Source organism: Astatotilapia calliptera, chromosome 1 (genome assembly GCF_900246225.1).
Source record: "Astatotilapia calliptera chromosome 1, fAstCal1.2, whole genome shotgun sequence".
In the NCBI taxonomy this organism is placed as follows: Eukaryota; Metazoa; Chordata; class Actinopteri; order Cichliformes; family Cichlidae; genus Astatotilapia; species Astatotilapia calliptera.
Genome location: NC_039302.1, coordinates 6,084,243 through 6,200,262, shown reverse-complemented (window position 1 = coordinate 6,200,262; position 116,020 = coordinate 6,084,243). Strand labels below are relative to the sequence as shown.

Genomic DNA, 116,020 nt, shown 5'->3' with positions numbered 1-116,020 from the left:
ATTTTTATAGCACACTTGTGGAGAGGTGAATAACCTCTGTGTCAAGAAAGAAAAGCACATCTTGTTGTGTATATAAAAAGATTCTGGAAGGTATATTAATGGGTGTTTCTCCCCTTTTCACTCGTGTTTATACTCTGCATTTAATCATTAATTATTCATCTCTGGCTCTCCTCCACGGCAGGTCTTTTGTCTTGTCTTCCTCCCCCCAGCAGATGGCTGCCTCTTTCCTAAGCCTGCTTCCCACTGACGATGTGCTTCCTCATAGGGAAATGGAATTAGATTGATTCTTGGGGTTTTCTACATTTTCTTTGTATAATTTGTAGGATTACAAGTGGTTTGAGGAGATTGTTGTTGTGATTTGGTGCTATATAAATAAAACAGAATTGAGTTGTATGTGAGGCCTGGCACTGAGGAGAAAATGACTTGCACTGTTTGAGAGAACGAGCTGGAAAGGATGTGCAGCAGATTAAGGATAGAGATCAAAATGTGCTTAGAGGTGAAGAGCATGTGTTCAGATATGAGAGTACTTTGATGAACTGAAAGAGAGGAGGACAGATGGAGCACAGCTCCTGAATCAGGAAGAGCAGAGGATTAGTAAGGAGGAAGGGAGGGAAACTATAGACTACAATGTCAGTAGAAGCACGACAGAATACATGTATGTGAATTAGAGAGAGAGATACAGGTTTTCCACCTGAATATGTAACATGAAAGGTGACTGTTGTAAAGATCCAGATTTTAGCACATCCCAGCACACCCACTCACTTCACCAGATGCACCTTGTTTACTTCTCTCCCCTTTGATTGGGTGTGGTGCTTGTCCTTAATTGCACTCACCTGTCACACATTATATAAGGACTGCATTCACTTTTGGCTCACTCTTTCTTCACTCCCACACGGGGCGGCAGCAGAGCATTGGCAGTCCATGTGTGTCTTTCCTTTATTGATTTGGGAATAAAAGGAGAACCCTGTGAACGATTAGATGACTGCTTATTCTCATTCTAATCGGATGAGCCCATGATGCTGATTACTTAAACCCTAAGCCTTCCTTCCTTCCTAACAGTGAGAGTGAAGACAGATGAGTTTAAATATCTAAGTTATAAGGAAGTCAAATTTAATTTATATTGCACTTTTCACAGAAAATGAATAAATCACAAAGTGCTTCACAATAAAACATTTGTTTGGTTGATATATGGATTGGAGACAGTGGCACTGAGCTGAGCATGCTCAGATGATGGACAGAATTAGAAATGAGTCCATCAGAGTGACAGCTCAGAGTCAGAGAGGCTGAGATGGTTTGGTGCAGAGGAAGGAGGGTGAACAAAGGATGATGAAGAGGGAGACCTCAGCAGAGGTTTATGGGTGTAGTGAGGGAGTGCATGCAGATGGTTGGTGTGACAGAAGATGCTGGAATAGTGTGAGATGGAGCAGATGATCCGTTGTGGCCATTTTGGTTGCGTCCACATATGTTAATCTATTTTATTTTAAACAAATGCAACACTCCACGGCTGCAGGATGTACTGTAGGTGGAATCCCTTCTCTACACTTGCTATAGTACATGGCACTTTAAACAGCACATGTCCAAGTCTCATTGAGGTGTAATGTGCTCCTTAGCGGATACTCAAACTGCATCTTCTGTTTGTAGTATAGTTCGACTGGATTCTTGTTTTGTCCATCCTAATTGTGTTTACCACTTTTCCTTTATGTAAATCATATATGCTTTCCCATTATGCCCAATAATTACACCTTTAACATTTCTTTGGCTGTTACTTGTTATAATTCTGTCCACAACTTTGTTTCAGTTTTTCATGGACAGTTTAATATTTCCTCACTGCTTTAGTGTGGTTGTCAGTTCAGTTCTTCTGAGGCTTGTAACTAGGGATGGGTACCGGTGACATAAACGGTAGTAACCAGACCGAAAAGCAGCGCACATTTCGGTGCTTTTTTTCCTGAGCTGTGATACACTTCTAGCCAATCATTTTACGTTTCCGAGGATAGTAGGCGGGTCCAGGTACGTACGTTCTTTTATGCAGAGCTACAGATTAAAAATGCCCAAGGTGAAGCGGTCAAAAGTCTGGCTGTACTTCACAGCAAAATATGCAAACTCAGCAGCAACAAGTGCTTTAAGCTGATACTGTGATACTGTCAAAGGAGGCAACACCTCGAATCTGATGAAACACCTGGCGACGCATAGCGTTTTGTTAAAAGCCCAGAAATGCCCCGTATTTGATAGCTTGCTGCGAGACCTCACACCGAGCACATCTACTGCGGGTGTGGTGCCTGTTATCGGACCCGGAGCAACATCCCCAAAAAACCTGAAGAGGAGCGTCCTGGCCCCTAGCCCTGCCAGTGTAGCAGAAATGATGAGGATGATGATGCAGCAGCAGCCGTTCTTCTCTGCGTGAGTAGCTAAATGTTGTTAGTGTGTAATTTACGTTGAGTAGGCTAACCACGTTATTACATTAATGCATGTAAGGTGAACTAGCAAACATCATCATAGCTACATGCGGCTGTCTTCTTGTTTGATGGCAGATGCTCCCTTCACCCTGGCCAAAAAGGCTAAAATGACCAAAGAAAAAGTGGAAAACAGCTAAACATGAGAGGTTTTTGGACCAATTTTGTGTTCTCCATTCTTTAAGCACCGGCACCGTTTCAAAAGTACCGATTTGGCACCGGTATCGGATAAAACCTAAACGATACCCATCCCTACTTGTAACTTTATCGCAAACACATCTGGGCTTTGTCTTGATGTATGTTCAGTTATTCAGGTAAGTAAATCCCAAAAAGTAGACCTGCTCAATTTATCTTCTGTCCAAGTATTTCGATGTGACCTGAACATCAACAGAATGTTAAACAAAGGCTTAACACAGACCCACAGCTGTCAAATACAATTAAATCTTTATTATCCAAATCTGAATACATTTGTTCTCCAGAGCTAGATTATATCACTCAAGATGTTTATCATGTTCAAGTCGTACTCAGGAAAGGAAAAAAAGACTATGAAGTTTTCCAAGTGTAGTCAACTGTCTGAATGCAAAACTCAAAAGCTCCTCCTTGTTTTTAGCGTGTAATGTGCCTTTATGGCATTATATAAAACAAAGCAGAGGTGCTCTCATGTTCGAGTGAGCTGTTGAAAGGATCTAAACCCTTCGAACACCTCAACATCTTCTCACTAACACAGCAGAATGCACCTGAATACATTTGTGATGGACTGACAACTGAAGTACAAAGCCATCTCAGTCCTGTGAGTGCCATTTATCCCACAATCACTGTGTTGTCATCTGGAAACTCGTAGTAAGGTACCTCCAGGTTGAGGGGGGCGGGGCCTTTCCTGATGCGGCCAGAGGCATCATAGTGCGAGCCGTGGCAGGGGCAATAATAGCCACCGTATTCGCCGGCATTGGCGATGGGTACACATCCCAGATGTGTGCACACTCCCAGCACGATGACCCAGCTGGGGTTGATGACTCTGTCCTTATCATGCTGAGGGTCTCGCAGCTCTGTGAGGCTGACAGCAGCCTCGGTAGCAATTTCCTTCTCTGTGCGGTGACGAACAAACAGTGGTTTGCCTCGCCACTTGAAAGTCATGTTCTTGCCTTCAGGGATGTCACTCAGTTTGATTTCTATCTTGGACATAGCCAAGACATCAGCTGAGGCACTCATGGAAGAAACAAACTGAGTGACCACCGTCTTGGCAGCGTAGACGCTCACCACCGCTGTCGCCCCAGTAACCAGGTAAGAGAAGGTTCTCCTGGATTCACTGCTGTCCTGAGATGACTTGCTGGGGTCAAGCACCTCTGGACGCCTGTAGTCAGAAAAGTCTGGTACTCTGATGTCTGTATGAGCAAATCTGACTCCTGCAGATCCTGCAAAAACAGTAGCTGGAAGTTAGACTACTGGGATTAAATAGAGTAAAGATTCATCACCAATGAATGGTGCCCAAACTATTAATTCAAAGCAAATTAAACGAAACTAGAGACTACTAAATGATTTTCTAAACAGATCTGCCTCTCCAGTGAGCTGCGAACGAGTTCAAGGACCACCACAACAGTGTCCTTACCAGCTTTTGCCCAGCAGTTAAAGAGGAAGACTGACTCCCTGACGGTGGCCAGGAAGCTTCAGCTTACACATCAGGGTGAGACATTCAGAAAGAAAGTAGCGTCTTTATTATCATGTTTTTCCTTGGCATACATGTGCTGCACCAAACACATCTGAAAACATTTGTTCTCCAGTGACTGGCTGGATATAATTGATGAAACAGATAATATGATAGCAGACCACCTCTACTGCAAACAAAGAGTTACACAGTTTTTTTCTTAGCCTCAACAGCTTGAAAAAAATGCAACTGGGCTTTAAAGTTTCCAGCTTTAAATTAGTGAATCCTTTGTCTAAATTAAGTAGTATACTGCATTTATTGGTTTGTTTGTTTCCTTTAAAATGCAACTTCTGCAAATATAAAAATGTTTATTTAAGAAACACATGTGAAACACAAACACGATTTTGATATTCTTACTAACAAGGATAAGGCAGTAACATTCAATATAATTCAGAAGTTACAAGGCTGCAAGGTTAAAAAAATCACTCAAAATACATCTGATCACCTACACTACAAAAGCACGTGACATTTATGAGTGCCAATGCAAGAGCACACTTATTATTCGTCAGATTTATTCTTATTCTCCATCTTCAGCCTCACATTTCATACTTGAAATGTGCAATTCACTTGTATTTTTATTCCTATTTATTCTATTTATCCCCTTTGTATATTTTATTTATATTTGTCTCTTCATTTATATATGTGTGTGTGTGTGTGTGTATATATATATAATATTCTGTAACTCTGTAACTTCTGTCGGTGCTGTGCTTTTTGGAAATCGAATTTCCCAGAGGAACCCACCCGAGGGATTAATAAAGTTCTATCTTATCTTATCTTTGCTGTGACACTCACCTCGCAGCTTTGACACAATCCCCACAACTTATATCATTTCGAGCAGCTCAATTGGGATGGTGTGCTATTACTTTTGGTGGTGACTCGTCGCCTGATTATTATTAGCATATTATTACTACTTAATTCTACTCATGTTACTTTAGATGGCTATAAAATGAGATGATTTTATAAGCCTCTGCGCTTCTTGTCAGTTTAGCTTTGACTTCAAATTGGGCAGATGGACCTTTGAGTCCTTGGGTCAAGTAAGCTCAGAGTGAAGAGCAAGTTTAGACAGTGCTACCTTCTTATCACTTCAACTGACTGTTACCAGAGGGGGAAAACCCAACCGCTCAACTTTTCTATGTGGAGAGCACAGTGAAGAGTAGGGAACAGACAGGTGAGCCTCATGTAAAAACATGCTGTACTATGTATTAGAACTACACTCTTCAAATTAGTAGTCCCAGGGCTGGTAGTCAGGTATGGAGCAAAAAAAATACGATTACTTGATTTAGTGCAACGATAAGTTCCTGTGTCTGGAGTTTTGTCTGCGACCTAAGAGGAGAAACGCACATACAGAGCAGGAGACGTATCGCATACTGGGTGGCACTGAACGGACCCCAACAACGCTCACGCCACGCACACTGCGGTACTTAACAGAGCCTCTAAAAAAGGTTTTGTATCAGATATTTAGAGCCCTGAGATGATGTCGTCAGTCCTGATTATCTAACACTAACGTAACGCTCACGTCAGCTGTAGCCTCCTTTTAGCCCCAAAGGCTAACTGCCTGTATAAGAAAGCTAACAGCAGCCGACTGTATAAACGTAAGAGGGAAAACCTCCTACTGACAAATATATCAGGATATAGACAGTCCGCGGGATCCGACGTTAAAGTTAAATGTGCTTTTTCTAAACAAAAGGCTAACATTACCAGTTCAGATAATGCTAAAATTCAATGACAACTTACCATTGATGCTAACTGTCACAGCAGGGCCTGTCTTTGGGCTTTGACCGTTTAGCGACTCGCGACACAAAAACTGTTTCTTCGGGTTCAACAGAATATTCTCTCCCTTTACAACAACCCCGGGTACAAGAGCTTTCAGAGGCCCCGCAACTGCGAAAGCGGTGGCCTGCATGTAAGGGGAAAACACCCCTGAGCGGGCAGCTATAGACATCATGTTTAACCGCTGCAGTAACGACCTTGTGTCGCTCGACTGGCGGAACTCAGTGCGTACTTACGTAACATGTAACAGTTACGTACGTATACGTAAACGTGACCAAAGCCCTTTCATTTAAGGTGAACAATGAACATTTACAGCACAGGTGACAATAGTACAGACATTCTGTATTTACAGATACTTGTGTTAAAAATTACTAAAAGCTGAAGTACTGATTCAGCTTCTTTTCTCAAGTAAAGGTTAAAAAATACAGGCTCTGAAATGTACTCAAAAGTAAAAAGTTGCTCCTTGAAGGACGAGTCTACCATCTATTTTTACACAGAGGAAAATTAATCGTGTGCTATTTTAATATTTTAATAGTAATACACGAGAATAAAAATGTTATTCCATTTGAAATTCTAACGAATCTGCTCAGCTTGTTATGTAGGACACATGTAGTGACAAAGACATGTAAAAATGAACTATTTTCTGTTGCCCACCTGGTAGAGGGTGACTTTGCCTCCACACCTAAACAGGAATATGTGAACAGTCAGGTCTTTAAGTCACCAGATGTTTCACAAGATATCTTGGCTGATTTCCATTTCCTACATTTTCAGTATAGTGGATATTTTCTTTATACTAGACCTATGCAGTTAGCATGAAGGTGGAATTCAATGAATGAATCTAAGCATCGTCAGCTTAACTACAAATTAATCTACGACACTTGATGTGACCCAACACTGACCATGAGCATCACAGCCACAGTCCAACACAGTGCCCTACTGTGAAATCACCACAGTACTACCAGCTAACCAATTTATCATCTACTAAACTACTGAATATTTTCATGCAACATTTTAATAACGCAACATTGTTTTGCAGGATGTTTCCCGATATGAAAATACATAATTTATCAAAACACATCATACACAGATCCAGTATGTGATTAAAAATGAACTACCTTTAAATCTAATTGCACCTCTACCTCTCCTGTCCCGTCTTTCTGAGATGCTGTCTTTCTCCTCCTCTGAGAAAAGCTATTCCACATTTTTTTCTCTCCCTAAATACAGTAGCTGGACATTTAGCTGGCAACACATTGTGTGATAAACTGCACACACAGTTGTATGTTAGCTGATGTCTGTTACCTAATAGAGATGTTGCATTTGAAATTACCTGACAGTTAAAAAACTTTACTCCCTTTATACTCACTCCTCAGAAGCGCTAGCGAAATGCCTAAATATCAAGGCTACACTGGATTGAATAGTATGTTGCTTTTAATAGAAAAACACCATACAGGACAGTGTGACTGCAATAAAGAAGAAGAAACAATAGAACGTGTTTTAATGCACTGTCAGAAATATGATGCTGAAAGAAGACAATTGATCAAAAAGCTGGGTGATATGAAAGTGAAACTGGACTTGGTTGATTTATTTCATAAGAACTTGAGAAGTGAAAGTTATCAGGCCATATTTTGCTTTTTAACCCTGTAAGACCCAACCCATCAAAAATAGCCAGAAATTCTTTTTTCTTTTTTAACTGAGATGTTTAATAATCCTAATAACAAAATCCACTTTTTCTTTGGTATATCATGTTGTGTATAATATGTTTTTATTATATATTTTTTGTTTTGCATTTGATACATTGGGCGTTTTGGCAACCTTTTGTTAGCAACAATGTTAATTTTAGACAAAAACAAAGAGTTTTGTCCATAACATTTTATGGACAAATTATGGCAAGTATTGATCATGTTGATGAGATGGAGGTCTCAGAAACTCGTGTATCAAATATGACACAGAGGGCATTATAGGGTTAAGGCGGACTAATTTGTTTGGAAGGATTTGAATGTTTGTTTGTTTTTTTATCCTTTTGTGGACGTTTCGGTCCACACTCCACACCAGTTGGTGGCGGTAGTGCACCATTTTGCTGTTTGTCAACCGCCAATAAATATTATAAAGAAGAAGAGGAGGAAGTCGAAGAAGAAGAAACAAATATGGCGGCTTCCTGTGGGTCAAAACGGCGACAAACTGAGGAAGTTTTTCATTCTGTGAACTTGACACTTTGAGCCGACGCTGCTTTCAGTATGTGGACGAGCGCCAAGACAATAAGAGCTTCTGTGGAATCGCTGAAGCGCTGTCAGCGTTGCTGTATGGGGACAGTATGGAGGGGCGACACTGACCGCGGGCAGCGACAGCTATGTAGAGTCCTGTCATCGGCATCAAAACCCAAATGGAGGCTCCTGTTTTTTGGCACTGATCACTTCGCTGTGGAATCTCTCAAACTTCTCACATCCTGCAGGTGCGTGTCCCACACAAGCCGCTTACAGGCGTGCACACAGGGTTTCACACTGCAACGTGTTACATATCATGTCACATATCATACACACAGAGGAGGATTTTTTTTTTTTTGCAATATTATTGCAATAGTTTGCAATAATATTGTAATGTATTTTTTTATTGAAATTAATCTTAATTAATTTGTTGAAATTGTTTCCTCTTCAGACACAGCAGTTTAACCTGCCAGAAATCGTCCTCTTGCCTAACGTGCTATTTAACTTAAAATGTAATACGAAATAAGCTCCAAATGTATTAGCACAGAGTGCCGTCAGTTTTATTAAATAATAAATGCAGTAGATTCTGAAGAAAATGGCCTGTGAAGATTTTTTTCAGCTTTTTTTTTTTTTTATATCCACATCTCTAAATTTACAGACAGGAACTGTGTTGTGCCACAAAGTGATCGTCAGCTTTTTGCAAAACAACGTTTATGTATCATTTATGTATGACTGTAAAACTCTTATTGACATTAAAAAATGACCAGATAGATTATAACGTAGAAAACAGGGTATGCAATACCTCAGGTAATTTATTTATTTTTAATGTAACCTCTTTGTAAATCCTATTGACTGCTGACTTTTTAAGAATATAAGCAAAGATATTAAACAGAAAACACACATCTGAAATCACCTTTGGCACAACCAAGGAAACGGCTCTTTTACATTTACTGAGATCAGTAGCAGACTTGGCGTTTCAGAGTGAACATAAGTCATCTCTAGCATGTTTTACACCGTAATGGACTACAGTTTCTGTGCTATGCAGTGCAAACACAACCAGAGTTCATACATAAGGCACACGGGATTATAAGGGGCTCTGTCGACTTTCAGAAAAATCAAAGGATTGATTTAAGTGCGCCGTATTTTCCAAACAACACGGTAATAACGACGGCCCGCTAGCATGCTCTACCAAAAATAGTGCTTTGTTGTGTGTCTGACGGAGGAAAGCTAAACCAGTTCCACACCACTGAAGTTGCAGCATTTTTACAAACCAGTTCAGGTTCATCTGTTTACAAAAAAATTGTAAATGTAAAATAATAAAATCAATATTCTTCTGTAGCAATAACAACGTATAACATAAATTATTCTGTAGCAATTACACAAGAATATCCAGTAATGTCCCTGCCTACAATTAAACACATTCACTTATCGAAAATCATCTGCTGTGGCAAATGGGTGCAAGCCTTTGACCACAAACGTAGTCACTGCTCGGTGACATTCGTCTGGCCTGAAAGGAGACGCTACCGGTAGACTGCAGCGAGGACTGCCAGCATCTGAGCCAGACTCTGTCTGTGTCTCTGATTGTGGTTATCTAAATGCACAGTAATAGCAGGTTTGTAATAAGGCAGATTGCACTAACATAATATGCACTGTTAGTTGATTATTTATTTACCTGCCGTATGAACGGGAGAGGACGTGTTTCCTGTTTCAGACAGTTGTCTTCAAATCTCAGTAGCTGATCAGTTTTTTAAAAAAAATCCTCAGATTTGCTCCTGTGGCACCAACAATCAAAGTCACTTTCTTTCCCAATGCATTGCCCTTTGCTCACTTTTAATTTCAGCACGTTGTCTTGAACTACAAGTGTACATTCACTGAATTGTAGCAATGTCAGTGGTTGAGTGGTGAAGTTCAGTATTTGTATCATACTCATTGATCAGTGAGTGTACATAAACACACAGGTTACATACAAATGGAGCTTTTCTGTGAACTTCTGTGAGAAACAGTCCTTGCATAAAATACTAAAATACTATTATCACTTTCAAACAAGTCAAAGTTCTTGTGAGAAAAGCGCCACCTCTTGGTAATACTCTGTAACTGAATGATAGTGGCTTCGTAATAGTTGACACATCCCACAGGGAGGACCAGGCAGCAGTTCTTGCTGGCTTTATCTGTATGTGCAATTCCAGTGTCCTATGTACATTTAAACATTTAGAGAGGGCAGGGCTGCAACTATTCATTGAGTATTTACAATAATTCAATTATAAAAACTCTGGACACATTCTTCGCTTAATGCACGGCTCTGTACTGCGCCATTGTCACCATGAAAACAAGACATTGCACACTTTTGTGACTAAAAACAGACCTGCAATAGAAACTTATTTAGGAGAAGTGTGTGAATAAAATCTACATGGGCGAGTAAAACTCTTACAAAACCCTGAAAGACAGAGTGAAGGTAATTTTTTATGCCTTAATTTAGATTGCATACATATTTTATGTTATTTGACTTTGATCTTAGACTGTACTTTAGTGTATTTATATAATTTTGCATTTAAGAAATGTTTGTCTTTACATACAATCAGTGGGCTTGGTTATTTTTTGACAAATGGAACAAAAAACATTCCACTTTCTAAAACGGAAACTAATGAGCACTTGAAAGATCTTTATTTTTTCTCTTTTGAATATTTATCAATGCTCATTAATAAGACACAAGTACTAATTGATGGAATAGATTACTAAAAGAATCGTTAGCTTGCAGGAAATAGATGAGGGCTTCATTGACACAGAACTGTGTTGTAGTTTAATTCCAGACTCCATGATCAGAAATCTCACTGCATACATTGTTCACAAACACAAAGTCAATAAAAGTGAGGAAATGAATACAATCAGTTTAATGCTCTATTTTCCACTTTGATTTCCTGGTAAAATAGAGCCTTTAGTATCTGGTATTGACTTTAAAACATATTTTTGTCCTAGAGAGTTGAATACACTGCTGGCGTGCTACAGTTATTAGTTTGTTTTTTTTATACTTAACCCTTCCTTTTGTGTTGTAGGGGCACCAGTGAAGGGATAGTGGAGACCCTTGAAGTTGTTACCTTGGCTGGTGATGTTCCAGTGAAGAGGTTTGCTCAAGAGAACCACCTTCCGCTACACAGTTGGCCCCCTGATGATGTGAATGGACGGTTTGATGTTGGTGTGGTCGTGTCTTTTGGCTGCCTACTTCCTGAGAGACTAATCAGCAAGTTTCCATAGTGAGCATTTATCGTTGATCAACTAATCGTTAAAACCTGGGGACTGGTGCCGTGCTGTGGTTTGACTATGATCTCACGGTCTCTGAAATGTTGTGACAATGTCCTCAGTACCCAGGGCTGCCTCTTATAGCTCTCACCCTGGGTCTTTCAAGGGTGGGTTAATTGTTGTAATCAGATTTTTCTTTTCTGTTTTAAGAATCCGTTTAACATCTCAGTAAACTCATGCAAATGCACTGGGAAGAGAAAATAAAACAAAATAGGTGATACTGTGGAGAGACACATAAATACAGTGTACATATGATGGGTGACAAATTAAAAGAAAAGGCTGAACCCTTGGCCCTGTCACTGAGAGGTCCAATTAGCACTTTCTGCTGACATCCACAAAGAGAAAATGAATGAATATCTAGATTAGTGATACCCCCCAAAATCAAGGAAATATATGACTTTCTCTTGTATTTTGATTAGAGTGAAGATTTAAGATTGGATAGGTCCCCTGGGTTGTTTTTTTTTTTTTTTTGGGGGGGGATGGCTGATCTAGATGAATGGTGTCATTAGAGTTTAAGAGAGTTTGAGTTTTAAGTCTCTCTAAGGCAGTCCTTCCCAGAGTGTGGGACCCGCCCCCTGGGGGGGGCACAGAGCCATTGCAGGGGGGGCGCGGTATGAAAAGGGGGGGGGAACAATAACGCTTGGACACTGATAGCACGGGGCGCCCACACAAACGCAAAGCAGGAGATGAAGCATCGCTGAATATGTTTCCAAACCAACTTCATTCTAAGACAAAGACTAGAAAATCTGGTGAAGCAAATCTGCCCTTTGGCTTCACCTGCACAGGTGCAGAGGTAGGTCTCCCTGCAGGGTTGGTTTCCCCTGCATCGGGAGCAGCGCTGGGCTGTTTAAATCAGGGACTAACAGGATCCCACATTCTTGATTTTTAGTTCAAACACTTCTCATAATGACTAACTGCTCCTGACATGTTGGAGATGTGAGCTCTTTATACAGTAAAGTTACAGCAGGATACAAATAACATCAGGCTGATCCTGCCACGATTTGTTCCCTCGGTTCAAATCACAGACAAACAGGATCCCACAGCTGTTTATGTTTTTGAACACATTTTGCACAGAGAGGCATTTTTTGAAAAATGTATTGATGCAATGTTGAACATTATTACACAGGGAAAACAACAACACATAAAATAATGACACCGTGACGCCTCTGCCTTTGTAAACAGAGGGACAGTAACTGTGTGTAAAACCTGCAGACAGTCAGATTAACAGTATTTCGTCTCTATCATTCTGCAATTCATCTCATGTAAACAATAACGTGGCCACAGCGTGACGTGAAAAAGGCGCATACCTTTGATGCTGCGTGACCAACTCTGTATTCCTCGTCCACACGGAAACGCAAAAAAGGAGTTTTAAAAAAATCTCCGTTTTCGGAGATTCGAAACGCCGTTTACGTGGACGAAACAGCTGCGTGTTCAAAATCACCCGTGTAGGTGCGGACGCAGCGTAAACGAGTTAGTAGTTTATTTTATTACTACCTGTAATTTATTGCTGTTTACTTGTATTTGCTTAACTGTTTACTAAATGTTTGAGGTGTGAAATAAACCAAAATATGGGCGCGTGTGGTTGGAGGATGTGTGTGTGCGTGCCGGGAAGAGGGGGGGGGGGCGCAAATATTTTTCTTGTAAAACAAAGGGGGGCCCAGCAAAATAAGTTTGGGAACCACTGCTCTAAGGCACAGTCAAGCCCATAATTATTCACACCCCTGGCACATTTTGACTTGAAGTTACTTTTATTTAACAAGCGAGGTTTTTTGTTGTTGTTGTTTTCGTTTGTATTTGGACTGGAAATGACACAGGCGTCTCCCAAAAGATAATAACACGATGTACAAGAGGTATCATTGTGGGGGAAAAAAATATTTCTCCACTTTTATTTAGATTTGATCAAAAAGTGTCATGTCCAAAATGATTCATACCCTTCACAAACTGTCAGTCTCTGGGAAAATCCAAAAATTTATATCACCATTTCAAATAGTCCAAGCTGTTCTAAAGCATCCTAATGACCCTGATTAATTGGGAACATCTTTTTTAACCAAATCAACAGGCGAAATTCAATTCAATTTTATTTATACAGCGCCAAATCACAACAACAGTCTCCTCAAGGTGCTTTATATTGTAAGGTAGACCCTACAATAATACATACAGAGGAAAAGAAATCTCAACAATCATATGACCCCCTATGAGAAAGCACTTTGGCGACAGTGGGAAGTAAAAACTCCCTTTTAACAGGAAGAAACCAGGCTCAGGGAGGGGCGGCTATCTGCTGCGACCGGTTGGGGTGAAAGCTTACAGCACCTGGTACTCCCAGGCGGTCTCCCATCCAAGTACTAACCAAGCTCAACCCTGTCTAGCTTCCGAGAGCAGACGAGATCGGGTGTGCAGCAGCTCTCTGCAGTTGCTTATGGACAGTCATGGCTAAGACAAAGAAGCTCAGTGAGGACCTCCGGCTGTGCATTGTGGCTGCTCACAAGGAAAGGGATACAAGGCCCTATCTAAATATTTTCAAGTTCTAGTGGCTACAGTATAAAGTGTTATTAAAAAAATACAAGATGGCCACACCTGTGCTGGCCAGATAAGATAGTGAAAGAGGTGAAAAAGAATCCAAGGTCCACCACTAAGGCCATCCTGGGGAATCTGGGCTCTGTTGGTGGCAGACAGTCCAACGCATACTGCACACTGTTGGGTTTCACGGATGCAGACTGAGGAGGACGCCAATTCTCCAGAATTGCAAATGCTCATCTGGATAAGGAAGAAGATTTCTGGTCTTCTGTGTTATGGTCAAATGAATCAAAAATTGAATTATTTGATCACAATGATGTTTCCTTCATTAGGTGTTTAAAAAAAAAAAAAAAAAAAAGGGAGAAGCCTCCAACCTTGAGAACACCATCCCCTCCTGTCAAACATGGTGGTGGGAACCTAATGCTTTGGGGATGTTTTTCAGCCAATGGACCAGGGAGTGTAATCACAGTGAACGGCACCATGAAAAAAAGAGCAACACATGAGGATTCTTCACAACAACATCAGGCAGTCTGCAGAGAAACTTGGCCCTGGGCACCGGCGAACATTTCAGCACGACAACGACCCAAAACACAGCAAAAGTGGTGAAGAAATGGCTGGCAGACAAAAACATTAACATTTCGCAGCGGCCCAGCCAGAGTCCTGACTTGAATTAAGAATCTGTGCAGGGAGCTAAAGGGTCTTAGACCCTCCAACCTGAAAGAGTTGGAGCTCATTGCTAAAGATGGGTGAAAATACCCGTGGAGACGTGCAAAAAAAGCTGGTCTGCAATTATAGGAAGCTTTTGATTGATGTAATAGCCAATAAAGGCTTTTCTATTGATTATTGAGAATGGTATGAATAATTCTGAACGTAACACTTTTTGCTCAAATCTAAATCAAAGCTGAGATTTTTTTCCCCACAACGATACCTCTTGTGCAACATTGACGCCCATGTCATTTCCGGTCAAAAAAAGCGAACTCGTTGGTTAAATAAAAGTAACTTTAAGTCAAAATGTGCAGGAGTACGAATAATTATGGGCTTGACTGTGCTCTAAGGAGCACTGAAGCTGTTCTACACAAGGCATGAGATCAGAACCTGTATATAAATCCACAGAAACAGACACTGCATTCTCTTTCAGTGGGATTTTGAATGTTCACCCTAGCCTGCTGCCAAGATGGCGCGGTCCAGCTCCTATCTTCCACACCATCTTGCATGGTGACAGTGTGACAGGAGTCTCCATCATCCAGATCCGACCTCACAGGTAAACAGCAGATAAATGTCTGAGTATTTTCTTTTTCCTGATAACAACCATAACAGAGCTCAATATCACCCTGCAGGTTTGATGTGGGGCCTATTCTCAACCAGCAATTCTATCAGGTCCCTGAGAATTGTACTGCTGATGAGCTGGGAGGTACTCTAGCCACAATGGGAGCACATCTCGTGAGTTAGAACATGCAACGTACAACTCCAGTTCCATAAAAGTTGGGATGTTATGTAAAATGTAAATAAAAGTAGTGATCCGAAAGTCTCATAAACCCAGTCTATTTACAATAGAACGTGAAAATCTATTAAATGTTTACATTGAGAAAATTTTCCATTTTAAGGACAATATGAGCTCATTTTGAATTTTATGGCAGCAACATCTCAATACCAGATGTTCTCAGCTGGTGAAAGGTCTGCAGGCAGGCCAGTTCAGCAACAGGAGTCTTCTATTTCAAAACCCTATATACGCCTTTCAGCATTGTTAGAGCATTTCCAGATGTGCAAGCTGCCAGCTCCATAGGCACTAATGCACCCCCATAACATCAGAGATGCAGGGTTTTGAACTGATAACAAGCAAACCTTGGTAAAGATTATTGAACCTCTGCCCCAGCTTTACTTCAGAGAAACACTACCTCCTTAAGATACTCCTTTAGATACTGATTAGATCAGGGGTCTCGAACTCCAGTCCTCGAGGTCCTGAAACTTTTCCATGTGTCGCTGTTTTGAGATTTGCAAATGAATTTTTTTTACCAACTTTCGCACAATGTCAGCATTTTCAGAACTGTTGCAGATCATGGTTATTTTTTTTTACCTTTTACCAGCAGGACTGTAACATGATTGCTTGTGTGTGCTTTTGCAGCTGATTAACACGTTGATGTCACTGTCTGAGAGAATGGAAAATCAAAGGGAACAAGGACAAACTGGTGCAACATTTGGTGCGTAACGCTGAGCTGGATACATATAGTTGTCTGAATGAAAAACTGGTCTTCTAACTTTCAACATGATTTCCTCCAACAGCCCCAAAAATCAAGATGTCCATGAGCTGGATTGTGTGGGAGGAACAGACTTGTGACCAAATTGACCGTCTATATCGTGCAGTCGGGTCCCGGGTAAGGCTCATTGCATAACTAAGTCATGCCAAACTCTCTTGGAGATCTCAACAATGACCCTCTCTTACATCAGATACCTTTGAGGACTATGTGGATGGGCAGAACAATAAAACTTCTGGATTTTGCTGGAAAATGTCATGTGTCATTATCAGGTAAAGTGATTAACCAAACCGGTAACACAATAAACAGACCGTATGAGTGTTTGTGACGTTGGTGGAGTTTTAAATGAATGTCTTGGCCAGATTCTATGCATAAAGTGCCCAAATATTTCTCCTTGAGTTGGGATCTTTTGGTGTGAACAAGAAGCTAGCCAACAGAGGCACAGGTCATGTGACTCAAAGTTAAGGGTAGCTCAACAGCTTCTAAAAGATGCAAACCAGTGAAAATATGAGGATAGGACTCTCATTAAATCACAGCGGCCTTGACAGCCTCTATTTTTAGAAAAGCCTTGAGCTGATCCTGTAATAAGAGCACTAACCTGGACTTGAGAGGATATTTTTCCCATATCAGCTTCTTTTCCTTGGCTAAAATTCAGAATCACATTCAAAATCCTCCTCACAGTCAAGGTCTTAAGTAACAAGGCCTGATCTTTTTTTGAAGACCTCATAGTGCCATATCACCACAATAGTTCCTCTGATACTGCTGGTTTACCTGTGGCTCCTGGAGTATTTAAAAACAGTATGGGAGGCAGAGCCTTCAGCTTTTAGGCCCCTCTCCTGTGGAACCAGCTCCCAGGTTGGATTCGGGAAACAGTCACCTTGCTGCTTTTAAGATTAGGCTTAGAATTTTCCCTTTTGATACTGCATATAGTTAGGGCTGCATCAGGTTACCATGAATCCTCCCTTAGTTAGGAAGCACTAGGTTTAGGTTCCTGGGAACTTCCCATGATGCACTGAGTTACTTAAGTGATTAGTTGTGAGGTCTGTCATCAGCTAGAAGGAACGTGAGACTACTGCAAGCAAGAAATAGTAAATGGGAAAACTCGGATGATTTCAAGGCATTAATTGCAGCCAGTGTGATGACTAGTTTCTGGTCTCTGCGTCGGGGATATTGGGCTTTCGGTATCAAGGACACTTTACATGCAGACCAGAAGTATCTAGGCTCAAACCACAAGCTTTCCAATTAGTGAACAATCCAGACATACTAAAAGAAAACTCCAATTTTTTGTGGAATTTGTGGAGAAAGATGACAGTTTTTCAAAAAAAAGATCATCTCAGCCACAAAAATGAACATACATGATCATGTAAATTGTCTAGATAATGTCACTGCACCTGTGTTGTAGACCTTTGTTAATAAGTAAACCTTTAAATAGAAATATTTGTAGAATCAGAGGTGGGAACCTCTAAATGAGAGCTATGGAAGTTGTAATTTGACATAAATGTGCCCTACTGTATGGTATTCCAATATTGTATAACAATAACACTGTGCTGCCATTATCATTCACATGCTGTTTGCAGATCAAAGAAGGAACCCCATCCCCGGTTCAGTGAGCTTTCAGAAGGAGTCAAATACTCTAGCAGTCTGCTGCAAGGTTGGTCCAACTGTTCCCTCGAGCACCCCTGACCTTCTTCACTACATGCTTACCATAGCGTCTGCACTTTTCCTTAGCTTTAGTAGTGAGGTGACAGGTGACTTTCACACAGTTGCCACCATTGCTAAGCAACATATCAAAGACATTGTATTTGTGCAAATTAATTGAATGGTGTGGTTAAATGTTCGTCTGTGTTGGAGATGTTTCTCCACGTTGTTGTGATCAGTATTGGATTCATTACTAAAAAATAATGTGTTACACAAAAAACACTTTTCTTTAAAGTAATGCTGTTCATTGATTAATTACTCCTAGAAGAAAGTCATTTGTTCTTAGTGTCAGCATGCAGTCTGTGCAGGTGCTTGCAAAGAGCTGAAGTTGTGTTAGCAGCAGAAGGTGGTTGTTTCTGTGGGGTGGGGGTGCTTCTGCTTCATCCTGACATCTGCAATGACCACCTTGGTTTTCTTCGTGATGAGGAACAAGTTGTTCTTTGCACTCCACTCTGGCAGATGCTGCACCTCGTCCCTGACGGCCATCTTGTCCCATTCAGTTATAAGGCCCACCAAGGTGGCTTCATCTGCACCAGTAACATCAGCTAGCTGTTGGCACATTTTGGGGATGGGTGCGGATGTTATTAGAAGGACCTTTACTCTTATTCACTGTCACATCTGATGAGAAAACTCTTAGTAGCATGGTCTCCAGAGGTGGAGAGGACTTTAGAGTAGAGATGGACCGATCCGATATTACGTATCGGTATCGGTCCGATACTGACCTAAATTACTGGATCGGATATCGGAGAAAAATAAAAAATGTAATCCGATCCATTAAATATCACGAAAGCACCTCACAAAACTTGCAACACGCCGTAACTCGCCTCAGAACATTAGCACGTCGGAGCAGTATGCATCACGTGATAGAGCGGCTGTGGCATGCGGGACCTGTCGGTGGTCTGGATAGCATTTGGAGCTTCGCTAGCAACTCGGCATTTCATCTCCGACAAAGTTATCCCGAGAGAAGTAAAGCAAGTGTGTAAGTCCATCTCTGAATGTAAAGCATTCCTGCGTTAAGCTTAACAAGCGACTGCCTCTTCTTGCTGCTACTTCAATCATGAAACTGCTTAACGATCAGCTGATCGGCTTTTCTGTCGTGAGTCCGTGTCTGTTGTTTGCTTTTGGCCCACTTTGCACCAGAAAGAGGAAACCAGCGGCTGAACAACAGCAGCACGTTTAAGCTTGATCAGCTGTTGTTAGAATGTATTTAATATTACTTTCTACTCGAGGATCTTTTTCTACGTAGCTGACGCTGGTAACTGTGCAGGGGCGGAGCTAGCAAAGTTTAGCCAGGGGGGCCGATAGGGCATGAACAGGGAAAAGGGGCACAAAGACATACTTTTCTTTCTTATTCTCATTTAAAATGTCTAGCTTTTAATAATTAATTATCCGACACCCAAAGTTTTAATTTGATGCAAAATGAATAGAAGTCAATTACTGTATATAGTAACTGTTAAGTCTAATATATATACCCTAGTAAGCTATAGTACTTTTTCCTTTGGGAAGGTACCATCTGTGCAGTCTGCAGCTCTGTTGAAGAAAGATGTTGAATCTATTTAATATTTCTTGAAAAAGAATTGATTTCTGTGCATTTTTTTTCACACTGCATCAAATTAAGGTTGATTACGTCGATTAAGCATCATGAGGTGGAGCGTGAGGGGTGGTTCCCTATTTTTTATTTATTTATTTTTGTTGTTGCTGGGAGTTGGAACCCTATTAGTTAGGTTGCTTAATATTTACGCTAAGTACTCTTTAAAATACCAGAATAGGGAGGATGGTGTAGGTCTAAGTTTATTACATTGATCAGTATTGCTGAACTATGAAATTTTTTTTTTTTTTGCATACAGGTATAACAGAATAGCTTTAGTGTAGTTGTTGTTTTAAACTTGAGTATGAACTTATACAAAATGCAGCAAGATATTTAAAAAACAGTTTTGTTGATTAAAAAACACTATATCGGATTCATATCGGTATCGGCAGATATCCAAATTTATGATATCGGTATCGGACATAAAAAAGTGGTATCAGTCCATCTCTACTTTAGAGCAGACTCTTTGTTGAGGAGAAACATACTCTGTCAACATAAACTCACACATACTGTAGTGAGAGCAGTTTGATACCAGCATTCAGACTTTGGCAGTGTTGCATTTTTTCTTGTCACCTGACCAAAAGGAAGACTTTTTGTAAAATATCAGTCATAAAAGCACCGCACATTTAAATAGCTTTAGGATTATAGCACCACAGTTTCATCCACAAAGAAGCTGTCAGTACATACAATCTCTACACCATGATGTTGTTTGAGCTATAAACAGCACCAGATAATTACAGGAGCTAAAGAATGTAACAATAAAATTGCAGCAAAACCACATATGAGCGGGCAGAGTCAGGTATGGGGTCTTCACACCCCCTTCTTTCCCTGTTTGTCATTTGGAGCTGGGAGGAGGAGTTGGCGGATTGCCACTCTGGGGAGGATGGCACCTGGACCTTGGGGTATAGAGTATGTATTTATATATGTGTATGAGGGTGGGAATGCATGTTTGTGACTGTGTGCCTGTTTGTCTATGTTTATGTGTCTGGTTGGGTCTTAGACTCTTCCTCTCTGGGAACATCTCGGGCCCCCACCTATCTCCCCCCACCACACTCCCTGCCGGTGGCTGATGACCTCACCTCTTGGTGCATTGTAGTTCTTGGTGTCTGGGGCTGGGTGCTCGGGTGTGTACTGTCTCACTCCTAGTGGCTGCTTGGCGGGTCCTGGTGCGGGTGGCTCGGTCGTGAGGGTGATGCTCTCCTCAGCTCTTTTCTAGGAGGGTGGCGCATCCGCCCTTTCGGTGGACCTCCTTGGACTCTTATGTTCTGGGGGGCCTTTAGATGTCTGGGCCTGGATATCCTTCACGCCTGCTTCATTTCCTGGAGGGGCAGGGCTATGGCTCCCCACAACTACTATCAGATATGGATAGTAGCATTCATGGAGAAACCTTTTGAATGCAGGCACGCTCACGCACACGGGTGTTCACAGACACACGCTATCTTCCTTGGCTGCTCCCTTTAAGCATATTGTGCTCGGTATCATTCAAAATGTATGATTTACAGTTACTTCTGCTTATCTAGGATGTTGCTGTGGTCTCCCTACTGTGTTGTTCTCTTTTTGCTTGTTTTCTTCCTTTCCCATCAGGTAATGTAGCAGACTTATTGTGTCTTTTCTCTTGGTCCAGTATGGCACAGCTGTACTGGTCCACTTGGGAAAACAAATCTGTTGGGCATTTTTCTTGGCCCTCAGACAACAATTCTGATTGGTACAGTGCCGAGAAACAGACCAAAAAAATAATCAAAGAATGGTGAAAAAAGACCTTTATTGAAAAGTCTTTCAGATAAGCAAATGGTTAAACTTTTTCCAAGATGGCGCCAGCAGTATGCACGGCGACACGTCCGTCAACTCTGCTAGCTTTGCTTTGGCTTGGCTAGCCTTATCCTTCTCTATTTTATCCCAAAATGCCCTCGCTCTGCGTGGCTTTACTAAATGTAAGATCATTAGCAAACAAGACGTTTGTATTAAACGACTTCCTAAAGTCACAACAGCTGGACTTTCTGTTTCTGACAGAAACATGGCTTCAACCCGGTGAGTCTGTAGCTTTTTCGGAACTGGTCCCTCCTAATTTCTCATTCTTCAGCCTCCCTCAGTCCTCTGGTAGTGGGGGAGGCTTAGCCACCGTGTTCAACGCTCGATTTCATTGCCATCAAACATTACAGCACGACTCATTTTCTAGTTTTGAACACCAGCTGTTTGAGTTACACCTGAATTTTGCTGCGCCTTTGCTGTGTGCCCTCATATATCGCCCTCCCAAGTTTAACAAGGATTTTATCAAAGAGTTTTCAGGTTTTATGGCTGGAATCGTTCTTAAATTTGACAGTTTTTTAATCCTTGGTGATTTTAACATCCATGTCTGCTGTGACTCTAAACTTTTGGTCAAGGACTTTTAAAATATTATTGACTCTTTTAACTTGACCCAGTGGGTTACTGGTCCCACGCATGAAAAAGGTCACACACTGGACTTGGTGCTCTCCCACGGGTTGGATGTGTGCATCACGGAAATATCCGAGTTGCGCATCTCCGATCATCTTCCTGTGTTGTTCATTCTAACACTGCGCTGCTCGATGGATAAGCCGTACGTCCCAGCGCGCAAAAAGCGAGCGCTTAATGTATTAACAGCGCCTGCTTTTTCTGCTGCCTTTATGGACTCTGGAATAATGAACTCCAACTGTAAAAGTGTTGAGGACCTTTCGGACATTCTTCCTTCTACCTGCACTGATATCTTGGACTCTATTGCTCCGCTCAGGACTGTGCATTTATCAGAGCCGTGGTTGAATGAACATACGCGCTCCCTCAGATGTGACTACAGACGCGCTGAAAGGAGATGGAAAAAGGACAGATTGTATGTTTCCCTACAGATTTTAAGGACTCGTCTTTCTGCTCACCAAGAAGCTGTAAAAACTGCAAAGACACAGTTTGTCTCAAACTTAGTGTCAGTAAACAGTCACAGGCCTCAGGTACTTTTTAACGTTCTTAATCGCTTTCTTAGTTTATGTGATAATTCTGGAGTCACGTCTTCACCAAGTATGTGCGATGATGTTTTAGCATTTTTTTAATGACAAGATCCTATCGATTAGGGCCCTTGTCTCGTTGTCTGCTGCCTCAGATCAGAGTCCTTCTCCTGTGTGCTCAGCTGTCTTAGAGCAGTTTGATCCCGTCTCCCTTAAGGACTTGACCGCGGTAGTTAGTAACCTAAGATCATCACACTGCCCCTCTGATTGTCTCCCCCCGAGCTTGCTTAAAAGCACTTTTAATACTGTTGGGCCTTTCATCCTGAGATTAATTAATACGTCCCTTGCTACAGGCTACGTCCCATCATGCTTTAAACAAGCAATAGTTCAGCCTCTTCTTAAAAAACAAAACCTGGACCCAGCTGTTCTGTCCAACTACAGGCCTATCTCAAAGCTTCCTTTTCTATCTAAAGTCTTGGAGAAAGTGGTCTACCTACAGTTGCAGGACCACCTTGATTTTAATATGATCTCTGAAAAATTTCAATCTGGTTTTAAATCACTACATAGCACTGAGACGGCACTTTTAAGGTTTTTTAACAATATTCTTTTAACTCTGCCCTGCTGCCCTTTTATTTTTGGACTTGTCAGCAGCTTTTGACACGGTCGACCGTGACATCCTGTTATCACGGCTAGAATTTCATGCTGGCCTAAAAGGATCTGCCCTACAGTGGTTTCGTTCCTATTTGTCAGAAAGGGTTTTTTTTTATGTCAATATGGGCCCCCACAACTCCAAAATAGCCCCTCTTAAATACGGTGTACCTCAAGGCTCTATTTTGGGTCCTGCCCTGTTCGCACTCTATTTGTTGCCATTGGGCTCAATCTTCTCGCAGTACAGCATTTCATTTCATTGTTTTGCTGATGATTTGCAGATTTATCTACCTTTAAAAGCAGGGTCAGACCATCCGCAGCTCTCATTACGCTGCCTTGATGATGTCAAACAGTGGTTGTCATTAAAATTTTTAAAGCTAAATGAAAAACAAAACTGAAGTTGTCATTTTTGGCAACGTTAATCATATCGACAGCACTCTGGGCGCCTTTTCCTCGTATTGTAAAACACATGTAAAAAAACCTCGGTGTCTACATTGATGGTTCTTTTAAATTGAATAAGCAGGTGAGTGCAGTAGTTCAGTCCTGCTTCTTTCAGTTAAGACAGCTAGCCAAGTTAAAGCCATACCTTCCAGCTAACGTCTTTGAGCGTGTTATTCGCCTTTTTCTTACTTGCAGATTGGACTACTGCAATTCATTGTGTTATGGTCTAGATCAGGCCTCCATCCATCGTCTTCAGATGGTTCAAAATGCTGCTGCTCGCCTGCTAACTGGTACCAAGCGGAGAGAGCATATAACCCCAGTTTTAGCTTCTCTACACTGGCTTCCTGTCTCCTACAGGATCCAATTTAAACTTCTACTTTTTGTTTTTAAGTCACTTAATGCCCGAGCCCCTCCTTACCTGTCTGAGCCCCTCTCTGCCTATGCTCCACGAAAAACCACGAGGTCTAGCTCAAAACTAATGCTGTCCATCCCACGGACTAACCTCAAATCTCGTGGTGATAGATCCTTCTCTGTGGCAGGTCCCAGACTTTGGAATAGTCTCCCCTTAAATATTAGATCTGCACAAACACTTGAGCATTTTAAATCATTACTAAAGACACATTTCTATGCCCTGGCTTTTAACACACTATGACCCAAGCATTTTGGTCTTATTTGAATTAGTTTAGTTATTGTTTTAATAATTTTACTGTCCTTTTATTGTTTTTTTATTGTTATTATTGTATTACATTGTTGCTTTTTAATACCATTTTATATTGTTAAGCACTTTGTGCAGCATCGGCTGTTTGAAATGTGCTATATAAATAAATTTGACCTTGACCTTGACCCCTGAGCTTAAACTTCCTGAAATGTTGCAGCAGTAGTACTGCTTTCTTTGTTTCACTTTGTCCTGTTGATTGTTGCCCTAAGTTTTATATTAATGTGTGTTCCAGGATGGCTGGGTGGGATTCAGATCAGTGCTCCTGAACAAAAGACTCACTGCAGCTGATTTCTATAATGGCTACCTGCATCAGACACGGCAGAAGAACACGCCGTGTGAGACGGCTGAAGGACAGTTTTTCAGTAAAAAAGGAGGAATTGAAGTGCATCAAATGAGAAAAAACTCAAAGTTGTGACGCAACAATAATATTCTCACTTAAAGTAAACACAACACCATCTAATGAAATGTACTGTTTTTAATGTGTTATACTTTTAAGGCATTTGCATTCATGCCACAGTTATTTTTTGCTGTATTTATTCTATTGCAATAAATGATTGCAATGTTGATCAGCAGTTTCCAGGAACAATAATGAACTGATTTTTTTTCCCTTTGAATATTTACCTTAAGGACTTTTCCCCGTCTCTACCAGTGTTAATGGTTGGGCTGTAGATGTGATGGTGTTTGGTTGGTCTTTCAGTCTGGAATTGCCCTCCTCTTTGCTCCATACTGGAATCTCTCAGCAGCAGTTGTAGTGTATGATAAATTAAGACACCAAACACTGTGACGTTAACATGTACACCATACATAAACATGTCCAAATACAGCAGATTGACCAGTATTTATAGCTACATCGGTTGTTTTCTGCTTTTCTTCAGAGAGCTTATATGACCTTGTTCTAGAAAAGTTGGGGTGCTGTTTAAATAAAAGAAAAATGCAATCCTTTGCAAATGTTGAAAATTGTGAAAATGTTTACAATGTTCTGTTTTATTCGCATAGAAAACCTATCAGATGTTGAGAAAATGTCCCATTTTGTGAAAATATTAGTTCAGACTCAAACTACATAAATTTCTTAAATACAATTTTTAGCTATTAGAGAAAAAAGGTATTCATGGTACAGCAACATCAATAACTGTTGACATTTTTTTTCCTATCGATCCTTTAAAGTTGTTGCATAACTAAGAGAGGATTCAGGGTCACCTGATCTAATCCTAATTATATGCTTTATCAAAAAGGCAAGTTTTAAGCCTAATCTTAGAAGTATAGAGTCAAACTAGGAGCTGGTTCACAGAAAAGGAGCCTAAAAGCTGAAAGCTCTTCTTCCCCTACTACTTTTAAATACTCTAGGAACCACAAGCAAGCCCACAGTCTGAGAGTTAAGTTCTCTGTTGGGGTAACACAGTACTATGAGGTCTTTAGGATAATATGGAGTTTGATTATTCATGTATGTGATGAGCTGCTAACGAGTATTTTATTTAGTAATGACCCCAACACTGCTGTCGTCTCCGGAGACAAAAGTTTACCTTTTTGGAAGGTGTATGTCCTGTTACATCTGGCATAAAACTAACACCGCGCTTCATGAAATCATACTAAAATTCAAACGTCTTGGTGGTGGTAGTATGATGGATTTTCCAGATTTGATGGAGTTTATAAATTCTGTTTGACTATCTGAAAATCCGGAAGGAGAATGTCTGTCCATCAGATGTGTCCTGAAGCTGAAGAGCTCTTGGGTTATGGAACAAGAAAATGATCTGATGATCTGGTCCCTTAAAAGTCTGAAGTTAAATCAAGATGCTTTGACATGACCTGAAACAGACTGATCATGGTCGAAAGTCATTCAATGTGGCTGAAGCAATTCTGCAAAGAAAACTAGGCCAAAATTGCTCCACAGTGATGTGAAAGATTCATAGCTATTGATCCCAAACGCTATGAGATAACTGACCAATCATTTTTAGTCATTCAATGCTTTAATAATTAATAATCCAAGGAAGAAGTGTTTTACTGGTGAATGCTCAAGGTGGATAAACGAACATGTCCCTCCCTGAGCCTGGTTCTGCAGGTTTTTTCCGTCCCATTGTTGCCAAGTGCTGACTCAAAGGGGTTGTTTAATTGTTGGGGTTTTCTCCATATTTTTGTACAGTTGTTACCTTACAATATAAAGCACCTTGAGGCAACTATTGTTGTGATTTGGTACTATATACTAGAGATGGCACGATACCACTTTTTTATGTCCGATACCGATACCGATATCATAAATTTGGATATCTGCCGATACCGATATGAATCCGATATAGTGTTTTTTAATCAACAAAACTGTTTTTTAAAATATCTTGCTGCATTTTGCAAGTCTGCAAGTTCATACTCAAGTTTAAAACAACAACTACACTAAAGCTATTCTGTTATACCTGTATACAAAAAAAATATTTCATAGTTCAGCAATACTGATCAATCTAATAAACTTAGACCTATACCATCCTCCCTATTCTGGTATTTTAAAGAGTACTTAGCGTAAATATTAAGCAACCTAACTAATAGGGTTCCAACTCCCAGCAACAACAAAAATAAATAAATAAAAAATAGGGAACCACCCCTCACGCGCCACCTCATGATGCTTAATCGACGTAATCAACCTTAATTTGATGCAGTGTGAAAAAAAATGCACAGAAATTAATTATTTTTCAAGAAATATTAAATAGATTCAACATCTTTCTTCAACAAAATTGCAGACTGCACAGATGGTACCTTCCCAAAGGAAAAAGTACTATAGCTTACTAGGGTATATATATTAGACTTAATAGTTACTATATACAGTAATTGACTTCTATTCATTTTACATCAAATTAAAACTTTGTGTGTCAGATAATTATTTATTAAAAGCTCGACATTTTAAATGAGAATAAGAAAGAAAAGTATGTCTTTGTGCCCCCTTTTCCCAGTTAATGCCCTATCGGCCCCCCTGGCTAAACTTTGCTAGATCCGCCCCTGCACAGTTACCAGCGTCAGCTACCTAGAAAAAGATCCTCGAGTAGAAAGTAATATTAAATACATTCTAACAACAGCTTATCAAGCTTAAACGTGCTGCTGTTGTTCAGCCGCTGGTTTCCTCTTTCTGGTGCAAAGTGGGCCAAAAACAAAGACGGACTCGCGACAGAAAAGCCGATCAGCTGATCATTTAAGCAGTTTCACGATTGAAGTAGCAGCCGGAGAGCGAGAGGCAGTCGCTCGTTAAGCTTAACGCAGGAATGCTTTACAAACATTCAGAGATGGACTTACACACTTGCTTTACTTCTCTCGGGGATAACTTTGTCGGAGATGAAATGCCGGGTTGCTAGCGAAGCTCCACATGCTATCCAGACCACAGGTCCCGCATGCCACAGCCGCTCTATCACGTGATGCATACTGCTCCGACTGCTAACGTTCTGAGGCGAGTTAGGGCGTGTTGCAAGTTTTGTGAGGTGCTTTCGTGATATTTAATGGATCGGATTACATTTTTTATTTTTCTCCGATATCCGATCCAGTCATTTAGGTCAGTATCGGACCGATACCGATACGTAATATCGGATCGGTCCATCTCTACATATACACCGCATTCCAAATTATTATGCAAATGATATTTCTCTTGGATTTTCCTAAACAGTCGATGCAAGTAACAGAACAATTTTCGAGTCATCAGCTATTAGTTTTATTAGTATAATTTGAACGTTACTGAACAACCCTCCCAATGAAAACATACTGTTTTTTAAAAATAAAAAAACTTAAAATGCACTGTTTCGAATTATTAGGCACAACAGAGTTCCAAAATATTTCATAGGTTGTAAAGAACTGAAAATGGTTATTTGTTGAATTTGCAGCATTAGGAGATCATATTTACTGAAATCAAAAGCTATTTCAATCAAAAAGATCTTAACAGGTCATGTTACGTATTAACATAGGACCTCTTATTTAAAGCAGTTTCACAATTCTTGCATCCATGTAACTTTTTGGAGAGTTATTGTTTGAATGTCTGCAGGATGTCAGAATAGCCTCCCAGAGCTGGTTTTTGGATGTTTTGAACTACCGCCACCCTCCTTGGTCTTTTGCTTGAGAATGCTCAAAGGTTCTCAATCCGGTCTTTTAGTGATGACATGATGAATCCTGCTTCTGGGCCCAAACTACCCTGCGTATAAGGCTTTTGTGGGGTTTTTTTTAACATGTTTTAATGCTTTGTATCTGGTTCTATTTATTCCAACCCGTTCTCACTCCCAAAGCGTAACATTTTACGCTAGGTGACAAATCGTCACCATATTACGTTTTCGGCTACCCACCACGTTCCTAAATGACGACCTCGGAAAAAAGAGGAAATATGAGAACCGTCTGGACTGAATCTACACATGTTCGCTCTTTTTCTTCAAATCGCTTAGAAACACGCTATTTAACATCATTAAAGTCCTGGTTAAGGTCCGGAATAAGGTTATGGTCAGGGCTAGGGATAAGGTTAGGTTTAGGGCTTTAATACAGGGCTGGAACGTCTACTACCGCAGGAGCGTCATTGCACTGGATTCCATCCATAACCCGCCGCGTACCATAAGAACGCCGAAGGTCTCCTTTCGCGTTCCTCAGGAATGCCGCGGGACGTGACAAAACGTCGACATGTTACGCCTCGGTAGTGAGAACGCTCTGTTTATTCTCAAAAAGCCCCTAAAAACAGTCAGTGATCACTGTCACCCTCTCGGTTTTTATTACCGCTATTCATTTTAAAGCTCAGTTTTTAAAACCTTACGATGGAACTACAGTCCAGCCCATTCAGCAGTATATTGATGACTAACCTCGAATTGTGGATGAATTATCTCAGTTGTTCTCCTGACTGAAGTTTGGTCCATTTACAGCATCCTGCCATGCGATTGCATTTGTCCCTGACCATCCAGAATACTCACGGCAACTTTTATCGAGTGGAAAGACGTTAGCGTTCATCCTCCACCCTTCACTGTTAATATTATGCTAACGTAGCTGTGTTGCTAGCGATCACATAGCACATCGTTATATCAGCTAGCCAAACTAAAGTAACCCTACAAACGTCACTGCTGTTTACTTTCCTGTCTTCATTTATGTTGGAAGTGATAGCAGAGCTGTATGTCTTAATTTGTTTCAGAAATCTCTCAGTCAGGACAGGCTATATTATATTTAGATGGAAACTAGCGAGCTAACTCTTTGCTAACTTCTACTACGTTAAGTTTAATAAATTCCGTTTTCATGGATGCCTGGATGTTTAACTTAATTTTTACACCTGGTAAAGCAGCCACACTGATCATTTTATTACAGATGAAAGAATTTAGATAGTTTTTAACTCTCAGTAATGCCGCAGTGATCGTTTGGCTTATGGACCTGCAGCGGAGTTTGGGCCCAGACACGGTTAATGACGTCAGACTTAAAGACCGGATAGAGGTCAGGGGAGGTCGGGGGCCACACCATGAGTTTCTCTAATTTTATGCCGATAGCAGCCAATGATGCAGAGGTATTCCTTGCAGTATGAGATGGTGCATTGTCAGGCATGAAGATGATTTTGTTGTGGAAAGCATGGTTCTTTTATTTTGTACCATGGAAGAAAGTGGTCAGTCAGGATGTCCACATACTTTGCAGTAGAGCTGGGCGATAGAACGATAACGATATGTATCGCGATATAACTTTTTCTCGATAGAAAAATTAAACTATCGCGATAGACCTCGCCGCTCTTGTCCTCTTAAAAAAAAAAAAAGAACAGCCAATCCAAATTACGTAGCGCAGAGCCGAACCAATCACAGCCGCAGCATCACGTCACGTGACTTGTTACGTACAGCACAAGTGCCAAGCCACACATGTGTATTTGTTTGGGAAGCAGCCAGCCACCGTACCGCCCGGGTAATGGAGGAAATGAGTGTGCCGACTAGAAAAATCAACCGAGCGTGACCGAAGAGAAAACAGACGATGGTTCCAATGCCGGAGAGATTGTCGAACGGAAGAGCCATAGAAGCTCCGTAGTGTGAAGGTATTTCGGCTATTTCAAGTCTGACAAATAACAGAGTAGCGTGCACTGTAAATTGTGCCGAAAGCAAGTCTGGAAATACAATAAACTGGTGCATGCGCTACGTCCACACGTACCCGGGCATTCTTGAAAACGCAGATTTTTCTATGCATTTGCACCTTTCGTCCACACGTAAACGGCGTTTTTGGTCACTGAAAACGAAGATTTTTGAAAACTCCGTTTTTGCATTTACGTGTGGACCAGAAAAACGGAGAAAACGCAGCATCAAAGGTGTGCGCACTTTTTGACGTCACACTGTGCGCCACGTTATTGTTTCGGTGAAATGAATTTCTACAATACTGTTGCTGTTAATTCTACTCTGCAGTGTTTAAATGCTTACATATACACACAGTTACTGTCCGTCCACACATACGACTCGGTTCTGCTTCTATGCCCCAGCTGTCATGGTCCCTGTGCCTCACCAGCTGATTCTGTATTAGGCAACATGTTTTCTCTCTCTCTCTCTCTCTCTCCCCCCTGCCGGGGCGATGCTCATTATGGGCTCCCGCCCCTGGCCCACGCACCTGCTGCCTATCGGGACAATCACAAGGCCGATTTAAGACACCAGCACTGTGTCACTCGTCGCTGGATCGTTGAGTTATCAGCGTCAGTCGCTCAGTAGATTGTAAATAAGGATCTGTGAGTTCGTTCCGTCTGTTCGCCTCTAACTATAATCTCTGTGTACAGATCTATCCCGGACCTTTCCCAGCCTGCCTGTCATCCCGTGGACGAGTGAGTGGATGGTGTTTCCCCAGTGTGGGGAGTGAAGAGAGAGAGCCTTTGGAGGGCGTCAGATTCCCGTCTTTTCCCTCACATACCCCGGAGCCCTGGACCCCCCTCCCCCCCCTCCAGCACTTTGTAAATAGCATCACCTGGTGTCGTTGTGTAAATAAAATCTGTAAATCCTGTAAGGAGTCCCGGTCTGCGCCTGAGTCCGTTAACTGAAACCTGACACCAGCTTTGTTTACTTTTTCCCACCGAGGCTTCTAGACTTCTGATTGGCCAACATTTCTGCACGGTTAGGAATCTAGCGCCACCTGCTGCTTTGGCATGTTCATAGCAGCGTTTTCCTTCATTTCTGCCTTTATGTGTGGACGGGATTATTTTTTTAAAACGAAAACGGAAAATCTGTGTTTTCAAAAATACCCGTGTACGTGTGGACGTAGCCTCGGTCTCTGACTGGAAGCGCTAATTCGTCATTCGGCTTTTGTCAGACTAAAGTAACTGTTAAAACTGTTTGAAAAGCTCAGCTATACAACAAGGAGAGATTGAGAATTTCCTTTTAGTTCTCAGTTTATTTGATATTGACAAAAGTTAGTCAGTTTTGTCTGTTCTTCTGTAAAACAAACTAAGATTTATTTTTAGAATTAATATTTTGTTTCTAAGTGGAATTGACAGTTTAGTCTGTTTCGTTTGTTCTATTTTGAAACTTAAACGCTTTAGCGGCTGCCTTTTGTGTAGTTTGCAATATTTGCCTTTATTTATCTGAAAAAGTCTCATGTTCCTTAAGTACATCTACCCTGTTGAACTTATTATGGGAAATAAATATTTAAATAAAAACAAGCTGCTGATTATTTCACATTTTACTTGTGAGCAACGGCACATTTAAATCTTACAAATATAGTTATTTGGCTTATATCGTGATAGATATCGTTATCGCCTGAAATGAAAAAAACATATTGTGATATGAAAAAATCTTATATCGCCCAGCTCTACTTTGCAGAGGTCACTTTCACACCTTCAGGGACCCTGAAGGGGCCGACCAGCTCTCTCCATGTAATTCCCACCCAAAACATGACTCCACTACCTCTTTGCTGACCTCACATCCTTGTTGGCACATGGTGGCCATCCACCACTCCATCCACATGGACAATATAGGGTTGCACGGCACTCATCAGTGAACAAGACTGATGAAAATTAGTCTTCATGTAGTTCAAGGCCCACTGCAGCCGTTTCTGCTTGTGAGCATGAACCTGTGTGTGCCGTGACTCAGCCACAAATCTCTTGACAGTACAATGATCATGCTTATCACCAGAGGGCAGGGATAGCTCAGTAGGTAGAGTGGTGGCCCCATGATCGGAAGGTCGGGGGTTCAACTCCACTGAATGGCTACCTTGAGGTACCCCTGAGCAAGGTACCGTCCCTACACACTGCTCCCCGGGCGCTGCATTGGTGGCTGCCCACTGCTTCACTGGGTGAATGGGTTAAATGCAGAGGAAATATTTCCCTAGGGGGACTAACACATACACATTATTATTAAGTATTTGTGATATATCTAGGGTTTTCATTACTTGTCCAAGGCATTCAACTATTTCACTTTTTCAGCAGCAGAGAGATCCTTTTTCTTTTTCCAAAGATTTTCAGCTCAAGATATTGTTGCATTATTATTCTTTGTAAATAAACGTTTCTTCTGAGAATCCTGTGTTTGCGTCCACCAGCTTCACTATCCTTGACAAATGAAGAAAATTTGAAAAAGCACCACAGAGATAATTCAGTATCTCGGTGCTGCCTCACTGGCTAAACAGGATGCTTGGCCTTTCTAAATGAAAATCCTTTGATTAAAAAATACCATAAACACACGTCTCTGACTAGCTTTTTTGTGAGCTACCTACATTTTGAACTTGACTATTTTTTTGCAACTTTCATGATGTTATTTTTAGCTTCTGGCATCCCTTCACATAAGATGTTAAACACTGTGGCTGTTGACAGCTCAAATGGCGACAGGTATGGCCAGTGTTGGGTAAGTTACTTTAAAATAGTAACTTAGTTACATTACTAGTTACTTCTCTCAAAAGTAACTCAGTTACTTCAAGTTACTCGTTACTTTCAAAGTAACTAGTTGCTAGAGAAAGTAACTTTGGTTTTACTCAGAATTCTCTTGTTAATGTGTTGCTTCCATAACTTTGCAGTCTTCTAGCTTGCTTACTTGCCACAAGTGCACTGTGCCACCTACCAATAGAAAGGAAAAGATAATGTGCATATTTCCACGAGAGAAATCCCACGCCTGGACCGTCATTGACTGCTGCCATGATTCTAGCCTACGTCACAGCGTTATGTGCGCCTTTTACATCCAACACAAAAACTGCAGTCGTGGTGCTTTCGATTGTACTCAGAATTCGGAAATTCTGCCTTCTGAATAGGAAGATGTAGGTAACATCAGACTGCAGATGAGCTGCATACAGGCTGGACTGGGACAGAAAATTGGCCCAGGCATTTTTTAAAAAATTTTTTATTATCTTTTTTTTTTTTTTTTTTGTGTCCCGTTTGGATCTTTAGCATCAGAATTGTTGTCTTAAGGCCAAGAAAGATGCCAAGCGGATTTATTTTACCAAGTGGATCATCATGGCCTTGCCATATTGGTCCATTTGATTGACCTTTATTATAATTATGAATTTATTTTATTTTCAGTTGCTACAAACGGGACAGACATGACTGGGGGATAGGACAGGGAGAAAGAATGAAGAGAGGGAGAGAAAGAAAACCAAAGGGGAGAAGAGACGGTGAGAAGGGGGGGAAGAAAGAAAAAAAAGAAAGAAAAAAAAAGCAAACAAAAAAAACAAAACACCTGGGTCACCTGTATGGAGAAAAAAAACAGAAGAGAAAGCAAACAACAAAGAGCAACATAATAAAAAAAAACGGCACCATCACAATAAACTAGCTAGCAGTAGATATCAGTAGATACTAAATAATAAACGATATTGTGCAGCACGCAAGATAGACAGCGCACAATGTGCTTTGAGGCAGCAGCCAAGAAAGCTGTAGTCTAACTATTAATCATAGTTTTGCTAAATAAAAGGATCTGGCTTGCATCAGTCACATGATCACATTTAACCAATGATCGCCCTCGACGGCAGAACGCGCTGGTTACGAGCCGGGAACGAGCTCACAAAGAGCACGCGCATTTTTTGCGGTCCGGAGCTGTAGGAGAAACACAGACTTCCTTCATCCACCTGCTGGCCTCCAACACTTGCTAATGTTACTGAATCTGTGGAAGCTCCGCGATAGCCACCACACGAAGTAACGAGTAACGAGCCTATCTAAATCCCAGTAATGACTAACGCGTTCCTGATTTTGGCATAATAACTAGTTACCGTGCTCGTTACCACAATAATAATGTAGTTACTGTAACGCGTTACTTAATAACACGTTAGTCCCAACACTGGGTATGGCACACTCAAAAGTAAAAAGAATTTATCTAGTAATATTATTATTATAATTGCTGTAACTAAATAATTTGCCATATATGGGATGAATAAAGTATTTGTTATTGTCATCTTCTTCACATCTTTATGATGTTTTTCCACAACTACAGTTAACAGGTGTTTCTAATTAGAAATATAGCCACTAACAACGAACAATTAATTTTTTAAGGATAACTTATATAAAGCTTTTTGATTTTAATATCTTTAGATTTCACACCTTTTTAAAAAGTTAAACATGAATATCTGTTAACTTTATTATTTTTCTATTTTCAATGGGGAAAACAACAACAACAAACAAAACTGAACCACATTGCTGGAAAGTAGGAAACGATAGTCCCTTTCTACGGACCGTACCACGTTACACTTTGAACAAGGGAATTGTCACGTGCACTTTCACCATCGTTACGGACAGAAAGGAAGAAGTAAGATCGCTTCTTTTCGTTTCAAGGAACGATTCTACATTAAGCCATTCAAATTTAAAAGGAAGCAAATATCATGCTGATGTTGGTTCTGACCGGTTCCTTTAAACCTCTCCACCCCCTTTACAGCTGTCGAATGGAAATGGTTCAGCATAAGGAGACTGCCATTTTACACAGTGACTTCTAGTTAAATCTATGAAGTGACAGACCACAAGTTATCCACACGTGTTGTGGTCAGTTTGTTTTCCGAGCGGTGCAATATTTTTAAACGTCACACTGTTACATAATAAGCAAATATCCAAAACACGATTTCGCCTGTTAAGCACAAATCCAACTAACAGTGAAGTAAAGAACCCGGGTAAGTAGTTGAGCATTTTAAGTTAACTGTTGTCGCTAGCGTTAATGACACAGACAACTCACGAAGAGGCAGCTGCTGGGCTTGGAGCATAGTTTGATGGCCCGGCAAAAATATTGTTTAAGTCACGTCATGACGAGTTTGGGTTGGTTCGCGTAAGGGAGCTGTGCTTACAGTATCATTTGGTAGTAGCGATACGAATCATTAACTCACTTGAAAGGTTTGTGAATATGTGCACATAAATATGTCCAATATAAATGTATGTATTGTACAAAATACACATACATGTGACGGCACCGAAAGCGGAAGTCACCCCTGCCACCTCTCTCGCAGTAATAGTGGACTTTTTTTTTATTTAAGTCTGATCTGTTAAACTGTTAAGCTTCTCTGCACCAGGCAACAAGACCGCCTCCCAGCTTTAATAGCAAGCTCGAGTTTAGAAGATATATAGCCAAGAGGTCTGAGCTAAACCTTTGATCCTCTGGAGTGTATCACTTCCTGTATTAGTGTAAAGCAGAGAATCATAGCATGCTGCATGGATGCTACTTGTACTGCAGTAAACAGCCAGCACCAAAACATATTTTGGACAGCTAAAGTCAGCAGTTTATCTTCAGGCTGTTTTTCAGGGTTCAGTCTTCTGCTGGTCAGCTCATTGGATTAAAGTTAATGTAGTAAAAGAGAGAAAACTGTATAATTCTGAATTATACTAATGCATGAAGCATTCACACAGCAACCTGAGGTAACTGATTGTTGCTGAGGTAAAGTTGTTTGTTTTTGTCAGAGAAGTCTGGAATTAACATCTCCAGTAAAATAAAAAAAATGCTGTGTGACAGCAAGTAAAGTGGTGAATGTACTCTTAATATAACCAAAATAACTGTTTACTATCTTGATAATCAATCATCCAAGTAAGGAAATCACAAAAAGTTGATACTGTTCATTTGGAGGTAGCGTTTTCAGCAGGAGAAACGTTTTGTCACTCGGCCGAGTGCCTTCTTCAGTCTCGGCTGACTGCAGATTTCCCCAACCTGACCACTGATCAGTGGCCATGAGTAAGATTCACAGAGTTTGCAATAAGCTACCCCTAGGCCAACTCCTCAATCTAGAGATGGTCTTTCTCTTTTCACGTAAATGGCCTCTTTGACTCCCCAATCAAACCAGCGTTCCTCCCTGTCCAGGATGTGTACATCCTAACCCTTTAAAGAGTGGCCACTGGGCTGAAAGTGTAGACTGCTGAGTAGAGTAGAGCGATATGACCAAAAATATTTATCACAATATACATTTGAAAATTTGCTATAACGATATAACTGACGATATAATTGAGACTAGACAAAATACTTTACAACTTTAGTGTAACTCCACAACTTTATTAGTGCAAAATAAACCATCAATGTATTTTCACTTAAACAAGCAGCTGTTTTTTGCGTTAAAGTTATATAAAAAGGTAACAGTGCAAATGCAAATTCCTTGCTGACAGTTTAACCTAAAGGCATTTCCAGTGGACATTGCACCACTTGATGGGTTGTCGGAGCATTACGTCTATCGTAGGGAGGAGCCTCGCGGAGTGATACGTACTGTGCTTCAACATAATATTACCGTATTGCGTGTGTATAACCTCTTTTTAAGTTTTGTGGCTATTATATACTAGGACTGTTCGATATAACGATATATATCGGATGACGATATTAAAAACGTCTATAGTTTCATTTTACGCTATCGTTTGTTTCGTGGTGTCGCAAAATAAACTGTTTACGACAATATTTTTTCATCATTTTGATGGTCACTGTAGTGGCTGTATTCATTTCCTAAAGTTCTCTCTTTCTCTTATATTTAATATAACCACACTACGGACGGACAAGCGCCTGTTTTTATGCGTTGTCGTTAGCAACAACGACGGTAACACCATCGCATGTCCGCTGGTTTATGTTCCACATAAACCTTTCACAATAAAGCTCAAGATCCTGTTGAGACTTTTCAAAATAAACCGAATCACTCTCACGAGATTCACAGAATTTACAGAAAATGTTACATTTTTGTGATTTATATCGTTATCGGGATGATAGAATTCTTATATTGGGATATGAGATTTTGGTCATATCGCACAGGCCTATTATATACTGTTATGCTGACAATATGTCGGCCAATGTCCACTGGAAATGCCTTTAGGTTAAACTGTCAGCAAAGAATTTGCATTTGCACTGTTACATCTTTATATAACTTTAATGCAAAAAACAGCTGCTTGTTTAAGTGAAAATACATTGATGGGGTTTTTTTTGCGCTAATAAAGTTGTGGAGTTGTAAAGTATTTTGTCACGGTTTGGCATGGCTGACCGTGGGGGGTGTAGGGAAGGAGGACCCAGGCGCGGTGCTCTGTGTGCGAACAGTGCGTTTATTTACAGTGTGTGGTACAAAAGAACAATAAATCCCCGTGTTTTCCCCAGACTCCCGTGTCGTCCTCCTAGTGCTCTCTGCTCCCGTGTCTGCACTCCCGGTGCTCGCTGCTCTTCAGGCCTTCCACGCTCCTCCTGCGGGAAACAATAGCGGCAGCTGTCAGGACACTAAACAATGGCAGGCATGCACTTAACGACGAAACCTAAACTGGGTGACTAACGTGGAGTCTCAAGCAATGATCCCACGCTGGTGGGAGCTCCAAGACTCTCTTAAGTAGCTCCCCCGACGAGGCCTGATCAGCAGCAGGTGTGTGGCTTCGGGTGTGGCCAGTCCCCTAGCAGGGCCACCCCCCCCCCCCCACAAGTGCTCAGACACACAGCCACCCACACACATATATACAAGCATAGAGAAGGGGAAGCAACACCAAAAATACATAATAATATAACAGGTCCATGACTGCCCAGGGGTCCTGGGTCGCCCAGTCCAGGACCCCTTGCTGTCATCGGCTTGACTTTGTATCTCAAATTATACAAATGTTTCACCTTCCTAAGGAACATTATGAAGGTGCTAAGAAAAAAAGGCAAAGATGTGGTTGTCGGTGGCCTAACCAACTTCAACTTCATTTGTATGGTACATTTAAAACAACTATTGTTGACCAAAGTGCTTTACAGGTTCAGCAAGTGAAAACAGTGATAAGGGACAATAGAAATAATGACAAGACAGATGTGGAGCACTAGTAGTGATTCAGGGCCTGACAATGCAAGCGTGTCAGCAGCATTTGCAGCTGATATTTAGTTGTAACTCAATGGCCTAGGCATTTTTAAACAAGAACATTTCCCTGGGAACTACTAGACTATTTGGGAAATTCTTGACTATTGTGGCAGATTATTGACACACTATCATTTATTTTGCTGTTGCCTTTAACTTTATAGGTTTTCCTGTTTCTACAGTAACATTTAATTGTCTGGAAGTCAGTAGCATGCTCTCTTTGCTGCATTTCAGTTGTGGCAAGCAAACAGCTTCTGGATATGTTACACCCACCACTGATGGTGGTGGTAGACTGACTAGTGTGCAAACTGGTAAAGACTTGACACAGTAATTAAGATCATTAATGTGGTATTGTAATCATTATTTCTTTTAGACCACAGTCATTTTAATGTTTTTGTGAATTGCTGGGTTATGAATAATTTGTTAATGTTCAGTTGTTTGCCAAGTTAGCTTGCTTCCTGTGGGTTGCCATCGTTAGATAAAGTGATTAGATTCCTAATCACTGAAGTCAACTTAGCTTGAGTGTCTAGTGGCTCTAGCATATTGATTTATGTGTTGGATGTCTTTGTAAAAAAAATTTTTCTTTTTTTTAAACATATTTGTTTCAGGGCTCTAGACTAACCTTTTGCCATGGTTGCACTGGAGCACCTAACTTCTTTTTTTCTTAGGTGCACCCAAATGTTTTAACCACATCGCTTAACACCGCAGCTTTACATGTTCACTTTTTAAAAAAAATTGCTGTCCATACTAGAGATGGACCGATCCGATATTACGTATCGGTATCGGTCTGATACTGACCTAAATTACTGGATCGGATATAGGAGAAAAATAAAAAATGTAATCCGATCCATTAAATATCACGAAAGCACCTCACAAAACTTGCAACACGCCGAGAAGTAAAGCAAGTGTGTAAGTCCATCTCTGAATGTAAAGCATTCCTGCGTTAAGCTTAACAAATGATATATGGAGCGACTGCCTCTCCTGCTGCTACTTCAATCATGAAACTGCTTAATGACCAGCTGATCGGCTTTTCTGTTGCGAGTCCGTGTCTGTTGTTTGCTTTTGGCCCACTTTGCACCAGAAAGAGGAAACCAGTGGATAAACAACAGCAGCACGTTTAAGCTTGATCAGCTGTTGTTAGAATGTATTTAATATTACTTTCTACTCGAGGATCTTTTTCTACGTAGCTGACGCTGGTAACTGTGCAGGGGCGGATCTAGCAAAGTTTAGCCAGGGGGGCCGATAGGGCATTAACAGGGAAAAGGGGGCACAAAGACATACTTTTCTTTCTTATTCTCATTTAAAATGTCGAGCTTTTAATAAATAATTATCTGACACCCAAAGTTTTAATTTGATGTAAAATGAATAGAAGTCCATTACTGTATATAGTAACTATTAAGTCTAATATATATATACCTAACTAATATATAAGCTATAGTACTAATATGTAAGCTATAGTACTTTTTCCTTTGGGAAGGTACCATCTGTGCAGTGTGCAATTTTGTTGAAGAAAGATGTTGAATCTATTTAATATTTCTTGAAAAATAATTGATTTCTGTGCATTTTTTTTCACACTGCATCAAATTAAGGTTGATTACGTCGATTAAGCATCATGAGGTGGAGCGTGAGGGGTGGTTCCCTATTTTGGGGCAGGGATAGCTCAGTAGGTAGAGTGGTGGCCCCATGATCGGAAGGTCGGGGGTTCGATTCCCCTGAACAGCTACCCTGAGGTACCCCTGAGCAAGGTACCGTCCCTACACACTGCTCCCCGGGCGCCCAATGGCTGCCCACTGCTTCACTGAGTGAATGGGTTAAATGCAGAGAGGGATTTTCCCCACGGGGACCAATAAAGTACACTTTCTTCTTTTATTTATTTATTTTTGTTGTTGCTGGGAGTTGGAACCCTATTAGTTAGGTTGCTTAATATTTATGCTAAGTACTCTTTAAAATACCAGAATAGGGAGGATGGTGTAGGTCTAAGTTTATTAGATTGATCAGTATTGCTGAACTATGAAATATTCTTTTTTGCATATAGGTATAACAGAATAGCTTTAGTGTAGTTGTTGTTTTAAACTTGAGTATGAACTTATACAAAATGCAGCAAGATATTTAAAAACAGTTTTGTTGATTAAAAAACACTATATCGGATTCATATCGGTATCGACAGATATCCAAATTTATGATATCGGTATCGGACATAAAAAAGTGGTATCGTGCCATCTCTAGTCCATACTGGCAACATTGATTTGTAAAGGATTAACTAACAATCTTGTTCTTTATTTGGAGCACATTTCTACAAGAAAGATAAGTTACCATATTTTTTGGACCCTAAAGTGCACCAGATAATAAGGCGCATGAAACCAAACAGTCAGATAAGTCAAACTTTACTCAACTCATTCCTCCACTTCTGTACCATTGATTCATTAATGTTAAATTCTGTCACAGCAGCATGTCTCTTAACAGGTGCCATTTTGAGGTCCCTATACACACACAATATGGTAATATTATGTTGAAGCGCATATTAATCTGTGAGGCTCCAGTAGGGCTGGGCCATATCATATTGTTCAACAGTAATACCGGTATAATGTGAGGCAATGATAATACAATGAAATATCGCGATAGAATATGGGTAAAACGCGCATGCGCAGTGCCTTTGTTTTCATACGCACATGGCGGCGACAGTGAATGAGAAGGGGCGAAAGTGGATCGTTGAATGAAACAGGTGAACCAGAATTGGTTTGTAAAAATGCTGCAGCTTCAGTGGTGCGGAACTGGTTTGGCTTTCGTCCGTCAGATACACAACAAAGCACATTTTTTGGTAGAGCATGCAAGCGGGCCGTCGTTATTACCGAACTGATTTTATGAACACGGCGCTGAAAAATCTGTCAAAAATGTTTTAGTACAACTTTGCTAAGCTACGAAGCCGCACCGCTTGATGGATTGTCGTAGCATTACGGCTGCCGTAGTCGGGAGCCTTGTGCATTGTGTGTGTGTGTGTATAACCTCTTTTTAAGTTTTGTGGATATTATACGTGGTTATGCTGAGGATGTGTCGGCCAGTTTCCACTGGAAATGCCTTTTGGTTAAACTGTCAGCAAGGAATTTGCATTTGCACTGTAAAATGTTTATATAGCTTTAATGCACATAAAAAAAAAAAACAGAAACGAAAGGATATTAAGTGCGCCTTATAGTCCGAAGAATACGGTAATGAAAATGTTCCTGTGCTTAAAGTGCTTCACTGAGCTGAAATTTAAACTTAAAATGTCTCAAGATATATAAAATGAAGTCCAAATTAAAAGTGCCTCAAAGACTTCGAACTGAAGATCTCAGTATCTGAACATCTTACCTTGGGCATCAACATCTGAGAGGTTCCGCTATTGACTATCTCTCATTGGTTTAGACCACGATATGGAGCAGCAGCACGGAGTTGGTGTGGCGGTGCTTCAGCAGCCCTCTAAGCAGCTCTAAGCGGCCCTCTAAACACGACCAAATTGGCCGAACTCCTAGAGCCTTGTGTTTGTAATTGGTTTCTTTTGTGTCTTGTCCTGATGTGTCTCTTGTGTGTATGTGTGGGTTTGTGTTTTACTAGTACTACTAGGCCTTGGATGGATAGCCTTGACCCTGAAACACTGTATGTGTCTCAAGAACACACTGGTCTGCCCTCACATGTCCTTGCTACCGTGGAAGGCCCCAACCTGGAACTGAGGGGGTAAGTGTGTGTGTGTGTGTGTGTGTGTGTGTGTGTGTGTGTGTGTGTGTGTGTGTGTGTGTGTGTGGATATGGAGCACCATAACTACTCTGCATCCAAAAGTCCACATTAGCAAAAATGCACTGGTTACTAATGAAGACTAGCTAACATAGTTAGAGGAAGCTAAGAGCAAAAGATGCACCAGTTGGACACATTTCACAGTTGCTGTTGCCGTTTCCTTGTTTGCAATAGTTTGTGGTCGATGTCCAAACCACTGTTTGGAAAAGTTTCATCAGAAGCACCGTTCTTTTCAACTTTTTCTCACCTTTCTTTCACCTCTCTCTCTCTCTCTCTCAATGTCTGTCATTACATTAACTTTGCATTTTTTGCACTTAAGATAACAAGTTACTGTCTACCGTCTTGATAGTGTCACCTTCAACTCATCTCTGTCTTTTCTTCTTCTCTTGTGTGTTTGCATGCATGTATGTGTGTACACACACAAAGTAAACTAAGAACACAGAAAAGCGATAAAGCAGCACTAATGTAAATGACAACAAAGTGCGGTAAAGACTCTTAATCTAAGCTGTAATTAAGTAAGTTGCGTGAATATGCACAACTGCATGAATATAACGCAAATAAAATTTCCCGGAGGAACCCACCCAAGGAATTAATAAAGTTTCATCTAATCTAATCTGAATAATATAAAATCTGATACCAGCGTTAAATTATTAAGGTGTATTGGTGTATTTATTATTTTTGCATAGAACCATCAAATCCACTTTTTGTCAAATTAAATGCTTTAAAGATCTGGTCCACATCAGAACTGCACAAATAATCTATAAAGCAGCAAACCAATATTTGCTGCAAATAAGATCAAATCATCATGGCCTGATAGGAATCCTTATGTTCAGCTAGCCTGTCGTAATAACTAATGTAAATATCACAGCATTTAAGTCACAGATAAAGTAAAAAAGAAAGGGCATCATTATATATTGTCATATTTTCGCTCAAAGTGCTTTATTATGCCTCATTCACTGATTCACACCCATTAATACAAGCACTTCAGATATACTCATAGTTTGTTGAAATCACACATTTATTATCTCATATTAATTATGCACATCAAAGCTGACCAAGAAAACCGCCTTCATATTTTTCTGTATTTTACCCTCAGTTATTTTGACACAAAGGAATCTGCTGTGATGCTCACACCTTTAACGCTGGTTTGAGGGCGGAGTCAAGGAGGCCATTTACGTGAAAAGGGAAAGACCATCTCTGAATGGAGGAGGGGGCCTAAGGGTACATCTGTCACCATCTTACAATGCTGTGATTGCAGCCATTCCCCAGCTCTCTGTGAATGGGACTCATGGCCATTGATCAGTGGGTTTTGGTCAGTGGTTGTTGATCAATGGTCATGAGAATTTGCATAATTATGATTAAGGAACTGACCTCCCAGCCCATTGTTCCTTCAGTGGGCTGGTTTCAGTCATTATGCAAATTTAAAGTCACTTGGATGAGTGACGAAACCTTTCTCCCACAAAACGCTACATCCAGATGAACAGAATCAACTTTTGGAGAGGTGAAAATACTAGTAGTGCTAGCTGCACGGCGTCAACACATTAACGAGGTAACCGCTGACGCTAACCGCGACGCTAACGTGTTGACGCTCCACGCATGGGGCATTCCGCGGTAACTCGTTAACGGAGATTTGCCGCGTTAATACGGTTATGGTGTTATGGTATCATTTTAACGAGAGTAACGGTGCAGCACTAAAATAGTAATCTCCAAACGTTTTCTTTTTTATCGACCAGCTCCTCTTTGATAGCTGCCGTCTCCATCTTGTCGTTGCCTGCGGGTGAAGCGATGGGGGAGGTGGAGTTGTGTCCAGTGAAGGAGAGAGGCGAGGCAGAGTAACGCAGCGTAGAGACAAAAGTGGACGAAAGAGAGGCAAACTTGCGGTTCCACAAGTATAATTATTATGTAACATAGACTATATCGATATAAACGATATTGTCACATCTCATGTCTCGTATAAAAATATATCGATATATTTAAAAACTCGATATATCGCCCAGTCCTAATTCCACCATCATCTTTCTGTGTGGATTTTGCATGTTCTCCTGTGTTTTCGTGGGTTCTTTTGCACTGTCCACTTCCTGCTGTGACAAAACAAATTTCCCACGTGTGGGACTAATAAAGGTTATCTTATCTTCTCTCCAGTAGAGCAGGGCGATATGACCAAAAATATTTATCACGATATACATTTGAAAATTTGCGGTAACGATATAACTGACGATATAATTGACACAAGACAAAATACTTTACATAAAATCGTTTCGAGGTCAGTAAACACAACCAGAGTTCATACATAAGGCACACGGGATTATAAGGGGCTCTGTCGACTTTCAGAAAAATCAAAGGACGATTTTAAGTGCACCGTATTTTCCAAAACAACACGGTAATAACGACGGCCCGGTAGCATGCTCTACCAAAAATAGTGCTTTGTTGTGTATCTGACGGACGAAAGCTAAACCAGTTCCACACCACTGAAGTTGCAGCATTTTTACAAACCAGTTCTGGTTCATCCATTTCATTCAACGATCCACTTTTGCTCTTCTCGTTCTGCGTCAACGCCGTGTGCGTATGTAAACAAAGGCACTGTGCCTTGCTGGAGGGGAAAAGTGAAGACGCCCATGCAGAGTGCAGCATATGTAAGGAATAACAGACGGGTGTGTTTTAATCTGATCCAATTTGTCTTTTAGACAGTGGAGGAAAATGTGTACTGTCTTACATTGTGTCGAAATGAAGGCACAGAGGTCAAATGCTGCCTTTTGCAGATTCGGTCTGTTTATTTTTTTTAAATTTGTAGTAAATTATTGCCTGGTTTGTTTGTCACTGTATTAATATAGTTGTGCTCAACTAACAGTGTCTTTTTTTTGTTTCTTTGTTGAGGACTTACGTGGGTCAAAGCATGTTTTTATATTAAATTATAACATGTCAGTAAACTGTATGTCCCTTGATATAATTATTTTCCAGTGTAACCCTTGGTGAACTTAATTGTTTGTGTGTAGCTGTGAGTTTAGGCTGCACACACAAAGGCGTTATTTGATATTGGTTCATGTATATCTTTACACACAAAAATCACACACAGACCTGTGCAGCATGTAAGACAACAGCGAAAACACGGGCCCCTCAGGCCGGAACCTAATTGTTACTCTTGGTGTAGCTAGTCCAGGGATTAGCTGCTGGCTGGGGAGTACTATTCACTCCCCTTTTCATTCCCTCTGACCACTGGGCCTTATCACCATCAATCTGACACCTTGTTTATCTGACGCTGCAGCCAGATTTGCTGGCCTAGGAGAAATGTTCACAAAGGCCCTGGATCATCAGCACTTTGATTGTGGTCATTCATATGGCTATTACGCACTCTAGTCCCAGTTATCCCAGCATCCCTCTGTTTCCATGAACTACATGCAGTTTTTAGTCTCTGTCCCAGAGCCTGGTAAGCTAACCTGAAGGCCTGCCAGTTTGTCTCTGACGTTTTTGTTCTTCTTTCATCTCAAACATAAGTGTCCCTTTACTTGATTTTTTTTTTTTTTGGTTTGTTTTTGTGTTCAAACACACGGGTTTTCATGTGGATTGGTTTATTTTTTTCCCTCTGGTTTTTTGCACACTGCTGCCCTATGACACCAGTCCTCGGGGACTTAACAGCAAGTGTGCAATCTGGAGTTTGCCTCTACCTTCTGATCGCCTTGTGAGTTTACTTCCATTGTGCTGAAGAAGAAGAAAGATACAGGTTTTATCAGCATGGCTTCTTTTAAGCTGGATTTTCTCCCAGAGATGATGGTGGACCATTGCTCTTTAAATGCTAGTCCTGTGTAAGTAACCCTTCCTAGCCAGGTTCATTATTCCAGGTGCCTCTTGAAGTCAGCTGGAAAGAATTGTAGTGGAGTGTACATTTAGCAATAAATATGTGTACTACAAGATAGTGAAATTCCTCAGAAGTCCCGATTTCAACATCTTTTTTTTTTTTGTTATATATATACAAGACATTCAGTGTTTGTGTCGGCAGTCTATGTATGTGCTTTTATTTAAAGCTGTATTTCCTTTTATAGTGAAAGAGTTAAAAAATAAATACTTAAAAAAAACTAATTATGCGCTCCATCAAATATGCATTCTGTTTAACAAAAAAAATGAGCTTGTAGGTCTTTCACTACATGGGTTCCTTAAAATTTCAGCAAAAAGTCTTCCCTGGAAAAAAAGTCCAGATTATTGTCAATAATGGAATTTGTATTTAAGCAGGAGTCCACTATGTGTATGTTACTGGCATAGTGCAGCCTGAACTTTTCTGTACATAACCTGATAAAGATGGTGTGAGATCGCAAAAGCCAGCGCAGCTTAATTAGACATTAAAAATTCCTTAGTGCATTGTAAGGCTAGTACAGGTAATAATCTGTAGTGCTTTGATTATTTTAGTAATTGAGTGTTCTATCGCTTATTCCATTTGAAATCACATAAGAAGTACTTATGCATTAATTAATAAGTAATAATAAATATTCAGGATAGGAAAAAGCCCCACAGGGCAGCGTGTAAAATGGGTGGGCAGCGTGCAAGGTCCCCTGTGATGACCCTGTTTTTCCTGAGACAGGAGGATCTGGCAATGGCCTCCAGGGCTGGCAGAGGGCTGCCTTTTGGGGCATTGTTAATAACCCTCTGTGCAGCCTTCCTGCTCTCAGTATTGGCCCCTGTGTACCAAACTCCCAGGCAGTAAGAGAGCATGCCCTCCACTGAGGAGTGGTAGAAGGCCAGCAGCAGCTTCTGGTCTTCAGACTGAAAAAAGCACTTTCTTTCAAACAATACTCGGTTGAGACGAGGAATATATCCTCCACACCGCTGCCCTGCCACCAGCCTGAGTGGATGATACAAAGCAGGACTGATTAATGTTTTCATGTTGTTTACACCAAATTCTGACCCTACCGTTCACAGCAGACATTGACTCAACAGACCATTAGAATTGCTTCAGTTTCCTTGTTCTTGTTTTGTTCTTATCTGATAGGAGTGGCACCTGGCATGGTTTTCCGCTGCTGTAACCCATTTCTTCCAAGATTAGGCGTGTTATGTGTTCACAGATGGACTTCTTAATATCACGGTTGTTTACCTTAGTGGGCTTGTTATTGAATTAATGTTGGCTTCGTATCAGATTGAAGCAGCCTGACTATTCTGCTCCGATCTCAGGCATAAACAAGAAATTTTCACCCACAAAACTGCCGCTCACTGGATATTTAAAATTTTTAGACCATTCTCTATAACTTAGAGAGCTGATTGAGCAAATTAGCAGTATCTGAAATACTTAGAACAGCAGCATCAAAAACCGTCCACATTAAGTCACTTAAATAACTTTTCCTCACCATTCTGTTGCCTGGTTTGAACTTCAGTGCATCATCTCGACTCTGTCTACATGCTGGAATGCATTGAGTTGCTACCATGTGATTGGCTCACTAGTTATTTGCATTAATGTGTCGTTGATCAAGTGTATCTAACAAAGAGGCGAATGCCCTAAGCGCCTTGAGATGACTGCTGTTGTGATTTGGTGCTAGATGAGTAAAATTAAAGTGAAATTAATTCAATTAACATATTTTGTGTCCCTTTCGTGAGTATTCATAGAATTAATCAGTAAAAACCACAATCAGTCATTTATGCTCCTAATCAGAGGTGATTTTAGAGAAATGTGTGAAAATGTGACCATAGCCACTTTCTGTCAGACCCTAATCGATAAATGTTGTACATGTACACTATTGTTTAATGCATACTTTTAAGTTTGTTTCTAGCTCCAATTTAATGGACGGTTGTCTGTCTTTCTAGTGGGAAGAAGATGAATGGGTCCCTGGACCACCCTGACCAACCAGATATTGATGCCATTAAAATGTTTGTTGGACAGATTCCCCGGTCTTGGTCGGAAGAGCAACTTCGTGAACTGTTTGAACCTTATGGAGCAGTCTACGAGATTAATGTTCTCCGAGACCGCAGCCAGAATCCACCGCAGAGCAAAGGTCGGCGGCATGTAGTTATACTCACATAAGGTCATTAAGAAACAGCAAATATCCAGATGAGAGAGGCATAATGCAACAGCTGTATTCATTCTGAACCTGTAGTAGTCTAATATGTCACCCTTAAATGTAACTTCTTTGTCACAATTACAAACACAATTTGTTCAAACTAAATGGGCTGCAGTAGGGGTGGGCAATATAAACGATATACGATATAAACGATATAAATTTGGCCAACGATAGAGATTTTGACTATATCGCTCTATCGCGATAGCGTATGTTGATGATGTCATCAAGCTGCGCCTGTTTTGGTCGAAAGCATCGCAGCGGCTACAACCATTATCATCTGCAAATTATGGCGACAGTCACAGCAAAGAGATGAAGCACTGTTGAAATATGGGGAAAGCCAAAAACTGCGCTTCCTCCACTTCCGTAACATTGATTCATTAATGTTGAATTCTCTCACAGCTGCTCTATTCCCATGTTGTTGCAGTATATTAATGACTAACCTCGTATTGTGGATGAATAATCTCAGTTGTTCTCCTGACTGAAGTTTGGCCCGTGTACAGCATCCTGCTATGCGATTGCATTTGTCCCTGACCACCAGAATCCCTCACGTTAACTTTTAATGAGTGGAAAAAAAGTTGGCGTTCATCCTCCTGCTTCACTGTGCTAATGTTATGCTAACATAGCTGTGTCGCTAGCAATCACGTAGCACAACATTATATACCAGCTAGTCCAACTTCAGTAACCCTGCAAACGCCGCTGCTGTTTAGTTTTCTGTCTTCATTTATGTTGGAAGTGATAGCAGAGCTGTACGTTTGAATTAGTTTCAAAAATCTCTCAGTCAGAACATGCTATGAAATGTTTAGGTGGAAACTAGCGAGCTAACTTCCTGCTAACTTCTAACTCCGTTAAATTTAATAAATTCTGTTTTCATGGATGCCTGGATGTTAAACTTAATTGTTACACCTGGTAAAGCAGCAACGCTGATGATTTAATTAAAGATGAAAGAATTTAGACCGTTTTTAACTCTTAGTGTTGGTTTGACTTTGGGAAGTGGACGGAGTTTTGGACCCAGATTACTCCGCGAAGCTCCTCCCTACGGCAGCCGTAATGCTCTGACGATCCATCAAGCAGTGCCGCTTACCAAAGTTGTACTAAAACATTTTTAACAGATTTCTGCAGCCAAAATCTGTTCGAGGTCAGTAAGCACAACCAGAATTCATACATAAGGCACACTCTCGATTTTTGAGAATATTAAAGGATTTTAAGTCCTTATAGTGTGGAAAATACGTTATACAGAAGAAAAGAATATATCGCGATATATATTGTTACCGCACATGCTTCAAATTAGATCGCGATATGAATTTTATGTCCGATACCGATACCGATATCATAAATTTGGATATCTGCCGATACCGATATGAATCCGCTATAGTGTTTTTTAATCAACAAAACTGTTTTTAAATATCTTGCTGCATTTTGTATAAGTTCATACTCAAGTTTAAAACAACAACTACACTAAAGCTATTCTGTTATACCTGTATGCAAAAAAAAATATTTCATAGTTCAGCAATACTGATCAATGTAATAAACTTAAACCTACACCATCCTCCCTATTCTGGTATTTTAAAGAGTACTTAGCATAAATATTAAGCAACCTAACTAATAGGGTTCCAACTCCCAGCAACAACAAAAATAAATAAATAAAAAATAGGGAACCACCCCTCACACTCCACCTCATGATGCTTAATCGACGTAATCAACCTTAATTTGATGCAGTGTGAAAAAAAATGCACAGAAATCAATTATTTTTCAAGAAATATTAAATAGATTCAACATCTTTCTTCAACAAAATTGCAGACTGCACAGATGGTACCTTCCCAAAGGAAAAAGTACTATAGCTTACTAGGGTATATATATTAGACTTAATAGTCACTATATACAGTAATTGACTTCTATTCATTTTACATCAAATTAAAACTTTGGGTGTCAGATAATTATTTATTAAAAGCTCGACATTTTAAATGAGAATAAGAAAGAAAAGTATGTCTTTGTGCCCCCTTTTCCCTGTTAATGCCCTATCGGCCCCCCTGGCTAAACTTTGCTAGCTCCGCCCCTGCACAGTTACCAGCTTCAGCTGTAGAAAAAGATCCTCGAGTAGAAAGTAATATTAAATACATTCTAACAACAGCTGATCAAGCTTAAACGTGCTGCTGTTGTTCAGCCGCTGGTTTCCTCTTTCTGGTGCAAAGTGGGCCAAAAACAAACAAGAGAAAAGCCGATCAGCTGATCATTGATCAGTTTCATGATTGAAGTAGCAGCAGGAGAGAGAGATATCGGTTGTTAAGCTTAATGCAGGAATGCTTTACAAACACTCAGGGATGAACTTACACACTTGCTTTACTTCTCTGTGGGATCACTTTCTCGGAGATGAAATGCCGGGTTGGTAGTGAGGCTTCAACCAGACCGCCGAGAGGTCTCGCGCAGCCGCTCTATCACGTGACGCACACTGCTCCGACGTGGTAAGGGTATGAACGAAGTTAAGTCATGTTGTGACAAGTTTTGTGAGGTGCTTTTGTGATATTTAATGGATCGGATTAAATTTTGAATTTCTCTCCGATATCTGATCCAGTAATTTAGGTCAGTAGTGGACCGATACGTAATATCGGATCAGTCCATCCCTAGTTTACAGTCACAGATGAATTTTAATAAAATTTGTATGTGATGTTATAATTTTCTAACATTTCTAACAGGACGTTATCACATTCCTTTGAAGTTTTTAAATTTGAGCACACGTGAAACCTGAAAGCAGTTTGAGATGAAACTTGGCCCAGAGGAGAGAAAAAATCTGAAAGTTTCACATCAACTGTTAAGGGTGACTTTTAATGAATTTTTGAATATGATGCAATCAGGCTCTTTCAGTGCAATGTTTGTTTTTATGTCTGCGCAAGCTTACATTTGCGATCAGCAATGAAGGAGAATCGGTGCAGTTGTAAAAGTGCAAGAAAATTTATATGGTGGACAGGAGGCGGCTGGCCTCACTGCGGCTCACAAATGATAGCTAACTTGACTGTGTCACAAATGCAGCCCAATACTGCAAATTTCGCATTGCTATAGGAAATAAAAATCACCAGTTTTCCACAGGCGAATATCAGTGTGCATACAGGGAGTGCAGAATTATTAGGCAAGTTGTATCTTTGAGGAATAATGTTATTATTGAACAACAACCATGTTCTCAATGAACCCAAAAAACTCATTAATATCAAAGCTGAATGTTTTTGGAAGTAGTTTTTAGTTTGTTTTTAGTTTTAGCTATTTTAGGGGGATATCTGTGTGTGCAGGTGACTATTACTGTGCATAATTATTAGGCAACTTAACAAAAAACAAATATATACCCATTTCAATTATTTATTTTACCAGTGAAACCAATATAACATCTCCACATTCACAAATATACATTTCTGACATTCAAAAACAAAACAAAAACAAATCAGCGACCAATATAGCCACCTTTCTTTGCAAGGACACTCAAAAGCCTGCCATCCATGGATTCTGTCAGTGTTTTGATCTGTTCACCATCAACATTGCGTGCAGCAGCAACCACAGCCTCCCAGACACTGTTCAGAGAGGTGTACTGTTTTCCCTCCTTGTAAATCTCACATTTGATGATGGACCACAGGTTCTCAATGGGGTTCAGATCAGGTGAACAAGGAGGCCATGTCATTAGTTTTTCTTCTTTTATACCCTTTCTTGCCAGCCATGCTGTGGAGTACTTGGACGCGTGTGATGGAGCATTGTCCTGCATGAAAATCATGTTTTTCTTGAAGGATGCAGACTTCTTCCTGTACCACTGCTTGAAGAAGGTGTCTTCCAGAAACTGGCAGTAGGACTGGGAGTTGAGCTTGACTCCATCCTCAACCCGAAAAGGCCCCACAAGCTCATCTTTGATGATACCAGCCCAAACCAGTACTCCACCTCCACCTTGCTGGCGTCTGAGTCAGACTGGAGCTCTCTGCCCTTTACCAATCCAGCCACGGGCCCATCCATCTGGCCCATCAAGACTCACTCTCATTTCATCAGTCCATAAAACCTTAGAAAAACCAGTCTTGAGATATTTCTTGGCCCAGTCTTGACGTTTCAGCTTGTGTGTCTTGTTCAGTGGTGGTCGTCTTTCAGCCTTTCTTACCTTGGCCATGTCTCTGAGTATTGCACACCTTGTGCTTTTGGGCACTCCAGTGATGTTGCAGCTCTGAAATATGGCCAAACTGGTGGCAAGTGGCATCCTGGCAGCTGCACGCTTGACTTTTCTCAGTTCATGGGCAGTTATTTTGCGCCTTGGTTTTTCCACACGCTTCTTGCGACCCTGTTGACTATTTTGAATGAAACGCTTGATTGTTCGATGATCACGCTTCAGAAGCTTTTCAGTTTTGAGACTGCTGCATCCCTCTGCAAGATATCTCACTATTTTTGACTTTTCTGAGCCTGTCAAGTCCTTCTTTTGACCCATTTTGCCAAAGGAAAGGACGTTGCCTAATAATTATGCACACCTGATATAGGGTGTTGATGTCATTAGACCACACCCCTTCTCATTATAGAGATGCACATCACCTAATATGCTTAATTGGTAGTAGGCTTTCGAGCCTATACAGCTTGGAGTAAGACAACATGCATGAAGAGGATGATGTGGACAAAATACTCATTTGCCTAATAATTCTGCACTCCCTGTATGAGGAGAATCGTGCAGACATCTAATTTCTCGCTGAGGAGTTTCAACAGCGTGTCCTGGATTTTGCTGGTTTTTCCTCTCCTTTCTCCGTGAACCCCGGTGACGCTCCAGACCACCTGCAGGTGGAGCTCATCAAGCTACAGTGTGACGCTCAGTGTCACATTTGGCACCAACAGCTCCTGCTTTTCAACTTTTACCACCAGCTTTATGAAAGCAGGTTCCAAGAGATTTGAACATTTCTAAGAAATTGATAAGCTTGTTTGGCAAGACATTCTTGGTTATGAACTTTAGCAAGAAGTCACCAGCATGACATCTTGTGCATCAAAATCACTGTCTCTGAGCCAGACCTGGCCTTTTTAATGCAATCAAGATCTCAGTGTCACCCTTCACATTAGTGCAGGCAAGTTATTTGTTAAGTCTTTTGAGGAGAATGAATTCTACAATCTCAGTGAATGGATTTTTATTGGAGGATATGTTTAACCTTCTCAAAAGTTTTCAATAGTGATTTTGGTAAAACAGTTAAGATTTATTTGCGTTCTGTGTGAAGAAATGAAAAGTATGCCATTTGCAATAAAAATGTCATTAAATAATTCATTTGCATTTAATGTTAATGGTTTGTAGAATGTCAGGCTGAATGGTCAGCCCCCACCTCTCCTCCCCACATCGGGCCCTCTTTGCAAAAGGTTTGGACACCCTGGTATACTGTTTGGTTCTGAGATGTTTTCCAATTTCTTCTATTACTATACTGTTTCTAAGAAGCTCCCGTGAAAGTTTTTCAATAACCAGACTATGCCATTATAGTGATGGGGACTACAACACACATTTGTAATCTGTCCTTAATTGGAACAAGTCCGAGTGGCTTTTGGAGAACTACTAACATATAGAAGTTCCTGTACTTTATGAAACATATAATGTGTTTGGTCACTGTGTGATTGTCTGTCCCTGTGTGTTAGCCCTGCGACAGACTGGCGACCTGTCCAGGGTGTACCCCGCCTCTCGCCCTATGACAGCTGGGATAGGCTCCAGCGCCCCCCGCGACCCTGAAAAGGACAAGCGGAAGCGAATGGATGGATGGATGGTCACTGTGTGTTAGACAAAAAGATGGAAAGTACAGCTACTGCTGTGGTATTATCCCACATGTTTGTCTATAAATCAGTCCTCAACAATTCTTAAAAAGAAACCACTGTTTTCTTGAAACTTTTTAATTTTGTAAACGGAATAGATATTGATTGATTGATTGATTGAATCTTTATTTTGAACATGTTGAAAAAGTATTAAAAAAAAAATAGAATTAAAAGAGACAAATGAACAAAGCAAACAAAAGGAAAACGAGCAACCACAACTCCAAATAACGTCCATGTTCAAAAAGGAGCAGGAAGAAGCATAAGCTTATTTAATCCCACCCCTTTTCCACTATCTAGTATCAATAGACTACAGAAATACCTCCTTGTAATTACATTATATGTTATGTGTAATTTTTTATTTTTTATTTTTTTTTAATATATACACATATATGTTTCTATCTATCCATACCTACGTATATACACACATACGCACATATACACATTTTCAATAACCCCATTAACACCTGAAGGATACACAACCTACAATTTTATATATATTTAATATATATATATATATATATATATATATATACATACATATACACACATACATACACACACATACACATATATATATATACATATATATATACATATACATATATACACATATACATATACACATATATATACATATATATATACATACATACATACATACACATATATATATACATACATACATACATATACACATACATATATATACCCATACCAACAAACCCGTGCATGCGCACACACATGAAAATATTAGACAAGAACACCCTATCAAATCTCTACCTTTTCCCTGTACCCTGTAAAAACCATATCCTTAAACCGCTTTTTAAACTGCGCCATGCTTGGACATTGCTTCATATCTTTACTTAGTCTGTTCCACAGCTTCACTCCACACACAGAGATGCAAAAACTTTTTAATGTTGTACGGATACGAGGATGTTTTAAATTTAATTCCCCCCTCAAATTGTATCCCCGTTCCCTTCTAGAAAACATTTTTAGAATATTGTCAGGAAGCAGGTTATTTATTGCTTTATATATAATTTGTGCTGTGAGAAAATGAACCAGATCTGTGAATTTTAGAATTTTTGATTTTAAGAATAGTGGATTTGTATGATCTCTGTAACCAGTTTTATGGATTATCCTTATGGCCCTTTTTTGTAATATAAAGATTGATGATAGCGAACATTTGTAAGTATTGCCCCAAACCTCTGCACAGTAATTCAAATACGGTGCAATCAGGGAACAATAGAGAATGTGGAGTGATTTGTGGTCCAGAATGTGTTTTACTTTACTCAAGATTGAGACACTTCTTGAAATTTTGTTATGTATATGATTTATATGAGACTTCCAGTTTAATTTATCATCTATAATCACACCAAGAAACTTATGTTCAAGTACTCTTTCAATTTCCACACCATCTACATGAATCTGCACTTGTGCATTTCTAAGGGAATTCCCAAATAAGATAATTTTAGTTTTACTTAGATTTAGCGATAGTTTGTTCCTGTTAAACCATTTTTTAATTTTGCACATTTCTGAAGTAATTGTATCCAGCAGCTCCTTTAGATTCCCCCCAGAACAAAAAATATTTGTGTCATCTGCAAATAATACTAATTTTAATATATCAGATGCCTTACAAATATCATTTATATAAATAATAAATAATTTTGGACCCAGTACAGAGCCTTGTGGAACACCACAAGCAATGTCCAAGCATGATGAGGAATGGACACCCAGCTTCACAAATTGTTTCCGGTCACTTAAATAATTTTTCACCCATTGCAGTACAACCCCCCTAATCCCGTACCGTTCCAGTTTATTAATTAATATGTGATGATTGATTGTGTCGAATGCTTTCTTGAGATCCAGAAATACTCCAGCTGCATACTGTTTCTGATCTATAGCATTCGTAATCTCCTCAATTGATTCGATTAATGCCAGAGATGTTGATCTTTTTGATCTGAATCCATATTGACTGTCAGAGAGTAATTTATATTTATCTAAGAATTTGTCTAATCGTTTATTAAACAGGTTTTCTAGGATTTTGGAGAATTGTGGTAGTAAAGAAACAGGCCTGTAATTTGTGAAGTGGCGTCTATCCCCGGTTTTATACAGCGGCACAACTTTAGCTATTTTCATTTTGTTTGGCACTTTTCCCGTCTGAAATGATAAGTTGCAAATATATGTTAGAGGTCCTACAATTCCTTCAATGACCTTCTTGACGATTTTCATGTCAATATCATTACAATCAGTGGATGTTTTATATTTACACATGTGTACAATGTCAATTATTTCTTTTTCCTCCACTGATGTGAGGAACATTGAGTTAGGGTTCCTATCAATCAGGTTTTCACTACAGTCTACTGATGGCAGTGACTCAGGAATTTGTTCTGCCAGTTTTGGTCCAATATTTACAAAATAATGATTAAAGCTGTTGACCTTATCAGCAGTGTTTTCCATAATATTGCCATTATCGATAAAGTATTGTGGATAACTTTGTTGTCCAGAATTATTTTTAATGATACCGTTTAAAACATCCCATATTCCTTTCATATTATGTTTATTGTTGTTCAATATTTTACTATAATACTCCTTTCTACATACACGTATAATATTGGTCAACTTATTTTTGTATTTTTTATATTTATTTTCAGCATCTTTTGTTCTTTGTTTTAGGTATTCCCTATAGAGTGTATTTTTCTTTTTACATGCATTTTGTAAACCCTTAGTGAGCCATGGTCTATCTGAATATTTGTGCTTTCTGTTGTATTTTATTGTTGGACAGTTTTTATCGTACAACTCCATGAATATTCTTAAAAATATGCCATATGCAATATCAATATCAGCTTCTTTGTACACCTTGTCCCAGTCCTGATTTAATAGATCGTTCTTAAATGCAGTCATAGTTTCTTCTGTCCTTACACGTCTGTATCTCAGTTGTTCTTCATGCTGATTTTTCTTATAATTAGTGTCATAAACTGCAAAAACTGGTAGGTGATCACTGATGTCATTAATTAATATTCCGCTCACAATGTTGTTTTCCATATTGTTAGTGAAAATATTGTCAAGTAAGGTCAATATTAAAATCACCACAGATAAACATAACTTTTTGATTTGTTTTAGAGAATATTTCCTCTATGAAGTCATTAAATACTTGAATACTAGAGCCAGGTGTTCTATATATACAGCTAATTATTACATTTTTTTCTTTTTCCTTATAAATTTCAATTGTTATACATTCTAGTAAATTATCAGTTACAGTTGTCATACTTTCTACCACCTTGTAGTTTAGGTTTTTATCCACATACACAGCTACTCCCCCTCCACTCTTGTTCCTTCTATTTACAAAATTCACTTCATATCCCTCCAGTCCAAAGTCCATTCCTTTCTCCGCATTGATCCATGTTTCAGAAATGGCAATAATTCCAAATGGATTTGTCAACTCATTTAGATATTCCTTTATATTGTTGAAGTTGGCATACAGATTTCTGCTATTAAAATGGATTATTGATAATTTATTTTCCGTGTTGATGGTGTGCTTAAACTGTTCATCAGTGAAGTAGCAGCAGTTACAGCTGATGTTGTAGAAGAAATTATTTTCCGGGTCTATATCCTTTTCTAAGTCTAGAACATTATGGTCTGTGTATCGAAATGTTCTCAGTTCCAGATTATCATAAAGAGAATTCCAATGAGTTATGTTGATATTGTTGCTGTATGCAGATGAAGTTCTTTTGGACTGTGCCATGTGTTGTGTTGTGTGTCACGTCACATGTGTATTCATACCTCCAGAGTAAGTTGACCTCAGTATTTGTCCAGCTCTTCCATATTTCTGATGACCAACACTTTGGCTTGTTCCGGTGTTCCATTGAGTTTAATGAATACTTTGCAGTTGGTGGTCCATGTATTTTGAATTTTTCCCTGTTTCTTCAAGTAACGTGCTTTCCTGGCAATGTCCGCATTTCTTTTTATCAGATGTTCGTTCATGAAGACATCGGATCCTTTCAGTTTCCTTCCTTGTTTTAACAGTGCTGTTTTCTGTTTTCTGTTTGCAAATCTCACAATGATGGCTGGTTTGTTACTGTCATTTTTTCGGGGTAGAGGGTGGCAAGCCTCAATGTTGTTATAATCCACTTCCACACCTTTGGACCGTAGAAAGGTAACCACTTGATGCTCCGTGGAGTTGACATCTTCCTCTCCTGGCCCTCCTACATTGTCAGTGGCGACCGCCCGGGCGTATGACCGGGGTTTGATGCGAAGCCCCGTGATGATAACATCGTTCATCCGGGTGTACTGCTCCAAATCCGCCACTCTGTTCTCCAGGTACGCCAGCCGCCGATCCTTCTCGGCGTTCTGGATGCGGAGAGCCTTAACTTCCTCGACCAGGTCCAGGATGGCTTTCTGCTGCAGTTTGACAGTAGAAATCTCCTCTGTCATAAACTCCAGCGACTTCTTAATATCGTCTTAATATCGTCTCCTTCCTCGGCTGATATCATTTCATCAACAGCATATACGTGTTATTGTGGATCTGATTTGAATGAATAATAATAATCGTTGATGAATTAAACACAACCCATGTTGTTTTAAAATCATGTGCGGCTCTAAACGGCTCATGGGCAGCACAGTGGTGGAGTGGTTCGCACTGTCGCCTTGCAGCATTCAGATTCCTGGTTGGAAACCCAACAGGGGCCTTTCTTTGTGGAGTTTAAAAGTTCTGTCCATGCTGGGTGGGTGGTGGTGGTGCTCTGGCTTCCATCTCTGATTAGATTAAGTGCTTAACATGTATAGAATAAAGTGCTCCATGAACATGTAGGTTAAATTATGTTACATGTATTCTTCACTGACCACATTAATGAGTTAAGAATTGTTATTTGCAAAATGCATGCGTGCATAATAGGGTTATCTTTATTGAGCTGAATTTTATCAACACCTTGCCTATGAATGTTTATGAAGTGTTAACAGTAGTTATTTCCCTTGTACTTTGTGAGGTACAGGAGTTTAAGAAAGTTTACATCACTGTCATTTGTTATTTTTAATGCATATTGTAATACAAGGCATTATTTTATCCTTTGCTTCTTCTGTTATGTGACATTCTGTGCATTTTCTAGAGGTGGCAAAATAACCCCTCAAAACACTATTATTATTCTGACATTTGCTAAACCTAGAGTAATATTAGTTCATTTTTATGTTTTAAAAAAGACTGAATTAATTGAACCAGTTATACTACTAATCTTCTGAAATTGAATATATTGATTTTATTTTTGGTTTGCTTTGTTAATGTCCTTTGTTTTTAATTAGCAAAAAAGGAAAAACATGATCTTTGTATGATGTGAATCAGCTGAGTAAGATTTTTCTTTTTCAATCTCTGGCAGGTTGCTGTTTTGTAACTTACTATAGCCGCAAATCAGCCTTAGAAGCGCAGAATGCTCTGCACAACATGAAGATTCTGCCAGGGGTAGGTGATAGTCCTTGATTTGCCCTTTCATCACATGTGCAGTTCACATTGAAACCTTGAACTTGAATTTTTGGTTATCCATCAGAAAAGTGGATAGAGATTAAGCATATTTTGTCTGTCTGAAAGGAAATTAAATCACTCATTTTGAGACATCAAAGGCTATTGATTTCTGTGACGTCTCTATTTTTTTCAGCAGTTGTCCACAGAGGTGCACTAAGCATTTACCCTCCAGATTCTTTGCATAGCAGTTGGTGTGATGTTCCCAATAATACTGGAAAAATAGAAAAGTAAAACTGCAGATTAGAGGAATTAAACGGCAAATTGACTAAGGAAGATAAAAAAAATATCAGTTCAAGAAAAAAACCTGTCTCCCCCTGTTTATCAGGATTGGTTCAGTTTAAATCGCAATCCTTATAATCATACTTTTTTCAATGAACTATGAAACTATTAAACCTACAAATTCACTAACAAGTGGCTAAGAAAGAATAAAAGGAGGGTTTAAAAGTGCTAAGTACATAAATAGCTATCCACTGTCAAATCTTAACTAGTTTTCTTGATATTAAGATAGGGTTAGTGTTTGGGTCGGTCAGCTATGGGGCCTCCTCCGAGTGGGATATGCCCCGAACACCTCACCCAGGAGATGCTCAGGGGGTATGCTAATCAGATGCCCCAACCACCTTAACTGTCTTTTTTCGATCCTGAGGAGTAGTGGTTTTACTCTGAGCCCCTCTCGAATGACTCGTCTCCCTATCTCTACAGGAGAGCCCAGCCATTCTTTGAAGGAAACTAATTTCTGCTGTTGTATTTGCACAATCTCCCTCTTTTGGGCTTTACCCAAAGCTCGTGACAGTAGGAAGGTGAGGGTAGGTTACACAGACTGGCTGGTAAATTGAGAGCTTCCCTTTTACACTCGGCTCCCTCTTTGGCACGACCGACAGTGTCTGTATAAATGCAGACGCTTCCACAGGTCCATCTCTGTCTCTCACTCTCCTCTCACTTGTAAACACAACGCAGAGATAAACTCCTCCACTTCAGGCAGCAACTCATCCCTGACCCGGACTGAGCACTTCACTCTTTTGCTGCTGAGGACCATGGCCTTTGATTTTGAGGTGCGGATTTTTATTCCCACAAATTCACACTGGGAACCACTCTAGTGCTTGTTGGAGGGCCTCGGGGTACTGGTCGTTTGGTACTGGGCCGCGAGAGTTGAGGCTCAGGTGTGAAATGTATGGTTTTCAGGGTTTTTATCGGTTTTCAGCGTTATTTTGTTATCGTTTTTATCGTTAACTCGGTTTTCCTGGGTCTTTTCACGTGTGTTATGAATAAATCTTCTTTTTTTCGGTACCAGTACTAGTTTTATTTTGTTGTATTTATCCGCGACACCTTAAAGGCCGGTCCATGAAAATATTGTCGGGCATAAACCGGTCCGTGGAGCAAAAAAGGTTGGAGAGCGCTGTCTTAGAGGATAAAGAGCTAGTCCAGTGTTCCGCGACCAAGACGAAAACCGCATTGTCCCTCCTCTATCCGAGGTTCCACTAATGGACCAACTGCACCCTGCCATTTACCTTCTGAGGAGTACAATCCCCCCTCCGTGTGATGTTGCAGAAAGACTTTCCACTTAAAATGCAGTATTTCAAAAACAATCTAAGAAAAATGTCAATGCTTGATCAATAGTGAAAGTGTCACTCAGTTTTGTTTTTAAATTAATGAAAAAATGTTTTAAAAAAAAGCAGGTCTTTTAACATAAAAATGCAGCATAAACATGCACTTCCTTATTTTAAACAATCCTTGTCTATTTATTTTATTTTCTGTTCTTCTGTAAGAAGTAGTGTAGTGACAGTGCCCCCTACTGTAGAGAAAACTTGGTACAGATCGCAGCAGCCAGCTGATGCAAAAGGAGCTGATCTGTAGGCAAACATGTAATTCAGGACTTGTTGGGACAATACAATAGGACGTTGCCATGTCATATCTTAGTAAATAACTGCACTGAAGATGTTTCATGTGTCTTAAAGGAAAATATACCATTTGTCGATATTATCTATGTATGTATATGTATCTATGTAAAAGAGAAAGGTCTTTCTGTTTGTGGAGCTTTTCAGGTATCTGTAGTCAAATGGGATCCAAACATCTCTAACAAGCACACAATAGTAATTTTACATAACTTGGCACATGAAACCAACATATTCGTTTCTGTATCTCTACATGTTGTGTATTTTATGAAATAATATATATATTTACTGTCTTGCTCAGATGCACCATCCAATCCAGATGAAGCCCGCTGATAGTGAGAAAAACAATGGTAAGGATTTTGTAGCATAAGTACCTGCTAATAAACATACTTTTATGCATGTTGAATATTGCAGGGCACCATAATTCTTGATATAATGCACAGATGTTTAATGTTGTCTTATGTTTAATACAGCAGTGGAGGACAGAAAACTGTTTATTGGAATGATCTCCAAGAAGTGTAACGAGAATGATATCCGACTGATGTTTTCGCCATATGGACAGATAGAGGAGTGCCGGATACTCAGAGGCCCTGATGGACTTAGCCGTGGTAAGACTTATTTGTGATAAGGTTTGGCTTTCCAGCGTTTGCTATTCTGTTGCCAGGCTTATACACAATTACAGGTTGAAGTGTGATATTGTGTCTTGTCTGTCTGCAGCTTTGTTATATGGCTGAAAATGACTAAGTCCAGTAGTCATCTTTTGTAATAGTTTATGGTAAGTAGGGCTGCCACAAACGATTATTTTGATAGTCGACTAGTCACCGATTATTTTTGCGATTAGTCGACTAATCAGATCATCATCCATTGGACGTAAAACTACAGCTTATTGCACCAGCAGCATCTGCTCTTATATAACTATCATTAGCTTACAGCTTTAAGTGTGTAAGGTATGTGCTAACTAACAATAAAGACAAGATGGTAGCTTATTAAAGTTTAATGAAATCTGCAGATTGTTTCGGTGAAGTTTAATAAACTCCTTGCTATCTAAAATATAACAGGACACCGGAGTAAATTCTCGAGCATCTCACACTTCTGATGATCAGCTGTCTGCTTGACGTTTATTCAGCTGTGTAAAAACTGTAACTTTAATCTCAGCCAAACCGATTTACTCAGGAACAAATAAAATACTGAAAAAAGCCAAACGATAACATTTTTAAGTTATCTAAGTGACTTATATATCATGTTTAACCTGAGTAGTGAAAGACGGCGGTGGGTTTGAAAACGATTTGCCGGGAGTCCGGTGTTCTCACGGCTCTAGTGACCTAGCCCCCGGCTAGCTATCGAGCTAGTGGGTAACAGACGTCTCCGAAAACGTCGGAGCGCTTTTGAAAATATGTGGTGTCTTGATAAACTGAGCAGATATTTGAGGTTTACACAGCTACATTCTCGCCTGAAAATATGTTAAACGTTTATTTTGTGACCCAGAAAGAATAATAAGAGTAATATTAAAACTAACTAGCTGCCGCCATTGTTGGAAACTGCGCTGGGCTGCGCTATGAATTCTGGGACACAGCTACTTTTTCTTCGGGGTTTAACGGCAGCTGGCATCCTTGTACATGCAGTGCTGCCATCTTCTGTTTCAGTCCGTTATTACACTCTTAAATCCTGCTACTTATTCCTGCGTCTTTTGGGATCTTACAAAGCTTCAAACGACGCGTCGACTATTAAATCACTCGACGACGATTTTAATAGTCGACGTAATCGTGACTAGTTGACTAATCGTGGCAGCCCTAATGGTAAGTAAACTAAAGAATTGTAAATTAAAACTCAGCGATCCCCAATGAGCAAGCACTTGCAGTATGGAGCAGAATAAAAACTCCCCTTTAACATGTAAAAACCTCTGGCCTGACCAGGCTCAGGGAGGGAAAGCTGTTTTCTTAGGCCAGATTAGAGAAGGAAAGACAGAAGAGTGTCCTGATAACAAAAATTAAACAGGACATAGCACAGATTATGAACCAGGAGCATAACCAAGAAAACTGTTCAAGATCTAATGCTCTACTGAATGCTTTATTAAAAAGGAAAGTGCATGCAGAACTAGGGGTAGGCGATGTATTAGATATACTTTATGTATTGCGAGTTTTGGTTTGGTTAAAATGGTTCTTTTGCAACCATAAACTATAAATTCCCATGGCAATATTAAGCTATGTGCATGTAATTCACTGTTTTGTTTTGTGATTTAACAAGGAGGATGCCAAACAAAATGCAGTAATTTGCCATAAAACATGCCACAAAACTATTGCCACAAAGGGTAGCATTGCCATAAATTTATTCCACCAGCTGAAAAGTCATCCACTGGGGGTGGCTGTAGTTCAGGAGGTAGGTAGGTCACCTACTGATCGGAAGGTTAGTGGTTCGATTCCTGGCTCGTCCAGTCTGCGTGTCAAGTATCCTTGGGCAAGATACTAACCCCAAGTTGCTCTCCGATGCATCCATCGGAGTGTGAATGTAGTTCGTAAGCACTCTGTTTAGAAGTGCTTGTGCCAATGGGTGTGATTGGGTGAATGTGGCATGTTGTATAGAGCGCTTCTAGTACTCTGGGAGAGTTGAAACGCGCTATATAGGAATCAGTCTAGTCCATTTATCCTTCAACTGCAAAATGAAGAATGTTTTAAATGTTGCATGTCAACATCTCCCTACACACCAAAGAAAATATTGAATAAACCAGCTGTGATACCTGTGACTGCTCTTGGTCAGTCGCTTTTAGTCACTATCTAGACTTTTGTTTCTGTAATATGAGGTCATTGCATTTTTAATTTTACTGTTTTTATATGTTATAAGCACAAAAAAGAGCCTTTCTAATTTCACTCGTTTTATTTTGTCTTGCGAATTCTTGCTTGATGTACTTTCTTGTTGTTATGATCTTCAGTTTGTTGAAGCTCTAATGTTGACCACAGAAAGAGAGTTACTGTCACAGTATTGTCATTTGGAAAAAAACTTCTATGTACAACTGAGGGTTAAAAAATGATTGAAATAAAACATGTCAATTCATTCAGATTTATTGTATTCAAAGTAGAAAAAAATATTGAATGGTCGATTTGAATGAGTATACCAGTGCAATTTTATTCACTATACGGTTGAAAATAACATGTTTTTGGAAGTTATTTAAACACTTCATGATATATATCTTGAATCGCAATAAAAAATGCAAAAATATTACAATATTAGATTTTCCTGATATCACCCAGGCCTTTGCTGAATTTAAATTGCGAGGTGATTCCACAGAGCAGAATCTCTATTCTGTTTTAGGCATATCTAGGAAGCACAAATAAGCCTGGACTACATAATGCTTTCTACAGAATAGTCTGGTACTAATAGCTATAGGACCTGATCTTTAGGACTTTGTGTGGGCCTAAGCAAGACGTATACCGTATTTTTCGGACCATAAGGCGCACTGCCGATGAATGGGTCTGTTTTCATACATAAGGTGCACGGGATTATAAGGTACATTAAGTGAAACAAAACGGACAGATAAGTCAAACTTTACTCAACTCATTCCTCTTGCTTCCTCTACTTCCATAACATTGATTCATTAATGTTGAATTCTCTCACAGCTGCTCTATTCCCATGTCGTTGCAGTATATTAATGACTAACCTCGTATTGTGGATGAATTCTCAGTTGTTCTCCTGACCGAAGTTTGGTCCGTTTACAGCATCCAGCCATGCGATTAAAGTTGTCCAGCTATGGTTGTGCCATCAGTTAACCCTGATGGCACGCGTGCCCAGGGTTGTCAACCCCTGATTTACACCGTTTTTAACTCTCAGTGATCCCGTACTATTGTTTGACTTTGGGATCTAAAGCGAAAGGAGTTTTGGACCCAGATAACTCCGTGAGGCTCTTGACTACGGTAGCCGCAATCCTACGACAATCTAAGTGGTGTGGCTTCGTAGCTTACCAAAGTCATATTAAAAATTTTTGGGCGGTTTCTGGTGTCATGACGTAGTCAGTGGACCTATTCGGTGGCTGCTCCCCACAATCTTGATAGAAAAACACCGAAACTCGTTAACAGACAATTCAACTGGGCAAGACAAAGCTGGTGGCGGAATAAGGCAAAGGGAACTCAAAATGCCAAAGGGACAGGATAAAGCCACTTCCTAATGCTAGCATCGTGACAGGACAAGCTAGCATGAGCCCCGTTAGCATAGCTAGCAATTCAGCTGGTGAGCTACTAAAGGGTATCGAATCATTGAAATCAGAAATCAAACAAGATAATGAAGGTCTGAGAAGACATAGAAGACATGACACTGGAGCTAACCGAAGCGCTCTTCCAAAGCCTAAAAGCACAGAAATTGATCCGAAACAAGCTGGCAGATCTAGAATCAAAACCATCATTTAAAAGGGGTTACAGTTTCTAAAGTTGAACAATGAATAGGTCTCTTTGGTGATGATATAATAATATACTTACAGGATCCTGACACGACCTTTCCTCAATTGATTAAAGTATTTAAACATTTTGGTAAAAAATGAGGGTATAAACTAAACATCTTAAAGACTCACGTACTTTGTATGAACTATTCCCCCAGAGATTCAATTCAAAAGAAATATAAACTAAAATGGGACTCAAATAAGATCAAATATTTAGGTGTCTATCTAATCTGTGAATTAGGCACATTATATGAGGCAAATTATGGCAAGATTAGCAACGCGATTCAAAAAGATTTGACTAAATGGGCACCACTTGTCATGGATCTCCAGTCTATATACCAGACGTACAATTTGGCAAAAGTGATAAACTAGTGAGCAGATTTATTTGGAAAGCGACAAAGCCAAGAGTAAGATTTAAAACCCTCCTCCTCTTTCTTTTCCTAGTTGGACTCGCCCTCATGAATTTCAAGGAATACTTATATGCAGCCCAGCTGAGATATATTGTATACTGGTGCTCACCGGACTACACCTCAAAATGGAAACATATTGAGATAAATTATTGTTCATCATGTCAACCACAAGCAAGATTGGGAGAAGAAACTATACAGTCTACACATGCAAATCCTATTACTGAATTCACTATTAAACTCTGGTGGGTTATAGTGACGAAGTGTAGAATTGAAGAAGACTGCAAACTGTTGGTTTGGCCTGCATATTCTCAAAAATTCCTAAGTGGCTAATGGGATAGTACATTTTTAGGATGGATTAATAAAGGAATTATGGCAATGTGCACATTAATAGATGGGAAAATATTCAAATATTTCGACAAACTACACAGACAGTTTGGACTGGATAAATCAGACTTGTTTCCAATTAAGACACTTTTATAATACAGGAATCAGGAGGAAGGCCCTGAGGGAAGGTAGCCAGATAACAGAAATAATATCAGGTGCGTATAAAAATCTTCCATCAAAAATTGTATCAAAATTATATAATGGTCTGCGAAATTTGAATAGGAATGAAACATTATATATTAAACAAAAGTGGGGATTTGAATTACATCTTAAATTGTCAGAGGATGATTGGGGATTCACATGTCTCTCACAGCATAATTCCACTAGCTCTAGACAATGGAGAGAATATGGTTGGAAAAATGTAATTAGGTTTTTTATTACTCCTTATATCAAAAGCAAGCAGCTGAAAACACCCTAGCAATGCTGGAGACTATGTGGGGACTGGAACGCCACCATTCTCATGTGTTTTGGAAGTGCAAAAATGTCAAATCTTAGTGTATTGCGGTAACAATGAAGAAAGTATTTGGGTATGATGTGCCGTGCGAGGCCGAGTACTGTATTTTGGACTATTGGAAAAAAAAAACTTTGGCCCAGAGATTCTGTTCATTATGTTCCTTTTGTGTTCCTTCCCTTTTTTCTTTTCTTTTTGTTTGTATGTTCTATAAACTTGGAAAAAGTAAAAAAAAATAAAAAGTATTAAAAAATATATATTTTTGACAGATTTTTGAGCACCGTGTACCACATAAAATTGTTTTGAGGTCTGTAAAAGCACAACCAGAATTCATACATAAGGTACACCGGATTATAAGACGCACTGTCAATTTTTGAGAAAATTAAAGGATTTTAAGTGCGCCTTATAGTGCGGAAAATACTGTACATTAGAGGCCAAGTAAAGCTAATTGGTTTCTCAAGTCCCGATTTGTAGCCTTGAGATGAGCGTTTCCACCGCTGCAAAAAAAACAAGGAAGGGCAACTCTGACTATGAAACCATGTGCTCATTGGCTAATGACTGACAATGCATTAGGCCAAACCGTTCGGTTCTGCAGATAATCTGCCATTTTGAAACATGGTCTAAGCAAAATTTACACAATAGACTCAGTTTGTTTTATTCAGTATCACCCAGAACAAATGACTAAGCCCATTTATTCACAACCAAAGTGTTTACCAAGGTCAAGATAGAAAATCTTTTTCCCATAGACTTCTGTAGGACCGGAAGTCTTTTTGTAGTCACAATCTGGTGACCCTCAGATATAATTTGGCACTTACAAATTGGCTTAATTTATTTGACCCCAAAGCTAGGCCCAACTTCTTTTTTTTTTTACTGACTTATTGCTGTCACCTTATAACAGTTGGCCTGGGCTCCAGCCTCAAACAAGCTGTGAAGTTTGACACAGGACCTGATGGCCCTTTGACTGGAGATTAAGGCTGCCACAAACAATTATTTTGATAGTCGACTAGTCACCGATTATTTTTGCGATTAGTCGACTAATCAGATCATCATCCATTGGACGTAAAACTACAGCTTATTGCACCAGCAGCATCTGCTCTTATATAACTATCATTAGCTTACAGCTTTAAGTGTTTAAGGTCTGTACTAACTAAAAATAAAGACAAGATGATAGTTTATTAAATTTTAATGAAATCTGCAGATTGTTTCGGTGAAGTTTAATAAACTCCTTTCTATCTAAAATATAACAGGACACCGGAGTAAATTCTCGAGCATCTCACACTTCTGATGATCAGCTGTCTGCTTGACGTTTATTCAGCTGTGTAAAAACTATAACTTTAATCTCAGCCAAACCGATTTACTCAGGAACAAATAAAATACTAAAATAAGCCAAACAATAACATTTTTAAGTTATCTAAGTGACTTATATATCATGTTTAACCTGAGTAGCGAAAGACCGCGGTGGGTTTGAAAACGATTAGCCGGGAGTCCGGTGTTCTCACGGTGCTAGTGAGCCTAGCGCCCGGCTCGCTATCGAGCTAGTGGGTAACAGACGTCTCCGAAAACGTCGGAGCGCTTTTGAAAATATTTGGTGTCTTGATAAACTGAGCAGATATTTGAGGTTTACACAGCTACATTCTCGGCTGAAAATATGTTAAACGTTTATTTTGTGACCCAGAAAGAATAATAAGAGTAATATTAAAACTAACCAGCTGCCGCCATTGTTGGAAACTGAGCTGGGCTGCGCTATGAATTCTGGGACACAGCTACTTCTTCTTCTTCGGGGTTTAACGGCAGCTGGCATCCTTGTACATGCAGTGCTGCCATCTCCTGTTTCAGTCCGTTATTACACTCTTAAATCCTGCTACTGATTCCTGCGTCTTTTGGGATCTTACAAAGCTTCAAACGACACGTCGACTTTTAATTAGTGGTCGACGATTTTGATAGTCGATGTAATCGTGACTAGTCGACAAATTGTGGCAGCTCTACTGGAGATCAATCAAAAGGAAGCTTCATCAAATATGGAAAAGGGCTCTTGTGTGCCAGATTACACAAGAACTGGGTCACATGGAGTGTAACTCCATCAGACTCAATCCAAATCCAAAAATTTCAGTTCAATTGTCAATATGGTATGTAAGAGGTCAGGAGAGGTAAAGTCATCCAGGTCTAAGACAATTTAGACTCACTTGAGGAATAAAGGTGGTCATAGTCTTACTAACTTTAACATGTTAAAATGTTTTAATAAATGTACTGAAACATATGCAAATAAAAAGAATAGGGATGGCACAGTATTGTAAATGCCTAGTATGGGCTGAAACCCAAATGTGGAAGCTCTGTGCAATGGCAAACCAAGCAGTTCTATATGTCCAAAGGTTTATAGACAACTAAACTGGGATGACGTAAAAAGTGACTAAGATTAAAGACTGATCTTATCCACCAGAAGATGCCCTCAACAGCTGAAAGCTCATACTTTTTCTTCGCTCTGCAGGTTTGATTCTAAAGAGACAACATTGATTATCAATTCAGTAAAATGCCCTGCTCTTTAACAGCTTTAAAGAACCATGATAGAAGTGAAGAAAAATGTTGTTTCGAATACCACAAAAATGTTAGAAGGTGAAAATACTATAAATAGGATAATTTGCATCATAGAGATCTGTTCTTAAACCATGTTTAGAGTCAAAAAGTGATATGACTTGGTTAGTTGGTCCCTGCTAATAGACTTACATTACCTAGGTAAGGTAACTAGTGACAGAACTCAGTGGAACACAAGGACACTACAACTAAAAAGCAGCCTAAGGTATCACTTTTGTACTTTAAAAAAACAAACAAATAAAAGATACACTGTCCGCTTTCACTGTCTGTTTCAGTGCAGTTCTTTCATTATTTGGTTAGCTGCACTGAAACAGGAAAATCTTACTGTAGCCTTAATGTTAGGGTTAGGGTAGGGTACAATAATACTAATTGTACAAAAAATACAATTAGCGGTACAATCGTCTGGAAAAGCAGATGTGTCCACAAGATGATATCATCACTATTTTATCCAATGCCAGGAACTGATGACCTACTGATTGAATTGAAATATAAAGATAAATTAGGACCTGGCGTCCACATATGTGGACATCACATTTTGGGTTATTTAGACCAAAATACTAAATTTTGCTCTACTTATGAGGACATTATGCTGCTACTGTTCTTTCAAAATTTTAAATGAATATCCTCATACGTGGCTCTCATTTTTATTAAAAACAAAAGTAAGGTAAAAAAAAAAGTCTGGTAATTCTTTGTTTTTACATTCATCGGGCCCCAATCAGCCCAAATATCAAAGAGAAATTAAAAATGCTGCCGTGGAAGAGTTCGGGTCTTAGGAGGTTAAATATGAATAATGAATCTTAATCAAAACCAAGTTCTCTTACACCAATAAACTGGAAAAGTGTATCAAAAATTTTGTTAAAAATAAGTGTGGTCTTACTGAAAGGTTAACAAAACTGATACATTTAGTTTCTTTCTTGCAGGTTGTGCGTTTGTGACATTCACAGCCAGACAAATGGCCCAGTCTGCTATCAAATCCATGCACCAGTCCCAGACCATGGAGGTGAAGTTTAAACTAAAAAAAAACTAATTTTGTCTGTGATTTTGATTTTAGAAGATCTGCATTCTGTTGTTTCCACTGGATAAATAGTTTCAAGGTTTCCCAGTATATGATTATTCACAGCAAGTGATTAACCATTGTCCTTGATGTAAATATGTAAGAAAAAATTGTGTATGTTTCTGTCCTGTTTGTTTGTATATGTGTCTTTCTGGCTGCTGTTACAACCAAATTTCCCCTTGTGGGACAATTAGAGGATTATTCTATTCTATTCTAGATTTTTTTTTAACTATTTGGTTACGTTACTTGGAATTTGAAAGATGCAGTTTAATAGTTTTGACCAGTAACCTGTCATGACCACAATGTTTTCCTGTGTTTGTGTTCAGGGTTGTTCATCGCCAATTGTAGTGAAATTCGCAGACACTCAGAAGGACAAGGAGCAGAAGCGCATGGCTCAACAGCTGCAGCAGCAGATGCAGCAACTTAGTGCTGCTTCCATGTGGGGTAATCTCACTGGACTCAACAGTTTAGGCCCACAGTACTTAGCAGTAAGTGTATATTTATCCAAAATGTAACAACCATTAGAAAACAAATTGACAAATTTAAATGTTATCTTCCATTTTTCTTCTTGCTTTAGCTCTACTTACAGTTGCTGCAGCAGTCTGCCTCCACAGGGAATGCACTCAACAACCTGCACCCTGTTTCAGGTACATATACACACATCCAAAAAATGTAAAGCTATATTACTGGCTACATAATAATCTCATTAATTATTTTGAGTTTAGATTCATCCCTTTGTTTATTGAGAAAGTTAAGTCCAGCCTTATATCTGTATAACTGATGATCTCTGTTGGGGAACTTAAACTTGCCTATTCATGTGTCTGTCAGGTCTTAATGCTATGCAGAACCTCGCTGCTTTAGCAGCAGCAGCAACTGCTACACAGGCCACACCTACGGGTTCTAGCGCCATGACGACATCTACTAGCCCACTAAGTGCGTTAACAAGCTCAGGTAAAAACCAAAACACAGAGTCTGTACTACAAAACTAAGGAAATTTAAGTTTGGTTGATTTCTTTGTTGTGACAATGAATGTTGCAAATGAATCGTATATCACTGGAAAGCCTATTTATGGTGCCACCTTTGTAAGAAAAACGTATTTTTGGGTTGAGCAGCAGAGGTTGAGTATGTAGGTTGTGCCCTGTAAAACTTAGTGGACACAGGTGAAAGAATATTGGCTAACCGGATAAAACAATACTGTGGATCCATCACAGAATGGCTATAAATACATACTTTCACAGAATTTAAAACTTTATATGCTCTTGGACCTGAAATTAAATGTCAGGTAATCTCTAATATAATGTAAAATACTGAACACCAGGATTTAAACTGTATATTAAACCCATTTGCTTTACAGCAAATTCATTTCTGTTCCACTACTGGCCTAATGCAAGAACTGCTCAATTAGGTAAGGAGAAACAATAGTCCATTAGTCCAAATACAACTTCATCCTCAAGAAGTATAGTATTGGTGCATTGTATAGTATAGTATTGCATAGTATTAGAGAACTGGAGCCAACGACCTTCACCTAAACCCAGTAAAATTTGATAAGATCATATCTGTGAAGGTTCTCAGTCATCCAGGTCATCATAGTTTAAGGAGCTTGGAAAGATGCTTTTTTCTTTCCAAGCTCCTTAGATTTGATAAGATTATGTTTGGGCTTTTGAGCAATAAAATTCAAGAAAGGCGTGTGCAAACTTAAGTTAAAAAAAAAAAAAAAAAACCTGATTAAAAATATTTTATTACAATCGTGATGATTTGGGCCAATGCCTTTTTTTTTTTCATATGCTTGAAAAGCAGCCAACACGTATACTGTATATGAAACACTTTGTCATGTAACAAAAACCAAAACCAAAAAAGCAAGACTTGAACCCCCCCAAAAAAACCAAACCTTATTATAGCAAGTGCTTTTGTTTAACGCTAGACTTGGCAAAGGGCTTATTTGGACCCCTTTGCATTTTAAAATGTAGCTGTCGAAGTAAAACTCCACCTAATTTCATGACTTTTCCAAAAATAGAATTGGGTCATGATACACTTTTTGGGTGTAGGGAATAAAAAGAAAAACGCATTGTAACAATTTATTTCCTTCAAGGGTGTAATTTTGACCCAATGGAAATTATTGTAAAATGCCTGGCTGCCTGGAAACATGTATTGTTTACACACATGATGATATTAAATCTACCATAACATGAACCAGAGCTGACTAGATGTGATTCATAGGTAAATATATAGCAGACTGTAGTAATGAAATCATTTAAATTACTTGTAAGACTAATAAAAACTAAACTAATAAAACCCTTAAAACATAAATCCTGGCTTTGTCAAATCTTCCTTGTGATTAGAATTGTGAAATTACTTTTAATTTTGATGTTTTCCATTCTTATAGTACTTTTAATGATGCAAGGTAAATTGTTCATTTCCCCTATTATTATATCATTAAAAGTAAATGTTTCCCAAGCAGGCTCCTCCCCCACCTCCAGTAGCAACTCCTCGGCGAACCCCATGGCTTCTTTAGGGGCCCTGCAGTCTCTGGCTGCTAGTGCTGGAGCTGGCCTCAACATAGGTTCCTTGGCAGGTAAAAACTCTTATCTGCATAGGCTGAAATATAGATTAATTTGAGGCAGTACGTCTGATATAAATCTTCATTTTCAGGATTTGCTTGTCTGTGCTTTTTGTTTTCATACGTTAATTCTGGCTGTAATCTGGCTTGTAACTGTTTTATAATAATCACTGCCTGTTGGATTGGATTGTACTTGAAGGACTAACTGTAAATAAGTTCCAAGTGCGTTGGCTCAGTGGTTCCTTCGGTGGTTCCTGCTAACTTGAGCAACTTAATCCATGAAATCTGTTGCATAAATAATTTTATTTGGGGGGGTTGTTTTGTTGTTGTTTTGTTTTGTTTTTTACTTTTCAGGCTGACTCATTAATTACAATTGTAAAACCAAAAGGGGGAAAAACTTACTTTTCCCTGGAACAGTCTCTCACAGTCTGTGTCTAAAACCTAAAAGAGGAATTATGGATTTGATCAACTGGTCTCTGAATGCTATTGACACCCTTTTCTCAACGAGAAGTCTGAACTCGGTGAGCCTGAGTGTCCTGGAGGTACTTTCCCTGCCGGATACACGATGGATGGGTGGCAGGAATGGAGGGTCGTGTGCCTGGCGGGACTGTCGATCAAGGATGCTGAAGATATCTACCTATTCGGAACCATGATAACAGGGTTCTGGCTGATCGGAGCTGGGTTGGCCCTGGCTTATCTGAGAATTAAGAAAGCGGAACCGGCTGTTCAAACCCCCCCAAGGCTGCCCGCTGGGATTGAAACGACGGGACGAGGCGTGAGTTCTCAAAATGGGCTCATTGAGTGCAGCACGGTTAAGACCTTGGAGAAGCTTGCGGCTGCCGTGAACACTCAAAATAAGACCTCTGAGCGCAAATTGGATTACATCTTGGAGAAGCTCACTGCGGTTGTGAGTTCTCGGAATCGGCTCTTTGAGCACAAGAATGACAACATCACGGAGCGTAAGGTTGATAACATCATGGAGAAGCTCGCGGCTCTCCACCGGGAGATTGAGAGACCAGTGTCGGACTGTAGAACAGCTTTGAAATTCATATAAGTTGTTCGCACTAAAGTATAAACCACCATCACTTCATGCGGATACCCCTTTGGCGCCAGCTGCGGTCTCAAGGCTGGAGCTGAACAATAACACCCTGATAACAGACTGTGCTTAGACTGTTTCTTCCCATTCTGCAAGGCCACCTGGGTTGGCTGGAAGACTGTTTACTTGGACAGTAAAGGACACTAAGGACACTGTCTCAGCTGAACTCTGGACACACACATACACTGATACACACTCATCCCCCCTCCCTTTCCAAACGCCTTCGACGCTTGTTCCCTCCTAGAGAACACGGCGGGTTTGGGCCCAGCGCTGGAAAAATAGCTGCAGGGCAGGATGGCTGCTGTGTTTGCTTGGGATTACTCCTCACCCCCCACCCACCCCTGTTACTGGTCACGTGCTCTATAATGTTGTGCTGTGGACATTTATGTGCTTTCTGTGCAGAGGAGTTTTTTTGTTTCCTGTTCTCATGCTGTCCTCCCAGGAGCTCAGCATGAGTAGAGGTCTCTTTTTTCCCCTCTTGGACTTTCCCATTGTTTTGTATTTCAGTGTTTTTCCGTAATACTACCGGTCCCCTACCTGTCTCCCCATGTGATGTCTGTGTTGTGCATGTAAGGTCGGGGGGAGGGGGTCGGTCCCATTTCACTGCAGGGCAACTTGCATGTGACAAATAAAGTTTTCTTGAATCTTGAACAGTGACAGCCTTTTGGCCTCTTTTCTGATTCTTAGTCTACTGAAGTTTGTACCACTGTGAACATACAGCTTTTTTTCTTCTTGTAACTGATGCAGGCATGGCAGCACTTAATGGCAGTCTTGGCTCTGGAAGTCTTTCTAATGGCTCAGGAAATACAATGGAGGCACTGAGCCAGGCCTACTCTGGCATTCAACAGTACGCCGCCGCCACCCTCCCTAGCCTCTACAACCAGACCATGCTATCCCAGCAGAATGTGTCAGCTGCAGGCAGCCAAAAGGAAGGTGAGTTTTGTTAGCTGGGAGTTTTGTTAGCTAATGCAATGACTGAGTGAAGTGGACACTTATTAAAGGCATTTATACAGAGGTTCAGTGTGTAACTATTAAAAAACAGAATGCAGCTCTACTGTATTAGCATGTTTTAATGTATTTTCTCTTTAATTCAGTTTTATCCAGCTTTTGCTTGATCAGTAATAAGCCTCATGAGTTGTAGGCTGTTTTTTCAATTAGGTCGTACCTATATGCCTTAGATGAAATAGATAAACCTACTGTCAGTTTTCTCACAATTTAACATAACTCAGGCAACAAGAGTAAACCATATGTAACTTGGAACCTCTCTAAAGGATTGTATTAATGACAAAGATGCACACACATGTTGTGCCATTTGGTTATGCAACTTTTTTTTTTTTACAAGAAATTATTCTACTTTCCAACCCTCACCCTTGGTCAGATCAAAAGAGACTATGTAGGGTCATGAATAGGGATGGGTACCGGTGTCCGGTACCATGATGGCACCGGTTCTGACATAAACGGTAGTAACCAGACCGAAAAGCAGCGCACATTTCGGTGCTTTATTTCGGTGCTTTTTTTTCCTGAGCTGTGATACACTTCTAGCCAATCACTTTACGTTTCCGAGGATAGTAGGCGGGGCCAGGTACGTACGTTCTTTTAGAGCAGAGCTACAGATTAAAAATGTCCAAGGCGAAGCGGTCAAAAGTCTGGCTGTACTTCACAGCAAAAGATGCAAACTCAGCAGCAACAAGTGCTTTAAGCTGATACTGTGATACTGTCAAAGGAGGTAACACCTCCAATCCAATGAAACACCTGGCGACGCATAGCGTTTTTTTTAAAAGCCCAGAAATGCGCCGTATTTGATAGCTTGCTGTGAGACCTCACACCGAGCGCATCTACTGCGGGTGGGTTGCCTGTTATGCAACATCCCCCAAAAACACGAAGAGGAGCGTCCTGGCCCCTAGCCCTGCCAGTGTAGCAGGAATGATGAGGATGATGCAGCAGCAGCTGTTCTTCTCTGCGTGAGTAGCTTAATGTTGTTAGTGTGTAATTTACGTTGAGTAGGCTAACCACGTTATTACATTAATGCATGTAAGGTGAACTAGCAAACATCATCATAGCTACATGCGGCTGTCTTCTTGTTTGATGGCAGATACTCCCTTCACCCTGGCCAAAAAGGCTAAAATGACCAAAGAAAAAGTGGAAAACAGTTAAACATGAGAGGTTTTTGGACAAAGTTTGTGTTTTTTCCATTGTTTAAGCACTGCTTCCAGCCAAGAGTGATACCATATATGCCCCATAGCTGCAGAAAAGGCTAACATTGTTATCTTTTTACAAAAAACAGCTGAGCATGAGAGGTTTTTGGACCAATTTTGTGTTCTCCATTCTTTAAGCACCGGTTTGAGCACCGTTTCAAAAGTACCGATTTGGCACCGGTATCGGATAAAACCTAAACGATACCCATCCCTAGTCATGAACAGAAGTGGGTAAAATGAGTTTCTTTTGTATGGTGGCTGTGCTCAGCATTTGCGGTAGAGAGAGTAACTCTGATATCCAAGCTGAGTGCTCATCAGAGTAGTGCTCCTGCTCCTTTGTGATGAAAGGAGACAGTTGAGGTGGTTCTGACCTCTGGTTTAGGATGCCTCCTGGATTTCTCCTTAGAGGTTCTCCAGGCACTTAGGAGCAGAACCCAGTTTCTGGGGAGAAGGATGTCTGGAATACTCTGCTCAGTCAGCTCAGTCATGATCTCCCTTTGAATACCCCTAAAGATGATTCATGGATGATTTTTTGTTTTAATTTTACAATTTTTCTCATTTGTTTTTTAATACTGTTATGCAATTTAAAATACTTGTTGACAGCTCTAATTCCTTCATCATTTTGAAGTAATTAAACATGGTAAATGTAACATGTAACAGTAAACAAGTAAACTAGCTGCAGAGATGTTACCATGCATCACCATTGTGCCTCTGCTTACCTACTAACAGTTAGCAACATTATTTGACTTTGATTTGATTTGATATACCTTTATTAGTCCCACAAGGGGAAATTTCATAAGGCTGCCGACCTATTGGACGCAATGGCGGCGCCATCTTACCCTCCGACCATACATACATTACACAAACATCACATGGGGAAGACAGGTCAGAGAGGTATAACAATGGAAAATGCACCACATGAGGAAAGATAAGGAGAAAAAATAACTCCCCCAGACTGAGCTCCAACAGGGAGATCAGTTTGAGAACAGAAAAAAACACCTCTGCACATGAAAAACCTCTTAATACACCAAAGAAACACATGACAAGCAACAGGGGTGGGTAAAGGGTGAGAGACAGCCGATTTAGACAGTACATCCGAGCCTGCGTGCGCTGGTCTCCATGATCCACAGCATCGGAAGGGAATAAGCGTCAAAGGCATTTGGAAAGGGAGGGGGGATGAGTGTGTGCATATCAGTGTATATGTGTGTGTGTGCGTGTCCAGAGTTCAGCTGAGACAGTGTCCTTCGCCCTGCCAGGCTAAGTAAACAGTCTTCCAGCCAACCCAGGTGGCCTTGCATGGAATGGGAAGAACAGACTCAACACAGTCGTTATCAGGGTGTTATTGTTCAGCTCCAGCCTTGAGACCGCAGCTGGCGCCAAAGGGGTCTCCGCATGAAGTGATGGTGGTTTATACTTTAGTGCGAACAGCTCATATGAATTTCAAAGCAGTTCTACAGTCCAACACTGGTCTCTCACTCTCCCGTTGAAGAGCCGCAAGCTTCGCCATACTTGCGCTCTGTGATGTTGTCATTTCTTGTGCTCAAGGAGCTGATTCTGAGAACTCACCACAGTGTGCCTCCCCGAGATGTCATCCGATTTGCGCACAGAGATGTTATTCCGAGCGAGCCCTTCCGAGATGTATCCAGTCTGCAGTCAGAGGTCTTATTCTGAGTATTCACGGCAGCCGTAGCCTCTCAAAGATCTTATCCGTGCTGCACTCAATGAGCCCATTTTGAGAAACTCACGCCTCGTCCCGTCGTTTCAATCCCAGCGGGCAGCCTTGTGGGGGTTTGAACAGCCGGTTCCGCTTCCTTAATTCTTTGATAAGTCAGGGCCAAGCCAGCTCCGATCAGCCAGAACCCTGTTACCATGGTTCCGAATAGGTAGATATCTTCAGCACTCAGGCTCACCCAAGCCCAGACTTCTCGTTGAGAAAGGGGTGTCAATTGCATTTAGGGACCAGTTGATCCAATCCATAATTCCTCTTTTAGGTTTTAGAGAACAGACTGTGAGAGAGTGTTCCAGGGAAAAGTAATAAAAAAACACGAGACTAGACAAGGACATAAGAGGCTAAGCAGGGAAGCTAAGGGAGAGGAGGACGAGAGGAGAAAAGTGCGACCGCCTTCGTCAAGAGCAAGAGCAGAAGGACATCAACAATTATCAACAATTATGTTATTGTCATTACATGTTTTCTGTGACAATCCTCCCTTACAGTTTTAGATTTTTGGAGTGCATTTTATCTCTCACATTTTCTGAATATGGTGTGTGAAACACTGAGTATGCCTTTAAATAAAAATTGCTGTTTAGCTACAACTAACTGTTAAGTTGTTAAGAGATGTGTGTAGTGTGTTTTAATGTCACTTTCTGATAAGGGTTTTGTCTTATTTTATTATGCTGCATCAGCCATGACTGGGTGCTGCACTAGTAAGATGTAACTATCTCTCTAAAATAACCTTGGCTCATCATGTCAACAGCTCAACTTATAGTAAAAAATAACTATAAGTGTGAAACTCTGGAGTGGCAAAGTATGCGCACAATTTCAAATTTGTGTTGAAATTTCAAGATTTCAATGTGTCTTTTTTGAAACATGAAAGTACACTACTTATGGCAACTGTGGCTCAGGGGGTTGGGAATCGCATCTGTAACCGGAAGGTCGCCGGTTCGATCCCTGGGCTCTCTGTCCTGGTCGTTGTGTCCCTGGGCAAGACACTTTACCCTACTTGCCTACTGGTGTTGGCCAGAGGGGCCGATGGTGCGATATGGCAGCCTCGCTTCTGTCAGTCTGCCCCAGGGCAGCTGTGGCTACAACCGTAGCTTGCCTCCACCAGTGTATGAATGTGAGAGTGAATGAATAGTGGTATTGTAAAGTGCTTTGGGTGCCTTGAGAAGCGCTATATAAATCCAATCCATTATTATTATTACTACCGGTCAAGGTTTTTATAACACCTCAATTTTTCCAATTCCAATCGAAAATTATGCAGTTTAACGTCTCATTGCACTCTGAAATGAAAGGAGTCTTCGTAGTTGAAACTGAGACTCGCTTACTACAACCACTATTAAGCTGTGCTTGAAGCTGTTGTCCTGTGAGCCGCCTGTGATAACTCTCAGAAACGTGTACTCTGATTCAGTTGTGGCTTTCGGTCTCCCAAACCTCTTCCAGTCAAAGTTTCTTCCTTTTAAGTGTGAAGGAAACTGTATTCACTGACACCCATTTTGTGTTCCCTAAAAAACAGGCCTTTTGTATAATTCTGAAATGTACATTATTTTTTGGTTTTGGCTAACCTTACCTTTTGTTTTAACCTTGGCAGTTCACCACTTACCTTTGTACCATTTCAAGCTAATCACTGAACTTGAACGACTTGAACTGCAATAAATAGCTGGAAAAATTGGAGTGCTCTAAAACGTTTGACCGTTAGTGTATATGGACTGCTTTTTCAGTGCTTTTTCTGCTTTATGTGAAATTTTCATTTCTTATAATGCAGCTGAATTCACAGTGTACTTGTTCTTATTTACAGATAATTTTCTAAGTGGCCTGTTTTTTTTTCTTTTGTGACACACGCTGGAATGAGACTAAAAATTGCAGTTGGTCAGTTTATTAGGAAGCTGCTGGGCTGCAGAGAAGTTCTGATATCGCATTTTTGTGTTATGGAAACTGTCAAATAAGACAAAGTAAACAAAATCAGGTTGGCTATGAGCTTGTCTCTGGAGATGTGCAGCCAGTGTTTGTGTTTTTAGAAGCAGTGCATATATGTTTTGTAAAACACAAGAATCTGTTAAAAAGCAGCTCTGAACCATATTATTAAAAACTTTTAAGAATCTGTTAACCAGGCTCTGCATGACTCGATTAAACAGTTTGTTACAGTCTGTCAATCAGATTTTTTTTTCTTTGCATGAATACAAAAAATGTGACTCTATTTTTAAAAGCTACGTGAATTCATAATGATAGTCCTGTTAGAATATTACTGTGTTTTATACTTGTATAATTTTCTTTGTTTGGCAGGTCCAGAAGGTGCGAATTTGTTCATTTACCACCTGCCCCAGGAGTTTGGAGATCAGGATCTGCTCCAGATGTTTATGCCCTTTGGAAATGTAATCTCTGCAAAAGTCTTCATTGACAAACAGACTAACCTCAGCAAATGTTTTGGTGAGTTCATGTACGTTTTTATATATATATACATATATATACATATAAATATACACATATACACACACACATATATATATATATATATATATATATATATATATATATATATATATATATATATATATATATATGTATGTATGTATATATGTATGTATATGTATGTATATATATATATATGTAGCAGCTGGATAGCGTAGTGGTTAAACTACACGCCTTTGGAACAGAGGATCGCAAGTTCGATTCCTGCCTGGGGCGTCTGTATCCAGTAAGGGTCCTAAGGCTAGACCCCCTATGCTAAGCAAGCCTACCGCAGACATGAGCGAGACAGATAAATATGAAGGCATGCCGGCTCGGACGTCGCCCGGATCAACAAGGTCCGCGTCAGGTGTTGAGGAACCAGGGCACCCTGACGAAAAGTGGGCTACTGGAACAAGAAGGCATCGGTGGGCAAGGGACGAAAACAGGGCGTTGTTGGAATGCTACTACGCAAGTAACCCCGGCGGAAGGGGCTACATGAATAGGATGAGGGACCTATGGATTCTTCGATACCCAACATCCACAATGACGGCGAAACAACTAGTAGCTCAGTGTTCCAACATTCGAAAGAAGGGACTGCTCTCACAGCTAGAGATTGACGAGGTACAACACAAATGCTACGGCAAGGAGGAGTCAGGACGCCAGGTCAGGGGGGAGATATCATCACCCCCACCCGAGATTGGGTACATAGCCCCAAGTGCGATAGGAGAAGGATCGTTGAGTGCGAGAGGAACTGACCTGAAAAATAGGATCATGGCCAAGCTTGAAACCTGGATCCCCCGTAGCCGGTTACCAAGATTACGTGAAGTACCCTCAGAAGGTCTGCTAGATGATGTTAATGCAGCACTACGGGCAATACCTACAACCACAATTACCGACACTAACAAGCTGATCTACAATACGGCAGCAGTGATCAGTGAGATGCTTGGTTACAAGTTGAACAGCCACAAGGGGCAGTACCCTCCATGGAGAAGGAGGCTAGAGGGCAAGATCAAAGTAGCACGGAGGGAGGTTAGCCAACTAACGGAGTTGCAGAAAGGTGCGACAAATAAGGTGCCTAAGAAATACAGCAAGCTGTCCATACCTGAGGCCTTGGAAACTGCCAAGCAAAGACTCACAGCCTTGGCCAGCCGCTTGAGGAGGTACACCAGAGAGATAGAAGGCAGGAGAATAAACCAGCTGTTCTCCACAGAACCAGCAAAGGTGTACTCTCAGTGGCAAGGGAACAATAAGAGAACAGCACCACCAAGGCTGGAGACGGAGCAATACTGGAAGAGCATATGGGAGAAGGATGCAACCCATAACGGCAATGCACAGTGGCTAGTGGATCTGAGGGCAGACCACAGCGACCTCCCTGAACAGGGTCCAGTAACCATCACAGTGGCAGATATCCAAGAAAGGGTCTCCAGTATGAAGAGTTGGACAGCACCAGGGCCCGACATGGTTCACGCCTACTGGCTGAAGAAGCTGACTGCACTCCACGAGCGTCTGGCAGCACAAATGAACCAGCTGCTAGTTAACGAGAGACACCCGGAATGGCTAACTGAAGGCCGGACGGTCCTGATCCCCAAGGACCCCAAGAAGGGACCGGTCCCCTCCAACTACCGACCAATAACCTGCCTCAGTACTACATGGAAGCTCCTGTCAGGCATCATATCGGCTAAGATGAACAGGCACATGGGTCAATACATGAGCGGGACACAGAAAGGAATTGGCAAGAATACCAGAGGTGCAAAACACCAGCTACTGGTAGACAGAACAATCAGCCGAGACTGCAAGACCAGACTGACCAACCTGTGCACTGCCTGGATTGATTACAAGAAGGCCTATGACTCAATGCCCCACAGCTGGATACTGGAATGCCTAGAATTGTACAAGATCAATGGGACCCTAAGAGCCTTCATCAGGAACTCAATGGGGATGTGGCGTACAACACTAGAGGCCAACTCCAAGCCCATAGCACAAGTTACCATCAAGTGCGGGATCTACCAAGGAGATGCTCTGTCCCCACTGCTGTTCTGCATAGGCCTGAACCCCCTCAGTGAGATCATTAACAAGACTGGCTACGGATACCGACTACGGAACGGAGCAGTTGTCAGCCACCTCCTGTACATGGATGACATCAAGCTGTATGCCAAGAGTGAACGAGACATCGATTCACTGATCCACACTACCAGGCTATACAGCAATGACATTGGAATGTCGTTCGGACTGGAGAAGTGTAGTCGGATGGTAACAAAGAGAGGGAAGGTAGTCAGAACTGAGGGGATTGAACTACCAGAAGGCAACATTGCAGACATAGAGGACAGTTACAAGTACCTGGGGATCCCGCAGGCAAATGGGAACCATGAAGAGGCCGCTAGAAAGGCTGCAACCACCAAGTACCTGCAGAGGGTCAGGCAAGTCCTGAGGAGTCAGCTGAATGGTAAGAACAAGATCCGGGCCATCAACACATACGCCCTGCCCGTGATCAGGTACCCTGCTGGGGTAATAGGCTGGCCAAAGGAGGAGATAGAAGCCACTGACATAAAGACAAGAAAGCTCCTGACCATGCATGGAGGGTTTCACCCCAAGTCCAGCACCCTGAGGCTGTACGCTAAGCGGAAGGAAGGGGGCCGGGGACTGGTGAGTGTCAGCACCACAGTCCAGGATGAGACAAGGAACATCCAAGAATACATTGGGAAGATGGCCCCAACTGACCGAGTGCTCAGTGAATACCTCAGGCAGCAGAAACCCAAGAAAGAGGAGGGAGACGAGGAACCATCATGGAAGGACAGGCCCCTGCACGGTATGTACCACCGGCAGATAGAGGAGGTGGCTGATATCCAGAAATCCTACCAGTGGCTGGACAAAGCTGGACTGAAAGACAGCACAGAGGCACTAATCATGGCAGCACAAGAACAAGCTCTGAGTACAAGATCCATAGAGGCTGGGGTCTATCACACCAGGCAAGACCCCAGGTGCAGGCTGTGTAAAGATGCCCCAGAGACAATCCAGCACATAACAGCAGGGTGCAAGATGCTAGCAGGCAAGGCATACATGGAACGCCATAACCAAGTGGCCGGCATAGTGTACAGGAACATCTGTGCGGAGTATAACCTGGAAGTCCCGAGGTCAAAATGGGAGATGCCCCCAAGGGTGGTGGAGAATGACCGAGCTAAGATCCTGTGGGACTTCCAGATACAGACGGACAAAATGGTGGTGGCTAACCAACCGGACATAGTGGTGGTAGACAAACAGAAGAAGACGGCCGTAGTGATCGATGTAGCGGTTCCGAATGACAGCAATATCAGAAAGAAGGAACACGAGAAGCTGGAGAAATACCAAGGGCTCAGAGAAGAGCTCGAGAGGATGTGGAGGGTGAAGGTAACGGTGGTCCCCGTGGTAATCGGAGCACTAGGTGCGGTGACTCCCAAGCTAGGCGAGTGGCTCCAGCAGATCCCGGGAATAACATCGGAGATCTCTGTCCAGAAGAGCGCAGTCCTGGGAACAGCTAAGATACTGCGCAGGACCCTCAAGCTCCCAGGCCTCTGGTAGAGGACCCGAGCTTGAAGGATAAACCGCCCGCAGGGGCGTGCTGGGTGTTTTTTTTTATATGTATGTATATATATATATGTATATATGTATATACGTATACATATATATATATATATATATATATATATATATATATATATGTATGTGTATATGTATATACGTATGTATGCATATAAATATGTTTTATTTGCAACAATTGGTTTTCTTCCGCACATTGAAAATACCTACTGCAAGCTGCCTTGAGCTGCTCTTAGTGTTTCTTTCTTCTCTAGGCTTTGTGAGCTACGACAACCCAGTGTCATCACAGGCAGCCATCCAGGCAATGAATGGTTTCCAGATTGGAATGAAAAGGCTGAAGGTGCAGCTGAAGCGCTCAAAGAATGACAGCAAGCCCTACTGAAGGAGCTGAGACACTACAGGCTTAGTTAGGCAGGGTGGTGTTATGGTAAGTGTAGTGTGAATAACCAGCTGAGACTGATGCACTCAGAAACTTGTCTGTGTGCTACAGGGCTGCTTCACTGCTCCTCGTGGCCATTAGAAAACATGTCAGGACAAAGACAGACGTGAAGCTACATGACAAGTTTTGACACTAGCCTGGATTCTCCCCATGTTCTTTTGTGGTGTATGCACTTTTTCTTTTTAACAAAAAAGAGAAGCAGTTGTGTTAGTTTGCTGTGGTAGAAAGTAACACATATGAGTCATTTGTCAAGAAATGTTGCATGCTGACTATCAGATGCCAAATCTCTCTGTTGCCACTTCCTGTTCACCTTCTTCCTCTTTGACACATTTAATGTTAAAAACCAGGCAGCAAATGGGAAAGACAAATCTCTATTTGATGTGGTTTTCCCTGCTATCGCTTGAAATGGAGACCAAATAGTGATAGACACCTGTATTGTTTATCAGACTTATTTGTCAGGGTAGGCACAGAAGATCAGATTGTCAAGGTGGAGCACCACCAGTACGTGCAACTGGCATTTGGACTTAAGTGTTTTCGCATGTGTATGCGTGTGTGTTAAATCACTGATTTCTGCAAAACTTAACAAGCCTGTTGTTGTTCTACCCTTTTCTCTGGCATTTTGAAAGAGTACCTGTGATTTTTGTGCGCTGGCAAGACTGTATTCCGTTTTAGCATTACTTTTAGGCTACGTCCACACGTACACAGGTATTTTTGAAAACACAGATTTTCCGTTTTCGTTTTAAAAAATAATCCCGTCCACACGTAAAGGTAGAAATGAAGGAAAACACTGCTAGGAACATGCCAAAGCAACAGGTGGCGACATATTCCTAACCGTGCAGAAATGTTGGCCAATCAGAAGTCTAGAAGCCTCGGTGGGAAAAAGTAAACAAAGCTGGGGCATAGAAGCAGAACCGAGTCGTATGTGTGGAGGGACAGTAACTGTGTATATATGTGAGCATTTAAACACTGCAGAGAGAACAATTAACAGTATTGTAGAAATTCATTTCACCGAAACAATAACGTGGCGCACAGTGTGACGTCAAAGGCGCACACCTTTGACGCTGCGTTTTCTGCATTTTCTCAGTTTTTCTCGTCCACACGTAAATGCAAAAACGGAGTTTTCAAAAATATCCACCCTGGCCGGAGTTTTTAAAAATCTCAGTTTTCAGTGACCAAAAACGGCGTTTACGTGTGGACGAAAGGTGCAAACGCATAGAAAAATCTGCGTTTTCAAAAATACCCGGGTACGTGTGGACATAGCCGTAATCGAGTCACTTTCATGTTTGATTATATTACATCTGTTGTTTGTCAACAGCAACAGTTTTATGGTGAACACTAATTGAGAGGCCTCAGGGGGTGAGTGTAGTGTAGTGTAGAAACAATGACCAATTATACTTGATATGGAATTATACTTCATGTATAATCAGTACATTTAATAAAACATGCAGTTGAGATGTAGATCAACCTGGGTGAAACATCAGGGACTGAGCTGATGTGATCTATGAAGCTTAACTGTCAACTTTAACAAGCAATAACCCCAACTTTCACAATAAATCCAAAGTTGAATGACTTCTTTCAGTTGCTTAAAATTCTGTGCAATGTGAACATGATGGTTTTCATTACTACATTTTGTTTTAGTTTAGTTTTCCACCAGCCCTCCCTTTTCATGATAGCTATCAGCTAGCTGACCTCAAGGGCTAGAGACTTTCTATATATTGTGCAAGATTGTCCTGGCAGCTCTCTGAAATGCCAGGAAATTATATTGTGTTTTTGTTTTTTGCATGTTTCGTTGTACATAGAGCTAGGAAGGAAGATAAATGTTGAGATATATATTTTAATCGTAATGCTTTTTCTATTTTCATAGAGATTTTATACTTTCTGTAAGTCTTGGGGAACTATTATTATTTAAATATTTATCTGATGGGAAATTATGAAGAAAATGTGGAATCTGCCACCTCACTTCATCTCTTGGTGTGTGTCCTAGACTTGCCTGTTGAACGTTGTTTCCTTTTGCTGGTGTGTATTACATGACATTGTGGCACGAGCTGTATATGAAGGATCCATCCGATACTTTTGCTAGAATATTAATAATAATTTAAAAATAATACCAAGGATACGTTCAAAACTGAATTATTTGCAGAGGGGCTACCATGGGGAGTATTAATACATCCAGGGTACCCACGTATTTCATCAGTGTTTAAAGTCTTTCAAGACAAGGAAGTTCCATATTAAAGGAAAAACATTTGTTTAGCATAGCTTGATCAGCTTTTCTGCTATAAGTTACGTCCTAGAGCAGGGGTAGTGAACTCCAGGTTTCGAGAGCCGGTGTCCTGCAGTTCTAGGTTCCCTACTCCTGCCCTAGAGAGTAACTGTTTGGGCACTTCCACATCTTTGTGTTCCCTGGGCTCTGTCCTTTAGGACTGTCATGTACTGTCTAATTGGACTAGGTATAGTATATTACTGAATTCTCAAATGAAAGGCTAAGACTTGGCATTTTAAAGTCATGCCTATTATTTGTAAATAATAAGGCAGAGAGCCTGGGGGACACGAGTATGTGTTATTGTCAAAATACAAATCTATAATAAAAGTACATTGATGTATTGTATGCATTTACATGGTGGCAGTTAACTATGTATTGAGAATGTAACCTTATAAAAGAACTGGACGTGCCTCATTTCACTCCATTTTTCGTCCCCATTTGTTTAGCTCTTTCGTCTTAAAAGGATCTATCTGAATGTGTCCTTTGAGGAGAGGGCCCTTAACGTATGAGAGATCAGACCTCACACAATGTGATAATACTCTGGGCTCTCAGTCATTAATTGAAATTTTTTTTTTAATTTATTTAAAAAAATTTAAATCACCTGCCAAATATTGTCTAGGTTGCCCTTGTGCATGACCTGGATGACTAAGAACCTACACAGACATATGGTTCACTGGTTTGATTAGAATAGTTTTTGAACAGCTATTTGAATCTATAGCAGTTAGGAGTATGGGCTTCTACAATCAGTTCATCCAGTGTTAGTTTAGCACTATGCAAATACCAGACTTTATAACGCTGAGTAAATTAGAAACTGAACTATCAGAAACAAGGTAGAACTGTAAGATAGAATGCAAGATAACTAGTTTATTCCAATAAAGGCATGGAAATCATGCCTAACTTGATCCAGAGGTATAATTAATGTGAATGTCACATCCATCTTAATAATTTTTACTAAAATGTTTCAAGAAGGCCTTATTCAATTAGTCTGGATTAAAACTGTGCTCATGGCTAGGATAATTAAGAACTGTGACAGAAAGATAGGCCTGAGCACTCACAGGACAGATGCAGTTACATTTTCATATTTTACGGAAATTAATGTTCAACGTTCTTGAATCTTCAAATGAATAAATAGAGAGAGGAATTGACAGGACACACATGATTGTTCTCTTAGTATTTAGGTATAAACACCAAAGCCAGCAACACCAAACAAAGATGAAAACCAGCACAAAGAGACTTCAAAGCGACCACCACAGTGATTCTACTTTAGAAACAGTTTGGTACCTGTTGAAGTTCAGCAGCGGCTGGCTTTGCCACAAATGACAGCTCACTTTATCACTGCCCTGGGCTGTGGTCGGCATTTTACTCAGCTTTAACATAACCCAACTTAGTTTTAGATGCTGTCTATGCAGATGCTTGTGAAGAGCCCAAGTTGTGTTCAGAGTTGTTTCTGTCCTGGAGCAGTCTCCACTTCTCGTACTTTTGAGCAATAAAAATAAAAGAAATGTCCATGTCCACGCTGGAGCTGTGCCACTATTTTCCTCCGACGACACATGAACTGAAATCAGCTGGTTTCAGTTTCAAAATTGCAAGAGTTGATAAGCGGGATCGATAGTCAGGCAGACTAACGAAGGAATTTGGCTACATCCCTATGAATAAAACCACTAACTGTTAGTGGTGTGCGATACTGCATATTTTGGTATCAATCCCATACCAAGGAAATACGGGCCAGTATCGCTCGTACCGATACTTTTCAACAAATAAAGTGGATGCGTCATTGAATTGCTAAATCTCAATTAATTACCTTGACTTTAAGTGTTTTTTGTGATTATAGTTTTTTATTATTAAAATAGCTAAAACCCAGGACATAATTTGGACAAAGTTTATAATTAAATAGATTAAATAATTAAATAGAAAATGCTAATATAAAATTAATATTATCACTTTTTTTTTTTTTTTTTAGAAAAATCTTTAATTAAAAAGTGAACGCAAACCAGTTAACAAATTAAAACAAACAAGTACTGTTGAGAAATAATAATACAAAAATTACAATTAAAATTCCCAACAACAAAAAAAACAACTGGTGAAAATATAAATAATATGTAAACAACAACAACCCCCAAAGCGTCTAAGCCATGTCACGTGACGGCCCAACATCTAAACACAAGAGGGGTGAAGTGGAGCTGACACAGCAGCGGCGAGTCCAGCGACCTGGCTGTTTTGTCTTTGCCGAAACCACAGCATTGCAAACAAGCAGAACTTAAAGTAAAGAATCGATCTCACCAGGCCAGTATCGATCCGATACAGATGCCGACTTGGCATCGATACAATCGATATTTGGATCGATTTGCCCTCCACTACTACCTGTCTCAACAAACATTTGTTCTAAGTTTTTAAAGTAATGCAGATTTCCAGATGCACTTAAATGAATGTTGAACATCATCAGTTCCACTTTCCAGTTAGCTGATTTTAATAGAAGATGTGTGCAGCATGTTACATCAGGTACTAAAATGTTAAAGATGAGGCTTAAAAAGGTACTACCTCCGTAACACCCTGTGGTCTCCTTACATGATTAGCTGTGTTTGTTTGCATGTTGTCACTGATTTTGTGCTGGCACCACATTTATAGCTGTTCTATATGTGTGAATCTGCTGTTGTCATCCACCTCAGTTTCTAGTAACATGCTCATCATCCTCACTCTGTCCCTGAAAATGGCTACTGAGTTTTTAGACTTTAGTAAAGCACCATGATAAATGTGATTATTGTCAGTTTCTTTTCTCTCTCCTGTCTGTGTTCCATTACTGTGTAACCAAGGTTTGTCTCCCTGTTGTGCATTTTTTTCTTTGTTTTTCTAGATCTCTTCCTGTTTGCCCTAGCATGTTGGTGTGGCGTCACAGCTCATCGTCCAGTCCTTGTCTACTGCGCTTCACTGGTGCTTCCAATTTCACATTTGACGTTGTAGTTGACGTTGATTGCCCAAAAGGTTTTGTTGTTTCCTATGTCCTATGTGCTGCCAAAATAGGCACTAGAAAGGTTGCCTCTGAGCATTTTTGAATGTTAAAATTTATTACAAGCAAAAGAAAATCTATTTTTCTAGAATAAGTAAAATAACCACTCAATTAAAAAACAATTCAGTTTAATAAGAGTCTCTAGTTTGTTTTTATTGACTGTACGATGGAGCAATTTTTCCAGTGCCTCTCTTTTTTGGTTTTGTTATGTTTTTTGTGGAAAAGCAGCTAATCTCTTTAGATTATGTTGTATGTGAGTGCTCGTGTGTGCCTTATTAAAAAAAAAGAAAAAGAAAAGAAAAAAGTCAAAGAAATTGGTGATGACATGTTGTTGTACTTGTGCAATTCCTTCTCCTCTGGAGTTCCCTTTTGAGTGATATGAGGAGGAAACATTCATAATTGTAAAAATGTTTTTTTTCTTTTGACTTATTGTCTCAAAGCACATGATGCTGTTTTACTCTTGTTTCTGCAGATAATCGGATATAGAGGAGAATATTTTGTCAGGCCTGTTTTAGTTTTATTAACTACACTGAAACTTTTGAAAAAAATATCAAGAAAAATGAATATGTTTGTTAAGTTTGCTAAGTTAAAAAAAATAAACTTGTGCCAAATGTTTTGCGCAATCAGTATTCCTCCTTTTCAGGACTTTTGATTTGAGGTGTTTTTACCAAATGCAGTCCGTAGACCCTACAGACCCACATTTATATGGGCTGCAGTTCGTTTCCTTGACTAATGGATCAGTATTGCTCCAGGTAGGGCTGGGCCATATTATACGTTTCATGATAATACCGGTACAATGTTAAGCAATGATAAGAAAATGAAATATTGCAATAGATTATGAGTAAAACGCGCATGCACAATGCTTTTGTTTTCATACACACATGACGGAAAAAGCATGGGAGTGACGGAGAATGAGAAGGGCAAAAGCGGATCATTGAATGAAACAGATGAACCAGAATTGGTTTGTAGAAATGCAACTTCAGTGATGTGGAACTGGTTTGGTTTTCGTCCATCAGAAAGCCACCAAAGCACTTTTTTTTCCTTTGTAGAACATGCAAGCGGGCTGTCGTTATTACCGTATTTTTCAGACTATAAGGCTCTCTTTGACAGTGCACCTTATAATCCGGTACGCCTTATGTATGAATTCTGGTTCTGCTTACTGACCTCCAACTGATTTTATGTGGCACACAGCGCTCAAAAATCTATCAAAGAATGTTTTTGTATGACTTTGGTAAGCTACAAAGCCCCACCGCTTGTCAGAGCATTACGGCTACTGTAGTCAGGAGCCTCACAGTAATACATACTGTGCTTCAACATAATATTACCATATTGTGTGTGTGTAAGGACTCCAAAATGGCACCTGTTAAGAGACATGCTTATGAAGCGGATTTTAAACTCAAGGCTATCAGTCACGCAGTAGAACATGGGAATAGAGCAGCTGCGAGAGAATTCAGTATTAATGAATCAATGGTACAGAAGTGATTGAAGCAAGAAGAATGAGTTGAGTAAAGTTAGACTTATCTGACTGTTTTAAATTCTCTTGCAGCTGCTCTATTCCCATGTTCTACTGCGTGACTGATAGCCTTGAGTTTAAAATTTTGCTTAATGCGCCTTATAGTTTCATGTTGCAAAGCACCTCTTTTTAACTTTTGTGGATATTATACATGGTTAGGCTCAGGATATGTCAGCCCATTTCCACTGGAAATGTCTTTTGGTTAAACTGTCAGCAAGGAATTAGCATTTGCACTCTTACATTTTTATATAGCTTTAATGCAGATAAAAAACAGCTGCTTGTTTAAATGAAAATAAATTGATGGGTTTTTTTGGACTAATAAAGTTGTAGAGTAAAGTATTTTGTCTTGCATCAATAATATAGTCAGTTATATCATTATCGCAAATTTTTAAATTATATTGTGATAAATATTTTTGGCCATATTGCCCTGCCCAATTCCAGGTGTTCTCAACTATTACATTCAGCATTGCATTTCTCACAATACACCAGTCGGCCACAACATTATAAACCAATGCGTACTACTTTAACGAAAAAACTATGTGTCGGTGTTGTTCCCACATCATCATAATAAATGTTGTTCCAGGTTCAACATTGCAAGTGACCAATCACATTGTTGTGACGTCATACTTTTGCGACTTCGGAAAAAAGTGCCTTAAAAAAATAAAATCTACTTAACTTGAAAGAAACCGCCTTTGTCCGCCGATCCATCAATTTGAACTCTTTGCATTTCAGGATACTGTTCTTTAATAAACGGTAAGCATTATACATATTGTCCTTGCAACATTGGAATTTCATGAATGAACAGAGATGTAAGCCGATTACTTTTTTCAAGTAACGAGTAAAGTAAGGGATTACTATTGCAAAAACGGTAATTAGATTACCGTTACTTTCCCGTAGGAACGCTGCGTTACTGCGTTACTAAAACCATGATTTTTTTGTGAGAATGTCTCACGACAGTGACGTAAGCAAGTGCGACGTTCTTGACAACAGCTGTGTGCAGATCAACAGTAGATATCGGTCGTGTCCAAATTCATGGGCTGCATCCTCCTGAGGACCCGGCCTTCGTGGTCTACGTGGGCCGGGTCCTCAGAAGATCGGGTAGGCCGGAAGTAAACGGCCGTGAAATTGGACGGTCTAGCCTTCTGATTAGCGTCACCGCTGTCTCGGTGGAGTTCAATAAACTCGGCCGTCTGCTCCTTGCTATCTAAAATATAACAGGACACTGGCGTAAATTCTCAACTGTCTCATACTTCTGTTTAATCAGTTTTCTGTTTGACGTTTAGTCAGCTGTGTAAAAACCAAGGAGGAACCCACCCGGGGGATTAATAAAGTTTTATTTTATCTAATCTAGTAACTTTAATCTCAGCCAAACCGATTGACTCACGAACAAACAAAACACAGAAAAAAGCCCAACAATAACATTTTTAGGTTGTCTAAGTGACTTATATATTACATTTAACCTGAGCAGCGAAAGTCCGCGGTGATCTGAAAATGATGTGCCGGGAGTTGTGCCGTTCTCGGCCGCATCAGTGACCCTCGAGCTCCCGGCTAGCTATCGAGCTGGTGGGTAGCAAATGTCTCCGAAAACGTCGAAGCACTTTTGCAAATATGCGATGTCTTGATAAACCGAGCAGATATTTGATGTTTACACAGCTACTTTCTCGCCTGAAAATATGTTAAAAGTTTATTTTGTGACCCAGAAAGATTAGTATGAGTAATTTTAAAACTTAGTAGCGGCCGCCATTGTTGGAAACTGGAGTTTGGCTGGGCCGCGCTATGAATTCTGGGATATGGTATGCCACGACGGACACACCCGACCCATCCTTCAAATTCGGGGAAAAGGAGGACGCATTTGTCGGCTGCATTCGGAGGAGTCTACGAATTTGGACAGCCTTCGGCGCGTCACTGTGACGTGATCGGTCTACAAATGCGGCCTCAGGAGGATGCAGCCCATGAATTTGGACACGACCAATATATTGAGTGCGGGAGAGAGTATGAGCGTGCAGCGTTTAAAGCGTGGAAGTACTGACCTTACTTTGAGTTTGATTCCAAAAAAGTGAAAAAAAAAAACATTAGCATCCGTTTGTGCGTGGGAAGAAAACTTCTTTTTACAGCCAACCCCCCCCCCCCCCCAAACTTCCAAGCAAGCACCGAGTGCGCTACGACGTAATGGGAAATTCACAGAGAAACTCGCGGACTCTTCCACTGACCGCGGAACACCTGCACCAGGGTAAACCTCCGCCTACCCAACTCCTGCTTTACAGGTGAAAATAGAGCAAAAGGACCGCTAGTCTTTGATTTTATTTATTTTCTGCTGTGTTTTACTTGCATCTATTTGAAAGACTGAGTGTAAACACACACACACAAAAAAAAAAAGTGCTGGAATGTGCAGAAAATAGGTTTAAATGTTAAGCAAATTTCTTTCAGTCAAAGAATGTTGCATATAATTAAATTTTTGCTTGATGCATAAACTTAAAAGATTAAAACTAATAAAACAAGTTTTAAAAAGAGACTTTTCCATTTGATTACATTTTGTATGATGAATTATGCAGAAAAAGTAGAATTGGGCTGAAAGATCTATCGCTTTATCACCTCTTCAGGTTGTAAATCGTGTTTTTAAAAAGTAACTAAGTAACTAATTACTTTTGAAAAAAAGTAATCAGTAAAGTAATGGGATTACTGTTAAGGGGAAGTAATCAGTAATTAGTTACTGATTACGTTTTTCAAGTAACTTGACCAACACTGTGAATGAATCGCTTGGCTTGCAAAAGTATGACATCACAACAATGTGATTGGTCACTTGCAATGTTGAACCTGGAACAACATTTATTATGATGATGTGGGAACAACACCAACACAAGGATATAAGATAAGATAAGATAAGATAAGATAACCTTTATTAGTCCCACACGTGGGAAATTTGTTTTGTCACAGCAGGAAGTGGACAGTGCAAAAGTTATGAGGCAAAAATTAGAATACAATAAGAATAAATACAGTACACAACTGTACAGAATAGAATAAAATACTATATACAGTAGAATACAATAAAATAAATATACAATAAGATAAAAATAGAATACAAATACTATATACAACTGAGTAAAATACAACGATGACAGAAAGGATTATTGCACTTAGTATTATTGCATATGTATGGATGTGTGTGCTTGATCAGTTAAAGTCTTTATTATGGAGTCTGACAGCAGTGGGGAGGAAAGACCTGCGAAATCTCTCCGTCCCACACCGTGGGTGCCGCAGTCTCCCACTGAAGGAGCTGCTCAGTGCTGTCACAGTCTGCTGCATGGGGTGGGAGATGTTGTCCATCAGGGATGACAGCTTAGCCGCCGTTCTCCTGTCACTCACCACCTCCACTGGGTCCAGAGGGCATCCTAGAACAGAGCTGGCCCTTCGGATCACCCTGTTCAGTCTCTTCCTGTCCCCAGCAGAGATGCTGCCGCCCCAGCAGACCACGCCATAAAAGATAGCAGAAGCCACAACAGAGTCATAGAATTTCTTCAGGAGTGGGCCCTCCACTCCAAACGACCTGAGTCTCCGCAGCAGGTACAGCCTGCTCTGCCCTTTCCTGTAGAGGGCGTCTGAGTTATGAATCCAGTCCAGTCTATTGTTCAGATGAACACCAAGGTACCTGTAGCTTGGTGTATCAGATCGTACTGGGATTAATAAAGTATTTCTTCTTCATCACCATCTATTTTTCTTTCCTTTCTTTTTTTATCCAGCAAGGTGTTGGAAGCAGGAAATATTGACCATGTAGGGACATTGATAAAGGTAGGCCTTTTGTATCCCATGAAGCTTTATAGACAAAGTGGTTGGAAAGACATTAATCTCATAGAGCATCTGTGGGATGTTGGAAAAAACAAGTCTTTCTATGCAAACCCAATCGTCCAAATTCCAATACTTAAAAGTGCTTAAATCTGCTACCAACGTCTTGGTGTCTGATGCCACAGGACACCTTCAGTCTGCACAGTGTATAAATAAGAATGGGGAAAATGGTTTACTCAGTGGTGATGGCAGAGTTTTGATTTGACACTAATTCTACCACTCTTCTGACTGGATTTGCCATTTTTATAACTGATAGTAACAAAGACAATAATTGATGGTGTATCAGCGATGACTGATACATGACTAACTGTTACATGAATAGGGTGAGGGTGACATCCACATTGACAGCGAAACAACTAGTAGCTCAGAGGAGGAACCATCATGGAACCACCAAGGGTGGTGGAGAATGAAAGATCCTGTGGGACTTCCAGATACAGACAGACAAAATGGTGGTGGCTAACCAACTGGACATAGTGGTGGTAGACGGTCGTAGTGATCGATGTAGCGGTTCCGAATGACAGCAATATCAGGAAGGAGGAACACTGGAAAATTAGGTATGGTGATTCCCAAGCTCAGCGAGTGGCTCCAGCAGATTCGAGGAACAAAATCGGAGATCTATGTCCAGAAGAGTGCAGGATACTACACAGGACCCTCAAGCTCCTAGGCCTATGGTAGAGGACCTGAGCTTCAAGGATAGGCTGCCTAGAGATTAGTGGAATGTATTATGTCCAGGGAAGGCTGTAGTTGTGTCACGATCCTGGGTCATCTAACCCAGCATTTTGAGTTTTAATATATTTTGACGTTTATGGTTTATGTCTAAGTTTATTAGTTAATTTCTTATTTTGCCTATGTTGCCCTGTTATAGTCAAAGGAGCTTGCAAAGAAAAGCGTCTGGACTTCTTTAAGTTGCTTGAAGACGTTTCACCTCTCATCCGAGAAGCTTCTTCAGTTCTAAGGTCAAATGGTGGAGAGTCCCAGATATAAACCTAGTGGGAGTGACCCCCCACAGAGGGACAAAAGGACCCCCTGATGATCCTCTAATCGCCTGAGCCAAGGTGTGAAACTGGGTGTGGGTCCCAATCAGCCAGAGTTTCGGGTGTGTTCATTGTGAAACCTGGCCCCACCTTATCATGCGAATTCCTGAGGTCAGCTGGCCCAGGATGTGAGTGGGCGTTAAGGCGTCTGGGAAGGGATCTCAAAACTGGATTATAGATGGCAGAGAGTTGGTGTCGTAAACCCCCGCCTCTGTTCAAAGATGGTCGCCCACAGTGGACATAGATGGCTTCTTTCACTCCTCTTTCTTTGCAAGCTCCTTTGACTACGATGACCTGGATGACTGAGAACCTTCACAGACATATTGCCCTGTTATAGTTCCCCTGTGTTTAAGTCTCCCTCGCCCTTCATGTGTTTTATGTCTGCGTGTGCTATGTTGTCAAGCTCATGTTGTTTCTGTGTCTCAATATGTTTCCTATTTTATTTTGAAGCGGTCTGGTGTCCCATATTTATTGTGTTTAGTTTTACTTTTCTCTGTGACGTTATGTTCATTTTAATCAGCTGTTTCCCCTTCCTCTAATCACCTCCTGTATTTAGTCTGTGTGTTTTCATTCAGTCTTTGTCAGGTTGTCTGTTGTTTCTAGTCATGTTTCGGGTTTTTCATGTCAAGATGTTTCATGTTTTTTTAATGCTCAACCTTCAGATCTACCATTTATCAGCTCAAACATCCAACGACAAGAATGCCTCAAAAGCATCAACATCAGCTCTTCTCTGACAGCATGGTGGGAGTTTCTAAAATTGACGGCGTCTTCATTAATCCCATGCAAACGTACACCTATCTGGAACAACCCTGACATATTACAAAACAATAATATGATAAACTTTTCAGATTGGAGTGGTAAAGGAATCAAATATTTAGAACATATACTAGAAGGAACAGAATTTATTCCATTTGACAGACTAGTTACACAATATGGGATCAACAAGAAAAGATTTTTAGAATATCAACAAATTAAATCCATAGTAAAAAAGAAATTTAAACCGGGTCAAGTTGAACTACAAACACCACCAAGTGTGGTTCAGTTTCTTACTCTTAAAACCCCCAAATTACTATCCAAAATATACAGAATGCTTTCTAAAACAGATGAATCAATATCACTTCCTATTGCAAAATGGGAAGCGGATTTATCAGTTAACTTAGACCTAAACTTCTGGTCTCAGATTTGCTTAAAAACCTTTCATCTAATTAGAAATCCCAGTCTGCAATTAATACAATACAAAATACTACATAGAGTGCACTATACAGGTCATCGGATGTTCAAGATGGGTTTTACGTCTACCAACAACTGCTCACACTGCCAAACCAACTCACCGGACAATTATATCCACGTTCTTTGGTTCTGTCCACCAGTTCAGAAGTTTTGGCGCGAGATATGTGAAGACTTATCAAAGTGTCTGAAGTGTAACATTCCAACTTCCCCCTTAGTGTGTTTGTTGGGCAGCTTAGATAATGTCACTTCAGAAAAGAATATAGCCCATATGGTTCTCACTGCCCTATGCATAGCCAAGAAAACAGTCCTCATGAACTCTCATAGTTTGGTCCCACCTTCGCTGTTGTGATTGGTGTGGGGGTAGAGACAGGCTTAGGGCGTCGGGGGGTTCCCAGGAGCATCTTCCTTGGGGGGCTCAACCCGGGGTAGCAGTCATGGCCTATTAAGGGCTCTGTTGGCTCTTAGGTGATGGTTTCCTCGTGCAGCTGCGTGCAGCTGCGTGCAGCGGGGCTAGGGGAGGGTCTGTGCTGATGGACGTGGGTTACTGACCTGGTAGCCTGGCTGCCCCTGGGTGGGTCCGGTTCTGGGGTGCTCCGTCTCTGGGCCCTTGCTGGGCCTCGGGGGCTTGGGTCCTGGTTGGTATGTTGCTGGGGTTGTGGGTGGGTGGATGTATGGGGGCCCAGCCCTGGCGCAGGGTGCTGCCAATGCATCGAGCCACCTGGGGGGCACTTCAACTGGTGGGGGACGTTGTTACACCTTGCAGGAGCTCTCCTCTCTTTAGGAACTCACTCTGCAGGAGGGGGAGATACAGGAGAGGTGGAGGAAGATCTCAGCCTGGGCGTCTATTGTCTTGTGTAGTCTGGAAGATGAGTGGATGGTGGGGTGGGTGCAGTTTTCTCTGTAGTGGGGTCAGGTAGGCTGTCCTGGGCTCTGTGGGGCCGGGCGGCGCTGCTGTTCTGGGCCCCAGTCCGGATGGGCCTGGGCCCCCTTTCCCTTGCGGGTTGCGGAGTATGGAGGTGCCTACTGGGGTCAGCGGGGGAGCTGGCCCCAGGGAGGGGCCACCCTTCCTTCCCTCCCCATCTCCAGCTGCCTCCCTCTTCCCGCTCCACCACAATCACCCACACATGCAGGGCCTCTCTGGGGACATCTCAGGCCCTCTAAGGTATGGAGGCCTATCTCCCCCCACCACTTCCCCTGCCAGTGGCAGACGCCCTCAGAAGACATCGGTGCGTTGGTGGTTCTTTGTGTCCGGGGATGGGCACCCAGGTACACACCGGCTCACTCCTTGGTGGCTGCTTATCTTGAATGATTTCCTCTGCAGGGAAGCAGGAGTCTATTTGGGGTCAGCTGGCCCAGATAACCACGGCCAACCCAAGGTTCTTGGACTGTTTACCAAAGAGTCAAAGAACTTTGTTACAACCACGATCTCCTCTACTTTGCAATCATCGCCACAGCAGCAGCTGCCCAGCATGCGGGTTGAATCACCCCAGCCCTGCTGGCTACATTCAGTCTCTCATCTGTCTCCACACTCATGTTGCTGCAGCAGCGGACAAGCGCTTTATTTCCTCTACCTCGACCAGTTCCCTCTTTCAATGCCATGCCAGCCTCAGCTTTAGCAGGACCTACTTCCATCGTACCTTCTCCTAGGAGGAGGCAGTGTTCATGTCGCCAAATTGTTGAATGTTGCCATTGTGTTTCTTTGTACAGTCTTAGTTCAAGACATACAATGCCTTGTCTTAGAACCACATGGGCGTTGCTTTGCTGTGATGTGTTTTGTGTGAACTGTTTCTCAATAAAAGGCAGCAAGAGGAGGCCGGATTTGGGGTCATTTCGTGGTAGACATCAACGAGGCCCCCCTTGCAAGTGAATCGATCGATCGCTGTTGCCTTGTTTTTCTTTCATGGGAATAAGTCCTGGATACAGCGGGGTCTGAGTTTAGACCCAACATTTATTTGGTCCTTCGGAGCCAGAACCTAACACATTGCATGACTCCACCGCAGTCTACTAGCAGCCAGCGTCTGGGACCCTTGCGTCTGAACTTCCCTCGGGATGGATGGCGATTGACGGGATCCAGAGATTCTTCCCATGAACGGAAACAACACGAACAGTGAGTAGAAAAGGCCTTGTGCGTCACTGAGACTGTGCGTGCAGACGCGGGTCCAGGGGAGCTGCAGGCCTGAGGGGTGTGGCCCTGCAGAGGGACTGGCCACACCCGAAGCCACACACCTGCCGCTGATCAGGGCTCGTCGGTGGGAGCTACTTAGGTGAGTCTTGGAGCTCCCACCGACGCGGGATCATTGAGTTATCTTACCAAGTCAGTGTGTGTTAGTTTAGGTCTGTGCTGTGCGTATATGCCCGCTGAGGGTTAGTGTTGACGGCTGCGTCTCTGGTTTCCCTACAGGAGGAGGAGTGGTCCGGAGAGGCAGCACGCACGGGGGTGCGGAAACACAACAGCGGGGAGCACGATATCGGAGGGAAGCACGCACACGGGGTTCGAGGGAGCAACGGGGAGTTATTGTATTTACAGCCTTTTCACTGTAAATAAAGAGCACTGTTTGCATCGCAGAGTCTGCGTTTTGGGTCCTCCTTTCCCCACATCCCCACGGTCTGCCAGCCAGACCGTGACAACATGCATATACACATACAATGATACTCATGAAGACCAGACAGCATCTTAAGCATGAGATTCTGTTTGTCATCTTGTCCAAGTCACTAGTAAGATGAAAGTGATACATAGACTAGTGGACTGAATATTATAGGAGGACAGATGGTTGCATCATAAAGGAGAAAACAGAATGCTGATGAGAGGTCTTAAATGAGTGAGTTGAGTGAGCTGATTGTGAGTTTCTGGTGTGTGAAGAAGTTTTAACATGGCACACATTTAGTTACATGAGAAGAAACTTATTATGTGATGAGACAACAGGGTTATGCTGTATGTTGTGTGTATGGCTGATTGGATGAATGTTTGAGATTAAACTGGCTGTTGATTTGTCTTTTGTTACTAAGTTGAGCCTGCCAATTGGGTTGTTATGATTTATCCCCCTGGCATGAAGAACACGTGTCATGACTTAAACAAGGCCTTTCTTTCCTTTGCTTTCCTTTATTTTCTTTATTTTCTTTTGTTACTTTCATGGTGCACTGAAAGTTTTGTTTGATGATCTTTGTTTGAGCAGATCTGCACAATTAGAACCGAAGCGTCGTCGAGAAAACTGTTGCAAAGTGAGCTTCTCCAAAATTAAAATGGGCTCAGGAGAAAGCCACTTATTTGGGACAATTAGGAAACAAGTTCCTGTCCAAAAGGATTCAACAAGGAAATCCAGTCTAAATTCTTTTTCTTTTTGAAATGATGTCGTTTTGCTGAGGGTGGAAACGAATGCGACAATAATTTCCACAATCAGCAAAAGAAGGAATCACTGAGTGAATGAGTAAGAATTTTAAAATAACACCATTGGGTGACGTTAACCCCCACCTGACAAAGGTGTGGATGTATCTCTGTTGCAGGAGCAGAAGGAGACCACAGGTGAAAATTTGGGTCACATGACTATGTGAACTCTGAAAATGTAACCTTTTTAGTTTAAAATTTTCTGTGTCTGCGAATTTACCATGGGTGTGTTATTCACTACCTTGTGTTACTCACAGAGATTACTGTGAGAAAGAGTGTATACACCTGCGCAGCGCTAACATTTACATTTCTTTTTACAGCAGATGGTTAATCATGTGATTTGATTTAATATATTTTTCTAGCACAGGATTACTGAGATTTTGTATGAAGAAAACTGTAGTTACAGGCTATATGTTGATGATGAAATTACACTGTGTTGTTGAGAGAATGTTAGAGAAAATGTGAATGTTACAGGGGAGAAATTAATGCAGTTTGAGACATACTGTGATGAGACCATTGTTACTTTTTCCACAGCGAGTGTTAACTTTATGACTTTTCACAGCTCCTCTGGAATCTGGATGGCCGACACCTGACAACCAGGATGAACCGTGTGTTTGGCTAATGTTTGTTTTTCTTTAAGAGTGCTTGTAAAGGATTCAGCACAGACAGACAAGTGACAATTGAACAGATGTGCAGTGGTTACAGAATAGTTACATAGAGCTCATTATCTGACCACACTGTTGGGCTCATGGTGAGTGACAAACTTAAGGAAATTATGGGGAAAAGTAGGAGTTTAATAAGTTTAGAATAAACCTGCAATGATACTTGTCTCTGTGATGCTGAATACTTTATTACACTTACGAGCTGCAGTTAGTTGCAAATGTGAAGTTGCTTTAACTTTAAGACTTTGTCTTCTAGGATACAGGAGCTGGGAGTTAAACAAGCTGAACATTTAAGTGCTGACTAATGTTTTTACACAGGGTTACAGCTTGGAGTGAAGCTGCTCCAAGGGAAAAACCCTGGAGATTGTTTTAGGGAGACTTTGCAACATTCTTGTACATGTCTCATTGGGGAGTTGACACATGGCGAAAGCCGTGTGGCGAGAGGAGTGTCATTTTTCAATTTGTAGCTGTCGTGAGGTGCCATGACGAGAAGGAGTGACTCAGAGGATTGTCCACAAGATGGAAGCTGAGGCCTGGAGAGAGTCTTCAGGAGGATCAGAAATCACCTTCAGCGCAGAGAGCTGTGCTACTGTGCTTCCAAAGGATTGTCACGAGGAGATCATCACAAGGAGACTTTGCACAGCAAATCTTAAATAAGATGAAAGAGTTTCAACGTTGAGGAAGACAACTAAGGTGTACGACGTGCTCTGCCTTAGATCTTCAGCAGCGTTGGAAAATGGAACCTGAGGGAGCGTGCCAAGCTCCAAAAAGTGACAGCGCAGAGGAGGTCCAGCGATGGACTTGTGGTTCTGTGAACAGCACAAATGCCAGGTGACTGTAAAATAACTAACAGCACTTTTTCCACAAGTGAAGCCAGTAACTTACTATCCTAAAAGATTAGCTCTGGTTGCTCGTGCTTTACCTCCATGCGTGAGATCAGTATGTGCAGCACCTTAAGCTGTACAATGTTTCAGGAAATAGTTTATTTAACCTTTTGCAATTGTTAGTTCCACACGAGGTAGATGTTTACTACTGCAGACTAAACTTACATTTCTGTCACCTACAAGACACTTGTCTTTAATGTTACTGTTACTCTCACAACCACACATATTACCATAAAGTGGTGCACAATTCTGAATCTGTCCAACCCTTTTTGCCAACGAAAGAAGAGGGCACTTCTCATGAGAGTAGAGAGCGCGAGGAGAAGAAGTGTAAGCCGAGGGATGACTTAATAGCTATGCCACTCGTTGAGGGAAAGGTTTGGTTTGTTCATGATTTGAGTTTTACAACAGCAGAGGGACAGACTAAAACAGGTTTTACTGTAGCAGACAGTGAGAGAGAGTTATCTATGTAGGACAACTAGCATGCTTCATATTTTCTTGAGCAGCAGAGATGCTAGCCTTAATGGAAATGTGTAAAGCTGCACAGAGACAATACACCCTGATAGCCAGTATGCATTTGCTACTGTACATTTCTTTGTAGTGCAGTGAGTGAAACGAGGTGTGACAACTTCGACAGGGAAACCTGTAGAACACACCAAACTCTGCTGGAGGCAGTGTTATTAAACAGTGGAACTGCCGTATGTAGATGTGCAGCACACATGTGAGGGAAAGATCCAGTTGCATTAGGGAAAGTTTTTGCAGATAAGATCGCAAAAGAGGCAGCTTTAGTTAAACATGGTGTTAACATTTTAGCAGTACAACATCAGCAGACATATAGGGCCACTCACCTACGGCAGGAAAGCAGTTGACTTACAGAGGGAGCAAGCTTGCAGGTTGGTGTTTATTATCTGTGTGATAAACCAATACTGCCTAATAATTTGTATAAGACTGCTGCTATTTTGAGCCATGGGCTATACCATGTCTCAACAGGAGGGAGATGAGCAGCCGTTATACTCACTCTAGGATTATTAAATACTTTAAAAAAAATTTGCAGGCAGAGAGAACTAATAGAACAGTAAAGTTAAGACTTAGGAAGACAGGCAGGACATGGTTAGACTGTATAGAATTAGTTAAGATGTACATGAGGATTTTTCCAACAGAGAACGGTCTGACTCTTTGAGATTATATATGTTAGAGCATTTAGAGTTCTAGTCATCTGTAGTGATGATAGAAAAGCAGAAGAGAGAGCATATTAGCAGATTAGATGCTTGAAATGTTTAAAAGTAAAGAAGTCTTGAGAACAAATGATCTGCCAGATGATTCTGTTTCTCCGCAGGAGCAGAGTCTGAAGTCTGGAGATTGGATGTTGATAAGGCCATGGAGAGGAAGTGCTGGTCCAGTCCATGGTGGAAGGTTCCTATTGGGTGCTGCTGACAACAACCACAGCAGTGAAGATTGCTGGAAGAAACACTTGGATACATCAAGCGCACTGCAAGAAGGTGACACACATCCAGGCCAGCTCGAAGTAAGTGGCAGGAAGACCGGGTACAAAGGGGGGGGGGGGGGGGGGGAGAAAGCCTCCAGGGCCCCTTGTCTCAATCCGGTGAAGAAACCAACTGAGCCATAGGTACTCATCAGAATGGCTGGGAATGTGCTGTGCATCTTCTTGAGCCTGTGGACCCAGAGTGGGATGACAGGGAGCGCACTGGGACAGAGCAAACCACACCCAGTGCCGCATGGGTTTTCAACAACTACTGGTGGCAGTTTAAGAACACAACCACTCACATAAAGACCGAGACCAATGGTTATGCCTGTGATGCCACTGGCTACACATTCTTCTGGACTGTGGCCATATAGCATCACTGAGAGTGAGACAGTTTGTTTGGTTGCCTTAGCAACACATCCAGGAACAGTGCTGACTTTTCAACTCCTCTGAACCTGAATGGAAGGTTGATTCACCAGTAGCCGGGAAGGTGAACTGCTCTGTTACGACAGACCTGCTAGTCTGACTCAAAGTATCTGACTTGCTGCAGGACATTGAACAGTTAAACGAACTGAAAACAGGCCAATTGCCTATGTGTATGAAGGACAATGGATTAGACCAAGTTGGAGATTTATCATGGAATTTGTGCAAAATCACCTATTCTTTTGTCTTCTGCAAGAAGGATGTAAACAGAGAAGCCTTTTGTCTACATTTACAGTGGGGCAAAAAAGTATTTAGTCAGCCACCGATTGTGCAAGTTCCCCCACTTAAAATGATGACAGAGGTCAGTAATTTGCACCAGAGGTACACTTCAACTGTGAGAGACAGAATGTGAAAAAAAAATCCATGAATTCACATGGTAGGATTTGTAAAGAATTTATTCGTAAATCAGGGTGGAAAATAAGTATTTGGTCACCTCAAACAAGGAAAATCTCTGGCTCTCACAGACCTGTAACGTCTTCTGTAAGAAGCTTTTCTGTCCCCCACTCGTTACCTGTATGAATGGCACCTGTTTGAACTCATCATCTGTATAAAAGACACCTGTCCACAGCCTCAAACAGTCAGACTCCAAACTCCGCCATGGCCAAGACCAAAGAGCTTTCGAAGGACACCAGGAAAAGTATTGTAGACCTGCACCAGACTGGGAAGAGTGAATCTACAATAGGCAAGCAGCTTGGTGTGAAAAAATCAACTGTGGGAGCAATCATCAGAAAATGGAAGACATACAAGACCACTGATAATCTCTTGAAAGTCCGTGTTGCTCGGCGACAGCCCCAAAACATCACTGCTCTCGAGAAGATCTGCATGGAGGAATGGGCCAAAATACCAGCTACTGTGTGTGCAAACCTGGTAAAGACCTATAGTAAACGTTTGACCTCTGTTATTGCCAACAAAGGTTATGTTACAAAGTATTGAGTTGTATTTTTGTTATTGACCAAATACTTATTTTTCACCCTGATTTACGAATAAATTCTTTACAAATCCTACCATGTGGATTCATGGATTTTTTTTTCACATTCTGTCTCTCACAGTTGAAGTGTACCTCTGGTGCAAATTACTGACCTCTGTCATCATTTTAGGTGGGGGAACTTGCACAATCGGTGGCTGACTAAATACTTTTTTGCCCCACTGTACATCATGAACACTTGAGGTTTTGAGCCAAGAAGATCAAAACAGCTTGATCCAATTTCCTTTACAAAGCTTTTTCTGTGGTGACAACAGGACAGGAGAAGAGTTGTAAATGCAGATAATTCACCAGTTGACTCTAACCCCCACAGGATGCCTACAGTGAGAAGATTTGGGGGGTTGATAGGAGTCATAAAGAAGGGTGTTGACCAGGCTGCAGCTTTGAAGCTAGCTGAGAGCCACATGGACAAACAATGAAGTCAACTGATGCGTTTAAATGCTTATGTCTGTATACAGTTGGATTGTAGTGACATATGATTTTTGAGAATGATGATTCTTCTTGTTCGACTGTTGACATTCAGTTGTTTACTTGAAGAAATACATAATGAATCGCACGACAGGAGTAGATCCCCCACAAGGCTGGATAGCTTGGTTACTGTCTGGTCCTTGGTGGCATCTTCTTTTGAAAATATCAATTTCTGTTTTTGGACTGTTGACATTGATTTGTTTAGGTATAGGATGTAGTTTACTGTGTATGAATGAAATCTACACTGACACTGTCCAAACAAAGGGTGCATAAGTTGAAATTTAAGTATACAATGACAAAAAGGAGGGAAATGTTAAGTCTAATTGTTGAATGTTGCCATTGTGTTTCTTAAATTTGTACAGTCTTAGTTTAAGCAGTAGGATCAAAGCCATTCCTTTGATCCTGACCACCTTTGGTCAGCAGGAAGTCTGACACACACACACACACACACACACACACACACACACACACACACACACACACATTCTCGCATAACACACACACACACACACACACACACACACACACACACTCTTACAGAAGTTCACACATATACATAAAATGCTTTGTCTTAGAACGTGTTTTGTGTGAACTGTCTCTCAATAAAAGGTAGCAGGAGGAGGTCAGATCTGGGGGTTATTTTCGTGGTGGACACAGACGAGGCCTCCCTTGCGCAACTAATCGATCGATCGACTGTCTTGTTTTCTTCATGATGAATAAGTCTCTAGAATTAGCGGGGCTTGTGGAAACACAGACCCAACACTTAGTTTAAGACCAGTTGGGCCCCCCCCCGCCCCATTTAGTTGATTCACATATTAATTGCCACAAACATGTGTCAATAATACATTTTATGATAAATGTTTTTTCATTATCCTACTTTTATAAAAGGAAACATTATTTAAAGCAGCGGTCCCCAACCTTTTTTGCGCCACGGACCGGTTTATACCCAACAATATTTTCACAGACCGGCCTTTAAGGTGTCGCGGATAAATACAACAGAGTAAAACCAGTACCGGTACCGAAAAAAAGATTTATTCATAACACACGTGAAAAAACCTAGGAAAACCGAGTTAACGATAAAAACGATAACAAAATAACGCTGGAAACCGATAAAAACCCTGAAAACCACACATTTCACACCTGAGCCTCAACTCTCGTGGCCCGGTACCAAACGACCGAGGCCCGGGGGTTGGGGACCGCTGATTTAAAGAATAAGTATTTAATGTTAAAACAAATCTATTCATCTAAAGGGTAGCTGGGAGGAAGGAAGGGAGGATAGGAAGCTGTGTCCGAATATAGTACTGAACCAATAAGAATGTAATATCTAAAAGGTCCGTGCTCATCTGAGGCTTATAGCTAACTAAATTAACAGTAAATTAGTACAGCTGAGACATGCAGTATTTCACTTTTTCACTTTTATTTGAGTAAAGAGGTTGAATCAGTATGTTTTTTTAGCACTAGTGTCTGTAAAACCACATTGACTTGTGTTTTTTACACAATCTCAGAAGAGGAGAGACACTGAGGGGCCGCCTTCCGCCTTCCGACGCCTCCACTGTGACCTCCACTTCTGAGAGTAATTGCCTGCAGATTGAATAAGGACTGTGGCTGAGTGGACATACAGGCATGAAAAAGACAGCAGAAAAAACCTGGACTGGGCCGCCTGGCCCAGTGGCGTGTCTAGAAAATTTTTGTTGGGGGGGCCAGGTAGGGGCACAGATTTGGAGAAGGGTGGCAGATGTAATTGGCAGATAATGTTAAAAAAAATCTGCCAACTGTTAACCATAATTCAATAACCCTATAAACCTAATAACCGAATGCGCTTTTAACTCTTATTAGAATGAGATTTTAACCACTACGGTGCAAAGTTTTTAGATACTGCGTTGATAAAGTACAAGAGATACAATCAGTGCTCTGTCAGTGTTTATTATTATGTTAACTTTATCTGCCTATTTAAAAAAGGCAGATTAAAAAAAAGAAGATAATCTTCTCACAAACTGGTGTTTGATTTTGAAACAGGAAAAAAAGTGGGGAAACAAATGAAAAGACTAACATTTGAATGAAACCTGAAAGCAAGTAAATACTTTCTCTGCTGCCTTAGGGTAAACTTTGGTAACATTGATGTATAAAGAGCAACACTGGCTGATGATGAAATCCAGTCAGCTGGCATGGTGACACTGCCAGTATTAACCTGCAGGGCTGGACTGGGACAAAAAATTGGGCATTTTCACTACAGACCGGCCCACCAGGTATTAAAGCCATAAAGCCTTTGAATGAAAACAAATGCTGTTGTGACAGTGATGTACACTGTCTTATTGGTATATGTATGATTTCTATACATTTTACATCAGATAAAAACTTTGGTTGTAAGATTCAGATAATTATTTAACCCTCGCCTTGTAATCGTGTCATGGTCCTGGGCCATGTGGGCCCAGTATTCTTAAGTTCCTTGTATTTTTGTATTTCGTTCCTTATTTAGGCCATGTTTTCTGAGTTGCCCTGTTGTGTTGTTCCCTAAGTGTTTTCCCTTCATGGCTTTTACCCCCTCTGTGTATCTGTGAGCCCTCGTCTCTCCTTATGTTTTATTCCATGTTTCCCCAGCCCGTTATGTCTGTGTTTTCCCCGTGCTCTCTCTCCTCCTGTCTGAACCTCTGTGCCTGTACATGTCATGTTCAGTTCACCCCGCCCTGTCTCGTTATGATTATCAGTATCACCTGTGTTCCCCGTGTGTGCCCACTTTCCTCGTTTACCCTCTGTGTATTTCTGTCTGAGTCCCCCTCTGTTCGGCGTCGCGTTCTCCCTCATGCCGTGTGTGGTTCTCCCCGTGTCTTCCGGTATATGTTACTTTAGCTTTTCCCAGTTTAGTGTAGTTTTGCATTGCTTTTGTATCACCGTTATTGTTTATCACCTGTCAGCAATAAAGCTGCATTTTGAGTTTATCCTCCGTGTCTGTGAGTTTGCAATTTGGGTCCTCATCCTGCCTGCCACACGGCCGAATCATGACAGAAGAACGCGAACACGATATGGACCCAGCGACTCCTGGCAGAGACGTAATCCAAGCGGTGGAGTCGTTATGCTACCAGTGGAGCCGAAGCTCTAGTGAGGAGGAGAGGGAGGAGTTACTTTACTCGTTGGGGACAAGCGTCACGGTTTTTCCCTGGTTATGGGAGGCGCTACCCCCTCTGATCTCGGACTTCCTCCGCACTATCCTCCCAGCCTGCCCTCGGCAGCATCAGCGGTCCGGTGTGCGGACTGCGTCACCACAGCCCCGTGGCCACGCAGCCTCCCCTCCGCCTGCTGTAAGCATACAAGTCGGCACGCTGAAGTTCGCCACGGCACCACACTCCTCTACGCTGGCGCCGTCCCTCTACTCGCCGGTTTCCACTTCGCTGTCGCAGCTCAGTCGTTCACCCTCACCGCCTCGACCGACCTACCCGTCTTCCGCTTCCTATCTGGCACGGATGTGGTCAGAAGACGAGGAGCCGGTCGCCACAGAAATCAAAGTTTCATCCACGACCACCTCAAAGAGGAAGCGGCGTTCGCGTCGCCGTCGCCCAGCGCTACGGCATGTTTCGCCCTCCAACGAGCCACACGAGGAGGCGGGGGAGGTCATGGATTTCGACCTGGAGGAGCGGCAGCGTGCAGCATGCGATCAACTGGATGAAGAGCTCCGGTGGAAGCCGTGGCTAGCTCCTGACTATGAGGAGATCTTCCGGGGAACCCGCCTGGCTCTCGGGGGTCCCCTGAGCTTCCAGGAACTCTCATCTACCGCTCCATCAGCACCCAGTTCACCAGCCTCTGCGACGCCGCCCGGCGCGCATGAAGCACCGTTGTCTGGTTCATCGGGAGCTGCAGTCAAGCAGAAACGGCGTTCGCGTCCCCGTCGCGCTGCGCGACAACCGGAGGTGAGTGAATGCACTCTCCCATCACCAGCCTCCGTTGAAGCCGTAGAAGAGGAACTAGATTCAAGTTTACAGATTCAAGGGTCACCATTAAAGGAGACACATAGTGTGGAGGCGGCGGACTCCAGTACTGTGACTGATGTGGTCAGTTCGTCTGGCTTCCATGAACAGGGAGTAAGACCCACACAGACTGTAAATCCCAGCACTGGAGAACCTCAGCCTGTGTTCTCGTCACCGCCACCGGAACAGGAGTTTGACGGTCCAGCCTCTGAGCCGACCGGGGAATCCCCTGTCCCGTGTTTTTCTTGCAGCGAAAACAATGACACTATTTCAGAGACAGCCAGTGCTAACTGTAAGCTGAGTAATACAGTGCTAACCGGGCCGCCGCCCAGAGATTTTGCCCCGAAGACACCCGTAGACAGACCTAGTGATTTGGCAGGGACCTCTGGTGTAATACTTAGAGGGAGGGAGACCTCCACAGACCTAAAAGCTAATTGTGTGACAAGAGGGGGGGAGGAATTTCCTCCGTTGTCCGTTGCTTCGCCTGGGGTTCCATCTAAAGCTGAGTTGCCTGTGGCTAACGCCTCCCTTCCTGAGTCTGCTCTGCTCACCTACGAGGTGCTTAAAGTAGACACTTGTGCTTTCACAGCGAGTGAGGACTTTTTAGAGGAGGGTCATGTCGCAGAGCATATAAGAACGGAGGGTGAGACGAGGTGTGATCATGTTTTGCCTGCTGCTCCTGTGTCCAATGAACTTAAAAATAAGAATGCTGGTCATGACCTCATGTTGGGACTTAAAGGTGACAACAGGGATTCTAATCAGGGTAACACGAACTGTGAAATGTCCCCACCTAAATTCTGTTTTCCCCACAGTCGTGAGCAGGGTGTTTTTGGACTGTTTACCTCCATCCCTGCCGCCTCTACTCAGAGGATTGAGTCTGAGACCAGGGGATACAATTCCACTATTAATGACCATGTAGCGTCCCCTCACGGAGTTACTTTGACACAGTTCTCCGAGGTTTCTGTGAGCACATTATCGGACAGGGTTTTGAGTCCCAAGGTTAATGTTAACACCAGCACACAGCCGGAAATGTCACCCGTCTCGGCTATGGTTGCTAGCACAGCATTATCCGTACCCATTTCACCACACACTCTACATAACACCCTTGAGTTACAGTCCACCTCTAGCGTGGTCCCAAGTCAATGTACCACTTACCGCTATCAGACTGGTCAATTCTCATCACCCAGATCCATATCTGAATATCTCATGTTCACCCAGGGACTTCCCCCTGGAGGTTTAAGTCATGTTTTTGTGGGTAATATAGTAATCCTTGTTTTCCCTGTGGCTGACCCTGCTTACCTGTGCCATAACGTTATGTCATTGATTGAGTCTGAAGGGCGGAATGTAGACACAGGGCTTTCTGTTTCTGAACCTATTATGTCAACTAACATGAGTCTTGCAGTGACTGGGCTGGTCTCTGCCTCAAGACATCTCACGCCTGTTTGTTTCTGGACTGATACCTATAAGATGTCATGTGAACGCAGCCGGCCTATTGCCACGTCAGCTGGAGGGTCCGAGGGGCCCGTTCAGCCTCCTGTCTCCGCTGGAGGGTCCGAGGGGCCCGTTCAGCCTCCTGTCTCCGCTGGAGGGGCCGAGGGGCCCGTTCAGCAACCTTCCTCGTCAGCTGGAGGGCCCGAGGAGCCCGTTCGGCCTCACGCCACGTCAGCTGGAGGGCCCGAGGAGCCCATCCGGCCTCACGCCACGTTAGCTGGAGGGCCCGAGGAGCCCATCCGGCCTCACGCCACGTCTGCTGGAGGGCCCGAGGAGCCCATCCAGCCACCTTCTGCTTCTGCCACGCCTGGTCCAGCCTCCGCCTCTGCTTCGTCTGCTGCAGCTCCGGCCTGTGCTTCGTCAGCTGCAGCTCCAGCCTGTGCTTCGTCAGCTGCAGCTCCAGCCTGTGCTTCGTCAGCTGCAGCCTCAGAGCCTTCGGCCTGTGCTTCGTCTGGTCCAGCCTCTGAGTCTTCGGCCTGTGCTTCGTCTGGTCCAGCCTCTGAGTCTTCGGCCTGTGCTTCGTCTGGTCCAGCCTCTGAGTCTTCGGCCTGTGCTTCGTCTGGTCCTGTGCCCACCGGGCCATGGCCAGCACGCCTGACACTGGAGAGCCGCCGCTGCCTTCCGCGCGGCCGGCCTCCTGAACTGCTCCGTCGTCTCCCTCGCCGCCGCCGCTGCCTTCCGCGCGGCCGGCCTCCTGAACTGCTCCGTCGTCTCCCTCGCCGCCGCCGCTGCCTTCCGCGCGGCCGGCCTCCTGAACTGCTCCGTCGTCTCCTTCGCCGCCGCCGCTGCCTTCCGCGCGGCCGGCCTCCGGACCAGCTCTGTCACCTGTGCCACCCGCCTGGTCGGCCCCCCGACCGTGTGACCCGTGAACTCTTGTGCCTGTGGGCTCTGGGTCGGCCCCCTGAACTTTATTTGGACTATGGTCATGTGCTCCTGTGTTTTCTGTTGTTTGTTTTGTTTCCCGTTCTGGTCCCTCCGTCCTGGTCCCCCGCCTCCCGCCCTGGGTGGGTTGTTTTCTGTTTTTGTTTTGTTTTTCGGGTTTGGGCTGTCGGGAGCCAGCCCTTTAGGGGGGGGGGGTGATGTCATGGTCCTGGGCCATGTGGGCCCAGTATTCTTAAGTTCCTTGTATTTTTGTATTTCGTTCCTTATTTAGGCCATGTTTTCTGAGTTGCTCTGTTGTGTTGTTCCCTAAGTGTTTTCCCTTCATGGCTTTTACCCCCTGTGTGCCCCTCTGTGTATCTGTGAGCCCTCGTCTCTCCTTATGTTTTATTCCATGTTTCCCCAGCCCGTTATGTCTGTGTTTTCCCCGTGCTCTCTCTCCTCCTGTCTGAACCTCTGTGCCTGTACATGTCATGTTCAGTTCACCCCGCCCTGTCTCGTTATGATTATCAGTATCACCTGTGTTCCCCGTGTGTGCCCACTTTCCTCGTTTACCCTCTGTGTATTTCTGTCTGAGTCCCCCTCTGTTCGGCGTCGCGTTCTCCCTCATGCCGTGTGTGGTTCTCCCCGTGTCTTCCGGTATATGTTACTTTAGCTTTTCCCAGTTTAGTGTAGTTTTGCATTGCTTTTGTATCACCGTTATTGTTTATCACCTGTCAGCAATAAAGCTGCATTTTGAGTTTATCCTCCGTGTCTGTGAGTTTGCAATTTGGGTCCTCATCCTGCCTGCCACACGGCCGAATCATGACAAATCGGAAGGTTGCCGGTTCGAGCCCCGGCTTGGACAGTCTCGGTCGTTGTGTCCTTGGGCAAGACACTTCACCCGTTGCCTACTGGTGGTGGTCAGAGGGCCCGGTGGCGCCAGTGTCCGGCAGCCTCGCCTCTGTCAGTGCGCCCCAGGGTGGCTGTGGCTACATTGTAGCTGCCATCACCAGTGTGTGAATGTGTGTGTGAATGGGTGGATGACTGGATGTGTAAAGCGCTTTGGGGTCCTTAGGGACTAGAAAAGCGCTATACAAATACAGGCCATTTACCATTTAAGACCTACCATAGAACCAAGTCCGCCAGAGCTTACAGTACTTTATATTTTTATATGCTGTAGTGCCATTTTTGGGAGCATTTCAAGTTGCTATACATCAATACAACTGATATAGCCCATATTTTAATAATATGTATGCAGGAAACAGGAACAGGAAATTTATTTTGAGTGTCTTCATAGTTTTATTTTTGAAATACACCAATTTTTATATACTGCAGGAAAAAGGAAAAACAATTCTATGATGCAAATTTACAAAGAAAACCGCATGTGCATCAAAATAAACTATTTCCAGCAGTGCAATTCAAGTTCTAAGCATCCCAGAAACTATTCAGAAAAGCATAAAGTCAAACATGACTTATAAAAACACCAGTGTAGGCTTTTGAAGCCTACAAGTAAAAAACGACACTTCCGGTTTAGGGCAGGAAATGGCGGACATGCGATCGTTTGCACTGACGTCTGTTTCACTGTGGGAAGTGTTACGAACAGCTGATCAGATCGGCAAAGCCTGTTTCTGGAATATTATGTTTTTGTTCCTGCAAGAGCTTTTTATGCAATTTTTGCAAAGCTTTATGTGGAAGGAAACCGTGACCGAGGACAAGCTGATGGCATCAGATGTAAGTACAACTCCTCCAGTTTCATATGCAAAGAAAATTATTGCGCTAGCTTATGTGGTTCCGGTTCTACAGGGATTTACAAAATAGTTACGCAAAACGGAGCGTGCTGCTCTGACCGGCTTTAAAGGGTTAATAAAAGCTAGATATTTTAAATGATAATAAGAAAGAAAAGTATTTCTTTGTGCCCCCCTCTCCCTGTTAATGCCCTACCTGGCCCCCTGGCAAAACTTTGCTAGACCCGCCCCTGCACAGTTACCAGCTGTCAGCTGCTTAGAAAAGGATCCTGGTGTTATTTGTCTCTCAGAAACAGCTCATAACTTCAACTCATTCATGTCACCTAAAAGGTAAACCTGTTTCTCCATCACCTGTTCAGCTCTGATGGTTCAGTAAGGACATCTCCTGGTTTCATCTTCATGTTTCCCTCTCACCACATATCCAAACCGACATCATGACCAGCAGCTTTACAGCTGTGGCTCCAGCCAACATCAGCTGATACTAGAAATTAATATTAAATAAATTCTAACAACAGCTGATCAAGCTTAAACGTGCTGCTGTTGTTTAGCACGACATCCGCTGGTTTCTTCTTTCTGGCGCAAAGTGGGCGATCAACAAACAAGAGAGAAAAGCTGATCAGCTGATCATTGATCAGTTTCATGATTGAAGTAGCGACAGGAGAGGGAGGGGAGAGGATGAGAGAAGAAGAGGCAGCTGTGCAGCAAAGACACAGAATAACTCCAAACTTTGTGTCTTTTTCATTGTAGCTGAAGTCCGGGACAAACTGCGTCTCTTCTCAGCTCAAATCAAAACACGTAATATTTTCTCTGAATGAGGGACCATTCCATTTTTAAGGAGCCGTTGGAAACTCTACTAACTAACCTTATGAATAAAGTTCACTATCAGTAACATCATAGCACCACCCAGCTGTATAGAAACTCCGTCATGCTAGCTCACGCAGTACGAGTTATTGTAACTGACTGTAAAAAGTCAGCACAACGAAAATAAACTCCAGCTAAACTTGGTTTATATCTGACCCAGATAGACTGCAGGTCATAACTTCTTACCTGAAGTTCAGTTCACCTGACACTCGGACTGGCGGCCGCCTCGGGTCTCTCCTCCTGCCTTCTCTTCCCTCATACACCAGCTGGCCTCTGTGGAAGCTCTGCCATAGCCACCACCAAACAACTGAGTTATTTTTACACATCAACCAGCATCTGGCCAGTCCACCACCTCTCATTGTTCATGCCGTTACAAAAAAAATTTAAAAAAAGGCATCAGCCCACCGGGCTGCCCAATGGTCTGTCCAGCTATGTTAACCTGCAACCAAATCTGCAGCTCCATACAGCAATGTTACGACTTGGATTATATCTTATAACTCATAACTCTTATGTTAGCTCCCCCCAGTAGCCTACTGTCTGATATATTCGACGGTTGCAATAATTCTTTAAGTGTTATTTTTTCCTTGGTATTCTTTTTTTCTTTTCTTCTTTTCTTCTTTTTTTCTTTTTTTGTGTCGCGTTTGGATCTTTAGCCATCAGAATTGCTGTCTTAAGGCCAAGAAAGATGCCAAGCGGATTTATTTTACCAAGTGGATCATCATGGCCTTGCCATATTGGTCCATTTGATTGACCTTTATTATAATTATGAATTTATTTTATTTTCAGTTGCTATAAACGGGACTAGGGAAGAGGATTAGGGCCACTGGAAAAAAAAGAAAAGAATTCTGACTTTATTCTCAGAATGTCATGGTCCTGGGCCGTGTTGGCCCAGTATTCTTAGTTCTCTTGTATTTTTGTATTCAGTTCCCTGTTTAGGTTCTGTTTCCTGAGTTGCCCTGTTATGTGGTTCCCTGTGTGCTTTCCCTTTGTGACTCTCACCCCCTGTGTGCCCCTCTATGTATTCATGAGCCCTTGTCCCCTTTCGTGTTTTATTCCATGTTTTCCCCAGCCTGTTATGTCTGTGTTCTCCCCGTGCTCTCTCCTCCTGTCTGAACCTCTGTACTTCCTGTTTTACTTTGACAGTCTCTCGTCAGTATGCGTCAT

The 116,020-nt window shown here is 41.4% G+C and overlaps 3 protein-coding genes across 17 annotated transcripts; 2 read left to right on the top strand and 1 right to left on the bottom strand.

The window, feature by feature from the left end:
• Positions 1–2,875: 2,875 nt before the first annotated feature.
• uqcrfs1 (ubiquinol-cytochrome c reductase, Rieske iron-sulfur polypeptide 1) lies at positions 2,876–6,171 on the bottom strand. Its single transcript, XM_026157253.1, has 2 exons — positions 5,887–6,171; positions 2,876–3,862 (listed from the first exon to the last, which is right to left on the bottom strand). Exons 1-2 carry the CDS (start codon positions 6,095–6,097, stop codon positions 3,252–3,254), a joined length of 822 nt encoding a protein of 273 aa, XP_026013038.1. The 5' UTR covers positions 6,098–6,171; the 3' UTR covers positions 2,876–3,251.
• Positions 6,172–8,002: 1,831 nt separating this feature from the next.
• Positions 8,003–31,206, top strand: mtfmt (mitochondrial methionyl-tRNA formyltransferase). 2 transcript variants are annotated; one of them, XM_026157089.1, is made up of 9 exons: positions 8,003–8,371; positions 11,174–11,371; positions 15,070–15,192; positions 15,269–15,371; positions 16,054–16,129; positions 16,212–16,303; positions 16,377–16,455; positions 17,761–17,834; positions 30,949–31,206. In XM_026157089.1, exons 1-9 carry the CDS (start codon positions 8,157–8,159, stop codon positions 31,204–31,206), a joined length of 1,218 nt encoding a protein of 405 aa, XP_026012874.1. In that variant the 5' UTR covers positions 8,003–8,156. The 2 variants fall into 2 exon arrangements, with proteins under 2 accessions (XP_026012874.1, XP_026012943.1); XM_026157158.1 differs by lacking the exon at positions 30,949–31,206 and adding an exon at positions 24,460–25,175 and having other exon boundaries at positions 8,017–8,371.
• Positions 31,207–34,782: 3,576 nt separating this feature from the next.
• Positions 34,783–90,604, top strand: celf1 (cugbp, Elav-like family member 1). Of its 14 annotated transcripts, none has more exons than XM_026156181.1 (15): positions 34,784–34,885; positions 41,982–42,101; positions 47,943–48,130; positions 59,350–59,432; positions 61,683–61,731; positions 61,855–61,989; positions 70,559–70,638; positions 71,019–71,180; positions 71,270–71,339; positions 71,521–71,643; positions 73,148–73,264; positions 75,093–75,278; positions 80,541–80,684; positions 84,533–84,705; positions 89,829–90,604. In XM_026156181.1, exons 2-14 carry the CDS (start codon positions 41,998–42,000, stop codon positions 84,658–84,660), a joined length of 1,569 nt encoding a protein of 522 aa, XP_026011966.1. In that variant the 5' UTR covers positions 34,784–34,885; positions 41,982–41,997; the 3' UTR covers positions 84,661–84,705; positions 89,829–90,604. The 14 variants fall into 14 exon arrangements, with proteins under 14 accessions (XP_026012483.1, XP_026011966.1, XP_026012043.1 ...); XM_026156258.1 differs by lacking the exon at positions 34,784–34,885 and adding an exon at positions 34,903–35,240 and having other exon boundaries at positions 61,858–61,989; XM_026156327.1 differs by lacking the exon at positions 34,784–34,885 and adding an exon at positions 34,904–35,240 and having other exon boundaries at positions 61,858–61,989; positions 73,151–73,264.
• Positions 90,605–116,020: the final 25,416 nt, after the last annotated feature.

Excerpts from the sequence above, each read along its gene's own strand:
- uqcrfs1 (XM_026157253.1), bottom strand. The coding sequence starts at position 6,097 with ATGATGTCTATAGCTGCCCGCTCAGGGGTGTTTTCCCCTTACATGCAG. Across the intron at positions 3,863-5,886 it reads TGTGACAGTTAGCATCAATG|GATCTGCAGGAGTCAGATTT; the intron begins GTAAGTTGTCAT and ends CTGTTTTTGCAG.
- mtfmt (XM_026157089.1), top strand. The coding sequence starts at position 8,157 with ATGTGGACGAGCGCCAAGACAATAAGAGCTTCTGTGGAATCGCTGAAG. Across the intron at positions 11,372-15,069 it reads CTAATCAGCAAGTTTCCATA|TGGGATTTTGAATGTTCACC; the intron begins GTGAGCATTTAT and ends ATTCTCTTTCAG. Across the intron at positions 17,835-30,948 it reads CTCTAGCAGTCTGCTGCAAG|ATCTATCCCGGACCTTTCCC; the intron begins GTTGGTCCAACT and ends CTCTGTGTACAG.
- celf1 (XM_026156181.1), top strand. The coding sequence starts at position 41,998 with ATGGATAGCCTTGACCCTGAAACACTGTATGTGTCTCAAGAACACACT. Across the intron at positions 42,102-47,942 it reads CCCAACCTGGAACTGAGGGG|TGGGAAGAAGATGAATGGGT; the intron begins GTAAGTGTGTGT and ends CTGTCTTTCTAG. Across the intron at positions 59,433-61,682 it reads ACATGAAGATTCTGCCAGGG|ATGCACCATCCAATCCAGAT; the intron begins GTAGGTGATAGT and ends TGTCTTGCTCAG.